At 46.9% G+C, this 101,139-nt stretch overlaps 3 protein-coding genes and 4 long non-coding RNA genes across 7 annotated transcripts in view; all 7 read left to right on the forward strand.

Moving 5' to 3' along the window:
- Positions 1–1,278, forward strand: part of LOC120821342 (uncharacterized) — a 3,272-nt gene extending 1,994 nt beyond the window's left edge. The window contains exon 2 of the mRNA XM_040179767.2: positions 1–1,278. This exon is cut by the window's left edge and continues 385 nt beyond it. Coding sequence (XP_040035701.2) covers positions 1–541 — 541 coding nt within the window. The 3' untranslated portion in view covers positions 542–1,278.
- A 23,550-nt stretch (positions 1,279–24,828) lies between these two features.
- On the forward strand, positions 24,829–64,477 carry trpc5a (transient receptor potential cation channel, subfamily C, member 5a). Its single transcript, XM_078106085.1, has 18 exons — positions 24,829–25,123; positions 40,396–40,437; positions 40,661–40,763; positions 40,833–41,083; positions 44,021–44,137; positions 44,221–44,283; positions 44,359–44,496; positions 44,576–44,782; positions 53,459–53,596; positions 54,437–54,635; positions 54,762–54,901; positions 55,286–55,486; positions 56,110–56,231; positions 59,397–59,592; positions 59,877–60,086; positions 61,127–61,168; positions 61,881–61,970; positions 63,146–64,477. Exons 2-18 carry the CDS (start codon positions 40,405–40,407, stop codon positions 64,106–64,108), a joined length of 3,213 nt encoding a protein of 1,070 aa, XP_077962211.1. The 5' UTR covers positions 24,829–25,123; positions 40,396–40,404; the 3' UTR covers positions 64,109–64,477.
- Positions 64,478–71,070: 6,593 nt separating this feature from the next.
- Positions 71,071–73,740, forward strand: cnpy3 (canopy FGF signaling regulator 3). Its single transcript, XM_040180033.2, has 6 exons — positions 71,071–71,308; positions 71,710–71,836; positions 71,958–72,054; positions 72,239–72,361; positions 72,505–72,622; positions 72,712–73,740. Exons 1-6 carry the CDS (start codon positions 71,203–71,205, stop codon positions 72,990–72,992), a joined length of 852 nt encoding a protein of 283 aa, XP_040035967.2. The 5' UTR covers positions 71,071–71,202; the 3' UTR covers positions 72,993–73,740.
- A 7,845-nt stretch (positions 73,741–81,585) lies between these two features.
- Positions 81,586–82,729, forward strand: LOC120813820 (uncharacterized). Its single transcript, XR_013468254.1, has 3 exons — positions 81,586–81,796; positions 82,142–82,249; positions 82,374–82,729. It is a non-coding gene; the product is annotated as an uncharacterized LOC120813820 (long non-coding RNA).
- A 1,762-nt stretch (positions 82,730–84,491) lies between these two features.
- LOC120813817 (uncharacterized) lies at positions 84,492–85,880 on the forward strand. Its single transcript, XR_013468255.1, has 3 exons — positions 84,492–84,949; positions 85,293–85,400; positions 85,525–85,880. It is a non-coding gene; the product is annotated as an uncharacterized LOC120813817 (long non-coding RNA).
- Positions 85,881–89,285: 3,405 nt separating this feature from the next.
- Positions 89,286–90,355, forward strand: LOC120813685 (uncharacterized). Its single transcript, XR_005710978.2, has 3 exons — positions 89,286–89,424; positions 89,768–89,875; positions 90,000–90,355. It is a non-coding gene; the product is annotated as an uncharacterized LOC120813685 (long non-coding RNA).
- Positions 90,356–93,890: 3,535 nt separating this feature from the next.
- LOC120813741 (uncharacterized) lies at positions 93,891–94,984 on the forward strand. Its single transcript, XR_005711009.2, has 3 exons — positions 93,891–94,061; positions 94,407–94,514; positions 94,639–94,984. It is a non-coding gene; the product is annotated as an uncharacterized LOC120813741 (long non-coding RNA).
- The last annotated feature ends 6,155 nt before the right edge of the window (positions 94,985–101,139 follow it).

Here is a 101,139-nt window from a genome sequence, read left to right on the forward strand (position 1 = left end):
CTTCCACATCCTCACCTGCGTGGAGCGCCGACTGGCCGTCGTTTATCCGATCACCTACCTGCGGCTGAGGGAGAGGGGCGGGGTCAGGATCAGGAATGTTGCCGTCGGATGCGTTTGGCTGTTTTTTCTCGGGTTGTTTGGCCTAAACATGTTTATGAGCTCCGCCTTTTTCATTTGTCTCTCGGTGTCCTCCGTAGTCGTCATCTCTTTCTGCAGCCTCTCTGTTCTCCGCGCCCTGATTCGTCCGGGGCCGGGGGACGGGGCCGGCGGCCGGGAGAGGGTGGACCAGTCCAAGTTGAGGGCCTTTTACATCATCACGGCCATATTGGGAACTCATTTGTTCCGGTTCGGGGGATACCTGCTCGTCCTGTCAGCCTACAACTCCCTGACGTGGAGCGAGCAGGTCCGCTGTGACTTGTTGCTGGCGGGAGTGTGGTTCGGTTTGCCCGGCAGTCTGGTGTTACCTCTGCTCTATCTGCACCGGGCAGGGAAACTGCTTTGTTGTAAGAACGGAAATGGATCAGAACAGGGATCAGAGTAGCACATCCTCAGTTTGCATACCAGACCTGTCTTCTCTTTCACAGCAGCAGCTTCTTCCCCAAAGTCCTGGTCCTCGTGAGCCTCCCGTCCCTCCGGGGGAATGTTCCTCACAGTAGCTTTTGAAGTGAATGTTTCATCCCATTGAATAGATGCCATTGTGTTGTTTCTCTCTCTCCAGAAAATGACTCCAACAATCCAGCCATACTAACTAAATCTACTAGCAGAAGACTGTACTAGTCTACAGCCTGTTTGGATCCCCAAATGACAAGGGACGCACATCTAAATGACAGCTCTTTTTAACATCCACACAAACACATTCACCAAAAACAGAAATATTTACGGTAAAGTAACACACGATGTGCATCTGGTTTTAATGCGTCATATTCATCTCGCTGGTCGCTGATCTGTCTCCAAAATGCAAAAACTCCAGCTTGTGAAGTGATCTCATTTTAAAGCATTTAACATCTCGAGACATAAAATCTTTCAGTTTATATATTGTATGTCTGACATATTATGGCAATAAATGTTTCCTGATAAAAATGTAAATGACAGCAAAGCCGGAGATTCTTAGTCGTAAGTCAAAGTTCTTCCATATTAACAATGTTGGGTATTCAGTTTGCATATTTATCAAGCTTTTTGATTTAAGAAACTTATAACAAACCTGATTAGATCTTTTATGTACACCAATTGATTCCTTCCTTGTGTAACATGTGTTTTTAAATGACTAAATAAATTGAAGCAATAACGACTCTGACATGTTTTTGTGTGTCCTCTGGATTTATTACTGAGGTGATGCACATCCAAAGCAAGTCTAGATTTTTTTTAGGCTAGTAAGTGTTAGCATGCTAACATGCCAAACCCAGTCCAAGGGGCCGTCCAATCCCAGCACGCCCAGTACAGACAGGAAGCCGTCAGTCGGACTCGTTTCCGGTGGGCGTCGGCCTTCGCCAGGCCGGCACCTTGTCACCAGTCCGGTTTGTGGTTTACATGGATATTGGGGCGTAGTCGGGGGGATGAGGGGGAGGCTTCACCGTTCTCATCGCTGCTTTATGCAGATGATGTGGTCCTAATGGCATCTCCAACTCTCCCTGGAGGTCACAGACCAGTGTGAAGCAGTCGGGATGCAGATCAGCACCTGTAAATCTGAGGGCCGAGGTTCAGAAGCAGCTCCCCCTGTTGGAGCAATTCTCGGGTTACGTGATATGCAAAACATTCACACACAGACGCACATTTACGCTGCAGCCGGCGACAGTCCACCAGTCCACAGGCCAGAGACACAGCGGACAGAATATCAGAAAGATCACAATCAAAAACTGCAAAGAAAGTAGGTGTATTTTCATGGTGGAAATTCGATCAGTTTAATTCATTAGAGTGACATCTGTTACGAATAATGGCGGTTAGTTTACACTCTTCATAAGATATTGTTCTTCATTTGTTTTTTTTAAATGCTTCATTACCTGATTTTAAAGTATGAATGTTATATCTGTCAATAATATTCTTGTTCAATCAAAAACAAATGTGAAAGGTAATTCTGTAGAAGATACCTACCTTCATGTTGTGATGATTTTGATCAATAAATCTACCTGTTGGAAGAGTGTGTTTAGCTTAAAGAGTGCGTAAGATGAGGACGTTTAAAAGGACCTTTTGTTAAGATTGTGTCTTATCTTTCTCTCTTATCCTCTCTGTCCCTGACTCTTGCCCCCAGTCATGTCAGTCAACTCCTCTTCCTCGTTTTCTCCTTCCAACTCTTCCTCCATCAATGTCATTGAATTCCTGCAGAACTGCTACAGAAGTCCAGCCGGCGCCTCCAGCATGATCGCTTTCACCGTCTGCAGCCTCCTGCTGGTCCTCCCTCCCTGCGTCTACGTCGTCTACCTGGGACTCAAACAACGGCGCTCCGGCACGGCGGCGAGCCACTCCGACGTCTTCACCTTCCACATGGTCGCCATCGAGCTGATGAATATCGTAGGGTACCTTTTATGCTGTTGTGGCGTCCTCGCTGGTCTCCCAGAAATGCTGGTGGGTATTGTCTTTTTCGCCGTCCACTTGTGTGGCCAGCAGCTGTTTCACTCTCTGACCTGTGTGGAGCGCTACCTGGCCGTCGTTCACCCCGTCACCTACCTGGGACTGAAGAACCAGAAGGGCGTCAGAGTCAGAAACGTCTCCATCGGATGTGTTTGGCTGCTGTCCTTTGCAAACACGTTTGCCCTATTTGTGGAGAAAAACGATTCCAACTTCATCTACCACTATTGTGCCTTAACCTTCATCCTCATCGCTGTCTCCTTCTGCAGCCTCTCTGTTCTCCGCGTTCTGATTGGTCCGGGGCCGGGGGCGGGGGCGGCGGGCAGACAGCGGGTCGACCGAGCAAAGATGAAGGCGTTCTACACCATAATGGTCATACTGGTAGTGCTGCTGGTGAGGGCCGGGGGGACTGTAGTTACCTCTGTTCTGTATAACTCTGCAAATGTGGGGGAGGCGGAGAAGTGCACCACGTGGCTTTCGATGATGTGGTTCAGTCTGCCCAGCAGCCTGGTGCTGCCTCTGCTCTTTCTGCACAGAGCGGGAAAACGGCTTTGCACACCAGAAGCAGTATCTCATTAGATTATTTATTCAGGAAATGTATCGTCTGGAGATTCTACATCATTTTTGTCTCTTCTAATTGTTGTAACATTTTATTGAGTAATGCATCTCTTTCACTTATAGTCATTTTTTATTCCACTGGAAATGTTTTATGTCTCTCTGTATTCTTTTTATTTGACTTTGTGGTAATTTGGATTCCCCCAGTTGGTTCATGTCTCAATCCAAATGAGCAAATCAAACAAATAGTCACATTGATTGATGATTGCGTCATTAAAATATAAAATACCCAACAGGTTTATGCAAAGGACTGGACTATGGTGTGGTTTACAGCCTGCGTAGGTCTCAAAATAACAAGCGACACACAGACTGACAGGTGTTTGATTTGAATAAGCTCATTTGAAACATGTCACACATCCAGTTGGTGAAAGATGAGGTGGATAAGCACAAATGATCCATAACAATTAAATACACAATGTGCATCTTTCCTTGGTGCACTGTGCCCTGTTACACTGATCTGTGTCTAAGGAATAAAATATGTTACAATTGTCTGTGTTCACAGTGTTTTTACTAACAGAGATAACAAGTGTAGTAGTATTGAGTGTAGTAACAAGTGTAGTAGTAACGAGTGTAGTAGTAACGGGTGTAGTAGTATTGAGTGTAGTAACAAGTGTAGTAGTAACGAGTGTAGTAGTAATGAGTGTAGTAGTATTGAGTGTAGTAACAAGTGTAGTAGTAACGAGTGTAGTAGTAACGAGTGTAGTAGTATTGAGTGTAGTAACAACTGTAGTAGTAACGAGTGTAGTAGTAACGAGTGTAGTAACAAGTGTAGTAGTAACGAGTGTAGTAGTAATGTGTGTAGTAGTAACCAGTGTAGTAACAATTGTAGTAGTAACGAGTGTATTAACGAGTGTAGTAACGAGTGTATTAACGAGTGTAGTAACGAGTGTAGTAGTAACGAGTTTAGTAACGAGTGTAGTAGTAACGAGTGTAGTAACGAGTGTAGTAGTAACGAGTGTAGTAACGAGTGTAGTAATGAGTGTAGTAATGAGTGTAGTTGTAACGAGTGTATTAACAAGTGTAGTAACGAGTGTAGTAACGAGTGTATTAATGAGTGTAGTAACGAGTGTAGTAGTAACGAGTGTATTAACGAGTGTAGTAACGAGTGTAGTAACGAGTGTAGTAGTACTGAGTGTAGTAACGAGTGTAGTAACGAGTGTAGTAGTAACAAGTGTAGTAACGAGTGTAGTAACAAGTGTAGTAGTAACGAGTGTAGTAGTAACGAGTGTAGTAACGAGTGTAGTAATGAGTGTAGTAATGAGTGTAGTTGTAACGAGTGTATTAACAAGTGTAGTAACGAGTGTAGTAACGAGTGTATTAACGAGTGTAGTAACGAGTGTAGTAGTAACGAGTGTATTAACGAGTGTAGTAACGAGTGTAGTAACGAGTGTAGTAGTACTGAGTGTAGTAACGAGTGTAGTAACGAGTGTAGTAGTAACGAATGTAGTAACGAGTGTAGTAGTAACAAGTGTAGTAACGAGTGTAGTAACAAGTGTAGTAGTAACGAGTGTAGTAGTAACGAGTGTAGTAACGAGTGTAGTAATGAGTGTAGTAATGAGTGTAGTTGTAACGAGTGTAGTAACGAGTGTAGTAACGAGTGTAGTTACGAGTGTAGTAATGAGTGTAGTTGTAACGAGTGTAGTAACGAGTGTCTCTGAGCAAGACACTGTACGTGTGTGAAGGAGACAGACAACAAAACGCCCCTAAAGCTGCCAATCAAAAACAATGCAACGTTATAAAGCAGCGTCTGGCGTTGCACAACATGCAAAACCTCCAGATACCGATGAGTATTTGTAGCGCTCACAGTCCAGAGACACAGCGGACAGAAGATCAGAGAGACCTGAATCCACTGCAGGCAGAGTGAGTGTGTTCTAATGAGCTAATGTGATCATTTCACATATTTTCTTTTTGAAAGTAAATATATTGTGTGATTGTATAATATTCTTGTTTGATCAAAAAATTTCATTTAGAGTGTTTCTGGTCATTTTGGGTTGTTTGTTGTTGTTTTGCAACTATTTCAACTACTTTTCTAAACATCTTTAATCTTTATAATCTCAATCAATGTGCAATGTGCCAACATTTGGATATTTTGGAGCTCTTGGGTACCTGGGTCTGTGCCCGATGTCATCTTCTCTCTAAATATCTGGTTTAGCAGAGTTTGATAGACTAAGCTTCATTTGTTCACGTTGTGAGTAATTCTGTTCTGAAACAGGGGAAACATCAGTTATTCTTATAAACTTGGGTAATGTTCAAACTGTGAGTACCTGTCTATTAATGTTCAGCATAATTCAGGTGGGCAATGTTACAGCATCCCGCCTTGGGTGGAGATTACCATCAAACGAATGATCCTCTGATTTTTCATTAATACTATCTTCCTCTCGTATTCCACTCAGGCCTCCTGTCAACAGTCATGTCAGCCAACTCTTCCTCCTTCAACTTGTCTGCGTACCTGCAGAGCTGCATCGACAGCACATCCTGCGCCTCCGGCATGATCGCTTTCACCGTCTGCAGCCTCCTGCTGGTCCTCCCTCCCTGCGTCTACGTCGTCTACCTGGGACTCAAACAACGGCGCTCCGGCACGGCGGCGAGCCACTCCGACTTCTTCACCTTCCACATGGTCGCCATCGAGCTGATGAATATCGTGGGGTACCTTTTATGCAGCTGTGCCGTCGTCGGTGGTCCCATAGAATTGATGATTGCGGGTATGACCTTTTTTAGCATGAACATGTGTGGCCAGCAGCTGTTTCACACTCTGACCTGTGTGGAGCGCTACCTGGCCGTCGTTCACCCCGTCACCTACCTGGGCCTGAAGAACCAGAAGGGCGTCAGAGTCAGAAACGTCTCCATCGGATGTGTTTGGGTGCTGTGCTTCGCATACATAAATACACTATTTTTGGGGACCTTTTTTTCCTCACACATCCTCTCCTTTTGCGTCACATTGTTTAACTTCGTCCTCATCTCCTTCTGCAGCCTTTCTGTTCTCTGTGTTCTGATCGCTCCAGGGCCGGGGACGGGGCCCGGGGGGGGGAGCAGGCAGCGGGTCGACCAATCAAAGATGAGAGCGTTCTACACCATCACGGTCATACTGGGGGTGCTGTTGCTGAAGCTTGGGGGGTCTACAGCTAACTTTGTCATATATTCCTTAAAAGACCTGACGCGGTCCGATGGTTGGATTGTGTGGTTGTGTTTGACCTGGTTGTCTCTGCCCAGCAGTCTCCTGCTGCCGCTGCTCTTTCTTCACAGGGCCGGAAAACTTGTGTGTCGTAAGACCATCGAGGACTGAGGACACGGGTCAGATTAGGTTGTTGATCTTCTTTCGGCTGTGTGTCTTTGGTTCTTTGTTGGAATGTGATCCTCCTCGTTGGCAAACGTCTTGATCCAGACAAGCAACATTTGTTCTATTGAACAAACAGTCACAGGGATTTAATCAGAATAAAATATGAAACATGTTAGCAAAAGGCTGGACTAAAGTCTCCTTTACGGCCTCTTTTTGTCTCAAAATAACAAATGACCTTCTGAGACTGACAGGTGGGATTTGAATGAACACCAGTTTTAAGTTACAGATCATGTGAATCCAGTCTGACCTCCACGTAAAATACAAAAACATAAAAACAGGCTCATTCCCAATAATGAAATACACGATGCAAGTACATATTTAATATGAAAGTATATTTAATGTCCTGTAGGCTGGTATTGTCTTGTGTGCCTGAAGAAAACGTAGTTCCCTGAAATGTATTTGCATGTATAATCCTAAAATATAGTGGTTGCAGTTTTTATGTGCATTTACACAAACATTCCCAATGTTTGTTTTTCAAATGACTGAATAAATCATCATTAACGGCTGAAGTGTCTTTGAGCAAAGTAGTGGCGTCGTGTTCTTCTGCATCTGGGAAGGAAATTAGATGCAAATCAAAATAATTTTGAAGTGAATGAGCGATTTCCTACTGGGTAGAAAACATGCAAAACACACACACACACACACACACACACACACACACACACACACACACACACGCACACACACACACACACACACACACACACACACACACACACACACACACACACACATAGTGTTTAACTGAGTATTTATTGACAACACACCAGCTCATCATTCAGACACACGACGACGGTCAGAACATCAAACAGTTTGGAATCTAAAACGACGTCAAAGTGAGTTTATTTTAATTCAATATTCTTATGTACATAAAGTGACTTTTGATAAAGTAATAATACTTTTAATAAGTGTTCGTTTGTTGAACTTTGTTCAATGTGCTCGAGAGTAGTTTTATGTTTGTAAGTTTGTGGCTTCATTTCTGTTGTGAAAGTTCTGAAGACTCGATTGTTCATATTTTAGTCGTTGGAATGTTAAAGAAATGAGTTGCAGACAATATGTTCCACGGTGAAATGTGAGCGTTTTTAGTTGCTGTTTAGTTGCTGTTGTTGCTGTTGCTGTGTTTTTCGTTGTTGCACTGCATTTCGTTGCCTCAGTACTTGTCCCTTGTGCAATGACAATAAAGTTAAATCTAATCTAATCTAATCTTTAGTCTTTACAGCTTCATTTCATGGATAAATGTACTAAATCTTAAAAAGCTTTACCGTGGACACAGACAATGAAGATGTTTTTGGTCATTTTGCTTTTATTTTCAGATTCAAACTGGGGCCTTTAGATATCAGTCAAATGTCCGAGTTTTTCTTCTTTCAAAAGGTCTGCGAAGGTCGTATTCTACACAATCATTTCTCAATATGCTATTAGCAAAGATAACCTTATTGTATATGATATGATCAAGCACAGGTAACATTAGTTAGAGTGATTTAAGCATTTAAGAGCTGATAAAGCGTTATATTTTAACGGTGTCATCATCAACATGAGTGCAAGAAAATTGAACCCGTTTAGTCACATTCATCACACCTTCAGATGCAAACCGCAACCCAAAAGGACGACAAAGAGACACAAAGATGGTTCTGTTCCCTTTCAAATCCAGGACGGCTTAAAATCAGGAGAGCTGTCACTCAAAAGAACCAATAGAGTAGAGTAACACTGGCGACACAGACACGGACCACGGAGACCAGGGACACCAGGGACACCAGGGACACCAGGGAGACCAGGGACACCAGGGACACCCCAGCGAGACCAGGGACACCAGGGACACCAGGATGACCAGGGACACCAGGGACACCAGGGATACGGGATCAGACGTCAAACAAGATGCAATCTGTGATAACATCAAGAGTTGGAAATGTGACTCATTACTGTGACTAATGTAAATGACTTACTGAGTGTGTGTGTGTGTGTGTGTGTGTGTCTCTCATTCACTCTACTCGTGCCTCTTCCCCCCAGTCATGTCAGTCAACTCCTCTTCCTCCTCTTTTCCCACTCTGGACTCTTCCTCCGACAATATATACGACCTTCTGCAAAACTGCAACAGCACCTCCTGCGCCTCCAGCCTGACCGCTTACACCGTCTCCAGCCTCCTGCTGGTCCTCCCTCCCTGCGTCTACGTCGTCTACCTGGGACTCAGACGACGGCGCCCCGGCACTCCGACGAGCCACGCCGACGTCTTCACCTACCACATGGTCGCCATCGAGCTGATGAATATCGTAGGGAACCTTTTGTTCTGTTTTGGCGTCTTTACCCGTCGCTCAGAAGTGGTCATGGGGAGCATGTACCTTACTGCCATGAACATGTACGGACAGCTATACTATCACAGTCTGACCTGTGTGGAGCGCTACCTGGCCGTCGTTCACCCCGTCACCTACCTGGGCCTGAGGAGCCAGAAGGGCGTCAGAGTCCGGAACGTCTCCATCGGATGTGTTTGGCTGCTCTGCATTGCAAACGTGGGTTTGACATTCTTGAAGGACACCAATTTCATCTACATCCTCCGTTATTGTACCTTCATCTTCATCTTCATCGTCGTCTCCTTCTGCAGCCTCTCAGCTCTGCGCGTTCTGATTGGTCCGGGGCCGGGGGCCGGGGGGGCGGGCAGACAGCGGGTCGACCGAGCAAAGATGAGAGCGTTCTACACCCTCCTGGTCATACTGGGGGTGCTGTTGGTGAGGTTAGTGGGGACTACATTTACTGCTCTTTATTCTGCCACCGCGCATCTGGGGGGGTGTGAGAAGTGCACTATGTTTATGTCGGTACCGTGGATGTCTCTGCCCAGCAGCCTGGTGCTGCCTCTGCTCTATGTTCACCGGGCGGGAAAACTGCTTCACTGTAGGAACCTCAACGAATGAGCACAAGGATCAGATCTGATCATCTTCTAGTAGCTGTTATTCTGGGATTGTTTTAAATATCTTTGTAGTTCGTTTGGGTCCTTGCAATCTGGTTTTGTCGTTTTCTTTTTTTAAAGATGTATGTTTTAATAAACAAGCATTTAAACATTCAATTTATCTGTAAATGTAAAAGTCGGCATACCTGGAGATTCCTCACCATACATTATGTATCATAGCATAGTACACACCAGTTATCAGTCCAGACATACAAAGGACACAAGATCAGGATCTAAAATCAACCGTCAGAGTGAGTATCATTATATTTTATTCAATATTCTTAAACACATAACAAAGTAATGCCAATAGCAAACCAATAAATCTGTAAAAACACTGTTTCATTACTATACTGAAACGTAGAGGACTACATTAATCCTCTAAAGTTGTTCTCAGATGCATATAGAAATGTGTGCTTGGGGGTTTTGTTCATGCTTTATCAATATTTGTGATTGTTCTGAAATCTATTTTTACTGTATTGTGTCTATTCGTGGTCACTTAGTGTCATTTGTCACCAATGCAGCGTCCAGTTCCTCTCACGTGTGAAATATCTGAATAACCTTTACGTGAATCAAGATGAAATAAAGGACAAATTGCGTACACTTTTGTGACAGTCTGAATTAATCTCTGCAGCGCCCCCACCGGGTTGGAGTTTGTATTTGAAACCTGCAACTCAACATATTGTAATAACTGTGCTTTTGCTAATTAGATAATTGTAGCCGGGATAGAGTCTCGTACAGAGGCTGAACCGCGGTACTTCTGCTTGCCAGGTCTTCCTACTCCGCCTGCCCGAGCGTCTGTCAGTCCTGCTCGCTGCTTATCAAGGGGGGACGATCAGTCTGGATTAACTACTTACGGCAACACTGCCCCACTCTCTCGCCTCTGCAGCTGAGCTAACCACACCCCGCCGCCACAGTCATATTAGCATGCTAACATGCTAAAACGAGGACATGGAAACAAGCATAGCCCAACAATGGTCGGTTCTGGGTTCTTAGGATAATTGTTAACATGGAAAGAACGCAGTAGAGCCGACCCACTTTTTTTGTGATTATTTGACCATGACAAAGAAGATACCGTGATTGTGTTCAGTTGTCATGGTGACAATCATGTCACCGGGGCCGTAAAAGATCCCAGCTCGCAGTTGACGACACTCCAGAGACGGATGGAGCTCATAGTTAGCCAGCTAGCTTGTCCTTCTGCTAGCGCTCATTTCCTTTGACCCGTGAACTTGGATGCTAATCCCACCATAAGGCTGGAGTGGTGACAGACAATAAGCTGTGACTGTCGGTTGATGGTAGAGTGCTTCCCTACGCTGTGGATGAAGGATTATGTTGGCAGATATCCTGCAGCGCAGCGTTACTTCGCGCAGATGCAGAGGTGCACTTAAAAATGGCCGCTGACATTCCTGCTACCTTGATTTGAATGAGAATATCCGTTTTACTCATATTTGATTATTCAACTGTAGTTGTGTTAGCATGTTGCAATGTTAGCATGCGTAAATACTTTGTTTAAAGAAGATGCTGAGATTGTGAGTCATGATCTACATGATTTCACTATTTCTTCCCCTCTTTCTCTCTTATTCCCTCTATCGCTGACTCTTGCCCACAGTCATGTCAGCAAACTCCTTTTTTCCTCCTTCCGACTCCACCAGTCTCTATTATTTCCTGCAGAACTGCTACAGAAGTCCAGCCGGCGCCTCCAGCAGCGTCGAGCCACTCCGACGTCTTCGCCTTCCACATGGTCGCCATCGAGCTGATGAATATCGTAGGGTACCTTTTATGCTGTTGTGGCGTCCTCGCTGGTCTCCCAGAAATGCTGGTGGGTATTGTCTTTTTCGCCGTCCACTTGTGTGGTCAGCAGCTGTTTCACACTCTGACCTGTGTGGAGCGCTACCTGGCCGTCGTTCACCCCGTCACCTTCCTGGGCCTGAAGAACCAGAAGTGGATCAGAGTCAGAAACGTCTCCATCGGATGTGTTTGGCTGCACTGCTTTGCAAACATAGGTTCCCTATACGTGGTGGAAACAAATTCAATCAACATGTTCTTTTATTTATTATTATTCTTTGGCCTTCATCTTCATCATCGTCTCCTGGCCGGACAGCGGGTCGACCGAGCAGAGAAGAGAGCGTTCTACACCATCCTGGTCATAGTGGGGGTGCTGTTGGTGAGGTCTGGGGGGACTGTGGTTTACTGTGCATCATTTAACCATCTGCATCTTGAGTCTGAGAAGTGTACGGCGTGGTTGTTGACATGGTGGTCGTCTCTGCCGGGCAGCCTGGTGTTGCCTCTGCTCTTTCTACACCGGGCAGGAAAACTCCTGTTTTTTTGTAAGAACAGCAACAGATGAGGTTAAAATCCGCAGAAAATACCTTTTCTGTGCTCATTTTGGTAGTTTTAAATCTCTTTGTGGATATTTTGTGTTGTAGTGCTCAAGCATTATCTTTTTTTTAAATTATTTTATTCTGCATTTCTTGTCTACTTGTTGGTAGACGTCTACATACAGACCAGCGGAATTAGCTAATCTAACCAAATACTACTAATAATTGACAAATTGTGGTAGACTAAATAAAATATCCAACTGTGATTAGCAAAATACTGGACCAAAGTAAATCTTGTAGCTCGTTTAGGTCTTAAAATAACAAGTGACACATTGAGACGGACGGTGTTTGATTTGAATAATTGAATGATTTTTAGTCAGAGCTCATTTGAATCCTGTCAAACAACATCTTGGTGAAAGATGAGGTGAATTAGCAAATTTCTCACAACCAGAACTACTCATAATAAAGACATTGACAATGAACATCTGTGTTTTAATGCTGTTTTTTACCTGCGTCTCTAGAAAATCTAGAGGGTAATTTATTCAATGTATGTAAATGTGAGCGACAGCAGACCTGCAGATTCTTTGTCTTCACTTTACATTATGTATCTAAGTTGGAGATTTTGTTGCTAGAGTGTAAAATAAGCAAATTCTACACTAATTCACACATTCCAAGTGTAAAAGTAGATGGTAGATAACAGACATTTTATAAAGGTCTTACAGCAAAGCGCTGATTCTGGATCTGCTTACGGGTTTTAAAACATGCAAAACACACACACACAGATTCAAATGTGTTGTTTTTTTTCTGCAAAGCATCACATCAGTTATAAGTCCAGACACACAAAGGACAGAAGGTCAGAAAGTGTGCGATCTAAAATCAGCCGTCAAAGTGAGTATCTTTGTATTTTATTCAATGTTATTTGTCATCACATAAAAAATAAAGCCAACGGCCAAACAATGTTCCTTTGGCAGGTAAATAAAAACACTGCTCACTACTATTATGAAACTTATAGGACCGGATTAATCATCTGCGGTTCTTGTCAGATATTATACGTATTCTAAGAAGTAGGTCGCACAGATTTTTGTCAGATGCATCACAGGTACAAATGTGTGATTGTGGGTTTTAGTTTCTGTGCCATGTTTTCATGCTCTCATGTTTTATATTCCAATCGTTAATGCAATTTTTGCTTTTACTGGAAATCCTCTCGTCAGGTAGTCCACGAGTTTGCGTAAGTCTGTATATTTTTTACAGAAGTTCGCCCACTGAAATGACCAACGCTCTGACCGCCCTGCTTCATTGATTTGAATGTGAACATGCGTTCAACCATGATATGCGTTTTGTCGCCATTCTCTGTCACCATAAAATGATCTCACTGTTTCCCTCTCCCATCTTCTTCTTATTCATTCTACTCATCCCTCTTGCTCACAGTCATGTCAGTCAACACCTCCTCTTCCTCGTTTCCTCCTTCCAACTCTTCCTCCATCAATATCTTTGAATTCCTGCAGAAGTGCTACAGAAGTCCAGCCGGCGCCTCCAGCATCACCGCTTTCACCGTCTGCAGCCTCCTGCTGGTCCTCCCTCCCTGCGTCTACGTCGTCTACCTGGGACTCAAACAACGGCGCTCCAGCAAGGCGGCGAGCCACTCCGACGTCTTCACCTTCCAGATGGTCGCCATCGAGCTGATGAATATCGTAGGGAACCTTTTATGCAGTTGCGGCGTCCTCACCCGTCAAACAGGAATTGTCACGGTGGGTGTATGCTTTTTATCAGTGAACTTTTTTGGCCAGCAGCTGTTTCACACTCTGACCTGTGTGGAGCGCTACCTGGCCGTCGTTCACCCCGTCACCTACCTGGGCCTGAAGAACCAGAAGTGGATCAGAGTCAGAAACGTCTCCATCGGATGTGTTTGGCTGCTCTTGCTTGCAAACATAGGTTCCCTATACCATGCTGACTCCAATTTAATGAACATCTTTGCTTTATGTTTGGCAGCCTTCATGTTCATCGTCGTCTCCTTCTGCAGCCTCGCTGTTCTCCGCGTTCTGATTGGTCCGGGGCCGGGGGCCGGGGGGGAGGGTAGACGGCGGGTCGACCGAGCAAAGATGAGAGTGTTCTACACCATCATGGTCATACTGGGGGTGCTGCTGGTGAGGGTTGTGGGGACTGCAGTTTACTGTGCATTGTATGCCTCGCCAGATGTCGAGGAATGTGAAACATGTATTCTGTGGTTGGCCTCTACGTGGTTAACGTTGCCCAGCAGTCTGGTGTTGCCTCTTCTCTTTCTCCACAGAGCAGGAAAACTACTGTTTTGTCAGAACGTCAACAGATCTGTAAAAGGACCAGATTAGATTCAATCATTATCTCTTTAAAATGCATTATCTCTAGATTATATTTCTTTGTGGTAATTGTGTGTTGCTATATTGTTGTTGGGCTCGTTTGTGGTTATATTTTGATTTCTTAAATTTTTTTGTGTTTCTCCTTAAAATCGTTGTGCATCTCTCTGCATTTGTTTGGTTTCTCTTCATAGTTGTGTTGCATATTCTTTCATATTTCTTTTGCACACTACAACTGATATGATTTGCATTGCAGTCTGACTCACCGGCACATGACCTGACATGATGTGATAGAGCGGGACCCGTGTGTCGACCGTGCATGGTCCATGACCTGAGGATTTAACTGCAAACCCATTTTCCATTGCCGTCTGAATGAAATGAGTCGGAATACTTACACAGGTGGATACCGTAAGTCAGACTGGGTAGGTTAACCAAACATTGGCCAGATTACCATTTTCGGTCTATCTGAGCAAATACGAAATCCCTTTATCTCAATTTCTAAAGCCTTAATTCAGAAAAAGGACAAGATAAAAAAAAGATATATTTCCTTATGGAAGACGCTGTGCTGTGCGACTTTCAAGATGCTGCGTTTGTCTAGTATGTCAATAAATTTGATTTGTATATGAACGAGGCGGTGGGTCCATGCAGGTCGATCCTGACTTTGGGACATGCCGCTACATACCCCTCTGAGATCGGTACACACCTCTCCTGGCATTGGCACATACCACCTGCTACTTGTCTCCTTGTTGGTAGACGTCTACATACAGACCAGCGGAATTAGCTAATCTAACCAAATACTACTAATAATTGACAAATTGTGGTAGACAAAATAAAATACCCAACTGTGATTAGCAAAATACTGGACCAAAGTTGATCTTGTAGTTTAGGTCTTAAAATAACAAGTGACACATTGAGACGGACGGTGTGTGATTTGAATAATTCCAGATTTTTAGTCACAGCTCATTTGAATCCTGTCAAACAACATCTTGGTGAAAGATGAGGTGAATAAGCAAATTTCTCACAACCAGAACTACTCATAATAAAGACATTGACAATGAACATCTGTGTTTTAATGCTGTTTTTCACCTGCGTTTGATGAAAACAGGTTTCTTAGAAAATCTAGAGGGTCATTTATTCAATGTATGTAAATGTAAGCGACAGCAGACCTGGAGATTCTTTGTCTTCACTTTACATTATGTATCTAAGTTGGAGATTTTGTTGCTAGAGTGTAAAATAAGCAAATTCTACACTAATTCACACATTCCAAGTGTAAAAGTAGATGGTAGATAACAGACATTTTATAAAGGTCTTACATCAAAGCGCTGATTCTGGATCTGCTTACGGGTTTTAAAACATGCAAAACACACACACACACAGATTCAAATGTGTTGTTTTTTTTCTGCAAAGCATCACATCAGTTATCAGTCCAGACACACAAAGGACAGAAGGTCAGAAAGTTTGCAATCTAAAATCCGCCGTCAAAGTGAGTATCTTTATATTTTATTCAATGTTATTTGTCATCACATAACAAAGTAAAGGCAACGGCCAAACAATGTTCCTTTGGCAGGTAAAGACATCTGTGAAAACACTGTTTCTTTACTATTCTGAAATGCATAGAGACTATACTAATCATCTGCTGTGGATGTCAGATGTTACACGGGTGATGTAAGAAGGTCGCAAAGATCTTTAGTCGGATGCATCTCAGGTACAAATGTGTGTTTGGGGTTTTTAGTCTCTGTGCCATGTTTTCATACAATAATGTTTTCTATTCCAATTTTTCGTGCATTATCAATATATTTGATTGTTCTGCATCTTTTTTTACTATAGTGTATCTATTTGAAGTCATTTATTGGGGTTGGAGTTTGTATTTGAAACCTGCAACTCAACATTTTGTGTTAGCTTTAGCTGTGATTTTGCTAATTAGATAATATTAGCATGCTAACATGCTAAACCGTGTGGTTATACCAACAATGGTTGGTTCTGGACTTGTAGGATATTTAACAGAGATATTAGCTTTTACTGTAATTCCTTTTATCAGTGAGTCCAATATTCAGAATATTTCATACAGAAGTTAACCCACTTAAATGGCCATCTCTCCCATTTTCTGTCTTATTCATTCTACTCATCCCTCTTGCCCCCAGTCATGTCAGTCAACTCCTCTTCCTCGTTTCCTCCTTCCAACTCTTCCTCGATCATTATCATTGAATTCCTGCAGAAGTGCTACAGAAGTCCAGCCGGCGCCTCCAGCAGCATCGCTTTCACCGTCTGCAGCCTCCTGCTGGTCCTCCCTCCCTGCGTCTACGTCGTCTACCTGGGACTCAAACAACGGCGCTCCGGCACGGCGGCGAGCCACTCCGACGTCTTCACCTTCCACATGGTCGCCATCGAGCTGATGAATATCGTAGGGTACCTTTTATGCAGTTGTGGCGTCCTCGCTGGTCTCCCAGAAATGCTGGTGGGTATTGTCTTTTTCGCCGTCCACTTGTGTGGCCAGCAGCTGTTTCACACTCTGACCTGTGTGGAGCGCTACCTGGCCGTCGTTCACCCCGTCACCTACCTGGGCCTGAAGAACCAGAAGTGGATCAGAGTCAGAAACGTCTCCATCGGATGTGTTTGGCTGCTGTGCTTTGCAAACATAGGAAGCCTGTACGTTGGTGAAAACAATTCAATGTACAATTTAATCAACATCTTTGCTTTATGTTTGGTAGCCTTCATGTTCATCGTCGTCTCCTTCTGCAGCCTCGCTGTTCTCCGCGTTCTGATTGGTCCGGGGCCGGGGGCCGGGGGGGAGGGTAGACGGCGGGTCGACCGAGCAAAGATGAGAGCGTTCTACACCATCATGGTCATACTGGGGGTGCTGCTGGTGAGGGTTGTGGGGACTGCAGTTTACTGTGCATTGTATGCCTCGCCAGATGCCGGGGAATATGAAACATGTATTGTGTGGTTGGCCTCTACGTGGTTAACGTTGCCCAGCAGTCTGGTGTTGCCTCTTCTCTTTCTCCACAGAGCAGGAAAACTACTGTTTTGTCAGAACATCAACAGATCTGTAAAAGGACCAGATTAGATTCAATCAGTATCTCTGGATCTAAATCTCTATGTAGTTATTTTGTATTCCTCCAATTGTTTTGATCTTGTTGGAGCTTTTGTCTTCATGTGGTGGATTTTGTGTATTTGTCATCAAGTTGTGTCTCTATGGTAAATTTCACCTTTTTGTACTCTTTTTGCTTTTTAATAGAAGCTGCTTCATTTTTTTAAATCTAGTCATTGTATCAGTAGTGCCGAGATCAAAAATTGGCTGGTGGTATCAACTAATGTCAGAAGGTAGTCATCCCTCTATGTCGCTTTTTTTAATATCAACACACATAAAATATTTTTTTTCCATTTCCATTTCTCATTCACCAATATATACAACTGATATGCTTGGCATGGCGTGAACGGCTGATTTGAATAGAAACACAAATTAGTACGCATTTGACTGTCAGGTACAATGATGAGGTGTGCAAATGTTTTGCTAAGCGTATAATCCTTGTGTTCAGGGCCGTGAAGAAGTATTTTGGTGGTACTGATTTTGTCCGCAAATTATATACAATTGAATTTTGTCAAATTGATGAATACGAAATACGAAACGTTACGACATTGTGGAAGGAAACCATTCGTTTTTCGCATGAAACAAACACAACCTTTACATCAGTGTAATACGTAATAAAATATTTGACTTTGCCTTTGCTGAATATGTTCAGCTCCCTGGCACCCATTAAAACGAACAACAAAAAACTTGTTTTTTCCTTGTTTGAATATATTTTATTAGAACATCGTAATTGCTTGAAAACAGTTGATTCCCAAATAACATGAACTCTGCTTATAGTTAAATCAAACATTCCTTCATGCTCAACTACTTCATAGCACAACACATCAAGCCCACTGCAGAGACCTTTTGCCCCATTAGAAGTTGACAGAAGTCAAATGATGGGAAGACGAAGCCTGCTGAGTATTCAAATAAAATATCATTGACTGATTTGCATGGTTGTGTTATGTTAATCACGCCTCTTGCAAACACCTCTTTTAGCTCAACATTTTTTCTTAAATTAATTAAAGTAAAAAACACTTATACATCAAACAAAAATCTACAAAAATACATCAGATGTTTTTTAACGGAGGGTGTTTACATTTTTTTTTTAAATCTCTAATTATAACAGATGTCAAGTCAAGTCAAGTCATTTTATTTTGTATAGCCCAGAATCGCAAATTACAAATTTGCCTCAGAGGGCTATACAGTCTGTACACGTACAACATCCTCTGCCCCGAAACCCACCATCGGCACAGGAAAAACTCCCCAACAAATGAAAAAACCCTTACAAGAGGGAAAAAAGGGAAGAAACCTTAGGGAGAACGTCAGAGGAGGGATCCCACTCCCGGGATGGACAGACTACAATGGATGCCATGTGTACATGGGGATGTTTAAACGATCTGTCTCCCAACTTTGTTTGTAGGGAAACAATGAATGCAATATCAATGCAATGTCAATGTATGTATCTTGTCAAGGTGACTTTCAATGCTTCAGAGCTGGGTTGCTAGAAAGCCAAGTTGAATTTAAAATTCGACTTTATACGTAATTGTTTCACTTTGGAAGTCAATTCTGCAAATTCCATACCTCATTAATTGGTGTTCTTACAACCCGGTAATCTTCCCGCTCGGTGTAGATACAAAAGAGGTAAAACCAGACTAGTCAGGACATTCGTCCAAGATTCTGCTGGTATAAACTCACACGGATCCTCTTTCCCCAACTTATAGAGAATAACCCAAGCAAGCCCGGTCGCACACCTCAACAGCAGCACTCCCAGGATGGCCACGATGGTGCAGGCGGCCCTCCGCTTGGATTGGTCCACCCTGTCCCCACCCTGTTCCCCCGGCCGTGGACGAATCAGAACGCAGAGAACAGACAGGCTGCAGAAAGACACTACGGCCATGGCGAAGATCACAATGCAAAAATTAAAATTTAAAGATAAATATCCCAAAACGTTCATAGTAGCCTCACCCAAACAGACCAGCCAAACCCCCCCGATGGAGATGTTTCTGATTCTGATGCCCCGCCCTCTCCTCAGGCTCAGGTAGGTGACGGGATGGACCACGGCCAGGTAGCGCTCCACGCAGGTCAGGATGTGAAAGGACGTTTGTCCGAACCAGGTCACCGACAGAAGAAAGACCCCCACAGAATACGTAGGGACACGACGCCAGTAGATACCAGAGCAGCTGAGGATGAACCCCAGAACCCCAAGCAGCTCAATGGAGACCATGTGGTAGGCGAAGCTGTCCGAGTGACTCGTCGCCGCTGATGAGCAGGCGGAGCGCTGCCGCCGCCATCGTTGGAAACCCAGGTAGAGCACCAGGACGAGGAGGGGCACCAAAAGGAGGAGGACGGTGGTGCTGTAGGCGGTGAGGGTGAAGAGGTTTGGTCCGGGGCAGAAGAGATTCATGAGGAAAAGGCAGTCGGGATAAAGGTGGGAGTCATTGCGTGATGAGCACGAGCTGTTTAGCGCCATATCTGGAGAAAAACACAACCCAATGGCGACCAGCAACCGATTAATGGATTGATAGAAAACGTTCCATGTAAAAAGTCAATGAAGCTGTTATTTTCCTCTTATTTTGCAAACAAAATCTTCAAAAGCTGCAGTCGAGCTGAAGGTCCCAGAGGGGGATCCAGGTCCATCACTGCTTAGATCCATCAGCCATCACTACAAGTTACACACAAAGGGGTCTGTGCATTCAGCAGACCCCCCCCCCCCCCCCCCCACATGTGTTTCAAATAAAGAAACAATTGTTTTCACAAACAGTAAGACTATGTTTGTTTCACTAATCAAAGACCAACCTTACCGGAGTCAGTTTGTGGTGGTCCTCAATCTGTGGACTCGGATACACTGTGGCGACTGTTCATACAGTAACAGCTTCCTCCCCCACTCCCCCCTCACCTCTCCTCCCCCTCCTCTCTTTCTCTCACATAACCAAAGTGAAATGAGTCATTTGAATAAAAAACAAAGTGACCATGACGACCGTCTGACAAATGATGAATCGTAGCAAATTAGACCAAATGGAAAATGTATATTAAATCACATTAACATCCCTTTTTGTACGTTTTTATGGAGCACAGCGTTCACATTTGTGTCCATTGAAAGTATCTCAGCACATTTTAAACAGAAGTCTCGTAAAAGTTATACCTGTAAGTTTGGAAAAGACACTTTCAGATGCTTGAACAAATCATTTAACGTAGAAACCTGCAGCTTCATGTTTATCTTCATGGAAACAGGTCCGGTTCTGCTTTGATTATATGTTTAATTCAACAGTCATTACAGAAAGGTAAAGTCTCTCTACATTTCACTGTCCTTCGTGCGGTACCTACATTCTGCACGGTGTCAATGTTTCCGAGGTCTCTCAAATGATAAAACCAGGAGGAGACACGAAGGAAAGACTCCCTCGTGTCTCTGACCTCCTCACAGCGACCCAACGGGAGATCTGCGCTGCGTTAAATGGAAACCAGAAACAATGCAAATGAAGGGAAGACTCAATCGGCTGTGTGTTCAAATCAAATAGCCGTCAACGGTTTTGCAAGGTAGTGATATTTAATCCAGTTTATTCAAACATCTCTCTGATTCTTGAATAGTGGAACGTCTCCAGGAAGCAGCTGAATCAGACGTGTGAAGTCTTCGATTTTTATATGCAATGAAATATACCATGTTTATACTGGATGTACATATATATTTATGTATGTAAATGTATACTACATGCAGTAACATGTTGTATTACACTTCACATATTTACTCAAACAACCATTCAAATCAGATCGGACATTTTCCCTCCTTGTACCAAGCTGATTGACTGCAGCAGTTGAGACGAAGAAAGATGTTGCTGCAACTGAAACATCAAGCTATTGTGTATTCTTACAGCTTATTTATAATTGTGTCTCAATGATCTTAATAATTGACCAACATGGTATCTTAAATTTGACGTTGCTTTAGCACGCTGTGCGCGTCGTCATTGGTTGGTGTTCTTGCAACACGCCAATATTCCCGCTCTGTGTAGAAACAAAAGAGGTAAGACGAGACTACTGGGGACATTTAACCAACTCGTCACAGATATGAGGCTGCAGGCATAACCCCCCCTCTCCTCCGCCTGAAGACTGTGGAAGGTCACGCTGGCCGCGCACCTCAACAGCAGCACTCCCAGGATGGCCACGATGGTGTAGAAGGCCCTCCGCTTGGTTTGGTCGACCCCCTCCCTGACCCCGCCCTGTTCCCCGGGGCCTGGACGAATCAGAGCGCAAAGAACCGAGAGGCTGCAGAAAGAAGTGACGACGAGGGAGAAGATCAACAGGCAGACTTGTAACATTTGGGAGTTCACTAAAACCTCCACCGTCTGCAACGCAAAGCCGAGCAGCCAAACCCCCCCGATGCAGATGTTTCTGATTCTGATGCCCCGCTCCCTCCTCAGGCTCAGGTAGGTGACGGGATGGACCACGGCCAGGTAGCGCTCCACGCAGGTCAGGATGTGGAAGAATGTTTGTCCGAACCAGGTCACCGACAGAAGAAAGACCCCCACAGAATACGTAGGGACACGACGCCAGTAGATACCAGAGCAGCTGAGGATGAACCCCAGAACCCCAAGCAGCTCGATGGAGACCATGTGGTAGGCGAAGCTGTCCGAGTGACTCGTCGCCGCTGATGAGCAGGCGGAGCGCTGCCGCCGCCATCGTTGGAAACCCAGGTAGAGCACCAGGACGAAGAGGGGCACCAAGAGGAGGAGGACCGTGGTGCCGGATGCAATGAAGATTAACGAGCTTGGTTGTGTGAAGAGGCAAGGGAGGTTGGAAGGATGAAGGGAGTCGTTGGAGGAAGAGTTCGCTGCCATATCTCAAAGAGAAGACAATCAGATGGAGGGAATGTGTAATCGATTGATATAAACATGGTCCATACATCTTCTCTTTAAACAATTACTTTAGAAAAGCACCTTGTAGTTTAAAAGAAGGAAACAAGTGGTTGTGATCCTTACCTTATCAGTCCTAGTTTGTGGCGCTCCTCTGTGGACTCCTGGAAATCTGCTCCTGATGTAGTGGATGCAGAACCTCCTCTTTAACCGCCCCCCCTCCCACTAGCTCTCCTCAACTGTTGCATTAATGAGCACACACCGCAGCGTACCATTTGTGTCCACGTCCAAAACCTTTACTTGTGGACGTAGATAGTGAACTTCTGTTTTTAGAGAAGATCTGCGACGCGGTCAAACCATGAAGGATTCTGCAGAAGACCGAGGATGGACCCCTTGGTCCTCCCAGCACATCGGAAAGGAGCGTCGGCGTGAAGACAAAGCCTGTGCATTCAAATCCAATGGACGTGTTTTGCATGCTCGTGTTGTTCAGCCCACAATCATCGCAGAGACAAACGATGTCCTTAACATACACAAGGTGATCATCCACATGCATGTACAGCTTTTGAATAATCTCATATTCCAGACCAAAGTAAGTCGATGCTGTATATACTTTGCATACACGCGTATATCCTTTGCATATACATGTGTACTGTACATAACACAATATATTACATCATCCATGTAACATGGGTTAAGAGGACAGTTGTATTCATGTTGCCACCCGGTGTCTGCTTCCTCCTCTCGTTGTTACTTTGTGTTTTAATTGGATATAAACTAGCATCTGGTAGCTTTTAGCTCACAAACCTCTCCTTCGTACACAGACCGACCTCCTCCGTCCCCGCGGTCGCCATGAACTTCTTTTACTCGCATCGATGCAACCCGACTTCTCTCCAAACAACACGATGAAAACGGAGAAAAACAACAACAACAAAGTCTCAGAGGAAAACTTATATCGATCCACAGTCCACCCATCCATCTTCAAATTCCCCTGCACACTGGAGTCAATCGCAGCCAACTTCAGGCGAGAGAAAGGGTCCACCTGGGTGGGCCGACACAGGGACAAAGTGAGGAGATACCAGGTACACAGCTGTAAATGATCCGTGAGACACACAGAATCTGTTTGAAGGTTTGAGGTAAGAACCTCCACTTTAAACATATCATACGTTATGCACTGGGAGGACAGAGGAGGAGGAGGAGGAGGAGAGATCCACAACATCAGCAGGAGAAGTTAAGAGTGAGTAGAGGATGCTTCTGTGGTGCAGTACACTGATGAGACCAGCAGGGGGAGACAGGCTCATTTCATCGTTCATAGACGCAGCGATGGGTCCTTAACTTTGAACATCAGTTTAACGCCTTGAATCATGTTGCATCTTCCACGACGTCGCGTCATCACAGCCAGCCAATCAGCAGCCAGGAAGCGACTTGCACACTGATATTGGTGTTATTTCAAGACCTTTTAAAATCACAGTTTATTCGAGTGTGGAGATCAACTAAAGGTCAACACACACACACACACACACACACACACACACACACACACACACACACACACACACACACACACACATCCCTCTTAGTGAACCCTCATTCATAATGATAAAACACAGGTTGTCTTGTTGGCCGAGCGTAGCACAGAGGTTCTGTGTGTGTGTGTGTGTGTGTGTGTGTGTGTGTGTGCGCGCATGTGCTTGTGTTTAAGTTCAACCAGTGTTTACATGCCAGTTGGAACACACACACACACACACACACACACACACACACACACACACACACACACGAACAAACACTCGCTTCCATTTCAACAAGCGTCTGTTCTGGAGAATGTCCCCCTCCTCACCCTCCTCACCCCCTTCAGCCCCCTCTGTCTTTTTAACTTGAGTCTCCTTCGCCTCCCCCCATGTCTCTCCATTCATCTCTTAATGATGATACAGTAATTGAATCAGTATGTCCCATGGATACCGACTCACACACACACACACACACGCACACACACACACATCTACACACTTTCCAGACCCCGGCAGGAGTAATGGAGGCGGCACGGGGTGATGGATTGTATGTGTACACACACATAGACACGCACACACACACAGGGACACACATTCCTATTGAGCATCTGATCTGTGCTCAGTGCGGTTTTTAAGGCAAAGCCTCCGCTTCCAGACGTCTATGGGAGCAGAGGAGTCGCCCCCTGCTGGTCACTACAGAGAAGTAGAGTCATTTCCTCATAGACGTCTATGGGAGCAGAGGAGTCGCCCCCTGCTGGTCACTACAGAGAAGTAGAGTCATTTCCTCATAGACGTCTATGGGAGCAGAGGAGTCGCCCCCTGCTGGTCACTACAGAGAAGTAGAGTCATTTCCTCATAGACGTCTATGGGAGCAGAGGAGTCGCCCCCTGCTGGTCACTACAGAGAAGTAGAGTCATTTCCTCATAGACGTCTATGGGAGCAGAGGAGTCGCCCCCTGCTGGTCATAAGAGGGAATTAAGTTTACAATACAACTGAATTTCACATTTCTGGAAATGTACACGCACATATTTAAAAGGACGTATGTGTACTTACATGTGTACCAAGATAACAATTCCAAACACCTGTTGTGTCTCCCTTAAAGTGCTGAACTCTATTGGTAGTCTATTGGTAAATAAATATGGAGGATTAAAACACGTTTCAATGTTTTTTTTAGGTATTCAAGAGAGAGAGAGAGGGAGAGAGAGGGAGAGGGAGGAGAGAGGGAGAGAGAGAGAGAGGAGAGAGGGAGAGAGAGGGAGAGGGAGGAGAGAGCTCCACCTCCCTCTCCGCATCACTAGCCGCTGACATCGGGATGGGTCGCGCGGAGGAGAAGAAGCACCGCGAGCCGCTGCGTCTCCGTGCAGGTGGCGCGCGGAGGACGAGCTGATCCCGCGGAGGAGAAGAAAAAGAGGAAGGAGGAGGAGGAGGGAGAGGAGGAGGAGGAGTAGACCCCGCGAGACAAGAGGAGACGGACGCAGAGAACCACAGAGGAAGAACCCGGCCGCACGTGAGGCGCGCGAGCCCCCCCGCAGCGTGGGGACTAATCGATAATCGGAGGAGCGTTTTTCCGTGTACGCAGGCGGAGGGAGAGCTTCTCCCCGGAGCAGGTGAGACGCGTCTCCTCGTCCCTGCGCACGCGACCCAAGCCGCGGGGCGCGCGCATTAACACCTGTAAGCCTCCTTAATTGATTGATTAAGTGCAGCTGTGAGCGCGGGAAACGGGTCCGTTAGCCCCGTTAGCCCCGTTAGCTTCTGGGGCTGAAGACACTTTGTTGCGTTCTGTGGCTTCGAGTCAAATCCGTCTCCAGAGGTTTTGGGCTCTCAGCTGTTATCCCACATTTAATCAATAAATGTGATCCATTAGACGACTGGAAGCAGCGGTTTACCCAGAATCCCCTGTGATCGATCAGTGTTGACTAATGCTGGGGAGGGAAGGGGTGCAGAGGGAGGGAGAGAGCACGCGTGCGTGTGAGGGAAAGAGCGCGAGGCGGGCTGCGGAGTTCGCGCTGGTCTCCGTGGGCTCTGTTCTGTGCGCGTCCACGCGTTTTGCGTGCGCGTGAGGTGGATGTGCAGGGGCTCTTTTTGTGTGTGTGTGTGTGTGTGTGTGTGTGCGTGCGTGAGAGCGGTTCCACGTGCTTACATACAGGCTCGTGCGCATGCACGAAACCGAAGCAAGGGCGAGAGATGGATGTAGCCGCAGAATATGTGTGCACGCACGTCAGCGCGTTCCCGGTGGCCCAGAGGGTGCACGTTAAACACCTCCATCGGCCCCGCTGTTAAATGTCAGGCAAACCGTGAAGTTTCTGCTGCAACACGCACGCGCGCGCGCACACACACACACACACCAGCTGCAGCACAGAGGAGCAATAATTGTTTCTTTGGATTTGATTCATTCTGACAAAAGAACTGCTTGTCAGCAGCCACGAGCATTAAATAAAGTAAAAGCACAATAAAAAAAGTGATTTGACTAATAACAGCTGCAGGACCGCGATGCACCTCCTGCAGAACGCCGACACTAAATATATAATAAAGATATACAGAGAGTAATAGAAACAATAATCAACAAAACACGGCAACTTTCTTTGTGAGCAAGCGACTCATCACAGCACACACACACACACACACACACACACGCACACTGGGAGCACTAAACATCTCCCAGGTGATCACACGTCTGCTTCTCAGCCGGTGCGGATTGCGTAACAGACCCCCCCCCCCGGAAGCTGCTCATAACACGCAGATATTTGTTTCTAAATCGGAGGCCCGCTGGTGCACACGCAGTAAAGACTTCATCCCACCGAGGTCCTGAAGCTTCACAGAATGCTCCATGTCACCCATCGGGGGGGCAGGAGTCATTTCTCTAAACACACAGTGTACGTACATAAAGTACGAGAGGATCCACGCTGGGCGTCTGTCCTGGGTTCATTTCTGCTCAGTCCATTCGTATAGTTCTTCGTATAGTTCTAGATATTCTTCTTTTCCTCTGCTCATGTGTGACAAGTAAAGAGGCCGCGCTTCTTCAGGAGTTTACAGGGAGCGCGTTCTCCGGTTCTCCGGTTCTCCGGCGGTCCGTTTGGTTCCTCCTCCTGAGCGGCTTCCTTACTGGCACAACCGCCAAAATAAGAGCGCGGGAGAAAAAACAGCAAGAGATGAGCAATAAGTTCCTGCTGTTCCGTTTCTTTTAATACGACTATTATTACCTCCGGGTCATTGGATGAGGTCTGACCTGTGTGGGTGTCTCTCTCTCTCTCTCTCTCCCCCCACTGATGCTCCCCTCTTTCCTCCCCCCCGCCCGTTTCCTCAGCCATCGCTCACCGATGATGTTCTTGCGTCCGTCATCCGTCTTACTCCGCCCCTCCGTCGTGTCTGCGTCGTCCTCTCGTCGCTCCACTCATCGTCAAGACGAGACGTCTTCCTCACTTCCGTCTCTCTCCGCTTTCTATTTCTGTTCCCCCCCTTCCATCCTCTGTGGGATCTTCTCTCCTCCTGGAGGAGTGATGATTCCTCTCCTCTGCCCTCGCTTCCTTTCCTTTATTGTCCTCTCCATCATCGACATCCTCCGCTGATGGGGTTCTTCTCCTCCACTCGTCTCCTGAATTCCTCCTGGTTTCTTGTCTCTCGTTCTTTTCTTCTTTGCTGACCTTGATTCCTCGTTTCCTATCATGGCCTACCAGCTCCTTTCCTCCCCTCCCTCTTTCCTAGCTCTTGTTTCCTCTGCTCTCCTCTCCCCCCCTTCACCTCGGCGTACCGCTTCTACCCGTGTATGAATTCCACACGCTCATAGCGGCGTCACGTCGTAACAACGGACGTTGCTCGCCAGCCGGCGGAGGGTTTTGTTTCCACGCGTCATGGCGGAGCTACTTTGTGTCACGCGTGTTGACGTTGAGTCATTGTTATCACTTTATAACCACAATGAATAACGCACAACAAACCCTCTCTAAGAGTGTAAAACAACACAACACGACAGCCGGTGACACATAAACTATTTATAACGCTAATAGTTGTACATTTAACGAACTGCCTGCTGGGTAAAGCTCGCAACAAGAGGCAAGTGTTGCTACGTGGAAACACACCACAGGAGGAACAACACAACTCGAGCTCGAGGAGCGCAGTCCGCTCGGAGGGTTTTTGGTTTCGGAAACGCCGACGTAAGTCACGTTGCGTCAGAAAACCATTTATTTAAGTCTGTCGAGCCTCCGGTGGCGACGCAACAGCCACAACGCGCTAACACGCAACTAGTTGGCCATCTGATGGCTGATGGGGAGGCCTCTGTGTGCTTCAGGGTCACAGAATTCATGTGTTGACTTGAAGAAACGACACCACCACATAGCGGATACCGTCATAATCCCTGTAAATAGCGTGATCAGCGCACAGCGCGACGTGACAGCTTATTACGCACACGCATGTGCACAAATGGCTACTCAATCCTCCTGTGTACTGGACTGGGAGTCTTCATTAAAACATCTCGTGTTAAAGAGACGTCTGCAAGGTGCAGGGAGTGCTGGCTGCTTTAATCCCAGTTATGTAACACACACACACACACACACTGGTGTGCACAATGCTTGCGGGGCAGACAAACATTTACCAAAGATGTCTTTGGGGCTTTATGATATTCTGCCTTATTGTGGCGGGGGGGGGGCAGCACTTCCTGTGCGGTGGATGAATTGAGCCAAATGGCGACAAACATGCTGATTATTATTGTGAGGATTCTGATTCGGACTTTTTTATCCGCGCTTCCTCCTCGCCGCGAACGCTCGTGTCAGATGTGAACGGACGCAGCCATCCCTCGCGGCAATGCCGAATCCAAACCGCCCCCCCCCCTCCCCCGACACGTCGACCACGATGCTCCTCTCCCGCTCACACACACACACACACACACACCTGCTATGACATCATGAAGGTGTGTGACATCGAATCGTCTGGAGATTTCTGTCTAGATGTCTGATATGAAACCTTTGACCTCCAAGGCTTAGTCATAGGCCTGTGTGTGTGTCTGTGTGTGTGTGTGTGTGTGTGTGTGTGTGTGTGTGTGTGTGTGTGTGTGTGTGTGAGGCACGAGAACTTGAGTGAACTAAAGTGATCAAGACAACAACATCACAACAGTGTGGTGATGAAACAACACGAGCACAGAAACAACCTGCGTGACACAAACACATCATCTGTCACACAGCGGCACCCTAATGTTAGCATGGCTGTAGCACCCCCCCGAACACATCCTGGGGTCAAAGGTCACAGGGACCCCTGTGCGTGAGACAGCGGCATCGGAGGGTCTTATTTTTGTCGATCCAGATTTAACTCATTTTGTCAGTAAAATGTAAAAGACACAAAGACGTTTAGTCCTCAAAGACGAAGCGGCCAACGGTCACTCAGCTCCCGCCGCCGTGCGGCTCCAGAGGGAACTCGCTGGCAGACACTTCTGAGCTCCGGAGCTGAATTAAACGTCTCTTGAAGGCGACGTTGCGTTTGTTCGTGTGTGTGTCGACAGAGATGAGTGTGAACTGGGTGAATTGATTTTTTTTTAGGAGGCGGGCGTAGTCATGGTTACGCCTCTCATAGCTTTGTGGACACGCCTTTTTGAAGCAGTGAGTTTGGCTTTTTTTTTTTGCTGCCGATGACTAGGAAGTGACGTAGCGACGCCGTGCGCGGCCGTGGCAGCCACGTGTCAATCAAAGGTGGGCCCGACCCTAAAGCTATGGGTTTGTTTGACGTCATGAAATACCACCGAGCTGGCTACGGGTGCACACTGATTGGCCGGTCTCTGATGAAGGGGCGGGGCTTGGAGAAGGGTCGATTCCATCAGTTCCCGTCAGTCACGCTGCTGCGGTCCGGAGGGAGCAGTGAGAACGGACCATGATTAGATCCTCTTGATGCACGTCGATAATTTGACAGAAAGACGTTTCCAACATGCGGCGTGTTTTGTTTTCTGTATTTCTTGGAACTACACTGTGCTGAAATGACTCTCGCTTCTTTATTGATTATTTGATATTCTGTTTGACTGCTCCGTAGCGTTTTTTTTTCTTCTTCGCCCTGAGTCTTATTACCGCTGCGCCCACAACAACCCGCCTATCCTTCAGCGATCAATAGTGTCCTCTAATTGAATGTACAGAGAAAGGTTGCCGGGGTTCTGTGAGAAAAGACACCAGGTTTCACAGCGCGGCCGTCGAGGTAAAAACACCCGATGTGGATGTCGACAGAATCACGAATACGCCAGAGCATCGAAACCAACAGCGAGCAGAGAGACAAACAGACCACTGAAAGCACCAACAAGGGATTACAGTAAATAAACGTGTGTTTAACAAGTGGACGCAGACGGCGTCCCCCACCAGTTTGACCACTGAACAGAAGTGACCATATTTGGACTGAGAGGGACGGACTTAAATGGACCATAATGTACTAAATGAACATCATGCTGTGTTGAAGAAGACTTGAAACTAGAGACTGAGACCATAAACTCATGTTTACAACGTTTACTGAGGGAATAAATCAAGAGAGAAGTAGAGTCATTTCCTCATAGACGTCTATGGGAGCAGAGGAGTCGCCCCCTGCTGGTCACTACAGAGAAGTAGAGTCATTTCCTCATAGACGTCTATGGGAGCAGAGGAGTCGCCCCCTGCTGGTCACTACAGAGAAGTAGAGTCATTTCCTCATAGACGTCTATGGGAGCAGAGGAGTCGCCCCCTGCTGGTCACTACAGAGAAGTAGAGTCATTTCCTCATAGACGTCTATGGGAGCAGAGGAGTCGCCCCCTGCTGGTCACTACAGAGAAGTAGAGTCATTTCCTCATAGACGTCTATGGGAGTGCTTCATAGAAGCACTCGCCTCCAACATCTAACATCTCAGAGGGACGTTTATCTTGAAGCTTGAACGGTTAAAAATATATCAGATTGCTGCCAAAAGACTCTTAATTTGGTCTGTGTTCATATTATTTTAGTTTACCTTTTTTTAGATGAATCAAAGAATACCGCCAACAGTCTGAGAAAACTCTTTTAGTAATGAAGATAAATGCATATTTCCTTTGTGGCAGACGACATTTACTATTTAAATCCAACACATTAGTGAGATGTTTGAAAGTTGCTGTAGTTGAATTGGCCTTAACGAGTCATCATGGCGGCTCTTTAAAAAGCTCTCCGTGCTCACTTCCTTTGACCTCCAGGAGAGTTTATCATCTTAACACGTCCTCTTATTGCTTACAAGGACCACGCGGCTCTGAAGCTCCGCTCATCGCCCCCCCCCTCGGAGCGCTACCGGGGGGCCCCCAATTAGCATGCGCGCCGGTAGCCCGAGCCCTCCCTTAACGGGGGACATGAAGGGGGAGGCGAGGCGGTAATGCGTGGAAGCGGTCTCTGAAGGTGGAGATCACACGCTCACTTCAGCCTCGGCGGCGTCTCGGCGAGCGGAGGTCCGTCGCAGCTTATTCGGGATCCCAGAAATAAGCGCCACAGGTCCTGATGGTATCGTCTCTCTGCTCGCGTACACATTCACACTATTATGGAGACGGGCCTCACGGCGTCGTGAGCTGTGGTTCCCCTCGGAGCTCCTCTTCGGAGGACGAGCGCCCTGCTGCTCCGCGACGGATGGAAGCGCTTTGCTCGTGAAATGTTTGGATCAGCTGAGGCTGAAGAGCCACAGATTTGATTATGTTGTTTTGTTAGGACGCCGCTGTGTGAATATCTACGGATTCTTTACTGAAGAGGACACCAGTTTCCTGTGTGTAAAAATCAATCTTTATTCAAATGAAGAGAACATAAGAGAATAAAAACTTCAGATTGTCCCGTTTTCAGTCTTATATTTACAGTCATTACACATTGAATATGAGTTCACATGAAACCCTTACTTCTGATCAAAGATTTGTGTGTCTAAGTGTCTAAATTCAATATTTGATTCGATGAAACAATCTCACCACGGGAATCTAATTCTGCAAAAACTGTAATTCATTAGGAATTCAACGGTGGTTTTAATAATGAAATTGGTTTAACTGACTTGAGTCATCCTTATCCATCCATCTATATAAAGATGTGTGTGTGTGTGTGTATATATATATATATATATATATATATATATATAATAATATTTTTTACAATGATTCCATCTTTCTTTGGGAAAAAAAACCATCCATTGTCATCCAGATGTTTTCACTGCAACACAGAATAGAAAAACTAGCGAGGGAATTATGAGCTATTGAACAAACGGGAGTCAGCTTCTGATGCCTCATTAAAAGTACCAACGTTGTTCTTGTTTAAGTATTTAAACAGCTTGTGTGTTATTCTGCAAATGAGCACGTATGGTGATCACTTTCGCCTCGAGCGTTTCGCTCAATTATCAGAGAAAGCGTTACATCGATAGGCTCAATACGACAAACCTCCTCACACACACACACTTCTCTGTTTCCTCATCTCTTGTAGTGTGTGTGTGTGTGTGTGTGTGTGTGTGTGTGATTGATGGACAGCCCTCTTGAGGCCGCCATGGAAACACATTAGCTCTGATTAGATCACAGGACCAGAGAGAGTATTCGTCATTCTTACTGCGTGTTTCAATATTTATGCTTGTGTGTGTGTGTGTGATTCTTTAATCCTCAACGCCCGCCAGCAGTACTTCATGGAAATGTAAAGGTGTGTGTGTGTGTGTGTGTGTGTGTGTGTGTGCTGGTGAGAGACAGAGATCGTCCCCAGACGAGCGGCGTGCTTATCGTCAGGACAACCGCGCTGGTAACCATGACAGCCTCGGTCGGCAGGGAGCCGATGTGCCTTCGGGACGGGTGCCGTCACACCTCACAGCGAGTGATCTGACCACGAATCAGATCGCACGGTGCGGTGCATTCAGGTACACCTGTCCCGACGTGTAAAATGTCCACCGTCTGTGTGGAGACAATTAGAAAACAACCTAGGTTGGAAATGAACGTGGATTCATTCCTCACAAAACTAAGATGTTTCCTGTGTGGACGGAAGTTTATTCTGAAAAGACTCTCTGATCTGGTTTCCTACTTTGAGACGTCTTTTCACATCCTAGTCTCGTCATGAACTTATTGAATAGACACGGATGTGTTCATGGGACACAGATGTGTTATTGGGACATGGATGTGTTGATGGGAGACGGATCTGTTGATGGGACACGGATCTGTTGATGGGACATGGATGTGTTGATGGGACACGGATCTGTTGATGGGACACGGATCTGTTGATGGGACATGGATGTGTTGATGGGACACGGATCTGTTGATGGGACACGGAGCTGTTGATGGGACACGGATGTGTTGATGGGACACGGATGCGTTGATGGGACATGGATGCGTTATCGGGACATGGATGCGTTGATGGGACACGGATGCGTTGATGGGACACGGATGCGTTGATGAAACATGGATGCGTTGATGGGACATGGATGCGTTGATGGAACACGGATGCGTTGATGGGACACGGATGAGTTGATGGGACATGGATGCGTTGATGGGACATGGATGCGTTGATGGAACACGGATGCGTTGATGGGACACGGATGAGTTGATGGGACATGGATGCGTTGATGGGACACGGATGAGTTGATGGGACACGGATGCGTTGATGGGACATGGATGCGTTGATGGGACATGGATGCGTTATCGGGACATGGATGCGTTGATGGGACACGGATGCGTTGATGGGACATGGATGCGTTGATGGAACACGGATGCGTTGATGGGACACGGATGCGTTGATGGGACATGGATGCGTTGATGGGACACGGATGAGTTGATGGGACACGGATGCGTTGATGGGACACGGATGCGTTGATGGAACACGGATGCGTTGATGGGACACGGATGAGTTGATGGGACATGGATGCGTTGATGGGACACGGATGAGTTGATGGGACACGGATGCGTTGATGGGACATGGATGCGTTGATGGAACATGGATGCGTTATCGGGACATGGATGCGTTGATGGGACACGGATGCGTTGATGGGACATGGATGCGTTGATGGAACACGGATGCGTTGATGGGACACGGATGAGTTGATGGGACATGGATGCGTTGATGGGACACGGATGAGTTGATGGGACACGGATGCGTTGATGGGACACGGATGCGTTGATGGGACATGGATGCGTTGATGGGACATGGATGCGTTGATGGAACACGGATGCGTTGATGGGACACGGATGAGTTGATGGGACATGGATGCGTTGATGGGACACGGATGAGTTGATGGGACACGGATGCGTTGATGGGACACGGATGCGTTGATGGGACATGGATGTGTTATCGGGACATGGATGCGTTGATGGGACACGGATGCGTTGATGGGACATGGATGTGTTATCGGGACATGGATGCGTTGATGGGACACGGATGCGTTGATGGGACACGGATGCGTTGATGGGACACATGGGACATGTGGAGAGGACACGGCGAGATGTATGTAGATGATTGATATTCATGAGGTGGATCTGAGATGAGAGACGTGGAAATGAGAAATGTCTCAAATCACTTTCTCCTGCTTAATTCCACTGAATGTCCGTTCTTCTTTTCCTTGTAGTTCTTCGTCTTTTCACTCTTCTTTCACTTCCTTTTTCTTCATTTTTGTTTTTTTCTTCTTCTTCTGCTTCCTGGACCACATTAATTCTTATTCTTAATCCCTGAAATCTCCAGTGAAAATGTTTGCCCGTCCTTCGCTGACCTGTTCTATCAATATCACATCAAGCGAAGGAAACAAAGGAATTTTAAAATACGTTTTTAAATAAAAATGAGAATAAATAAAGTCACTCTCATATCACAAATCACGAGACAATTATAATACCAGCTGTAGGACACACACACACACACACACACACAAACACACACACACACACAGGTTATCACGTTCTTTGTTTGACTGAAGTGAGTTTGAAGTTGATGATAATTACAAAGCCTGTTTTTCTTTGTGTGTGTACGTGCGTGCGTGAGTGTGTTGGGATTTTGGTGAAGATGCCACAATAAAACCTGTAATTGTGTGTGTGTGTGTGTGTGTGTGTGTGTGTGCGTGTGGGGAAGTACTCAGCTGCATCAGATCAAAGGGAGACGTCCTGACGTCTGCTTGCTGTCATCCTGGCTAATTACCCCCCCCCCGCCCACACACACACACACACACACACACACGCACACACACACGTAGGCAAGTGACCATCAAAGCAGACCTTGGGCTAACGTGTGTGTGCGTGTGTCTTCACAGTGATCATAGCAACGCTGGGTAAACATGCTGACATATTAAACCTGGGTCACATGACCTCTCCTCTGATAAAAGGACCCTCAGCACCTCGGACAGCGCCGACTCCTTCACCCTCTGAACGGCCGGTTCTGATGCTTCGCTGCCTTCACTGGTCTGAGCTGCGTTAGTCCCACCGGCCCCGTGAGGGCCTTTCTCTTCTTTACTTTCTGTGAATGTCGTTTTGAGCAAATGGCAGATGTTTGTCGTGTCAGGAGGAGGCGTGATCATCTGCAGACGGGAGAGTCGAAGCAGGACGATTCACGAACAAATGATTAATGGTGTTTTCATTCAGTCCCTGGAATCGTATTGATCTGTTATTGGTCTGGTCTGTTCCTCAAGCTTGAAGCTCTGACTTTTCTCTTCTATTTTTAGACGTTTTATAAAGTAAAGAATGAATCGATATGTACAGGAAAACATCCGCAGATGAATTACTGATTGAACGTAAACATTCTTATCAGAATATGTAACAACACTAAACCTGCCCCCCCCCTGCTCCCCCTTTGACTCAAAAAGTCAAAAGATATTAGGTCAATATTCAAAATATGTTTGTTAAAAAAGTCCAAAAATATTATGTCAAAAAATTTCAGGCCAAAAAAAGGTTCAATGTTTTGAAAAAAAGATAAAGAAATTATGTGTCAATATTTATAAATATATATATATATGTAAAGTTGAAAAACTCATATCAAATCAAAATATGTTAGGTCCAAACATTCAGGGAAAGAAAAATGTCAACAACAAGAAATATCGGGTCAAACTTTTCACCAAAAAAAAAGTTTAAAAAATGTTCATGAAAATGAAGTCACTGAAAAAGTGTTTTGATGTTTTGAGAAAAAGTCAAAATATGTTGTGTGGAAAAAAGTCTAAAAATTATGGAAAATGGTCGGAAAATATTTTAGTTCAAAAGTCAAAATATCATCGAATAATATCATGGATCAAAAAAGTAAAAAAATCTTAGGTCAAAATATGTTTTGAAAAAAACCTTCAGCCGTGAATCAGATACCTGACGAATAATCCTGATTCCTCCTGTTGCTGCTGTCTCACTGACTCCGACTAGTGTTTCCATGGCGATGACGCTTCGCTGCGTCATGAGTAAGCACCACGAGGTGTGTGTCTGTCTGTGTGTGTGTGCGTCTGTGTGTGTGTGTGTCTCACTTAGACGTGCTAAGAATCCAAAGGTGATGCTGCACTCCCAAGCGTCTTCTAACACACACACACACACACACACACACACACACACACTAATCACCCTGCCGCCTCACGTAGATGTGATAATAGCTAATTCATCATTGTGTAGGAATATTCCCTGCGTGTGTTTGTGCGTTTGTGTGTGTGTCTCTTTCCTTTAATGTCAAGTCCAGCGATGCGGATCAGAGCAGACTTACATTCACTGATTAGACAAAGACACACACTCACCGACGACTCTCTCAAACCTCACATGGATGCAAACCACACACACACACACACACACACACACACACACACACACACACACACACACAATACAGCCTGAAACACAAAGACCTGCCCAATTAAGAAGACTGATGTAGCGCAACAAATTCAATTATATCTCATTGTATAATTACATGTGACTAAATTAAAGGCAGGAAGGATGGAAGGAAGGAAGGAAGGAGGAGAAGGTCTCAACCTGAACATCATAGCGTGATGGAGGGAGAGGAGAGGAGGTTCAACCAGGCCGACGAGGCTGAATGGGAGGAGCGGAACGCGAGAATCCTCCACCGTTACTGAGTGAGGGATGAAGGAGAGAAGGTGGAGGAACAGAGGGTTTATGGAGGCGATGAAGGGTGGACGGACGGAGGGGACGACGGTGGAGATAAACGAGAAGACCGAGAGGTGGAATAGAACGTCTGCTGGAGAGCATGCCAGAGAGGATTATGGGAAGGAAGGAGAATTAAAGAAAAAATGAATAAACCTGAAGAGAAGGATGAAGAGGAACAGAGGAAGAGGAGGGATTAGGGGGGGGGGGGCTCCCCCAGGATGGGTTGTAGCACCGGGAGTTGAGATATTTTCAGTTCAGCCAGCGGTCTCCTCTCCTCGCTGTTGGTTCTATCTTTAGAGCGTTACACAACAAAGGTTCTCATCACCGGCCAACATGGTTCCACTCAGCAAATGAAGATAATGGAAGGTGATGAAGATGATGGAAGGTGATGAAGATGATGGAAGATAATGGAAGGTGATGAAGATAATGGAAGGTGATGAAGATGATGGTAGGGGATGAAGATGATGGTAGGTGATGAAGATGATGGTAGGGGATGAAGATGATGGAAGATAATGGAAGGTGATGAAGATAATGGTAGGGGATGGAAGATAATGGAAGGTGATGAAGATAATGGAAGGTGATGAAGATGATGGTAGGTGATGAAGACGGTGGTAGGGGATGAAGATGATGGAAGATAATGGAAGGTGATGAAGAAAATGGAAGGTGATGAAGATGATGGTAGGGGATGAAGATGATGGAAGATAATGGAAGGTGATGAAGAAAATGGAAGGTGATGAAGATGATGGTAGGGGATGAAGATGATGGAAGATAATGGAAGGTGATGAAGATGATGGTAGGGGATGCCTGAGAATCAGAAGTGTTCAGAAGGTCAATTGGAGACTTTTCGTATTGCTTTTGTCCAAATAGCTGCAGATGTTGTGCATCTGGATGGAGGTAAAGAAAACCCAGATGAAAGGAGGTGGAGCGAAATATTTAAGAACTGTAACAGGAGAAGATTTGGGGGTGGGGGGGTGGAGGCTGATGGAGGGCAGGAGTGATGGAGCGAGACAGCTGGAGGGCAGAGAGCGTGATGGAGGGAGCTTAAAGAGAGGGAGCAATGGATGGATGAAGTAACGGAGGAGAGGGGAGGCACATAGAGAGAGAACTTTCTCCCATTAGAGACTGAGCTGCAACTGAGCTTTAATGCTTAAATGTAACATGTTCATGTGGTCATATGTTCATGTGTTCATATGTTCATGTTTCATGTGTTCATATGTTCATGTTTCATGTGTTCATTTTTCATGTGTTTATGTTTCATGTGTTCATGTTTCATATGTTCATGTGTTCATGGTTCATGTGTTCATTTTTCATGTGTTTATGTTTCATGTGTTCATGTTTCATGTGTTCATGTGTTTGTTTCATGTGTTCATGTTTCATGTTACATATGTTCATGTTTCATGTGTTTATGTTTCATGTGTTTATGTTTCATATGTTCATGTGTTCATGTGTTTATGTTTCATGTTACATATGTTCATGTTTCATGTGTTCATGTGTTTATGTTTCATCTCTTCATGTTACATATGTTCATGTTTCATGTGTTCATGTGTTTATGTTTCATGTGTTTATGTTTCATATGTTCATGTTTCATGTGTTCATGTGTTTATGTTCATGTGTTCATGTTTCATGTGTTCATAAACAGATTCAGAGAATCTGAGCTGTGATGCTTCATGCAGGGAACAATATTAGTCAATAAGTGACTGAGGAGGTTTGTGTCGCGTGTGGACGGATGACGACCTGCTGCGTTACCGCTGCTGCTGTTGTTGTTGTTGTTGTTGTTGTGTCAGACTCAGTACTCAGAGCAACAATAGGCTTCATGTGAGGTCATCAGCATTAGAGCCGCAGGTTTAAAGGCACAGTCTCGGTTGTCTCTTTTTGGTCCCCTTGTGTCGCTTTCATCATGTTTCTTCATGCATCATTTTCTCGTTATTCTGTGTCTCTTTTTGCTCACTTTACATCTCACAGCGTGTTTGCTTCTCTGTCTTTTTCCCCTCTAATCCGTCCACTTCGTCGGGACACAAATCCACGCTTTGTGGATCCACGGGGGAGACGGCGCCTCGGCCCTCCTTCACTTATAACAACAACCAGGACGCACATGTCTGCTAATGGACGCGTGTTGCAGGAGGAACATTGAGGGGTCGTTGTGAAGGACATGGACGGGATGACAATGGGCGGGGGGTAAGGTGGGGGGGGGGGGGGGGGGGGGCAGGCTGCTCGCTGCCACCATTGTTTGTCTGCGGTGAGCGAGTCCCAACGAGGCGGCTTATTCTGTGACGCAGCGCCGGCGTTAAAGGATTCATCCACCCGCGTCCTCCCCATGACGGCGGCGTGAGCGGATCCCAATCGGCAGGAAGTGTTTTCCTTTCACAAAGCCGACATAAATGAGCTGAGTCAGCGCGTTCGTTGCGATGGCGAAGGAGCGACGCGGATTCATCAGATTCATCCCTTTATTTTCCACGTTTGCCGTCGTCATCTAGTTAAAAGCATCCAACGGTAAATGACAGTAAAGTAACTTGTTTGTCAGCGGGAAGTGAAGATTATTCTTTCTACTCTCTTTTTTCTCTTTTTGTTTTAAATCCATTCATAAATCTTCCAGAACATGTGGAGTCATTTTGGCGTCAGTCTAGAGCACATTTAACCACACGATGTGCAATCAAACAGCACCATGATCTGATAAAACCATCCAATCAATAAATAAACTCTGCCTTCTTGGGTGAAATAGTTTAATCAATTAAAGGAATTTCCAGTCCCCCCCGCTGCTCCTCGCCCCTGAAGGTCACCCTGGATGTCAATTCATTCACCGCGAGCGAACAGGGCTAAATTGAAACGGCAAACTGCGGCTGATTACGAGAAGGTCGGACGCGTACAGGATGCTGAGGTCGCGCCTCCTCTTCTTCTGAAGATGAATCCTCCTCGGCAGCAAACGGAAGCGTCTCAAGCGTTCACGCAGCTTTTGGGGGATCTGCTGCCGGTTGGGATGTGATCAGCAGCTCCTTTTCTCTGCCTGCCACCTTCTTCTTCTTCTTCTTCTTCTTCCCCCCCAGCCGGCCCCCGGGGGACTCGCCGCAGTGCGTTCGTGGCCTTTTCGGTGCTTTGGTGGTTGGGAGTTGCTGACTGCGTTGCTTTTAAATACCAGCGGCGGTGGAGTGCGAGCCGGTGACTCAGCGCTCTCATCAGCTCCATCAGCAGCAGCAGGATCTGCCCCTCGGCCGCGTCCCGCAAATGAGCCCAGTTTATTTGCCCCAACGAGTGAAGGTTGATCAGTGGCAGCGAGAGGCAGCAGAGGGGTCTGTCGGGGGAACTTCCCCGAGTGTTTCTTAAGCATTCAAACCAGCAGCGGCAGTAGCTCGCTCTCTCTCTCAGCGACACGCGTGTTATGAAACACAAATGTGGGGCGAATTCGTGACGCAAACCGAGAACAAAGAAAGCAACAGGAGCAGCTTGTGGAGGTCCTCCGCTTCCCGTGGATTCCATGAGTGAATAAAGACGGCGGGGTGAGGCTGATGATGCTCTGCGTGCTGCTTGCCGTGTTAAAAGCACGTGGAGGCGCTGATCCATCACTGGCTCCGGCGTGTTTAAGGCCTTTGTCAAGTTGTCCGGAAGCGTTTTGGCGAGCGGAGCCCCCCCGTGTTTGCCGGCGTCTTTGCTGTGATTCCTTCCAGCTGGACTTTGTTTGTTCTGCGCGGCAGAAACCATCCGGACAAACTGCGCGACGCGGCTTCCGCTGTCGGGCACCGAAACCGACGGGTTGCGGAGATTAGCGAGTCTGCGAGATAAGCGCGCTGGTGTAACAGCGCTGCCGTGGGGTCGGTTTTACATTTCACCTCCATTGTAAGTCCTCAACGGTGCTCAGCGACTCACTTCTTCCCGTCTTTGTTGCAGACCGGCCCGATGAATCCCATGACGCAGTTGTACTACAAGAAGGTGAGTCGATGGGAAAACACACACCCACAAAGTAAAATGTCCGTCACAGCAGGAACATCCTCAATGTGTCGAGGGTTTAATGTGACGAACAAACATCAGCCTGATTAAACCCTCAAACAAACAGTTTGTGTTCAAACATTTAGTTTCCGCCCCCGTGGCTCCGGGACGCCACGCTGCTGACTCTCTCCTCTTTGCTCTGTTTATTCCTCGTGGGTTTCCGTAGGCGACGTACTCGCCGTACCGCGACCGCATCCCGCTGCAGATCGTGCGGGCGGAGGTGGAGCTGTCAGCGGAGGAGCGGGCGTACCTCACCGCTGTGGAGAAAGGTACAAACGGCGCCCCTCCACGGGCCGCCGAGGGGATGTTAACACCGATGTCTTACTGCCCCCCCCCAGGTGACTATGCGGGGGTCAAACACGCCCTCCGCGAGGCCGAGGTCTACTACAACATGGACGTGAACTGCCTGGACCCGCTGGGCCGCAGCGCGCTGCTCATCGCCATCGAGAACGAGAACCTGGAGATCATGGAGCTGCTGCTGGACCACGGCATCCACACGGGCGACGCCCTGCTCTACGCCATCCGCAAGGAGGTGGTGGGCGCCGTGGAGCTGCTGCTGTCGCACCGCAGGCCCAGCGGCGAGAAACAGGTAGGGGGGAGAGAGGGAGACGGGGGAGAGAAGAGGTGGGGGGGGGATCTTCTCCTGCGTTTCATTCCTGGACCGTCTGATGCTGCGAGGTTGTGCGTCGCCGTGACAACCAGCCCTTGGCTGAAAGCAGAGGATTGTGGGAAGTTCTTTTTTTTTGGACGAGGACGGGAACAAACTGTTTGTTTTTTACTTTTCTCCTTTCGGCGATTATTTCTCTCTGCTGCATATTTTGTTCATGGTTCTTATTTACGCTGCAGCTACACGTTACGTGGCGAATCATTGGGAAGAATATCTGCTCATTTAAAACGTCGCCAATAGAAGGAATACGACACGCAGTCCTTCATATCTAATTAATAAGTGGACATTGTCTCCACTCAGATACGCCAACAGTTGTTCATGTTAATTAGTGAGGCTGTCATTTTTATCTTGTTCCACATCTGCTGAATGACATCATTAGCATTTAGGACTTGTTAGATGTGGACATTTAAATGTATAGATGGTTAAAGATGACGTGAGTGTTAATGGAGTCGACATTCCTCGACTGATTTCCAAACACAACTCGGCTAAAAGTGTCCGTAATAACGTGATGTGTTAATATGTGTCTTCATGTTCATGTCTCCATTCCTCCAAGTCAAAGCTTCTCTGATTTGTGGTCACGTGACACGAATCCACTGCGTTCACAATTGGGTGTTTTTATAGGGTGTGTGTGTGCGTGTGTGTGTGCGTCTGACTCCCTCTCTCCTTCACCCTCTCACGTCACAGTCCTCCTCCACCCGATAACCAACACCTCCCTCTTCATCTCACCGGAGCACTCTAGAGCGGGAGGGCTGAGGAAGGAAGGAAGGAAGGAAGCGAGGAAGGAAGGAGTAGCGTAGGCTACTAGAGTCAGAAGGGAGGGAGAGCTGCATGAAGGATGGAGGGAGTACAAGAAGAGAGTGAAGCTGAATGAAAGTAGGGAGGGGAGGTGGAGGGAGAGGAGAGGAAGAAGGAAAGGAGGAGACAGCGATGGGAAAGAGGAAACGCTTTCTCTCCTTATGTTTAATCCTGTGGATCCTCACACCCCAAAATCTAAAATAAAGGAGAAAAAACTAAGATAGGAGGTCAGACGAGGAGAAGGAGAGAGAGGGGGGCAAAGGAAGGAGAGAAGGAGAGAGGGGTAAAGGAAGGAGAGAAGGAGCCGAGGAGAAGGAGAGAGAGGTGTAAAGGAAGGAGAGAAGGAGCCGAGGAGAAGGAGAGAGGGGTAAAGGAGGGAGAGAAGGAGCTGAGGAGAAGGAGAGAGAGGTGTAAAGGAAGGAGAGAAGGAGCCAAGGAGAAGGAGAGAGAGGGGGGTAAAGGAAGGAGAGAAGGAGAGAGAGGGGGGTAAAGGAAGGAGAGAAGGAGCCGAGGAGAAGGAGAGAGGGGTAAAGGAGGGAGAGAAGGAACTGAGGAGAAGGAGAGAGAGGTGTAAAGGAAGGAGAGAAGGAGCCAAGGAGAAGGAGAGAGAGGGGGGTAAAGGAAGGAGAGAAGGAGAGAGAGGGGGGTAAAGGAAGGAGAGAAGGAGCCGAGGAGAAGGAGAGAGAGGTGTAAAAGAAGGAGAGAAGGAGCCGAGGAGAAGGAGAGAGGTGTAAAGGGAGGAGAGAAGGAGCTGAGGAGAAGGAGAGAGAGGTGTAAAGGAAGGAGAGAAGGAGCCGAGGAGAAAGAGAGAGAGGTTTTAAGGAAGGAGAGAAGGAGAGAGAGGGGGGTAAAGGAGGGAGAGAAGGAGCCGAGGAGAAGGAGAGAGAGGGGTAAAGGAAGGAGAGAAGGAGCCAAGGAGAAGGAGAGAGAGGGGGGTAAAGGAAGGAGAGAAGGAGAGAGGGGTAAAGGAAGGAGAGAAGGAGCCGAGGAGAAGGAGAGAGAGGTGTAAAGGAAGGAGAGAAGGAACCGAGGAGAAGGAGAGAGGTTTTAAGGAAGGAGAGAAGGAGCCGAGGAGAAGAGAGAGAGAGGTGTAAAGGAAGGAGAGAAGGAGCCGAGGAGAGGAGAGAGGTTTTAAGGAAGGAGAGAAGGAGCCGAGGAGAAGGAGAGAGGTGTAAAGGAAGGAGAGAAGGAGCCGAGGAGAGGAGAGAGGTTTTAAGGAAGGAGAGAAGGAGCCGAGGAGAAGGAGAGAGGTGTAAAGGAAGGAGAGAAGGAGCTGAGGAGAGGAGAGAGGTTTTAAGGAAGGAGAGAAGGAGCCGAGGAGAAGGAGAGAGGTTTTAAGGAAGGAGAGAAGGAGCCGAGGAGAAGGAGAGAAGGAGACAAGGACAGAGGAGGGACAGAGAGAAGCTTCTCTGTGAGATGAAAGAGGCCACATGTTCCTCCTCAAGTGTGTGTTTCTTTATTTCTACTTTAATGTGCGTATTAAACATTCACACATGTAAAGCTTTTATTTGTGTAAACATCGGCGTCAACCACGACTTAAATAAACTACTGACCTCAAAGGCATCTTGTAAACACTGAGCCGCGTTACGTTTAGCATCTGAATGCTCATTGGAGGAATAATTATCGTTGTTTAATATTCGACACAACAGTCATCGTCTCCTCCTACCGAACTCTCCCAGGATTCCCTGCACGCCTCGTCGTCATGGTCCGGTTGCCCGGCAACCAGCGGAGACTCCGGGATGCGGCTGCACGCGTTGTCCTTTTAGGCTACCTGTTCGTAGGTGTGTTAGAAGTTGTCTCCCGTAAGGTACAACTACTCCTTTCAATGAATGGACACAGATCCAGATGTCTCCCAATAGTCCTTTACGGCCCCCAGATGTTCCCTCGTTTCCGAACCAGCAGGCGTCTCCAGGGGGCTGATTGGTCCGTCACCGTTTTGTGACATTTTCAAAATAAGAGTTCCTTTGAGTTTGTCTTTGTTCTCCTCCCATCATCTGATGAGGTCGCGGCGGGTTTGTCACATGACACAGTACATTTATGACAACAGCACTTTCGTGTCTTCAGGTCCCCTCGCTGATGATGGACAGTCAGTTCTCAGAGTTCACCCCGGACATAACTCCCATCATGCTCGCTGCTCACACCAACAACTACGAGATCATCAAGCTGCTCGTCCAGCGGAAGGTGACTTTCCTCTCCAGTGGACTCATGGGCACGCCAGCTGAGATGTTTGTGTGTAACCCTGTTGTTGTTGTTGTTGTGATTAGGTCACCATTCCCCGACCACACCAGATACGATGCGACTGTGTGGAGTGCGTGTCCAGCTCAGAGGTGAGTGACGACTCCACCGAGGAGATCCCCCGCCTCCGCTCAGGGCCTCCACGCTCTGACTGTCTCCGTCCGCAGGTGGACAGTCTTCGGCACTCGAGGTCTCGACTCAACATCTACAAGGCGCTGGCCTCGCCCTCGCTCATCGCGCTGTCCAGCGAGGACCCCATCCTCACGGCCTTCAGGCTGGGCTGGGAGCTCAAGGAGCTCAGCAAGGTGAGGACGGGAAGTAGAACCGGTCAGTCTCTTGTGTTGCACCGGAGGCCTTCAGGAGGAACCTCCTGCGTCCTCTCAGGTGGAGAACGAGTTCCGGCAGGAGTACGAGGAGCTGTCCCAGCAGTGCAAACGCTTCGCCAAGGACCTTCTGGACCAGGCCAGGAGCTCCAGGGAGCTGGAGACCATCCTGAACCACAGAGACAACGACCAGAGCGAGGAGCTGGACCCGAGGCAGTGCCACGACCTGGCCAAGCTCAAACTGGCCATCAAGTACCACCAGAAAGAGGTGAGGACCCCGAGGAGCCGTCAGAGGAGGCCTGCTGGAGGTGCAGTGTGTCCACCGAGGTCACATGACTTATGTACATGTGGAATACCAGGAGAAACTCAACGGATGGTTTTATTCAGTGGAAAATGACTCCTCACATCTCCTCCACCTCTCCTCACCTCTCATCCACCTCTCCTCACATCTCCTCCACCTCTCCTCCACCTCTCCTCCACCTCTCCTCCACCTCTCCTCACATCTCCTCCACCTCTCCTCCACCTCTCCTCACATCTCCTCCACCTCTCCTCACATCTCCTCCACCTCTCCTCCCATCTCCTCACATCTCCTCCACCTCTCCTCACATCTCCTCCACCTCTCCTCCCATCTCCTCACATCTCCTCCACCTCTCCTCACATCTCCTCCACCTATCCTCCACCTCTCCTCACATCTCCTCCACCTCTCCTCACATCTCCTCCACCTATCCTCCACCTCTCCTCACATCTCCTCCACCTATCCTCCACCTCTCCTCACATCTCCACCTCTCCTCTTCTCACATCTCCTCCACCTCTCCTCACATATCCTCCACCTCTCCTCTTCTCACATCTCCTCCACCTCTCCTCACATCTCCTCCACCTCTCCTCTTCTCACATCTCCTCCACATCTCCTCCACCCCTCCTCACCTCTCTGGGAGGTGTAATAGGCTGTCGCTCTGAGGGTAAAAGTATTATTTTTTTCTCGAAGCACCCTGCAGATTTCTCCAGACATTTTCTCAGATGTAGACCAGGGGGGTTCGATGCGGAGAGAGTGTGTGTGTGTGTGTGTGTGTGTGCGTGTGTGTGTGTGTGTATGTGTGCGTGTGTGTGTGTGTATGTGTGTGTGTGTGTGTATGTGTGTGTGTGTGTGTGCGTGTGTGTGTGTGTGTCTTGTGTTTATGAGAAGCTTATGTAAGCTCTCCACCTTCTCCACTCTCTCTCTCTCCCTTACTGTCACATCCTTTACCTCCGCTGCCCCCCTCCCTCCCTCACTCACCCCCTCCTCCATCCCATGCCCCCTCGTCTCTCCTCACCCCGTTCTCCCATCACCTCCTCTCCCCTCACCCTCTTCTCTCATCACCTCCTCTCTCATCACCTCCTCTCTCCTCACCCTCTTCTCTCATCACCTCCTCCCTCCTCACCCCGTTCTCCCATCACCTCCTCTCTCCGTACCCCGTTCTCCCATCACCTCCTCTCTCCGTACCCCGTTCTCCCATCACCTCCTCTCTCCTCACCCTCTTCTCTCATCACCTCCTCTCTCCTCACCCCGTTCTCCCATCACCTCCTCTCTCCTCACCCCGTTCTCTCATCACCTCCTCTCTCCTCACCCTCTTCTCTCATCACCTCCTCTCTCCTCACCCTCTTCTCTCATCACCTCCTCTCTCCTCACCCCGTTCTCTCATCACCTCCTCTCTCCTCACCCTCTTCTCTCATCACCTCCTCTCTCCTCACCCTCTTCTCTCATCACCTCCTCTCTCCTCACCCCGTTCTCCCATCACCTCCTCTCTCCTCACCCTCTTCTCTCATCACCTCCTCTCTCCTCACCCCGTTCTCCCATCACCTCCTCTCTCCTCACCCCGTTCTCCCATCACCTCCTCTCTCCTCACCCCGTTCTCTCATCACCTCCTCTCTCCTCACCCCGTTCTCCCATCACCTCCTCTGTGTCTTTTTCTTGTTGACCCGTTCGGTTTGTTTTTAAGCTCCTTGCTAATAGAAAATATTGGAAAATATTTTCTATTTTTTGTGTGTGTGTGTGTGTGAGTGCATGTGTGTGCGTGTGTGTGTGTGTGTGCGTGTGTGTGTGTGCGTGTGTGTGTGTGTGTGTGTGTGTGTGAGTGCATGTGTGTGCGTGTGTGTGTGTGTCCGTGTGTGTGTGTGCGTGTGTGTGTGTGTGTGCGCCTCCTCGTCAGCATTCTCCAATGGGATCAATGCAAATTACATCTCCGATATACTTGGTTGTGTCACTCAGGGATCAATACGGCACTTCCTCTTCTCCTTCCTCTCTCCCTCCTCATCCTCCCCCTCCTCCCTCCCCCCCTCTCTCCCTCTCTCCCTCTCTCCCTCCTCTCTGGACTTTCCTCTCTTGTTCAGTCTCCTCTTTTTGGTTTCCTCGTTATTTCCTGTCATTTTCCATTAGGCCGTCTCTCTATTTCCTCCTTCCTCCTTTCTCGCCTCCCTCTTTATTGTTCTCTAATGTATTCTGCTCCTCCTCCTCTCCTTGAGTACATCCAACACACCTCCTGTCCACTTGATTCCTCCCCTTGAATTTAGTCCTGATTGCTCCCTTTTTTATTTCCTCTCCTTTCCTTTCATATCCGGTTATTTCTCCTCCTCTTCCTAACTCCTCTCCTCTCCTCTCGTCTCCTTCATTTCCTCTTCTCTTAGTTTCTTTCCTCTGCTTTAATTTCTTTTTCACTCCTCGTCTTCATTCATTCATTCCCTTAATTTTCCTTGTCACCTTATCATAACTCCTTTTTTAATCCCTCATTCTTCTTCGCTTTTCATTCCCCTGCTTCAATTGCCCCCCCCCCCCCCCCCTTTCTCCTCCCCCCTTCTCCTCCCCCTTTCTCCTCTCTCTTCCTCTCCTCTGTTTAGCTTTTCCTCTTGTTTCCTCTCTCCTCTCCTCTCCCTGAGGACGTGGTCACGGCTATTGATCCACTTCCAGCCTTTATTCTGACAAAGGGAACAGTTAAAGTCACAGAGGAGGAGTCGAGGTTTAAAGGACGACGAGTTACATAACGCCGAGATAACTTTGTGTTACGACTCACACACACACACACACACACACACACACACACACCACACACACATCTCAACCGGCTCAGAACCAAAAACCCTCCGATTGGCCCTCGGATGCGCAGGAAGCGACGGTGACTTCACGACAGCTGCAGTGCTTCCTGGCTCCTTCCGATTGATTGAGGAGGCGCAGAGGAGGCGCAGAGGAGGCGCGCTCGTTCCAGGTGTGAGCAGAGCGACGGCGTTTTAACCGTAACGGGAGAATTGGAGCCAGAAACGAGGACTCCGTCGCCGTGGAAACGCTAAATGTTCATCTGGTGCATTCAGAGTCAAACCATATAGTCACATGGGGGGGGGGGGGGGTGCTTTAGGGCGGGGCTTGGTGTGATTGACAGGTTGCTGCCTTTACCAAAGGCCTATTCGGGGCCTCTGCAGGTAGTTTATTGTAGATTATTATGGGATGGCGTTCTGGTTGTCGGCTGCAGTGGATCCGGATTATTGCTGCCGCTTCTTTTTTGCGCTTCAGGCCTGATTTAAACGTGGATTGTGTCCGAATTCCTCTTCCAGCTCTTGTTGTGCTCGCCGTGCGACGGCCTCTCGCTTGGACCGCGCTGCATTATTCATGCTGAGATGATGTGCACAGAGCGTTTAGCGCCTCACACGCCTTTAACAATGGAGGCCATCTTTTAAATGGGATCCCGTCTCCACGGATCAGTGAGGGAGTGAAGCCGACACACAAACACTGAAGGTGTCACGATCTGCTCCGTTGAGACCAGCAGGGGTCAGAGGTGATAGAGGAGCGATGACCGCCGAGTGATGGAGGAATTAACAAAGACACTCCTGCCCCCCCCCCCCCCCTAAGCCTCAGCTCATTTTCATTACTCACGCCCCCCGTCTGCCCGTCGCTCTAGGCCTTTCCCGATACGATCCTGGCCCAATCCCTGATCCATCCCTTCCAGATCCGCAGCATTTTGGGGCTGAAGTCCGTTCTCGTTTCCTTCCTCCTCATTACTGAGAGGTCCATTAGTTTCTGCTGACCGAAGGAGTGTGGTAAGTTGTTCATTTAACATTCAGAGAGCTGCCTTTCCAATAAATGGCATCTGGACTTTTTGGCTTCAGGTAGTGAGGAGACGTTGAAGCAATGGAGGCTGATCCACAGAGTGAAGGAGAAGCACACAAATTGATTCCTCCTCGCGCTGAGCGTCCGTCCGTCCGACGGAGAAAGAGGGAGAGCTTTTGGCGGCTCTCCAAAAACCAGCCCAAATTATTCACTTCACGCTGCTGCAGAGGAGCAGGAGGGGGGGGGGGGGGGACGGGGGAGACGCTGAGTCTCCATCTATTATACAGCGAGGGTTACATAACGAGGTGCGATCGGATAAAACAATATTCATGATGTCATATGATGAGCGGTGGATCAATCCGACCACAAAGCTAAAATAACTTCACCAGAGGACACGGATCGAGTTATGAACACCTCTGCCTCCGTTAGCATCAGCTCTTATTTAACCAAGCAGGAAGCTGCAGCTAGCGTCCGCTAGCATGATTGTCTAAGACTCATGACAACAAGTGTCCTTGTTCACTTGAGTCGACGGGGAGACATTTCACCTTCATCACAACCGCTTCATGTTTCAGTTGCTGCTCAAAGGGGTTTTGCATATTTTATTCCCTTTACTCCCTCGATGATGTTTTACATCACTTCTCACGGTTGGACCCACCGTGCTGTTGTGTTACAGATGTTGTCATTTCCTCTCAGACAACAATCTTCTTCCACCGATCGTGTGAATCGAGCGGCAGTGTGTTGTCGACACTCGACAGCGCTCTATTTACTTGTTGAGGAGCATTCTCCATGTCCTCCCCCGTTGCATGCACGGGTCTCCTGTGCAGGAATAATAAAGCCCGTGCACGCTTGCGAGGACGAAGTAGAGCATGTAGATCTAATCATCTCCAGCAGAAAGCTTCCTGCTGACATCAGCAGATCAGAGCGTTAGCCGCGAGCTAACCCGTAGCTCCCGCCTTTAAGTCCGTCTTGTGGAGATGCTGCGGTTTTCCACCACCGGGCGAGCCGAACGCCCCCCCGCAGCCCCACCGGGTGCCTCCATCTGCAAAATCCTTTTCACTCGGGACATTTTTCACACAGATAATGTAATTAATTTGATGTGTCACCCGGTCACGGCTCTCTCTGATTAAATTTAAGACCGATTACGCAACTCGGACAAGTTACAGGAGTCTGCTGGATGATTTCTACATCACACAGGAAGGACCGGAGCCCGATAGACGAACTGAACACCAGAGACGTTGAGCCAAGAACTCAAAGTGTTTCTCACGAGGAATTGAAGGTTAAATGCATTTTATAGATGAAGAAGGACGTAAATATATGACACCAGAGAAGGACACCCGTGGTGATGGAGGAGAGGTAGACGGGCATGGCAGGTGGAGCAGAGGTGGAGGGGAGGAAACCGGCACAGAAATAGTACTTAATTCTAAAGATACTTCTGCCTTCTCTAAAACATTTATCATTATTAATCATTTTCATTATTACCTATTATATATATAAGTGTATTACACCGGTCCTCCCTCGTCGATGTGCGGATTTAAGTGGACGTTTAGCAAAAGTCCTCCACTCGTTTTCACCATTTAACACACAATAAAACCCCTGAAACATTCATGTGCGCGTGCGATTGTGTGTGTGTGTGTGTGTGTGTGTGTGTGTGTCTGAATAATTGAAATATCTTTTTTTGTCCTTGGGCCTGTGATACCTACAGACCTGCTGAATTATACATTAACAGTAGCCTCAATAATAAATGGATGTGTGTTTGTGTGCTGACAAATGTCTGCTCGAATGTGTGTGTTTGTGTGTGTGCGAGTGCGTGTGTGTACAATAATCCGCAGCAGTAACTGATGATATATTGACCATCAATGTTTTATTCACTGCACTCAAATTAATTATTGCTTTAATTAATCCATCAACACATGTCGTCAATTAAGAGAAGCTTCACACAGACACACACAAACAGACAGACACACACACACACACACACACATCGTCCCGGTCACGGCAGCTTGTTACTGATAACTATTCAAACCTCTTGATACATGTTCGACGGTTCAGGCCAGTTGTACCTCGTTTTTTGTCCACTTGATGGATTTAGTGTTTTTCAGGAATGAATCAGTGAAGTTGGAGGAGGAAAGAATTCATGCGAATGAGCCTGAGGATTAAGAGAAGAGCAGCGTGTCGCTTTGTTTAGATCGCATCGGTGTGCAGAGAAATCAAATCAAGCCGTTAGCATATTTCTCAGTTTAGTGGCCCAGAAATGAAGTTAAGTGGAAGGAAGCTTGTTGAACGTCAGAAGCACAGCGAAGTGACCTGATCATGTGAGACCCAACGCATCCTGTGTGCCTCAGACATGATCCTCTTAGGACTTGATACAGCTCTGGGAGCCGTGACGTTCACAACCCTGCGCAGGGGATAAAGTCAAAGATCCTGTGCAGGGTTGAAGATGCTGCATGGGGCTAAAGATACTGTGTGGTGCTAAAGATGCTGCATGGGGCCAAAGATGCTGCATGGGGCTAAATATGCTGCGTGGGGCTAAAGATGCTGCATGGGGCTAAAGATGCTGCATGGGGCCAAAGATGCTGCATGGGGCCAAAGATACTGCGTGGTGCTAAAGATGCTGCATGGGGCTAAAGATGCTGCATGGGGCCAAAGATACTGCATGGGGCTAAAGATGCTGCATGGGGCCAAAGATGCTGCATGGGGCTAAAGATGCTGCATGGGGCTAAAGATGCTGCATGGGGCCAAAGATACTGCGTGGTGCTAAAGATGCTGCATGGGGCCAAAGATGCTGCATGGGGCCAAAGATGCTGCATGGGGCTAAAGATGCTGCATGGGGCCAAAGATGCTGCATGGGGCTAAAGATGCTGCATGGGGCTAAAGATGCTGCATGGGGCCAAAGATGCTGCATGGGGCTAAAGATGCTGCATGGGGCCAAAGATGCTGCATGGGGCTAAAGATGCTGCATGGGGCTAAAGATGCTGCATGGGGCTAAAGATGCTGCATGGGGCTAAAGATTAGCTTACCCGTAGCAAATCCATTACGAATTGTTATGTCGGCATTTTAGAGCCCCGACTAACATAAAACCATTTTCATCTCGCTGCAACACGAGTCATCTGAACTCTTTGTTTTTTTAATCCCACTCAGTAATTTCCATGTCTGTGCCAACAGATTTATTAAGCAACACTTCTCTCCCGCCAGCTCTTTTAATGTTGACTGTCTGGTTTACCAATTTCATAACAGAGTACATTCCCCCAAATGACCTCCTGGGTGACCATGACCTCTGACCTCGTCCCCGTGGAGACAAACTGAAGGTCTAATTTGATTTACTGATCACGTAGATCCGTCAAACGTTCAGGAGACGCTCACTTTCAGAAGAAGTCCATTCGTGTCCCACCGAGGGAGTCTCGCACCGTCCCGTCCACACCGGCCTTCCGATTGGTCGAGGAGCGTCTCCTCCGTCCTCACCAAACTCCGACGAGGAGCCAGAGCGGGAGGAGAGGAAGGAGCCGACTCATTAGCATACTGCTGCCATAGCAACAGGAAAACCAAACTGGAGCTGAGAGATGGATGGAGGGAGAGGAAGGAGGAGAGGAAAGGGCTATGAAGGATGAAGGAAGAGGGGAGGTGAAGCTGGGAGGAGAAGATGAGGAGGAGGAGGAGGAAGAGGATTTTAGAGAAGAACAATAAATAAAAATGAAACACATTGTGTAGAAAGAGGATTATTAGGTATTGGGAGGAGGAGATGGAGGAGGAGAAAGAGGCGGCCACCTTGATTTGACTTCTCCCACTTTGTCTCTCTGCTTCAATCACGTCATCTGCATAATTAAAATCCTCTCATCCTGATAACAGGTTGAACCACTGTGACGCGGCTGTGTGTGTGTGTGTGTGTGTGCGTGCGTGCGCAGGCCGTGTTTACAATCATCCCACACACGTGTTCTGCGTTGGGTGTGTATCGTCCTCCCTGGAGGACAGCGAGTCCTCACCTGTCCCCACGTTGGACGTCTCCTGGGCTCGGGTACACGAACGCTGCGGCCGTGAAGCGCGTGATGAGTTTGAGGATTCAAAAAAAAACCCAGAAGGAGATTTCTGCATCGTGGCTGCACATTAAAAACATGCGCGTTAGTTTGAGTGTGTTGTCCAGGTCGTCATGGCGACAGCAGGAAGACCCAAATAGCCGCGGCCGTCCCCACGTGGAAGCATCTCATATTTTATTATTGTTCATTTCGTTTAAGTTTTAAGTTGTTGTGTGAGGAGCCGGAACGAGCCGCTGGACTTTGTGGGAAGAGCATCTTCGTCACGGCGATGATGAGGAGGAAACCAGAGAGCTGAGCCGTCTGCCGTCTCCTGTCCACATGAAAATACGCCGCCGCCAGTTATTTATTTGTGAAAGCGGCCCACTCATGTAAGGAACAAGTGTCGAAATGTTCCCGTTCCAGAGGAGATTGACAGCTTCAGGTGCTGAGCCCAAAGCTTCTGGCAGCTCGTCTCTTTCAGCTCTCGGCCAAATGTCTCCGTGTCCTCGCGTGAAGGTGGACGAGCAAATAAATATATCGAGAAGCCGCATCTTTATCTGTTTGTTTATTTAACCGGCTATTCTTTATATCGCCTCCTGGAGTCCAGGGCCGGACGAGCTGAGGGACATAACGGGGAGGGGACGGATCGGACTCTGAGGGGACGGAAGGGGAGGAGCTGTGGTCCCTCTGGTTTTATATGAAAGACAGGATTTGTCCTCTGCAGAAGCTGCTGAGTGACACGAGGCAGGAAGTGAACACCAAGCTCATCGCTCTCTAGAGTGCCATGGTCACTTGTCTTTAACCTCCTCCCTGTCTCCCCCCCTCCTCCCTGTCTCCCCCCCCCTCCTCCCTGTCTCCCCCCCAGTTCGTGGCTCAGCCTAACTGCCAGCAGCTCCTGGCCACGCTGTGGTACGACGGCTTCCCGGGCTGGAGGAGGCGACACTGGGCCGTCAAACTGGTCACCTGCTTCATCATCGGACTCCTGTTTCCTTTCTTCTCACTGGTGAGGAGGGAGGGAGGGGGGGAGAAGAGGGGGGGAGGTGGGGGGGGGGGGGCGGGCAAAGTAAAGGTAAACGAACTAGACAAACGGAACGAGGAGCAGAAACAAGGTGAGGAGAGGACTTCGGGACTTGCGTGAGGGAGGAACTGTGCGAGGAAGGTAGGGGTTGAGGAAGTGAGGCAAGGAAAGGAGTTGAGGGGGGAAGGAAAGAGAGAAGGAGTGAGGAAGAAAAAGGAAAACGAGAACCGGGACAGAAGGTCAGAGAGAAGATAAATGACAATAAGATAACGGATGTGGATGAGTTTAGAGTGAAGGGCAGAAGTGGACATGAAGAGAACGACTTAGGGAAGGAGGAAGGAGACAAGCTGAACCAACGTTTCTGTCCTCTGAGTAAAAATGTCGCCGGACAGCAATTAAAGCAAACTCTGTGTTTATTGGCTGCAGGAGCTGTTGCTAGGCGACATCAGCGTGACAACAACACTTGACCTAAAAACCAACGCTGGTGTCATTGTGTTTAAAAAGGGGAAGGAGACAGGAGGAAGGAGGAAGGAGGCAGGAGGAAGGAGGCATTTCAGTCAACTTAACCTGCAATAAAAAGCCCCTGATACTGACTCGGCAGGAGGATTTTAATATGAAATAAATAATCTTATAAAACTCGACCAAACTTCATTGGTTGTAACTTAATTCGCTATGAGTTTAATTCAGAATAAACTTTCTAACAGAAAAACCCAAACAGAGCCGACTCAGGAGAACACTTTAATTCTTAATGTGAGATATAAATCATCAGACTATTGACTCAAAGTGATTGGTTTCTAACGTCAAATGCCCCTACCCCCCCCTCAGATCTACCTGCTGGCGCCTAAGAGCGCCCTGGGCCGCTTCATCAAGAAGCCCTTCATCAAGTTCATCTGCCACACGGCGTCCTACCTGACCTTCCTCTTCCTGCTGCTGCTGGCCTCGCAGCACATCGCGCGCACCAACCTGCACATGCAGGGACCCCCCCCCACGCTGGTGGAGTGGATGATCCTCCCGTGGGTGCTGGGTACGTGTGCAACGTCGAAGAAAAAAAGAAACCTTCCCATGTTTTTCTTTCACCTCCATTGCTTCACATCAACACACTGTGTGCGTGTGTGTGTGTGTGCGTGCGTGTGCACGTGTGTGTTCTCAGGGTTCATCTGGGCAGAGATCAAGGAGATGTGGGACGGAGGCTTCACCGAGTACATCCACGACTGGTGGAACCTGATGGACTTCGCCATGAACTCGCTCTACCTGGCCACCATATCGCTGAAGATAGTGGCCTTTGTCAAGGTGGAGACCGACCTTTGACCTCCAAGAGGGGACCAATAATTAAGGCCATCGTTTTTCTCACTGTCTGCAGCACAGCTTTTATCTTTGACGATACTCTGCACATACATACATATATATATATATATATATATATATATATATACATATATACACACCAGACGGCCCGCCATCTGCAGCAGCTGTGAGTCACGGCGGTTGGCCCTCCTACTCAGATCCACCCGCACACACACACACACACACACACACACACCCGCACACACACACCCCTTTAGCGTTACATTCCGTAACACACACTCTGACCAGTTTTATCGCTGTCAGACATTTCATGAAGTCAGGGGGCGTGTCCCGCTGTAAAACCGCCTCCTCTTCCTCTCTCCCTGACAGTACAACTCCTCTCGCCCCCGGGAGGAGTGGGAGATGTGGCATCCCACGCTGATCGCCGAGGCCCTCTTCGCCATCGCCAACATCTTCAGCTCGCTCAGACTCATCTCCCTCTTCACCGCCAACTCCCACCTCGGGCCCCTGCAGATCTCTCTGGGCCGGATGCTGCTGGACATCCTCAAGTTCCTCTTCATCTACTGCCTGGTGAGAGATCATTGGGACTTTAACACTGCTGGAACTCTATAGATGACATCAGATCTGAAAAAAAGAAAACTCAGATGGATAGTTACTAAGAAACAGAGTGAATGATATAAAATAATTATACTTATTGAACTTAAAAACAGATTTCATATATCACGCGTTCGGCATTGCCTTCTATAATTAAGTTAAAGTATTTGGCTTTAGCTTAAGTCGAACTTCAACTCAACTCTGACGCTACTTAGCTATGCTACTTAGCGATGCTACCAAGCGGTGCTAGCTGCGGTTTAACGCCACACGCATAAGAGTAAGAACCCTGGACATGCTGCATGTTCCTTGATGCCGAGGGGGGCGAGAGCGTCCTTCATGGATGGGAGAAGGACGCCGCGGGCCTCTTTCGTCTCCCCCAGAGCTCCATAACTCCTTCTCAGGGGAACCCTCAGAACGCAACACGGCCCCCCGTGAGAACGCAGCGCCTCCGCGTTGCCCCACAGAACCCCCGACGGGCCTCCGTGTTTGAAGGACGGAGGGTCGATCCCAGAGGTGGAACGTGAGATCATCTCAAACTAGAAGAGAAGGTGTGGTTCCTCAGCTGGAGATCTCAACCCTCTAACGTGTCTCCTGTTCAGGTCCTGCTGGCGTTCGCCAACGGTCTGAACCAGCTGTACTTCTACTACGAGACCAAAGCCTCGGAGGAACCCAACAACTGCAAGGGCATCCGCTGCGAGAGGCAGAACAACGCCTTCTCCACGTGAGTCCCACGCCATGTGTGTGTGTGTGTGTGTGTGTGTGTGTGTGTGTGTGTGTGTCCCATGCAAACGTTCGTGTTTCAGGATGATGTCATCGGCTGAACATTTGCATTATTGCAGTATATACGATGGCGCGATGCTAACATACTAAACATTACACCAGCTAGACGTTAGCATGTTTTCATTATGAGCATTTAGCTAAGACCTAGCTCATGTTGAAGCCTTGTGTCAGCGCGCGCACACACACACACACAGATAGTGTGTCTTTGCTGATGCAGGCACACTGAGGGCTGAATATTAATGAGGCGGGTGGTTTGCTTTAGCTAATCGCCGTATTGATCCCACATTGATTCCAGGATATTATACTAAAGGGTGAAGCGCTCGGGAAAAAGAGGAGAGCAGTTCACACTTTAAACTTTTAACTGTGTGTTTTACACCTTTATTGAAAGCTTACCGGTGTGTTGTTCTGGGTAAACAGAGGGTCATCTGTGTAGCGATCAATAGGTGGAAGGTTTAGATTTAGAAGGTTTAGATTTCTGAGAAAAACCTGACGCTACCCTTTAGACGAGGAAAGAGACAGAGAAAACTGAAGACGTTATTATAATCCTGCCAACATAGTCTCACAAATGTAACTAAAACCCTTTCATCACTTACATTAAGGCGATTACTTTCTGCTGCTTTCAACTATGCAAATGAAGCCCAATCTTGTTTGATTTGATTGATATTAAAGTAAAACCATTAACTCATAGATATCAATATGAAGCTTCACCACTTCATTACTGCCATTAAGATGAAGCCGCACGAGCGAGCGCATTGCCACGGCAACGCCCGAGACGAAGCGCCCCGCGTCAGCACCCATGAGTGTACGACTTCCTCTTTGCACTCCACACGCAATCATCGCCGCTCAGACGGCTTCGTGTTTACGCTCAGATGTGCTTCACACACATAACCACGAAGGTGTTACACCTCGCGCACACAGACACACACCTCTGTCTACTTACTGTCTAACAGGCCTTGCATGTGTCATTCAAAGAGAAATGCACCTGCAACAGGTATCAATCAGGAAGAGATGCTAATGCTCACACAGCAGTATAAAGTGAGTACAAAGAGATACAAAATGATAAAAGAGATACGAAGAGATACAAGATGATAAAAGAGATACAAAGAGATGCAAAATGATAAAAGAGATACAAAGAGATACAAAATGACAAAAAAGATACAAAGAGATACAAAATGACAAAAGAGATACAGAGATGTAAAATGATAAAAGAGATACAAAGAGATACAAAATGACAAAAGAGATACAAAGAGATGCAAAATGATAAAAGAGATTCAAAATGACAAAGAGATACAAAATGATAAAAGAAATACAAAGATACAAAATTACAAAAGAGATACAACGAGATACAAAATGACAAAAGAGATACAAAGAGATGCAAAATGATAAAAGAGATACAAAATGACAGAGATACAAAATCATAAAAGAGATACAGAGATGTAAAATGATAAAAGAGATACGAAATGATAAAAGAGATAGAAAATGATAAAAGAAATACAAAATGATAAAAGAGATACAAAGAGATGCAAAATGATAAAAGAGATACAAAGAGATACAACAGTACAAAAGAGATACAAAGAGATGCAAAATTATAAAATAAATACAAAGAGATACAAAATGATAAAAGAGATACAAAGAGATGCAAAATGATCAAAGAGATACAAAGAGATACAAAATGATAAAAGAGAGAGATAACCTGACAAAAGGACCAATACAACTACACACAAAAGACACACAACAAAAGACACACAACACTACAACAAAGGACATAAGCCAAAAAGATGAAAATGAGAGGGTGACAGGATGCACAAGGTGGGGGGGGGGGGGAGAAGGAAAGGACGTGAGGACAGTGGTGGAAAGGAGGTAAGGAGAGGAGAGAGGAGATGATGAGTGGATTTAGGACTTGATGGGGAGGCAAGGAGAGGACAGAGGGAAAAAAAACGAGGGAAGGAAGTGAGAGGAGACTCATTCATAACTCCGCTCAGGCGTTAATGCATCCCATGATCTACGATGTAAACACACAACCAGCTGCAGCCGACAAAGAGACACTTCATTTAACGGCCTCCATTGTTTTCATACTCACGCTGACTCATCATCAGAGTCCGGAGCCGCAGTGTGACGAGCTCGTCTGTGATTGGTTGATGAAGTTGTTTTCAAAAGACAGAGGAGGCGAGGAGACAAGGAGTCAAGAAGGAATCGAGAAAAGGTGACAGGTGAGAGGAAACAAATATAGGAGGGAGGAGGAAGACAAAAAGGAGGAAGTAAAGGACGAGGGAGAGGATGAACTGTGAAGACGAGGAGGACGAGGGAGAGGATGAACCGTGAAGACGAGGAGGAGGAGGGACAGGATGAACCGTGGAGACGAGGAGGAGGAGGACGAGGGAGAGGATGAACCGGGAAGACGAGGAGGACGAGGGACAGGATGAACCGTGAAGACGAGGAGGAGGACGAGGGAGAGGATGAACCGTGACGACGAGGAGGAGGACGAGGGAGAGGTTGAGAGGAAACACAAAGGAATGATCAGTCAACTGCTTCTTGGGAGACAAAGCGTCACGACTTTGTCAATTGTCGTTTCATCAAAAATTCAATAAGCCGCCGCTGTGACTGTCACACAATAAGAGGGTGAGGAGGGAGGACGGGTGGGGGGGTCAAAGATGAAGGAGGTAAACGGAGGGGGAGAGAGAGGGAGGAGGAGGGAGGAAGGTCTCTCAAAAATCACAAAAGCCGTCTGATTTGATATTTTTTAAGTGGATCAAGTCTCAGCCGGTCCACCTTCAGCTCTGCGTCTCAAAGTCAAGGACGCTTCCTTGGTAGGATGCTTCCTACAGAGGCTCCTATCCTAAGGGTCTTTTCACACCATTCAGTGCGTCACAATTTGTTTACAACATCAACATCAACAACATGACGTTTACATTCATACACGTACAAAACGTAGGATTCCATTTCTCAAATCCACAAAGCCACGAGATTCCACCAACGGAGGTGAGGAGGACCGAGTGACAGAATCCCAGCGGGGGGACTCTGTCCCCCAGAGACGCTTTGTCCTCGTGGTGGTGAGGAGATTCATGGTCCCCCCGCCGGCCTGTCCCCTCTGCCTCTGTGTCCTCAGGTTATTCGAGACCCTCCAGTCTCTCTTCTGGTCCATATTCGGGCTGCTCAACCTCTACGTCACCAACGTGAAGGCCCGGCACGAGTTCACAGAGTTCGTGGGGGCGACCATGTTCGGCACGTACAACGTGATCTCGCTGGTGGTTCTGCTCAACATGCTGATCGCCATGATGAACAACTCGTACCAGCTGATCGCCGTGAGTCTCTCACACACACTCACACACACACGCTTGATTCTTGTTGTCCCGGGTCTGAACCCTGAGGGTTGAGACCTCAGCTACATTAAGTGTGAGTGACGTCTTCAAGGACCGTCTGAAAGATGAAGATGAAAATGAGATAAACGTTGGCTTTGTCCAGATGTTTAAGTGAAAACGTTCTGTTCAAATCCCGGCAGCCTGCCGTTGGTCCTCAGGGGCTTTAAAGCATCATGTCTCCTTTAATTTGTTTCACGTAAACCCATCACAGCTGTTTGCGTCCCCAGGACCACGCCGACATCGAGTGGAAGTTCGCCCGCACCAAGCTGTGGATGAGCTACTTCGACGAGGGCGGCACGCTGCCGCCTCCGTTCAACATCATCCCGAGCCCCAAGTCCATCCTCTACCTGCTGGTGTGGCTGCACAACAAGCTGTGCAGGGGGGGCACGGCGCCCGGCGAGGAATCGCACAAGTGCGAAAACCTGCGGGAGTTCACGGTCAGTGAAGGCATCGTCGTTATTTAGCATTTAAAACATTCGTGGGGTCAAAGACGATTAAATCCTGAAGTTTCCTTTCTGTTGTGCTTTTAATGGAAATGATTAAAGTTCAATAACTTAAGTACTCTTCTTATTCACAACTCTGAAGTACAGTAGAACACTAGTTTATAGAACATGATCCATTTTTACAGGTTTAAAAGATACTAAATTATAGTACAACTGGTATTTTAATACAACAAAGATAATGATGCAGTTACATAATATTATACTGACAGTAACAATACTCACACACATTTTGTTGCTTTTACTTCTGTAATTGTGAATGCAGGACGTCTAACACTGTGTTTTTTTTTCCATACTTGTACTTTTACTTTTTCCACGACTAAAATAAGCACAAATAAAGAGCACAGCGTGATATCAGCTGTGCTGAGCACAGAAGGAACATCGGCAGATAAACACGTCCTAATAAACACATTTAACGGTCCAGTCATCTGGAGAGACGCACTGTGAGCAGGAAGCAGTAACACACGCACGCACACACACACACACACACACACACGGTGCAGCTGGCATGTTCACCTCAGCTGAAATCAGCGGAGTTACATAAGCCGACCGGCCCACATAAGTTCACAGAGCCACACAGCGCTGCAGAGATGTGATCAAGGGAGGGAGACCGTGTGCGTGTGTGCGTGTGTGTGTGCGTGTGCGTGCGTGTGTGTGTGTGTGTGCGTGATCTGACGGCACGCTGCATGAGATGCAGAAGGAGGTAACAGGCGAGGAGGAAGAGGACGAATGAAAAAGTGCGATATCTCAGATCGGGGCCCTCATGGCGCCGGCTAACGCTGCTAGCGGCGCTAACCTGAGGGGGTTGGTGGGGGGGGGACGCCGTCCGCGGCAGTAAAAAAAAACAGTAAACGTGTCGTTTCCCGTTCCTCCCGTTTTCTTCTTCTGTGGTGCCGGTGGCCGTCCGCCTGAAGGAGAGAAGAAACGTGGTGAATGTGAGCAGCTTGTGTGACACCATCTCCTCTCTCTGTTTGCAGGAACGCCACGCCGACAGTCTGATCCAGAACCAGCATTACCAGGTCAGCGCCACCGCGTGACCTTCTCGTCTGACTGCTGACACGCGAGCCCGTGTGCTAATATGTAGAACTCAACGTGTAGATACGCGCCGCCAAGACCTGAAGGGAGACATCAGTCACTCTGATGTCTCTGTTCTCTGTTGAGGATTTGCTAGACGCCTCGACGCCTCGGCGCTGGCAGCCGGCGGAACGCCGCGAGGCCAGAACTTTGTGTCCGGCGCCGCTGATTCTCGCTCTGATTGGCGTCCATCTTTTCTTTTTTTTGGATTTGGATGTTGTGGGAATCTGCCCTTCACTCTCGAGTGTGTGGTGTGTGTTTTTTTTGGGCCAAAGCGAAGAGCGACAGCATGCCAGACCGTCCCTCTGGCAGGTGTTGACTGTGGGAGGATGCAGTGTGTGTGTGTGTGTGTGTGTGTGTGCGTTTGTGCGTGTCTGATTTACTGCCGACTGATCACCAAATGCTCGGTCTTTAAAACGCGGGTCACTCGCCTCATTGGCTGACTACTTAATGAAATGAAAAATATGACATTTGAATTAATCAGTTGGGTTAAAAGAATCCGCCAATGCGTGTCAGATATTTATTATTCAGATTGGTTAAGATCCACTTCATCCTCTTTATCCTGACAAAATAGTTAAAAACGTCCTGAACATGGTCCAGTAACTAACAGCTCTGCGAGGTAACCTGTCCGTAACCGTGGCGACTGTCTCCCAACAGGAAGTGATCCGGAGCCTGGTGAAGCGGTACGTGGCGGCCATGATACGCAGCGCCAAGACGGACGAGGGGCTGACGGAGGAGAACTTTAAGGTGGGTGCGTCGGAGGACGAGCGGCGCTGCCGATCGACGCGCCGGCCTCAGGCCGCAGATTCAAACCTCCTGAGCCCAAAAAATGACTCGCCGGCGTTTTCGGCCCCCGGGGGGGAGTCTGATCCCGTGAAGTGGAGAAGTTTCCTTTGGGGCCTTTTTTTTCCGACCCAAAAAACAACACCAGGTGCACTTCGAGCTGAATCACATCCCCCCCCGAGTGTGTGTGTGTGTGTGTGCGTGTGATAAAATGTGGTGCAGGCTGAAGCACATCACAGGCTTTTTGTCCTCTGAGGAATGAAGCGCGTGTGGGTCCCATGCGGCGAGTTGGAAATGATTACGCTGTGATTGCATCTCAGAGATGAAGGAGCAGAAGTGCAGCAGAGTTGTCGGCTCCTCGGAAGGAGACGCAGTTTTTAGTGGAGGTAAACAGAGTGGAGAGTTTTTTTTGGTCTATGTCAGCCTTTATGTAGATGCTGAAGCTACAGGCGGAGTTTATTATATCTTATTATTATTTAGTATTCAAGGAATTAAGTGATTAAGTTAAGAGAGAGTTCACTGGCGCCTCCTTCCTCCCTTGACTCCCCAACGCTCCCTTTTGCTAGTCTCTTGACCTCCGTCTCTTCTCTCCTCACCAACAAGGCCGTGGCCTCCTCTTCACCTTCCCTCTCACTCAATCATCATCTCCTCTCGTCCACTTCCCCTCCTCACCCCCTTCTGCTCATATTTATTCCATTTCAAGGACTTTGCAGCCCTGCCGGTAAAATGTACTCTTTTTGTCCCTGATGTTTTAAACCGGAAAGTAATCTCAAATTCTGAAGAGTGAAATCAATGCTGTTGAGTTTTGTTAAAGCTGCATTCTGTGTCCTCCTCCTCCGCTCCCATAGACGTCTATGAGGAATTTACTCTTGATTTATTCCCTCAGTAAACATTGTAAACACGAGTTTATGGTCTCAGTCTCTAGTTTCAAGTCTTCTTCAACACAACATGATGTTCATTTAGTGACTTATGGTCCATTTAGAGTCAAACAGAAAAACAGGGGATGCTTTAGGGCGGGGCTACACGCTGATTGACAGGTCTATACTCGAGACATATATTCGAGGAAGTCTACTTTGACATTTTAAAGTGACAAAAATTGTTTAAAAACATTAAGTTTATGAGTACGTGTTTCCCTCCAGGAGCTGAAGCAGGACATCTCCAGTTTCCGCTACGAGGTCCTGGATCTCCTCGGCAACCGCCGTCCTCCCCGGCGACACTACTCCTCCTCCAGCGAGGCGGCGAGAGACGACGGCGGCGTGGCCTCGGAGGACGACAGCGAATCGGGCGACGGCGCCGGGGGCTCGAGGTCAAAGGGCGTGACCTTCATGAACCCGCTGCAGGACGAGGACAGGCCGTCGCCGACGCTCGGCGTCTCCGCCCTGGTGCGCTCCGTGTCCGGGATGCCCCAGCAGGAAGGAGGCGAGGAGGGCGAGGAGGAGGAACTGGAGGAGGGCGTCAGGTGGGGGGAAGAGGAGGAGGAAGAGGAGGCGAAACCAAAGAGCAACGGGCTGAGGACGGCCGTCGTCCCTCCGTCATCCACCCATGTCCTCCCGTCCCCGTCCTCTTCCTTCTCCACGTCCTTCTCCTCGTCTTTCGCCCGCACCAGGAGCCGACTCCAGCGCCTCTCCAGTCCGGGGTCGAAGACGGACTCTTTCAAGCGTCTTTCCTACCTGTTTTCGCGCTCCAAGCGCCGGGCCCCGCCCATGCCGCTTCCCCTCCGGTCCCCGCCCTCTTACACCATCTCCGACGGCCTGCTCCGCCCCCTGGGGGGCCACGGCCACGGCGTGACCCTGAGCGAGACCCGCCTGAACGAGGTGGGCCGCTCGGTGGACGTCGGTCGGCCCTCGTTCTCGCCGCGGAGAGCGAACGGGCGGGACTCCCTGCTGACGCTGCCCCTCCCCCCCCCGTGCCCCTGCCAATCCCTGCACTGTGCTTCCAACATGTCCGAGTCCAGCTCGCGCCTCCTGGACTCCAGCGAGGACGTTTTCCAGGGTGGGGGCGTTGGCGGGGCGGGCGTGGACGGAAGAGGCGGGGTGACGATCGGCGGGTGGGTGGGACCCTGCGACGACGTCATCGAGGACTCAGTGACCACGCAGCTATAGGAGGGACGGACGGACAACAGATTTTCTTTGTTTTGTTTGCAAAAAACAATATGGCTGACACATTCAGGGGAAAAGAGACGAGGAGAGAGAGACTTTCTGCTAACGGAGCAGATTCCAGAGATGATCCTGAAATGGCAGATGTTCATAAAAATAGTTTGACATCATAACTGGGTCGGAATATGACGGGTGACACGTTATTGTTTAATCTCGCTAGATAGCTAAGGGAGCTACCAAGCTAACTTGCTACTGAGTGGGCTAACTAGTTAGATAGCAAAGGCAGCTACTAAGCTAACTTGCTACTGAGTGGGCTAACTAGCTAGATAGCTAAGGCAGCTACCAAGCTAACTTGCTACTGAGTGGGCTAACTAGTTAGATGGCAAAGGGAGTTACCAAGCTAACTTGCTACTGAGTGGGCTAACTAGTTAGATAGCAAAGGGAGCTACTAAGCTAACTTGCTGCTGAGTGGGCTAACTAGCTAGATAGCAAAGGGAGCTACCAAGCTAACTTGCTACTGAGTAGGCTAACTAGTTAGATAGCAAAGGGAGCTACTAAGCTAACTTGCTGCTGAGTGGGCTAACTAGCTACATAGCAAAGGGAGCTACCAAGCTAACTTGCTACAGAGTAGGCTAACTAGCTACATAGCAAAGGGAGCTACCAAGCTAACTTGCTACAGAGTAGGCTAACTAGTTAGATAGCAAAGGGAGCTACTAAGCTAACTTGCTACTGAGTGGGCTAACTAGTTAGATAGCAAAGGGAGCTACCAAGCTAATCTGCTACCTGTGTGGGCTAACTAGCTACATAGCAAAGGGAGTAACTAAATTAATAAGCTGTTAACACAACATTTCTTTTGCAGCGCCAAATCCACCGTTGGTGATGACGACAGCTGCAACAATATTTTAGAAATGGTTTGTGTTGGGAGGCCGTGTGTGAGTATCAGAGCTGGCAGATGAAAGTTAATCATTTTAATGCAGGACTTGCCCGAACATCCCCTACCGTCCCACTGAATACATCCCACATCACTTTACTGTTGCTGTTTCCCAATTCTTTCCCATCGCCCACGTATAGAAAATGGCCTTTTCTCATCACGCAAAGATTAATTTAAATTGACAGCGGTCGTGAATTTTGCCTTCTTCATCACAAACTGTCTTTATCAACGTCTGCCCCTTTTCCACGACACTAGAGGACGATGGAGGTTTAAAGGGACAGTACGCGTTTTCTTTTCTTCTGTGTTTTTTTGGGAAGGATCTCAGGCGCATTATTATCACCCCGGAATCACAAGTAGCCAAAGCAACTATATATCATTTATTATAAATATTCCAACACAGGATTTTTTCTTCTTCTTCTTCTCACCTTTTAACCACGTGGAATAAACACAGAATTAAATCCTCTGGAATTTGAATGGAAAACCAAGACCCTGAAGTTTTCTCAGCCAAATGAAGCACATCCAAAGTGACCGGGGGCCAAATGGAATAAGCTCATCTTTAACTTTGGCTTTCGACGGATTTCATCCAAGTCGCCGGGTTGGAAAGGGAACGTGGAACCATCGCTCTGCAGGCGATAGCCTGAACCCTCTCTCTCTCTCAGCAACAACAAGGGCCAAGGAACTTTATTTTATCCTCATTATACTAGTAATAATAATAACAAGGGACTTCTAATAGAAACAAGGACTATTTTGGTTTCTTAAGACTGTCTTTGCTTACATTTGAGTTGCCTACGGAATCCCGGCTTCTCGTTCAGCTCTTCCTAATAACTACGTCAACCTGGTGAACAGAAGTGTAGGGCGCTGTGGATTGGGGGGGGGGCAGGCTGACGGGTGTGTGAATGGCTGGAGGTCAGCGGGGGGCAGAGACTAAAGGCGAGTTTGCTTTTCTATCTGGGAAATCTATTTTAAAGGGAAATTTCACCAGGATTTCATCATGAATCTCATTTTATTTTCTTCTTCTTCATTTTCTTGAAGTCGCTCGGTGCGGCGTCTTCAAGAGAAAAGGACAACGGTTGGCATGAGCCCAGGCTGTCGAGTAATACTCAATATACGACCGTCAGAGGCCAACTAGAGACATTATGCATGTTTGATCAAAACTACATTTAAAAATAAAACATGCCTACCTGCAACACACACACACACATGAGAATTCTCCGCTGCTGGTGTGATGAGTCGCTCCCGGCTGAATGAAGGATGAAATCAGCCATCTTTCCTTCAGTGTCGTCTTGATTGTTTGATCTCTTTACCTCTCAGCTGACTCACAAAAGACACACACACACACAAAGACGCACACACACACACACACACACACACTTGCGGCCGACGCCATGACCTCATCTGCTGTCTTGGCGGCGGTGGCAGAGAGCCTCAACCCTCATCACCACATCCCTGAAATGTCACGCCGTAACCGTGGCAACAGTCCCGCCAAACATCCTGCGATCATGATGTCACGTTCAGGGCCGCAGTTGGACACGAGTTGTCACAAAGACAAAAAGTGTTTTTTCCACATCCGAGCTAAGAGGGTTAGTGGTGTTTCCCAATACATAAAATGATCTTTATTTGCCTTTTAGCCAGAAATGTTTTACCTCACCGACTGAAAGCAGGAGACGAGGTGTTTGGGATTTGTTTTTTAATTTCTTCATCTTCATGTCGTGGTTCCCAACTTCTAACTGATAAAAGAGTTTCTCTGATGTTCCCTGATGTTAAAACCTCGTAACGAGACTCACGTTCCAGCGCCACTTCAACGTTTGTCAGGCGGCGACAGAGCGTCACAGACTGCAGGTACACCAGAGAGCCGGGGAGTAATCTGGATTCTCTTAGTTACCACGGCAACCGGCCTGCACGTCACCCCCTGTGTGACCAGGGCCGAGGCGATAATCAATCACTCTGATCAAATAATCAGCAATTATTGATTGAGCCATAATACATAATTCAACGCTGTTGAAAGGGTTATACGCTAGATGTGTGTGTGTCTGTGTCCATGTGTGTGTGTGTGTGTGTGTGTGTGTGTGTGTGTGTGTGTGAGCCACACAGTCTAAAGAGGAACTATGCAATAAAGAAATAAATTGAGCATCATTGAAGACGATGTCTTCTGAAGGGACAGATGGGACCACACAGACACACACACACACGAGGGGTGGGAGGGTTGTTGCATCACATGACGTAGAACCCTTTAGAACAGACCTGCAGACACACTCAACGTAAATTCATTTTTATTTTAAAATCTTGAGATACAAATATTTTTGGGATAAATAACAATATTCATCATTAAAAAGATTGCTTCATGCTTTACTTTGGTTACTTTACTGTTAAAAAAACAACGTTTACAAATTATTAATTATAATTGTAAAACTATATATTTTTTTAAGTCTTCAGTTTGTCATTTTGTTCGTTGCCATCTTGTTTTTTGTGAAAAAGAGAAGTTCATCTGTGAGTGAATTCACAATCTAGCACTAAAACTTGCTATAGACACCTGTCAATCACAGTAAACCCCGCCCTAATCCATCCCCTGCTTCATGGTCTATTAGACACCTGGCAATCATTTGTAGCCCCGCCCCAAACGCCCCCTGTCTTACGGTCTGTTTGACTCTAAATGGACCATAATTCACTAAATGAACATCATGTTGTGTTGAAGAAGACTTGAAACTAGAGACTGAGACCATAAACTCATGTTTACAATGTTTACTGAGGGAATAAATCAATAGAGAAGTAGAGTCATTTCCTCATAGATGTCTATGGGAGCAGAGGAGTCGCCCCCTGCTGGTCACTACAGAGAAGTAGAGTCATTTCCTCATAGACGTCTATGGGAGCAGAGGAGTCGCCCCCTGCTGGTCACTACAGAGAAGTAGAGTCATTTCCTCATAGACGTCTATGGGAGCAGAGGAGTCGCCCCCTGCTGGTCACTACAGAGAAGTAGAGTCATTTCCTCATAGACGTCTATGGGAGCAGAGGAGTCGCCCCCTGCTGGTCACTACAGAGAAGTAGTCATTTCCTCATAGACGTCTATGGGAGCAGAGGAGTCGCCCCCTGCTGGTCACTACAGAGAAGTAGAGTCATTTCCTCATAGACGTCTATGGGAGCAGAGGAGTCGCCCCCTGCTGGTCACTACAGAGAAGTAGAGTCATTTCCTCATAGACGTCTATGGGAGCAGAGGAGTCGCCCCCTGCTGGTCACCACACAGAATGCAGCTTTAAGACGCTTCCTCGTGGATCCACTTGTGGTCGACACTGAATACTTTAAATCGTCGGCGAGCTTGAGATCGAACCCAGAAGTTAAAGCATCGCCGTGGAAACGCACACAAAGTATTCAAAAAGCCACAACAGCTGGGGGAGATCAATAATCAAATCCCAGCATGCATTGTGCTTTTCCGATCTGACTCACTGTTCCTTTGAGAAAAAGACCAACACAGTTTGGCGAGGCTCCTCATCACCCAGTGACACACACACACACACACACACACACACACATAAATGGCATCATTCAGGTTCCCCTCTCACCTTCTAAAGGGATTTTGAGCTTTAAAAAATCTGCCCTTGTTTCTCCTTGTTCTTTTTTGGGATCTTTCCACACGGATGAATGTGTGACTGTGTTATTTTTCTAGAACCGGACGGCTATAGCGCACGTTGTTGACTCTTTAATAAAGGCATCCTTAGAAAAACTCTGGTCCGACTGGTTATTTGAGCGCCTGTTTTCCCTTTGAAACTAATGGAACCTCCCGTTTGTGCGCGTCGTGTCGGCAGAACGGTACCATTGTGTCTCTTTGCGTCTACGGAGGTTCATATTTAAAAGAGGCAGAGACGAGTCCGTCCTGCTGTCCAGCTGATTGAAACCCTGATTACAAGCCCTCCATTTAAAAGCCAATCAGCTGCTGCAGCTTCACATTGACATGCAGTGATTACGCAGTCTGAACCTGCAGAGCCAGTTGGCTGTTTGCTAAGTCCCGCCCCTTGAGCACCAGCCAATTACAGCAAGCATACCTTTGGCGCTGCTTTTCTACAGATGGTTTTGACGTTAAATTATTATTATTTTATTTATTTTAAGTTTATTTCTTCCTCTTCTGTCTCCAAATCTAAATGATGTTACGGTTCATTCTCCAAAAAATTACGGTGTTTCATTTCAACTGTTTTTTAGCAGATTTGATTTGAATAGGCGCCCGAATACGCGGCGAGGACCTGCTATTACAAACTGCACCGCGTGGAGAGCTTCTCGGCCATAGCAACCGTAACTAAGGGGGTCGGGGGCCAAAGTCCTCTTGAACTCGTTTCATGTAAAAGTGAGAAAAATGTTTATTATTAAATTGTGTTGCGGAACTTCAGCATAATGATTTGGTGTGAGTTCGGAGCCTCTAATCACGCTGACCTCTGACCTCTGTTCACCGGGAAGCTTTCAGCCATCAGCTCGCTGTTCATTTGCGCGTCCGGCCGGTGTGGCTGGAATGAAAAGCCGCCTCTTTGTGCGTTCCGTTCCACGACTCGCTGTGCGACCCGAATGTTTCATTATTTCATTCCAGTTGAAAAGGAGAGCGAGAGATTAGTTCTGTATTTTTAACAAAGCCCTCGCTCGCCCGGTGTGTGGGCCGCACTGCTGAATAAAACCCAGCTTTCATCTCCTTCTCTCTCTCCACATCAAGCTTCCCTCCACCAACTCAGTGTCAAGTTCTGCTATGAGACACACAGCGATCTGTGCGTGTGCGTGAAGCTGGCTGTCCTTTTGGCAGTAAACTGAAGCACCTCTCAGCAAAACTGGACTATTATGGAAATAACACACATCGCTGTATTGCCTCCCTCTCACACACACACAGACACACACACACACACCGTGTAACATGGATGTATGTGCTCGCAGGTGCACACGGTACCGCTGCTCCTAATTATGTCCACACGTATAGTTCCTACGTGTGCTCAGTCCGTCTCTTTCAAACAGACATATTTTGCATCATCATTTCATTGTAAATGCGTCATTTCATATTAGTGATTGTGGACTTTTGCAGCACTTATGTGTTGGTTATTACACGTTAATCAACATCTCCGGGCCGGAGTTGATCTGCATTGTTGTCACCATTTATTTATTAATTATTAAGAGCTAAATGCCACAAGAATCACCACGATGTTTAAACTAATATCCACTTAGCAGTATTTGTAGTTGCTATGGTTACTGGGAGTGTAACACCAGCTGGAGTTATTTGTTGGCTTGATGCTCTTTTTGGGGATGAAATCGCGGGCGGGTTTCAATGCTGATTAAGAGGCGAATAACAACGTCCAGTCACCCCGAACCAATCAAGCGCCAGCACGTGTCGCCATTGGCAACCGATCTTGATTTATCAGAACGCACACGCACGGAGGGCTCCGTTGACTATTGCATAAGCAGGAGGTGCTGGTGTGGCGCTGTGGCTTCTCGCGTGGCTCCCTCTGGTGGAGGAAAGGAGCCATTACAACACAACCGACGGGCTATAAACAGGATCCATGTGTTTAATTGGTGTTAGAGATAAAAGCAACGCTCTCTGTTTGTGGGTTCATTTGCTTATTGGTGTTTTTTAACCTGGATTACCTGTGAGGACCAGAAACAGGTTTCGGTTCCGTATTTTCCAATTGATCATAGAGGCGTTTTAAAACATCTGTCATCTCAGAAGAATCTCACATGTTCAGAAAAATGGATTAAAAAGTATAAAACATTCTCGTAACATGTGGTAGAATAATATGCACAATATTTTCCTTCAAAAGTATAACATAGCATAAAAAGGGAAAAACTAAGGCGAAGGCCAAGTAACTTGAATGTGTTTTTAATTCAACTACTTGAGTAAAGACACAATAGATTTCACCACCGCCACCCACCTCCTCATATAAATAATAATGAACGATGAAATAATGAACGATCTTTAGGCTCTTAAGTAATAAACCTCTCTGTTATTCTGCCCGCTGGCCCTCCTCGGCCTCTGATTGGTCCAGCTGCTGCCACTTCTACCGTTCTGATTGGCCCTCAGCTCAAAGCGGAAGTACTCGCTTTGCTGCAGCTGTGATGAACCAGGAAAGGATGTAGAACCCGAACAAAACGTTCATTTTAACGTACAAACCGACTTTCACGCGTAGATAAAGACTCGGACGAAGGGGACGATATGATTTTAGGGGCGTGTGTGTCGTTTTTCTGGATAATATCGTCGGTGGGAGCAGCTAAGACCGCAGGGGACGATGACTGGGTCTATCTGCCCAACAAATGTGAAGGTAACCGCGGCCGTTAGCATCGCCTGGTGCCCGATCCAGGGTCCACGGACCGGAACGGGGACCGGAAGACACGTGACTGTATTTAATCTGTCAGCTGTGCTGTAACTCATGAAAACATACTGGATGTCACCACAATAATCTGTGTTTACATTCGGCTGGCTGGAACGTGTCAACAACCTCCTTTAAATGTCTTATTTTTAACACAACTCGTGCTGTTAAACACAACGATGTTTTATTACGTTCCATTTTTTCAGTAAATCTCTCTATTTATTAATAAAAATAAAATAAAAAATGTATATATTTGGTTTTAAACATACTCTTAATTTGAAAAGTAAATATGAACTAGTTAAATTTGGTTTTATTATTTTAAACCGATTTTTACATTTCTGCCCCCCCTCCAGTCTGTAAATTCGTCAGCATCGAGATGAAGTCGGCGTTCGATGAGACGGGGAAGACCAAGGAGGTCATCGGCAGGAACTACGGCTTCATCGACAGCAAGGGGGCGCCGCCCATCAAATACGTCAAGTCGTGAGTGTTGTTGTTGTTGTCGTCGTCGTGCAGGTTTGAATGAACAACATGCAGCTGAGCTCAAAGGCGTCAACAAGTGGCTCATGGTGAACTTGAATACCCCCCCTTAACCCCCCCACAGAGACCTCCGATTCATCGAGGTGGTAGAAAACGTGTGCCAGAGGCTGTTGACCTACAATCTGCACAAAGAGAGAAGTGGAAGTAACCGCTTTGCCAAGGTGTGTGTGTGTGTGTGTGTGTGTGTGATCGTTGTGAATCTTTAACACGTTGGAGCTTCTTTAATCTTTTGGATCCAACCGTTCAATGCAAAACGTCGTCGTACATTTGTAAATAACTTTTACATGGTGTAAGTTAGCTGGTTGAAGGCCGTAAACAGGAAGCCCGCGTGTGGTCGGTCTGCAGGGCATGTCGGAGACCTTCTCCACCCTGCACGGGCTGGTGAACAAAGGCGTGAACGTGGTGATGGACATCCCCTTCGAGCTGTGGAACGAGACTTCGGCAGAGGTGGCCGACCTCAAAAAACAGGTGACCAATCGGATCAGATCGTTGAGGCTTTATTTGTGTACTTTGTATTCTCTAGAAAAAGAACAACTTATATATTATACAGTATTTCTGTGTATGTGTGTGTATTAAGTGTATTTGTAGAATGAGACTCGTGTGTGTTTCAGTGCGACGTGATGATCGAGAGGTACGAGGACGTGATTGAGGACTGGTACAAAGGCAGCCAGGAGGAAGACCTCACCACGTACCTGTGTCAGAAGCACGTCCTCAAAGGGCAGGACGCAGGTAGAAAACACGCGAGGACACGCGTCCTATTCTGTGTTTCACTTCCCTTTAACCTCCAGCTCTTCTTCTACTATTCCGTCTCCGTCCAGCCTGCCTGGACGAGGAGTGGAGCCCGATGAAGAAGGGCGACCAGGCGGCCCTGGCAGAGGACAAGAAGAAGAAGAAGAAGAAGAAGAAAAAGAAGGCGGGCAGGAAGGGAGAGGGGGGGGACGACGGGGAGAAGGCCACGAAGAAGAAGAAGAAGAGCGAGAAGAAGGCCAAGAAGAAGAAGAAGAGCAGAGCTCCGGTGGAGCGGGCCGACGGGGGGGCGTCGTCAGGCGAGGAGATCCAGCCGCCGGTGCCTCTTCCTGGGGGCAAGACGGAGCTGTGACCCCCCCTCCCCCTCCCCCTCCCCAACCCTCACCCCCCCGATCAGCTGTTTCATTCAACGGTTCCGTTACGTTTAGATTTGTTCTTTTTCGGCTTCTAACGGCTTCGTTTTCATGATGCTCTTATAGACCCCCCCCCCCCGAACAGATCACATATTGATCACGTGGCTGGAACCGCTTTTTTTTCTTTTTCTTATATCTTCTTCCTCTGCTCATTGTAGATTTTTGCATTTAATGCATCAAAATGTGAATTTGTATGTTTTGTTTTCTCATTTGCTGTTGTTTTGTTCCATCGTAAAAAAAGTGGGACGTTGTTTTGGGGTTCATTATTTTGTTTTCTGTTCCTACAGAAACACTCAGATTGTGTCTCCTGAGGCCGTATGTATTGATTTTCTCTTTAATATCTTAATATTCGCAGATGTTTTCTACCGGTAGAGGATTATTGATCCTCTTTACGGAGTCAACACAACATGCAAACTTTTCCCTAAACGTCAGAGATCTCCGCCCATGTCCTTTCTTTTCCAATTATTGTGTGTGTGCGCGCGCGTGTTTGCTGCACAACAGCTGCTATTTAAGATGTATGTATGTATGTATGTATATGTGTGTGTGTATGTATGTATATGTGTGTGTGTGTGTGTGTGTGTGTTTGTTTACAGTTTTTTATTGAGGTAAAATGCTGCCTGTGTTTATTGGAGCTGCTTTTTTGACCCCATGAACCAACACATGGATCAATAAAAAGTTGTGACTGTTCTCTGGCTTAAAGTGTCATTTTATATCAGTCACAGTGTTACTGACCATCTCAACGTGTATTCTAATAAGAACAAATAAGGTTTCCATTCAGTGCCGCAGTAAGTTTTCACTGTAAAGTAGGTGTGTCCGGTACGTTGGACAGACGCCGACGTGTTTACGTCACCTGGTCGTCAGGTCAAAAGCGCCCGCGCCGCACGCTGCTCTTCCTTTCCTCGTGGTGCTCCAGCGCAGGTGAGTCGCTCGCCGCCGCGGCTACATTTGTTTCTCTTTTGGTTATTGTTACTGGAAAGTCTGCGGGGTTATTTAAACTGTTACTGTCAGGAAACCGCCGATGAATCTCTGCCTCAAGAACAAGATTCAAATCCTCCCAACAGGCCTCGTGCGTGTTTCACTGGTGGAAGTCTGTCCGTCCCGTGTAGTACGTCATGCAGACTGCAGGTGGCGCCCCGTCACCGAGGAACTGACCACCAGCGGATCCACTGTCCCCTGCGTGTGTGTGTGTGTGTGTGTGTGTGTTGAATAATTCACTGCTGGGTGTTTATAGACGACTCTTTGGCCTCAGAGCTCCAATAACAGGACCAATATTGTGACACACACACACACACACACACACACACACACACACACACACACACACACACACACACACACACACACTCTTTATCAGCCGTTCTTGAGTTTCGTTTATTTGGAGATTGATTGTTGGGACCAAATGTGGACGAGTCCACCTGCATTAATGTCTCCCATGGAGACCCCGAATCATCACCACTTCTCTACCGTCTCAGCGAGGACGCACACGCACACGCACACGCAAACGCACACGCACACACAGTGTGTGTGGTGGTCGTTTGGGGACGGAGAGAAACAGGCCTCTTCTAATCTGGAGAAAACCAAACAGCGTGATGGAAATATTGATTCTTTGTCCATTTGTTTCCCACATTGACGTCCCGCCCACGTGTCCTGACCGTACGTCTTTTCTTGCGTCGGCGTCCCGTTGTGAGGAGACGTGTCCTCCGTTTGTTTAAGCCAAGGTGTCGAACATCGCCGCCTCACAATAACACTCCGTTAACGAAAGCGCCGCGTCGCCTCCTTCAGAGCGACTCACGTCAACGCTTCCGCAGCGGCGGCGACAGGATGTCACCCGGCTTCTTCCGACGGGACCCCGGCGTGACCCCCCGAGGGGGCGAGACGGGGCGAGACGGGGGGGAGGGAGATTGCAAAAGAAAAGAGAAGACGGTGGAAATGACACGAGGCCGAGGAAGCGTCAGAGCGGGAGAGAAGGGAACGCGGCGAGGAGGTTTGACCCCCGGTGACCTGCAATAACAAACCGCCGCCGTACGTGGAGCCGTCACCGTTAACTGTGATCGGTTCTGTACAGAAAAACCTCCCTGTGAACCTTGAGTTGACCTCCAACACCCCGAGAGGAAAACAGGGAGGGAAATAAAAAGAGGGGAGGAGACTAATATCCATCCGTTCGTCTTCTAGCGCCTCGGTGCTCCGATTCGTCTCCGCTCTCCTCACAGCGGCGTGTTCAGGGAAGGTCAAAACCCGGGAAATAGGCGTTCTGTCACCAGACACCCTTCACCTGCTCCCCGAGCACAACTGGGACGTCCCAGAATACACCAGGTGGAGCCCTTTGTTTCCCCGTTATCGTAGGAGCAGGAGGGCAGCAGCGGCTGACGCTTTATTTTGGAGGGTCGTCGTTAATGACGTGGTGCCTCATCGATGGTTCATATTATAGAAATATACAGATCATCATTTCTAGTAGCAGCGCTTATGAAACAAATGCAGTTATTAGGACAATAAATAAGATATGCAAAGAAAAGACAGAAAAATATTTTATTTAAAATTTTGACAATATATATATTTTATATGTATTTTTTTATATTACCTGATGACAAACACATGGCGCCTGCTGTATTTTCTTCACAATAAAACGCTCCTCTGGTGGAAAGCAGCAGGAAATGTTCAGTTGAGGCGGGGGGGGGGGGGGGGGGCGTCATGTTCAACGAGCACCAGCAGGTCTGCGATTAAATAAATACAATATTTGATGTGTGTTTATGGCACGATGAGCGAGTTGAGAGGAACAAAGGAAGAGCAGCAGCGAGAAGAAACTATGAAACTACGTTATTTACGTCATGAACACGTGACAGCAAAGCGTGCAAGAAAGATCGTAGAGGAAATACAGCTGCACAAAGAGCCTCGTTACAGTAAAATAACCCTTGGAACCCCCCCCCCCCCCCCCCCCCCCTCTCTGGTAGGGTCAGATTTCGGGACCCCCCCCCCCGAGCCTGCAGCGCAGTGGGGACGATACAGAGAACGACACTAATGGCTACATGGCATTTGGAGCAGAAAGGTGTGACATGCAAGGCTTCACGCTCACATAGCACGCATTTACACACACACACGCACACACACACACACACACACACACACACACACACACACACACACACACACACACTCCCCTCGGGGCCTTCCATTAATAACAGCTGACCTTTGCACGTTTAGGCTGTGAAATGATAGTGAAGCAAACCTGAGGACGATGTCACACTTTCCCTCCGTCCATCCCCCATCTTTTCCCTCCATCTTTTCCCTCCATCTTTTCCTCCGTCCCCAAACGTTAGCTGATGAGACATGTGTTGTCTTGGATGGACTCGTTAGTGTTTAACCTTAATCAATCAAACGCATGATTTTGAGTTAATTATTAACTTTTCTATGCGTTACCTTTCACAATAAAAGCACTCTGATTCACTCCCTGTCATCTCAGCAGAGGTGGAATCGAGCAGAAGCGCTGTAGATTCAGGCGGCTCGATGACGTCACCCAAAATATTTAGTCTGTGCGCGTGAAAGTTGTTTGTCCAAAGTGGAGCTGCGCTCGTCTCTTTCAACCACATTCAAAGGGCTTATTTGTTGGCGGTGAAGTGAAGAGCATCGCAGCCGGCCAGAGCTGCCACTTTTTACTTTCACCATCTTTCTTTCTTTTATTTTCAAATGAAAGAGCAACAAAAATACAATTGCCAAATTGGGTTCCTCTCCGTTTCAGTTTGAGCCGTTTCCTTTCACATCCCTTCCTTTCCCTTCCAGGCGAGGTCGATGGACGGCGGAGGAATTTGTCGCCCCTCCCCTCCCCCGACCCCCCCCCCCGACCCCCCCGACCCCCCCGACCCCGATACTGGCCAATCGTCGTGGTCGAATAAAAAAAGTTAAAATCTGTGAGAGGACTTCCAGCTAAAACAACAACGAATCCCCCCGGACTCCGTCTCCAGCTCGTCCACCCTCCTTTATCATGCCCCCCCTCCCCCCTCCTCCCCCTCCTCCCCCTCCCCCCTCCTCCCCCCCCACGACCCCCCTCCTCACATCACTCGTCAAGTGCTCATCCCGCCTGCCAACCTCCTCCTGGTCTTTTTGGGAAAAACACAAAAAAAAGCTTCTAATTTGGTCTCAAGAAGAGTCCAGTTTATTCAACACGCTGGTGTGTGTGTGTGTGTGTGTGTGTGTGTGTGTGTCCCTTTTTACTCCCATGAGACCCTATGCGCTACACACACACACACACACACACACACACACACACACATATTTTCCCACCCTCAGACTGACATAAATAGTTGCAGGGACACATTGCGGTCGATGATGTCGGCTTCCTTCTCTTCACAGAGAGATTCTCAGATTATATGAAGACGACTTTGAAGCTTCGTTAACGACTAATCTGTTAATTAATAAATCAGATGTATCTCTTAATAACAGGAGCAACAACAACATTCATTTTAAACTGAAGAGGATGTTATTTGTTTTAGTTATTTGTTAAATGATTGGTGGCTGTTTTCTGGCCACTAGGGGGCAGAGCAGCACACGAGCGAGTCCTTATCTGCGGGCCGTTGTTGTGAGGCGCGCACACAGAGCGGCCTCCTCGGGCTGAGGTCCCTCAGGAACACGCGGCCCCGAGGCTGCAGAGGCTGCCTTGCTCAACGGCGTTTCAACCTCCGGGTCACTGCTGTCCGTCGGCCCGTTATGGAGATAAACTGTTGTTTACACCGAGGGCCACATGGGAGGTCAACCATGGCAGTGTGTGTCTGTGTGTGTGTGTGTGTGTGTGTGTGTCTGTGCTTCCTCTTTAAGAGAACGATAGCTGCAGATTTTATTTATTTTGTTTCATCTCCAGAATGCTGAACTTTATTTACATCCATGTTTGTGTTATATACTTTATTTGAACAAACCCCGGTGTGTGTGTGTGTGTGTGTGTGTGTGTGTGTGTGTGTGTGTGTGTGTGTGTTTGGGATGGGGTGGGGGGGGGGTGTGATGGGGGGGGGCAGATGTTTTGCCTCACCACCCACCATCCATCAAGTCAAATGAGCGAATGACAGGAAGAACAAAAACAAATCCTTCGCTCCGGCAACAATAAACGACTGATGCGACCAATGACAAGTGTTGACTGTGTGTGTGTGTGTGTGTGTGTGTGTGTGTGTGTGTGTGATAGAGATAAAGGTACACATGTGTGTTTGTATGTTTTTGTACTCATTCCATTTGCTTTATTCGTCTTCACAGATGAGTTAGAGTTCAGTAGGCAAAGGCACACACACACACACACACACACACACACACACACACACACACACACACACACACACACACACACCAGGAGGCTGGACCCCAGGGCTCAGTTTGGGAGGAAACTCCCTTTCTAATTTTCCTCATAAAGACTCTAATGAAGACTAATGACGATGTGAGGTGTGTGTGTGTGTGTGTGTGTGTGTGTGTGTTTGCGTTTGTCTCTGTACCTTTTAGCCCCCTCCCTTCTGTCCCTTGATGTTTATTATTCTCTTTGTGTTCTCTGGCTTCTTTTTCTAGTTTTTTTTTTCTTTTTTCACACCTCAGACCTTAATTATTACTGTTAATAATAAAGCTGATAATAATATTTATAATAATGGAAAACTGATCATGTTACAGTGAAGCAGGGCACTCAGTTTGGGTCAGTTACTTTGAACATTCAAGAGATAAATAAACGTGTTGTTTATTAGGTGATGGTTTCACAGTAATATAAACTAGATACCAGACAATAAAAGTATTACCTGTTCCATTTCTGAACAGTAACAGTAAGCAGCTATACCAAACAAAAACACACAAATGGAGTTTGCGCTCAACAAGACCATTAAAACTGATTTGTTTTATTTTAACGGGTTTGTTAAAGTGTTGAAACAACATGGTGGTTCTTTACTCCCCACAGAACCACCATGTTGCTTCAACATCCCCAGAGTTTGGTCACGTTCATATTTACTGCTATTTATAGTGCACATAGTTGCTAAATGTTGATACATTACCGTTTTAATCTGTCTGTCCTTGTGTTATTCTTCATGTTTGTCTTGTTTGTAGTCACTGAACCTCGGTGAAAACAACCCTCGTGTGAAGAAGTAGTGAACCCTGAAACACACCGAATACCGCTCCTGGTGTCACTTTGTTGGGCAATGAGGGGTCGATGTTCACGCTGTAGATTAAATCACTAGATGATCCGTAGATTTCGAGCCCGACACACGCGGCTCAGCGGGGGTCCGACCGGGTCGAGTTCAGCACCACGGACAGCGACTACGGGACCTCATTCATTCCTCCTGTAGGACCTGAATGGCTTTGATGGAACCTGAGCTCCTCTTCTATCAACAGTTATAGTTTAATACAACAAGAGGACCTCCAACTTTTATATGTTTCATTTACGGAAGGTTGAGGAAGAGTTAAGGATTTGACATATATATATAAATATAAATAAACATATATATATATATATTGGGACATTTCTATTTTAAAAGAAAATCCAAATATGGAAGGAAGTCAAAAATACAAAAAAACGGTCTAAATATTACATTACATTAGATTATTACATTACATGTCATTTAGCTGAGGCTTTTATCCAAAGCGACTTACAATAAGTGCATTTCAACCATAAGGACACCATAAGGTTCCTAGCGGTCAAAGTGGCCGTTAGCACAAAGTTGCCAAAGTTGACTGTCAGGTCCTGGGTCGGAGAATATTTTCCCGGAAAGAGAAGTGGTTCAGTCTTGTCGGGGTGATTTTTAGATGGTGGGCGGATCCACTGAGAGATGTCAGTCAGACAGGCAGAGATCCGAGTGAGGGAAGGAGAGAATTAGTTGGGTGTCATCTGCATAGCTGTGGTAGGAGAAGCCATGTGAGCGAATGACAGCGGCGAGAGAGTTGGTGTAGAGCGAGAAGAGGAGGGGACCCAGGACGGAACCCTGAGGAACTCCAGTAGTAAGAGGACAAGGTTCCGACACAGATCCTCTCCAGGTTACCCTGTAGGTGCGGCCGCCGAGGTAGGACGAGAGAAGCGAGAGAGCAGAGCCGGACAGAGGAGAGAGAGGCGACTCTAGCAGTGTGGAGTTTCTCTGAGACAGCAAGGAGAGCAGTCTCTGTGGAACGGCCTTAAAGCCTGACTGGTGGGGGTCAAGGAGGTTGTTATGGTGAGATAGGAGAAGAGTTGGTTAAAGACAGCACGTTCAAGAGTTTTGGACAAAAAGGGAAGAAGAGAGAACGGTCTGTAGTTGTTTTCTTCAGAAGGGTTGAGGGTAGGTTTCTTCAGGAGAGGGTTAACTCTTGCCTCCTTCAGAGAATTGGGAAAACAGCCAGATAACAGAGCATTGTTGATGAGACAGGTGAGAAAAGGACGATGGTCAGGAAGAAGAAGATGTGATGGAATGGGGGGCAGAATGTAATATATGAAACATTCTTTAAGAAAAGTTAAAATATGTCTAAAATGTCATAGAAAAACGTCTAAATCCCTTGCTTTGATGAAAGACATTTCCTTCCATTTCTAGTTTTAATGATAATAATTATATAATGAGAATTAATTCCTTTTATCCGTAACTTCAAACCTCTGGATTTATTCAAGTTTTTCACTTCAAATTCAGATTAAAATAAACACTCCATGACTGTTATGATCTTTAGTTACAAAAATACTTGTTACCTCTTTGTGTCTTGATTCACTTTTAGGATGTGCTCATCGAGTTTCAAAACAAAAAGACTTTAATAGTCAAAAATTCCAAAAGCAAAAAAGTGGAAAGGGGCAAAAACACAGATAGGAACCAGGAACACTCTGAAATGGACTTCCAGACGTTCCACAATGACGCAACAAGTGAAACGCATGGCTTAAATACACTAGGTAGGCGATTGGACACAGGTGGAAACAATCATGACACGACAGACAATCACAGGGGATGACAGGACAAGGCAGGAAGTGACGTTACCCAGGGAGACAAGAGGCAAGAAACTACAAAATAAAACAGGACATGAACCCAATCCGTGACATAACCCCCCCCCCACTCAGGGGCCGAATTCCAGAAGGCCCGCTCCAGTGAACCTGCGGGCTTCCCAAGCTTTTATCTAGTGATTAAAGAAAACCTGTGAAAACATTTAAATTGCCCCGTGCATCGCCACTGCTGCTTTTCATGGCGGACACATTTGTACCGTATTTTCCTCCACAACTTTGTTCACCTCTCGACAGGCAAACCGACGTTTGCAGCGATCAGCCTCCATGAACCCAACCCGCTTCTACAACCCGCCAATGACGGCTTGTAGAAGTGGTCATATTTAAGCATTTCTTCCGACAAAAGTTCTTCAGTCTGATCCGTTCTCTCGTAAACATTCTTCGTTTTAATCATGGCGGTATCGGGCTATGAAAACGAAAATGTGAGACTCCGTAAAGGACGTAGTTAGCGGACCAATCACAGCCTGGTGCGATGGCACTGATGTTTGTCGTCCCCGCCCTTCCACCTTTGGCTCTTTATTGATGCCAAAGCAAAAGTTCTCATGAAGGTAACCTGCCTGCAGCCTCTGAGCGTCCTCGTGAAGCATCCAAGTAAAACGTTAGTGTTGATTCTTCTCACACACCTCCAACCGTCTCGCTCTCAGAGACGTGGGAACTGTCCCCCACTGTTTGCTCTGATGATTAATCAGAAATTATCCTTTTGGAGACACGTCCACAGGCTGTGAGCTTAGAGAATAAGAGGGAGGAGAAGATCCACCTGGCCATCAGACTACAGGAGGAACCGTGGTGAGTAGCAGCTTCTCTCTGTTTCAGGACGATTCATCAAATGCTGAATCCGTCACGGGGACGTTTGAGGGACTTCTGTCCTCGTTTTAATGGAGTTTGTGCTCAACAAAACCATGAAAACAGACGTTGATTTTGTTATTTTAGGGCTTTGGAGCTTAACGGGTTTGTTAAAGTGTTGAAGCAACATGGTGGTTCTTTACTCCCCACAGAACCACCATGTTGCTTCAACATCCCCAGAGTTTGGTCACGTTCATATTTACTTCTATTTATAGTGTACATAGTTGGTAAATGTTGGTACTCTTCTTGTTGTCATTGTGCTATTTTTTATATTTGCCTTGTTTTTAGTTTATTATTTGTAGAAGTTTCATTAATCCGGAATCATGCGTCCAGCTGTGCTAACCGCTGTCCTGCTCTCGGTGCTCTTCATCAACGCCGTGACGTCACTGAACCTCGGTGAGTACAACCCTAGTGTGAAGAAGTAGTGAACCCTGAAACACACGCAACGTGCTGTTCCTCACACACATGACACACGTCATACATGTAGCACGTGCTCTGATGACGCTGTTCTCTCTCTCAGGCAATCTGCCGCTGCGTGAAGAGCGAGCTCTCTTCGATGCGCAACCAGATGTTGCGGTTCCGGTGGCTCCCGCTCCACTGAACATGCGGGCTTCCCGAGCTCTCTTCGATGCGCAGCCAGAAGCTGCGGCTCCCGCTCCAATGAACATACGCGGTTAGCCCCGCAGGTCGACCGAGCCGTGGACCTGAACCAGAGAAACCTTGAAATAATTGGAGAGATTTTCAAGTATATTTGCAGTTGAAAAATGTGCAGGACGAAGTGATCATCATCTGCTGATGTGTTCCTTCTCTCTGTAAAGCTGCTCTGTGTTTCTATAACCCGCCAACACGAGCTCCAATAAACGCTTCAGCATTCAAGCTCCTGGTGTCACTTTGTTGGGCAATGAGGGGTCGATGTTCACGCTGTAGATTAAAGCACTAGATGATCCGTAGATTTCGAGCCCGACACACGCGGCTCAGCGGGGGTCCCACCGGGTCGAGTTCAGCACCACGGACAGCGACTACGGGACCTCATTCATTCCTCCTGTAGGACCTGAATGGCTTTGATGGAACCTGACGTGTTCTTCTGTGAACTCTACTAAGATTAAAACCAAACCGGTCATTTTTTTAAATGTATTAATATCAAGAGACATGTAGACTGGGATTTCTGGAAAGGTTTGAAGAGAAAAGATGCGGAAGAACTTAAAGCAGAGTTTTGTAGATGAGCCGAGAAGAGAAGAGCTGTTTGCTGTCGGGTTGGATGTTCAAAAAGTACGATGTCAAAAGAGGAATCGAAAAATGTTACGTCAAAACATGTCATGAAAACAAAGTCAATAAATATTGCGTCAAAAAATAATTTGACAAAAAAGTCCAAATATATTGGGACATATTTCTATTTTAAAAGAAAATCCAAATATGTGAGTAAGTCAAAAATACAAAAAAACAGTCTAAATATATGAAACATTCTTTAAGAAAAGTCAAAATATGTCTAAAATGTCATAGAAAAAAGTCTAAATCCCTTGCTTTGATGAAAGACATTATCTTCCATTTCTAGTTTTATTGATAATAATTATATAATGAGAATTATTTCCTTTTTTCTGTAACTTCAATCCTCTGGAGTTATTCAAGTTTTTCCTTTCAAATTCAAATAAAAGCTCGATGACTGTTATGATCTTACCTTCACTCAGCACTCATTTGTACAGAGTAGAGCTTGAACGCATCATAATAAAGTCAATGGAATCTGATAAAGTTACTTTATTAATAAAAATACATGTTACCTCTTCGTGTCTTGATTCACTTTTAGTCTTTTAGGATGTGCTTGTTTTAAATTTAGTGGTCGGTGCTCATCTGGGATTAAAATAACTACTCTGGATTAACAACTCACACCCAAACAGTCTATTTAATGCCAAGCTAACATGTTAGCATTTAGCTCTCCGGCTACAGTGCTCCACCAGAGAGTAGTAGAGTTTATGCTAATGCCGTTAGCCTGCAGCCCTGCGGTGACCCGCTATGAACTCTTGTAGATTAAAGTTTAGGTCTGGCTTCAGGTTTTGATGCTTTGACAACCAGGAAAGTGGGCGAGATGGTTCTGATCCAGTTAGGACTTCCATAGGTCACTTTTAGGCTTGAATGCTGTGATCTTGTTGGACATCTCCGTGGGGACGTTTTTGCGTCCCTGCTGCCTCTGATTCAGGTGCGAGATGCTCGCTTACGTCACACAACGTGGCAGAAGCCCAAAGGTTGGATCAAAGGTTCGGGGCCTCTGGTCCCGCCCCCTTCCTTCTGTAGGGCTGCACGCTCTGCATCCATCTCCTGTAGAAACAGCTGGCCAGCTGAGGTGGGCCGTGGTCATTACATCATCACCTTTCCACACGGTGCTTCTTGATGGACAATGAGAGGTCATCATGTGTGCCAGTGACTTTTTAAAATGTTCTCCTTCGTTAGTCCAACCAAGCATTTTTCCTTTCGACACATTGCAGGCGCTCCATCGGTAGTTACTCATTTATTCATCAAATGTTTTAGTCATTAAAGAAAACCTGTGAAAACATTTAAACAACCTCATCTTGTGAAGAAACAGCCTGGAAGACGTTCAAATCGGGGAGTAAAAAGTATAAATGACCCTGGATTTCACGTGTTATTTGCCGTTGCCATGGTGACGTGTCCCTGTACGAGTCCCCGCAGACTCTCACCAGGAGGCCTCGTGTCCCTGAGGGATCAGGGTCCACGGTGTGAGGCCTCAGGGGGGCGTTGGGCATCATGAACTCAACTTAGGGACATCGAGTCTGTCCACTGATGTTTGTCGTCCCCGCCCTTCCACTTTGGGCTCTTTATTGATGCCAAAGCAAACGCTCTCATGAAGGTAACCTGCCTGCAGCCTCTGAGCGTCCTCGTGAAGCATCCCAAGTAAAACGTTAGTGTTGATTCTTCTCACACACCTCCAACCGTCTCGCTCTCAGAGACGTGGAAACTGTCCCTCACTGTTTGCTCTGATGATTAATCAGAAATGATCCTTTTGGAGACACGTCCACAGGCTGTGAGCTTAGAGAATAAGAGGGAGGAGAAGATCCACCTGGCCATCAGACTACAGGAGGAACCGTGGTGAGTAGCAGCTTCTCTCTGTTTCAGGACGATTCATCAAATGCTGAATCCGTCACAGGGACGTTTGAGGGACTTCTGTCCTCGTTTTAATGGAGTTTGTGCTCAACAAAACCATGAAAACACGTTGATTTTGTTATTTTAGGGCTTTGGAGCTTAACGGGTTTGTTAAAGTGTTGAAGCAACATGGTGGTTCTTTACTCCCCACAGAACCACCATGTTGCTTCAACATCCCCAGAGTTTGGTCACGTTCATATTTACTTCTATTTATAGTGTACATAGTTGGTAAATGTTGGTACTCTTCTTGTTGTCATTGTGCTATTTTTTATATTTGCCTTGTTTTTAGTTTATTATTTGTAGAAGTTTCATTAATCCGGAATCATGCGTCCAGCTGTGCTAACCGCTGTCCTGCTCTCGGTGCTCTTCATCAACGCCGTGACGTCACTGAACCTCGGTGAGTACAACCCTAGTGTGAAGAAGTAGTGAACCCTGAAACACACGCAACGTGCTGTTCCTCACATACATGACACACGTCATACATGTAGCACGTGCTCTGATGACGCTGTTCTCTCTCTCAGGCAATCTGCCGCTGCGTGAAGAGCGAGCTCTCTTCGATGCGCAACCAGATGTTGCGGTTCCGGTGGCTCCCGCTCCACTGAACATGCGGGCTTCCCGAGCTCTCTTCGATGCGCAGCCAGAAGCTGCGGCTCCCGCTCCAATGAACATACGCGGTTAGCCCCGCAGGTCGACCGAGCCGTGGACCTGAACCAGAGAAACCTTGAAATAATTGGAGAGATTTTCAAGTATATTTGCAGTTGAAAAATGTGCAGGACGAAGTGATCATCATCTGCTGATGTGTTCCTTCTCTCTGTAAAGCTGCTCTGTGTTTCTATAACCCGCCAACACGAGCTCCAATAAACGCTTCAGCATTCAAGCTCCTGGTGTCACTTTGTTGGGCAATGAGGGGTCGATGTTCACGCTGTAGAATAAAGCACTAGATGATCCGTAGATTTCGAGTCCGACACACGCGGCTCAGCGGGGGTCCGACCGGGTCGAGTTCAATACCACGGACAGCGACTACAGGACCTCATTCATTCCTCCTGTAGGACCTGAATGGACGTGTTCTTTCTGTGAACTCTACTGACGTTAAAACCAAACCGGTCATTTTTTTTAAATTAATATCAAGAGACATGTAGACTGGGATATCTGGAAAGGTTTGAAGAGAAAAGATGCGGAAGAACTTAAAGCAGAGTTTTGTAGATGAGCCGAGAAGAGAAGAGCTGTTTGCTGTCGGGTTGGATGTTCAAAAAGTACGATGTAAAAAGAGGAATCGAAAAATGTTACGTCCAAACATGTCATGAAAACAAAGTCAATAAATATTGGGTCAAAAATTTATTTGAAAAAAAAGTCAAAATATATTGGAACACATTTCTATTTTAAAAGAAAATCCAAATATGGAAGGAAGTCAAAAATACCAAAAAACGGTCTAAATATTACATTACATTATTACATTACATGTCATTTAGCTGACGCTTTTATCCAAAGCGACTTACAATAAGTGCATTTCAACCATAAGGACACAAACTCAGAAGAACAAGAAACAAGAGAGTTCAATTGACTCAAATAAGCCAATTTACAACTTGCTATAGATAAGAACCATTATAAGTGCAATGTAAGTGCTACAGTTAGTGTGTTAGTGGAGGTAGAGTCTGGAGAGGTGTGTCTTTAGTCTGAAGATGTGAAGGCTCTCTGTGGTCCTGATGTCTTCAGAGACCTCCTTCCACCATTTAGGAGCAGGACAGCAAAGAGTGGTGATCTAGTCGAGTGTTTTGCTCTCAGTGAGGAGGAACAAGCAGTTTATCACATGCAGAGCGGAGAGTGCGGGTTGGGATGTCGGGTTGGACCAGGTCCTGGATGTAAGCTGGACCCCATCCATTCACAGCGTGGTACGTGAGCACCAGTGTTTAGAACTGGATGAGCCACCGGTACCAGTGAAGAGAACAGAGGAGTGGAGGAGTGAGGGAGAACTTAGGAAGGTTAAAGACCAGTTGAGCTGTTGCATCCTGGATGAGCTGCAGAGGTGGAATGGTGGTAGCAGGAGACTTGCCAGGAGAGAGTTACAGTAGTCCAGGAGGTAGACGACAAGAGCCTGAATCAGTACCTGCGCTGCCTTCTGAGTGAGAAGAGGACGTGTTCTCCTGATGTTGTAGAGCGAGTATCTACAGGATCGTGTTGTCGCAGTGATGTTGGGAGTCAGGGAAAGTTGGCTGTCGAGTGGTATGCCGAGGTTCCTAGTGGTCAAAGTGGGCGTTAGCACGAAGTTGCAAAAGTTGACTGTCAGGTCCTGGGTCGGAGAATCTTTTCCCGGAAAGAGAAGTAGTTCAGTCTTGTCGGGGTTGATTTTCAGATGGTGGGCGGATCCACTGAGAGATGTCAGTCAGACAGGCAGAGATCCGAGTGAGGGAAAAAGAAAATTAGTTGGGTGTCATCGGCATAGCTGTGGTAGGAGAAGCCATGTGAGCGAATGACAGCGCCGAGAGAGTTGGTGTAGAGCGAGAAGAGGAGGGGACCCAGGACGGAACCCTGAGGAACTCCAGTAGTAAGAGGACACGGTTCCAACACAGATCCTCTCCAGGTTACACTGTAGGTCCGGCCGCCGAGGTAGGACGAGAGAAGCGAGAGAGCAAAGCCTGAGACACCGAGTTCCTGAAGGGAGGAAATAAGGATCTGGTGGTTGACTGTGTCAGATGCAGCAGAGAGGTCCAGAAGGACGAGGACAGAGGAGAGAGGCGACTCTAGCAGTGTGGAGTTTCTCTGAGACAGCAAGGAGAGCAGTCTCTGTGGAACCGCCTTGAAGCCTGACTGGTGGGGGTCAAGGAGGTTGTTACGGTGGAGATAGGAGGAGAGTTGGTTAAAGACAGCACGTTCAAGGGTTTTGGACAGAAAGGGAAGAAGAGAGAACGGTCTGTAGTTGTTTTCTTCAGAAGGGTTGAGGGTAGGTTTCTTCAGGAGAGGGTTAACTCTTGCCTCCTTCAGAGAATTGGGAAAACAGCCAGATAACAGAGCATTGTTGATGAGACAGGTGAGGAAAGGAAGATGGTCAGGAAGAAGAAGATGTAATGGAATGGGGGGCAGAATGTAATATATGAAGCATTCTTTAAGAAAAGTCAAAGTATGTCTAAAATGTCATAGAAAAAAAGTCTAAATCCCTTGCTTTGATGAAAGACATTTCCTTCCATTTCTAGTTTTAATGATAATAATCATATAATGAGAATTAATTCCTTTTATCCGTAACTTCAAACCTCTGGATTTATTCAAGTTTTTCACTTCAAATTCAGATTAAAATAAACACTCCATGACTGTTATGATCTTTAGTTACAAAAATCCTTGTTACCTCTTTGTGTCTTGATTCACTTTTAGGATGTGCTCATCGAGTTTCAAAACAAAAAGACTTTAATAGTCAAAAATTCCAAAAGCAAAAAAGTAGAAAGGGGCAAAAACACAGATAGGAACCAGGAACACTCTGAAGTGGACTTCCAGACGTTCCACAATGACGCAACAAGTGACACACATGGCTTAAATACACTAGGTAGGTGATTGGACACAGGCGGAAACAATCATGACACAACAGACAATCACAGGGGATGACAGGACAAGGCAGGAAGTGACGTTACCCAGGGAGACAAGAGGCAAGAAACTACAAAATGAAACAGGACATGAACCCAAACCGTGACAGAACCCCCCCCCCCAAGAGCCGAATTCCAGAAGGCCCGCTCCAGTGAACCTGCGGGCTTCCCAAGCTTTTATCTAGTGATTAAAGAAAACCTGTGAAAACATTTAAATTGCCCCGTGCATCGCCACTGCTGCTTTTCATGGCGGACACATTTGTACCGTATTTTCCTCCACAACTTTGTTCACCTCTCGACAGGCAAACCGACGTTTGCAGCGATCAGCCTCCATGAACCCAACCCGCTTCTACAACCCGCCAATGACGGCTTGTAGAAGTGGTCATATTTAAGCATTTCTTCCGACAAAAGTTCTTCAGTCTGATCCGTTCTCTCGTAAACATTCTTCGTTTTAATCATGGCGGTATCGGGCTATGAAAACGAAAATGTGAGACTCCGTAAAGGACGTAGTTAGCGGACCAATCACAGCCTGGTGCGATGGCACTGATGTTTGTCGTCCCCGCCCTTCCATTTTGGGCTCTTTATTGATGCCAAAGCAAACGTTCTCATGAAGGTAACCTGCCTGCAGCCTCTGAGCGTCCTCGTGAAGCATCCCAAGTAAAACGTTAGTGTTGATTCTTCTCACACACCTCCAACCGTCTCGCTCTCAGAGACGTGGAAACTGTCCCTCACTGTTTGCTCTGATGATTAATCAGAAATGATCCTTTTGGAGACACGTCCACAGGCTGTGAGCTTAGAGAATAAGAGAGAGGAGAAAATCCACCTGGCCATCAGACTACAGGAGGAACCGTGGTGAGTAGCAGCTTCTCTCTGTTTCAGGACGATTCATCAAATGCTGAATCCGTCACAGGGACGTTTGAGGGACTTCTGTCCTCGTTTTAATGGAGTTTGTGCTCAACAAAACCATGAAAACACGTTGATTTTGTTATTTTAGGGCTTTGGAGCTTAACGGGTTTGTTAAAGTGTTGAAGCAACATGGTGGTTCTTTACTCCCCACAGAACCACCATGTTGCTTCAACATCCCCAGAGTTTGGTCACGTTCATATTTACTTCTATTTATAGTGTACATAGTTGGTAAATGTTGGTACTCTTCTTGTTGTCATTGTGCTATTTTTTATATTTGCCTTGTTTGTAGTTTATTATTTGTAGAAGTTTCATTAATCCGGAATCATGCGTCCAGCTGTGCTAACCGCTGTCCTGCTCTCGGTGCTCTTCATCAACGCCGTGACGTCACTGAACCTCGGTGAGTACAACCCTAGTGTGAAGAAGTAGTGAACCCTGAAACACACGCAACGTGCTGTTCCTCACACACATGACACACGTCATACATGTAGCACGTGCTCTGATGACGCTGTTCTCTCTCTCAGGCAATCTGCCGCTGCGTGAAGAGCGAGCTCTCTTCGATGCGCAACCAGATGTTGCGGTTCCGGTGGCTCCCGCTCCACTGAACATGCGGGCTTCCCGAGCTCTCTTCAATGCGCAGCCAGAAGCTGCGGCTCCCGCTCCAATGAACATACGCGGTTAGCCCCGCAGGTCGACCGAGCCGTGGACCTGAACCAGAGAAACCTTGAAATAATTGGAGAGATTTTCAAGTATATTTGCAGTGGAAAAATGTGCAGGACGAAGTGATCATCATCTGCTGATGTGTTCCTTCTCTCTGTAAAGCTGCTCTGTGTTTCTATAACCCGCCAACACGAGCTCCAATAAACGCTTCAGCATTCAAGCTCCTGGTGTCACTTTGTTGGGCAATGAGGGGTCGATGTTCACGCTGTAGATTAAAGCACTAGATGATCCGTAGATTTCGAGTCCGACACACGCGGCTCAGCGGGGGTCCGACCGGGTCGAGTTCAGCACCACGGACAGCGACTACAGGACCTCATTCATTCCTCCTGTAGGACCTGAATGGACGTGTTCTTTCTGTGAACTCTACTGACGTTAAAACGAAACCGGTCATTTTTTTTAAATTAATATCAAGAGACATGTAGACTGGGATATCTGGAAAGGTTTGAAGAGAAAAGATGCGGAAGAACTTAAAGCAGAGTTTTGTAGATGAGCCGAGAAGAGAAGAGCTGTTTGCTGTCGGGTTGGATGTTCAAAAAGTACGATGTAAAAAGAGGAATCGAAAAATGTTACGTCAAAACATGTCATGAAAACAAAGTCAATAAATATTGGGTCAAAAATTTATTTGAAAAAAAAGTCAAAATATATTGGAACACATTTCTATTTTAAAAGAAAATCCAAATATGGAAGGAAGTCAAAAATACCAAAAAACGGTCTAAATATTACATTACATTATTACATTACATGTCATTTAGCTGACGCTTTTATCCAAAGCGACTTACAATAAGTGCATTTCAACCATAAGGACACAAACTCAGAAGAACAAGAAACAAGAGAGTTCAATTGACTCAAATAAGCCAATTTACAACTTGCTATAGATAAGAACCATTATAAGTGCAATGTAAGTGCTACAGTTAGTGTGTTAGTGGAGGTAGAGTCTGGAGAGGTGTGTCTTTAGTCTGAAGATGTGAAGGCTCTCTGTGGTCCTGATGTCTTCAGAGACCTCCTTCCACCATTTAGGAGCAGGACAGCAAAGAGTGGTGATCTAGTCGAGTGTTTTGCTCTCAGTGAGGAGGAACAAGCAGTTTATCACATGCAGAGCGGAGAGTGCGGGTTGGGATGTCGGGTTGGACCAGGTCCTGGATGTAAGCTGGACCCCATCCATTCACAGCATGGTACGTGAGCACCATGTTTAGAACTGGATGAGCCACCGGTACCAGTGAAGAGAACAGAGGAGTGGAGGAGTGAGGGAGAACTTAGGAAGGTTAAAGACCAGTTGAGCTGTTGCATCCTGGATGAGCTGCAGAGGTGGAATGGTGGTAGCAGGAGACCTGCCAGGAGAGAGTTACAGTAGTCCAGGAGGTAGACGACAAGAGCCTGAATCAGTACCTGCGCTGCCTTCTGAGTGAGAAGAGGACGTATTCTCCTGATGTTGTAGAGCGGGTATCTACAGGATCGTGTTGTCGCAGTGATGTTGGGAGTCAGGGAAAGTTGGCTGTCGAGTGTGATGCCGAGGTTCCTAGTGGTCAAAGTGGGCGTTAGCACGAAGTTGCAAAAGTTGACTGTCAGGTCCTGGGTCGGAGAATCTTTTCCCGGAAAGAGAAGTAGTTCAGTCTTGTCGGGGTTGATTTTCAGATGGTGGGCGGATCCACTGAGAGATGTCAGTCAGACAGGCAGAGATCCGAGTGAGGGAAAAAGAAAATTAGTTGGGTGTCATCGGCATAGCTGTGGTAGGAGAAGCCATGTGAGCGAATGACAGCGCCGAGAGAGTTGGTGTAGAGCGAGAAGAGGAGGGGACCCAGGACGGAACCCTGAGGAACTCCAGTAGTAAGAGGACACGGTTCCAACACAGATCCTCTCCAGGTTACACTGTAGGTGCGGCCGCAGAGGTAGGACGAGAGAAGCGAGAGAGCAGAGCCTGAGACACCAAGTTCCTGAAGGGAGGAAATAAGGATCTGGTGGTTGACTGTGTCAGATGCAGCAGAGAGGTCCAGAAGGACGAGGACAGAGGAGAGAGAGGCGACTCTAGCAGTGTGGAGTTTCTCTGAGACAGCAAGGAGAGCAGTCTCTGTGGAATGGCCGTAAAGCCTGACTGGTGGGGGTCAAGGAGGTTGTTACGGTGGAGATAGGAGGAGAGTTGATTAAAGACAGCACGTTCAAGGGTTTTGGACAGAAAGGGAAGAAGAGAGAACGGTCTGTAGTTGTTTTCTTCAGAAGGGTTGAGGGTAGGTTTCTTCAGGAGAGGGTTAACTCTTGCCTCCTTCAGAGAATTGGGAAAACAGCCAGTTAACAGAGCATTGTTGATGAGACAGGTGAGGAAAGGAAGATGGTCAGGAAGAAGAAGATGTGACGGAATGGGGGGCAGAATGTAATATATGAAACATTCTTTAAGAAAAGTCAAAGTATGTCTAAAATGTCATAGAAAAAAAGTCTAAATCCCTTGCTTTGATGAAAGACATTTCCTTCCATTTCTAGTTTTAATGATAATAATTATATAATGAGAATTAATTCCTTTTATCCGTAACTTCAAACCTCTGGATTTATTCAAGTTTTTCACTTCAAATTCAGATTAAAATAAACACTCCATGACTGTTATGATCTTTAGTTACAAAAATACTTGTTACCTCTTTGTGTCTTGATTCACTTTTAGGATGTGCTCATCGAGTTTCAAAACAAAAAGACTTTAATAGTCAAAAATTCCAAAAGCAAAAAAGTGGAAAGGGGCAAAAACACAGATAGGAACCAGGAACACTCTGAAATGGACTTCCAGACGTTCCACAATGACGCAACAAGTGACACACATGGCTTAAATACACTAGGTAGGTGATTGGACAAAATGCAGGAACAATCATGACACAACAGACAATCACAGGGGATGACAGGACAAGGCAGGAAGTGACGTTACCCAGGGAGACAAGAGGCAAGAAACTACAAAATAAAACAGGACATGAACCCAATCCGTGACATAACCCCCCCCCCCCCCCCCCCCCCCCCCTCAGGGGCCAAATTCCAGAAGGCCATAAACCAGCAGAGAGCAGACAAGGGGCGGGAGGGAGGGAAACCAGAGAGGAGGGTCGGGCCACCCGGAGACCTCCGGCGGGCGGTCTGGCTCCGAGGCGCCAGAAGGCCTCTGGAGTCGCCGGCTGCAGGACGGGCGGCTCCCGCTCCAGTGAACCTGCGGGCTTCCCAAGCTTTTATCTAGTGATTAAAGAAAACCTGTGAAAACATTTAAATTGCCCCGTGCATCGCCACTGCTGCTTTTCATCGCGGACACATTTGTACCGTATTTTCCTCCACAACTTTGTTCACCTCTCGACCGGCAAACCGGCGTTTGCAGCGATCAGCCTCCATGAACCCAACCCGCTTCTACAACCCGCCAATGACGGCTTGTAGAAGTGGTCATATTTAAGCATTTCTTCCGACAAAAGTTCTTCAGTCTGATCCGTTCTCTCGTAAACATTCTTCGTTTTAATCATGGCGGTATCGGGCTATGAAAACGAAAATGTGAGACTCCGTAAAGGACGTAGTTAGCGGACCAATCACAGCCTGGTGCGATGGCACTGATGTTTGTCGTCCCCGCCCTTCCATTTTGGGCTCTTTATTGATGCCAAAGCAAAAGTTCTCATGAAGGTAACCTGCCTGCAGCCTCTGAGCGTCCTCGTGAAGCATCCCAAGTAAAACGTTAGTGTTGATTCTTCTCACACACCTCCAACCGTCTCGCTCTCAGAGACGTGGGAACTGTCCCCCACTGTTTGCTCTGATGATTAATCAGAAATGATCCTTTTGGAGACACGTCCACAGGCTGTGAGCTTAGAGAATAAGAGGGAGGAGAAGATCCACCTGGCTGTCAGACTACAGGAGGAACCGTGGTGAGTAGCAGCTTCTCTCTGTTTCAGGACGATTCATCAAATGCTGAATCTGTCACAGGGACGTTTGAGGGACTTCTGTCCTCGTTTTAATGGAGTTTGTGCTCAACAAAACCATGAAAACAGACGTTGATTTTGTTATTTTAGGGCTTTGGAGCTTAACGGGTTTGTTAAAGTGTTGAAACAACATGGTGGTTCTTTACTCCCCACAGAACCACCATGTTGCTTCAACATCCCCAGAGTTTGGTCACGTTCATATTTACTTCTATTTATAGTGTACATAGTTGGTAAATGTTGGTACTCTTCTTGTTGTCATTGTGCTATTTTTTATATTTGCCTTGTTTTTAGTTTATTATTTGTAGAAGTTTCATTAATCCGGAATCATGCGTCCAGCTGTGCTAACCGCTGTCCTGCTCTCGGTGCTCTTCATCAACGCCGTGACGTCACTGAACCTCGGTGAGTACAACCCTAGTGTGAAGAAGTAGTGAACCCTGAAACACACGCAACGTGCTGTTCCTCACACACATGACACACGTCATACATGTAGCACGTGCTCTGATGACGCTGTTCTCTCTCTCAGGCAATCTGCCGCTGCGTGAAGAGCGAGCTCTCTTCGATGCGCCACCAGATGTTGCGGTTCCGGTGGCTCCCGCTCCACTGAACATGCGGGCTTCCCGAGCTCTCTTCGATGCGCAGCCAGAAGCTGTGGTTCTGGTAGCTCCCGCTCTAGGGTGGGGTTAACCGAGCCGTGGACCTGAACCAGATAAACCTTTAAATAATTGGAGAGATTTTCAAGTATATTTGCAGTTGAAAAATGTGCAGGACGAAGTGATCATCATCTGCTGATGTGTTCCTTCTCTCTGTAAAGCTGCTCTGTGTTTCTATAACCCGCCAACACGAGCTCCAATAAACGCTTCAGCATTCAAGCTCCTGGTGTCACTTTGTTGGGCAATGAGGGGTCGATGTTCACGCTGTAGATTAAAGCACTAGATGATCCGTAGATTTCGAGCCCGACACACGCGGCTCAGCGGGGGTCCCATCGGGTCGAGTTCAGCACCACGGACAGCGACCTCATTCATTCCTCCTGTAGGATCCGAATGGCTTTGATGCAACCTGAGCTCCTCTTCTATCAACAGTTATAGTTTAATACAACAAGGAGCAATGGATTAAATTAAACGCTCCATGACCGTACCTTCACTCAGCGCGCATTTATTTACTTTTAGTCTTTTAGGATGTTCTTTTTATAAACGGTCCTCATCTAGGATTAAAACACCCGCAACGTCCCTTTGATGCCAAGCTAACATCTTAGCATTTAGCTCTCCGGCTACAGTGCTCAGCAGAGAGTAACGTTAGCTAATGCTAACGCCGTTAGCTGTGGACTTTTTTAGACCTGGACAACGAAGACGAGGAAGATGAAGACGACTACAACATTGTCTACTTTTAACAGCACGTTAGAAAATTCATACAATCATTTATTTCTAGAGGAATAATCTCTTAAATAAATTAAATCACCATTTAAGAATTGTTTCGTTCTCCCAGGAAGAGAACATGTGAACTGAAAAGTCTTAAACTGAACAATAGAATTGTGCAACAACCTCTTTGGTTAATAAACTAAATGTAATGTATATTATATAGTATGTAAAATAAAAAAGGGGCTACATAGATGCTTCTATGTGTCTTTTTAGTTTGTTGTGAAACAGAAGAAGAAGAATTAAGTCGTCAGATAGCCAACTTTTAAAAATCAATATCCAACCTTCTCCCCAAGGGTCACCGCTTGTGCCGCAATGTTCCCCACGTTTCATCCTTTCATCGCCCGTCATCCTCCGTCTTTGGACGCACCGTGGTTCCTCCCTACCCCGCCCCGTCCCCCCCCTTTCCTTCATTTTCTCCCACGTCGCCTCTCGAATCCTTCAATCTCATCCGTCACCTTTTCATCCTTCCTCGTCGCTTCCTTCCCTTTCCATCCATCCTTCTTCATTCGTCCTCTTCCTCCTTCCCCGTCCATCGCTCTGTGTTTCTGCCTCCATTAGCGGGGAAATGGAAAAAGTGACATCAGCTATTTGGTAAAAGGAGAAGGATGGAGGGAGAGAGAGAGAGAGGGAGAGAGAGGGGGGGGGGGGGAGAAATGGGAAAGCAAAGATCAAGAGAGTGACATTAGGAGTGATCGTCAGGGAGAGAAAAGGGAAACAAGAAGAGTGACAGGAGGTGAGATGAGGAAGACAGAGAGAGAGAGAGAGAGAGATCCATTAGAGAGAGAGAGGCTTCCCCTCATTGACCTCGTAATGCAGAGTAAATAAATTGTCTCAATGGAACATAGACGATGTGTGTGTGTGTGTGTGTGTGTGTGTGTGTGTGTGTGTGTGTGTGTGTGTGTGTGTGTGTGTGTGAAGAGCACCGCAGAGCCTTTCTGTATTACTGGTAAACAATTTCAAAATGTCGAAAAATATCTTTTTTTCTTCCTTTCAATTCTCTCTGGTTTCCATGATGGAAATCTTTAAAATGTGTAGTTTGATAAAAAAAAAAAAAAACAGCAGCGGATTGAGCATTTAAGATGAATTCAATAGCAGAATGTTTGCTTGTGTTTGGGACTATTTACAGTGGCGGATGTGTGTTTGTGGAAGCAGGACTGATGGTGGTGAGCTGGTTTCTCGATGTTCCCCAGAGGCTCAAACCGGCTCTAGTCGGTCACATGTCTGTTTTAGGGTGAGCTTATTGGACGGATGTGGAACGTTGGTTCCTGCAGGATTATTTTCCGTCACCTTTTTCATATTTCTGCTCTAGCTGTGGGTTTATTTTCCCTTTTTAATATTTTAAATGAACTCGTTGGTGGAAAGGGGCTTTAAAAGGGATTGTTGTAACTTAAAGTGTTTTCTAGTCGCCTTGTGCCTTTGTTGCGTAATTAAGATACTATGCAGTTATAATGTGACTTTAAGAGCTTTATTACAGGAACCAAACAAAATCATCCATAACTTTTGTTTTGAAGAAAATGGCGGCTTTTTTTTTAGGTGCACGTTTTGCCGTCGCAAATTATTAAAACAACAATTTGTTTCCAAGAGCAACCAGGCTTCCCCAGAACAAACCTGTGACATCATGTGATTTGAAAGATGTAGAAGTGTGTGTGTGTGTGTGTGTGTGTGTGTGTGTGTGTGTGTGCGTGTGAAACACCAGGCGACAGCTGTCATTATAATACTGTATATTTGCAGCTCAAACCCAGAGAACAGTGACAGACTGAGATCATCAGGAGAAACAATACAAATAATAAAACAAGAAAAAACGCTGAATGTTTGTTTTCTATCTACACGGAATATCCCTTTAACCCCAAACAATCCCCCCCACCCCCTCCCCCCCGGCAACGCCCGCCCCCTCGTCCCCACCCCACACATCTCAAATAGTAATCAACAAATAAACAAAACTGCAACACAACAGTCTGCACTCTTAGTAGGTCAGAAAATCAAGGGGTGGAAAGTATTGCTTTCGGCACGGCTGAGGAGCGCTTGATTTCAATACCTGAAGTACTAGAAGAGGGGTCAGGGTCAAGTTCTTGAATCGAACGCTAAAAGACATAAACCCAAGAGTTGTCGTACAGTTTGCATCCTGGCAGTTTTAGAAACGGACAAATCAAGCGCTCCTCGTCTTTAACACCCAAAAGTTTGAGTTCTACTTCCCGGTCACGGGGGTCAAGAGGTGAAAGGCTCCAAAGTCGAGGAAGAGATTCGACGTACCTTTTTGTTTTCCAAGCGTTTCTCGTGTCTAAAAGTCACTCCGTTGTAATAAAAAAGTTTTTTTTTTGTTTTTTTCCTGACTTTTGCATCATTTGAGAAACGGGTTTCACAGATTATTAACAGGGATAGAAAACACTTCATACATTGAAAAGCTGCATCCAATATATTCAGAGGGAAAAGTAGATACACAGAGAAGCAGGAGATATAAGAGGAGCTGATTGGTAGAAAAGAAGAGGCGATAAGAGCGCGTGTACGTAACGCGACTGTCCCATGCATCCTTTTCCTGTACGGAAAACAAAGCGAATGAAACTTGAGACACAAATAGAATCCCAAGTTCTTTTTTTAAACCCTTTTTCTAAAGTCCCGCCCTGGGCTCCTCCCATTAGCCGATTATCGTCCAATCAGAAGGGTGTTGACAGGCGGTCAATGGGCTGCTGTCAAATCCAGAAGGGGGTGGGGTGAGGGGGGGGGGGGGGGGTCTTTAAATAATTTTCTTTTTTTTATTCCTTTTAAGAATATTTAGTTCTCCTCTTCAAGGGTCTGAAGCAGTGTCGCGATTGGTCCAAAAGTCGAACGAGATGAACGGGGGATGAGAGACGTTTGTCTGAAAAGAAAAAGGAGAAGAAGAAGAAAGGAGAAGTCCTCCCAGTAGTCTCGTTGTTTCAGAGCAACGTCAAAAAGTTTGCATCGCGGCAAAGATCGGAGTCCGTTGCCGTGGAAACGGGCCGGTGGAGTTCTTCTGTGCAGGAAGGAGGGGCTGGTTTGGTGGGGTTCGGGAGGCGGGGACTCCGTCCTTCTAGAACATCATGGGGTTCTTCAGAAACGACCGGGAGTCTGAAGAAAGAACACAGAGTCGGTCAGCAAACAGAGCGGCACCAATAACCTTCTTTATTGATCTTTAGTCGGCTATTGATTTGACCAAACGCCAGGAGGACGTGTTCGAATGTCTTATTTTACTGAACGCAACCTAATTATTACTTTTTATTTAATTTCCTATGCTTTAAGTCCCAAAAAACCTGCAGTTGACAGCTAAAACCAGTGAAAAAGAATATTAAAATATAAATGAAATATCCATATTATTCCAATATAAAAAAAATCTAAAAGCGTTACTCATCAGATTTGTTTTAATAAACTTTAGCTTGAACTTAGAGTTTATAGATATACATTTTCATTTAATCTGACACATTTAATAGATTTTTTAACGACCCAAATTGTTTGTACGTTTAGTCTCGTATCCTCAAACAACTCAATTTGCACAAAGTAACTCAAGTGATGTAAAAAGTTCTGTTTTGCACAAGAACATAATGCTTCAGTCGGGATTATTAAAGCAAGTAGTTTGCATCAAAGCAGGAAGTAGTTTGCATCAAAGCAGGAAGTAGTTTGCATCAAAGCAGGAAGTAGTTTGCATCAAAGTAGGAAGTAGTTTGCATCAAAGCAGGAAGTAGTTTGCATCAAAGTAGGAAGTAGTTGGCCTTAAAGCAGGAAGTAGTTGGCCTTAAAGCAGGAAGTACTTGGCATTAAAGCAGGACGTAGTTTGCCTTAAAGCAGGAAGTAGTTGGCATTAAAGCAGGAAGTAGTTTGCCATAAACCAGGAAGTAGTTGGCCTTAAAGCAGGAAGTAGTTTGCATCAAACCAGGAAGTAGTTGGCCTTAAAGCAGGAAGTAGTTTGCCATAAAGCAGGACGTAGTTTGCCTTACAGCAGGAAGTAGTTGGCATTAAAGCAGGACGTAGTTTGCCTTACAGCAGGAAGTAGTTGGCATTAAAGCAGGAAGTAGTTTGCCTTACAGCAGGAAGTAGTTGGCATTAAAGCAGGAAGTAGTTTGCCTTACAGCAGGAAGTGCTTTGTCATCTTTAGCTTAAGTGCAGCTTCCGTCCACGATACAAATCTCTCATCTCCCATTTTTCGCCGAGCTCTCTCTCCCTCTCATTTCACCTCCGTCCTTCTCCTTCCGCTCCCTGTGGTGCTGTTGCTGCACACACACACACACACACACACTCACACACCTCACAGACACACACCCACGTGCACTCCTTCCTCTCCCTGCGGTGTCATTGTTTTCTGCGAACGTTGCAAAGTGTTTACATTTCTGCATAACAGCAGTCATGAAGGCGCTCCCTCCCTCCCTCCCTCCCTCCCTCCCTCACCTCCTCTGCTCCTTGACATCATCCCCCCCTCCCTCTGTCCTCTATTCAGCATTCTTTGTGGGGTATTAAAAATATATAAATGAAAAAGGTGTCTCAGTGTTTGAATAATAATGTAAAAATCTTAAATTTCTCTTTCATCTGGCGCTCGCCCCTCGTTTCCTCCTTGCTATTCCCTTCCCTCTCCTCCTTCCCTCTCATCTCCTGCCCTTCCCTATTTTTATCACTCGTCTCCTCCTCTTTCATCCCTCTTTTCTACATGCCTCCCCTGCTCCTCCTTGTCCTCTATCTGTTACTCTCATATTATTTTTATCCCGACCCATTCCTCTCGCTGTCCTCTGCTGTCCTTCTTCTTTCCTCCTTTCGGGCAGCAGGTAGAAACTCTCCTTAAAACATCTGGAGCTTTAGACGTCCATGCTGCTCCATTCATAAACAATATGAATCCTCAAATATTCAGATAATATAGCAAACATCTATTTTTTCTAAAATCTTCCACTTATGAGAAGCTGGAACCATCAAATACAGAGTGTGCCGTTAAAAAAATAAAGTTGTATCCAAAAACTATTTTTAAATCCTGAATATATCTGCTTGGCGTATATTTCAGAATAAAGTACACGGAATAAACTGGAATAGAACGCAGTTCATTTATACATTTTTTGTAACTTGTTTTTCCAGATTTACGAGACGTTCCGGAACACTTGCAGTGCATTGTGGGATACGGAGGTTTTATCAACAGCACGTTTACAGAGAGGACTTGTTGAAATAAGAACTGTGCAACGTTAAATGAAACTTCTCTTCTCAACAAGAGGAGCTAAAGTCATATTTTTAATTCAGCTCCCTGTTTTCTCCTTTTTCTCCTGTTTTTGGGAGGAGTTCATCACCTCCTCTCCTTCTCCTTTCTGCTTTCATTCCTCTTTTCCTTTTCTTCTCCTCCCTCCAACACTCCTGTTTCCACTCCCTTCCTCTCCCTCATACCTTTCTTATGCTCCTCCCCCTCCTCTCCTCCTTCCTCTCCCTCATACCTTTCTTATGCTCCTCCCCCTCCTCTCCTCCTTCCTCTCCCTCATACCTTTCTTATGCTCCTCCCCCTCCTCTCCTCCTTCCTCTCCCTCTCATACCTGTCTTTCCTCCCCCTCCTCTCCTCCATCCTCCTCTCGCAGTCTCTTGTAATATTTTTACCAGCCAATTAGTCCGACTAAGAGAACCCGACCGTCTCT

Source organism: Gasterosteus aculeatus, chromosome 7 (genome assembly GCF_964276395.1).
Source record: "Gasterosteus aculeatus chromosome 7, fGasAcu3.hap1.1, whole genome shotgun sequence".
NCBI classification, from domain to species: Eukaryota; Metazoa; Chordata; class Actinopteri; order Perciformes; family Gasterosteidae; genus Gasterosteus; species Gasterosteus aculeatus.

Bases quoted from the DNA above. Each gene is read 5' to 3' on its own strand.
- trpc5a (XM_078106085.1), top strand. From the start codon at position 40,405: ATGAATCCCATGACGCAGTTGTACTACAAGAAG. The intron at 44,138-44,220 runs GTGACTTTCCTC...TGTTGTGATTAG, and splicing joins AGCTGCTCGTCCAGCGGAAG to GTCACCATTCCCCGACCACA. The intron at 44,783-53,458 runs GTGAGGACCCCG...TCTCCCCCCCAG, and splicing joins TCAAGTACCACCAGAAAGAG to TTCGTGGCTCAGCCTAACTG.
- cnpy3 (XM_040180033.2), top strand. From the start codon at position 71,203: ATGATTTTAGGGGCGTGTGTGTCGTTTTTCTGGATAATATCGTCGGTG. The intron at 71,309-71,709 runs GTAACCGCGGCC...CCCCCCCTCCAG, and splicing joins TCTGCCCAACAAATGTGAAG to TCTGTAAATTCGTCAGCATC. The intron at 72,623-72,711 runs GTAGAAAACACG...GTCTCCGTCCAG, and splicing joins CCTCAAAGGGCAGGACGCAG to CCTGCCTGGACGAGGAGTGG.